This window comes from Chlorocebus sabaeus, chromosome 10 (assembly GCF_047675955.1).
Source record: "Chlorocebus sabaeus isolate Y175 chromosome 10, mChlSab1.0.hap1, whole genome shotgun sequence".
Classification (NCBI taxonomy): Eukaryota; Metazoa; Chordata; class Mammalia; order Primates; family Cercopithecidae; genus Chlorocebus; species Chlorocebus sabaeus.
The window spans coordinates 61,104,228-61,248,406 of record NC_132913.1 but is presented as its reverse complement, the minus strand read 5'-3'; the positions used below and the strand labels follow the sequence as shown (position 1 = coordinate 61,248,406).

At 40.4% G+C, this 144,179-nt stretch overlaps 1 protein-coding gene and 1 pseudogene across 1 annotated transcript; both read left to right on the top strand.

The window, feature by feature from the left end:
- The first annotated feature begins 44,465 nt into the window (after positions 1-44,465).
- On the top strand, positions 44,466-99,990 carry SP3 (Sp3 transcription factor). The gene is made up of 7 exons (XM_007965390.3): positions 44,466-44,591; positions 45,203-45,351; positions 45,867-45,989; positions 54,081-55,440; positions 89,781-89,973; positions 95,275-95,471; positions 98,261-99,990. The coding sequence occupies exons 1-7, from the start codon at positions 44,585-44,587 to the stop codon at positions 98,575-98,577; spliced, it is 2,346 nt and encodes a 781-aa protein (XP_007963581.2). The 5' UTR covers positions 44,466-44,584; the 3' UTR covers positions 98,578-99,990.
- Positions 99,991-134,984: 34,994 nt separating this feature from the next.
- On the top strand, positions 134,985-135,811 carry LOC103217339 (large ribosomal subunit protein uL18-like; annotated as a pseudogene).
- Positions 135,812-144,179: the final 8,368 nt, after the last annotated feature.

Below are 144,179 nucleotides of genomic sequence, written 5' to 3'. Positions count from 1 at the left end.
GCTTTTTATAATTTGTGTATATTTTATGGTAGTGATAAAATAGACTATTATCTACATATATTTTATACATACACTTGTCACACATTTCCAAAAAATTTTCCAATGTATTTGCTGGAAAAAAAAAATCTGGCCAGGCCCAGTGGCTCACTGGCTGTAATCCCAGCACTTTGGGAGGCTGAGGCGGGTGGATCATGAGGGCAGGAGATTGAGACTAACCTGGCCAACATAGTGAAACCCTGTCTCAACTAAAAATACAGAAATTAGCTGGGTGTGGTGGCACGCACCTATAGTCCCAGCTACTTGGAAAGTTGAGGAAGGAGAATCGCTTGAACCTGGGAGGCAGAGGTTGCAGTGAGCCAAGACTGTGCCGTTGCACTCCAGCCTGGGTGACAGAGTGAGACTCCGTCTCAAAAACAAACAAATGAACAAACAAACAAAACAAAAGAAATCTGTGTATAAGTGGAGGCCATGTAGTTCAAATCTGTGTTGTTCAAGGGTCAACTGTAGTTAAAATGAGGCCATAGTGGAGTAGGGTGGGCCCCTAATCCAGTATGACTGGTATCTTTGTAAAAAGGGAAAATCTGGACACAGACACATGCAGAGAGAGAACACCATGGGAAGATGAAGACAAAGAGCGGGATGATGTGTCCATAAGCCAAGGAATGTCAAAGACAGCAGCAAAGCACTGGAATCTAGGGGAGAGGTATTATGGGGCAGATTCTTCCTTATAGGCCTCAGCAGGAACCAGTCCTGCTGCCACCTTCAGCTCACACTTCTGGCTTCCGGAACTGTGAGACAATAAATTGTTTAAGCCACCCAGCTTATGGTGTTTTGTTACATCAGCCTTAGCAAACTAATACAGATGGTTTTGAGGACTAGTTCACATTATGGAGCTTGACAAATTACCTTATAACCCTGACTTGTGACCCAATTATTTGTAATCTCTAGATCTAAGTCTTTTTTTTTTTTTTCCCTCAGACAGGAGTGGAAAAATACTCCACAGCCGGGCGCGGTGGCTCACGCCTGGAATCCCAGCACTTTGGGATCTCAAGATTGCTTGAGATCAGGAGTTCAAGACCAGCTGGCCAACATAATGAAACCCTGTCTCTACTAAAAATACAAAAAATTAGTCAGGAGTGGTGGCAGGCACCTTTAATCCCAGCCACTTGGGAGGCTGAGACAGGAGAATCACTTGAACCCGGGAGGCAGAGGTTGCAGTGAGCCAAGATTGTGCCACTGTACTCCAGCTTGGGCAATAAGAGTGAAACTTCGTCTCAAAAAAAAAAAAAAAAAAAAAAAAAACCACTCCTCAAATTTTGGTCTTTGGATTTCCTTTTCCTAAATCCAAGATCTTCCTTTTTCTGTATCTACATCCTTTTTTTCTGATGTGCAAACGTTTTTTTTTTTTCTTTTTGTGGAGAATGGGGCCTTGCTATGTTGCCCAGGCTGGTCTCAAACTCCTGGGCTCAAGAAATCCTCTCTCCTCTGTCTTCCTAAGTGCTGGGATTACGAGCATGAGCCACAGCTCCTGGCCTCTTCTGATGTGCTAGTACCATTTATTTTATCTCAGTTCTCTTAGTCATGCTCGAGTTATGTCTCACAGCACATCTGTGTCACTCCTGCCAAGGCTTTGCATACAGTCCGGGACTGTTTTCAGTTTTAATGACTAGAAGAATCACCTGGGGGCTGCTGGTTATAAAAAAGGAAGAAAAGCAGACTTATGACTCCTATCTCTAGAGATTTTGATTTGTAGGCCTGTGGTATCCAAGATATCTAAGATATCTTGGTATCTTGGATACCTGTGGTATCTTGTGTGATCCAAGACTGATCACATTAACTAAGCACCACAGGTACTGTTAACCTCCTGGATTATCTGTTGATTCTTACCAGTTTTTTTTCTTGAGCAGAATCCAAATTCCAAGCTCTGGACACATCAAGCTTGGTCTTACTTTGGAAATACTCCCAGCATTTAGGATTTAGGCATTTCCTCCCTAAGCATACAGAAATAGAGTGGGTGTCCTGAGCCAGTCGCATTCATTCATTCGACAAAACTTTTTGAGTATCTGCTATGAACAAAATACTGTTGTAGAGTCTAGGGAAATGTCAATAAAACAGACAAAAATCCCTGAATTCTAGCTGGGAAAAATAGTGAGTTAAATCCTTAAACATACTAGGTAAGCAGTACTGTGGGGAAAAAATAAGCAAGATAGAAGATGTGAGTGTGGGGGACTGCAGGTGTCACAGTTGTTTTATTTTTTAATTTCTTTTTGTAAAGATGAGGTCTTCCTTTGTTGCCAAGGCTGGTCTGGAACTCCTGGCCTCCAGTGATCCTTCTCAGCCTCCCAAAGTACTGGGATTTCAGATGTGAGCCACCACCCTGGGCCGGGTTGCAATTTTAAATGGAGTGTTCTAAGTAGGCCTCACTGAAAAAGTGACTGAAAAGTGAGCAGTGCGGCTCTCTAGAAAAGTGCCTCATGCAAAGCAGACAACCAGTATAAAGTCCCCAGTCGGAAGGTGAACACACCTGGTGTGTTTCCCAGGAACAATTTGGAGTGAGAGAGGGAGAGGGTGGCCGACCTAAATTCAGAAAGGTTACAAGGGAGCCAGATCATGCCCTTGGTGGCCATTGCAAGGTCACTGGCTTTTCCTCTGAGTGAGATGGGGAGCCACTGGAGGGTTTGAGCAGTAACATGCTCTCTGACCGACTGTTTTTTTTTTTTTTTTAAGATTCAGAGCGTACCTGTACAGGTTTGTTACATGGATATATTGTATAATATTGTGGTCTGGCTTCTAGTGAAACTGTCACCTAGTGAACATTGTACCCAATAGAAAATTTTTCAACCTCACCACCCCCCACCCTCCTCACTAATGGGGTCCCCAGTGTCTATGGCTTCCAATCTTTGTCTGGCTTACATTTTTGAAGTATTACTCAGGCTGCTGTAAGGGGAACAGGAGGGGAAGCAGGGAGACTGTTCAGGAGGTGACCCACTAAGCTGGGTGGGAGACGTTGGTAGCTGGCAATAGGCTAGTAGCGGCCGAAGACGGTGAGAGGTGGTGATGCTGGATGTATTGTGAAGGTGGAGCCAACAGCTTTCTCACAGACTGGATGTTGAATGTGAGAGAAGAGAGATGTCAAGGAGGATTCTCTTCAGGATAAATCTTGGAATTCTGGCTTGGAATGCTGAGCAGAAGCATCCCCAAATGATAGAGCCTATGGCCTGCAGGTTTCTGGCCACCATCCTGCACCCAGAAGCAGAGCCAGCCTGACGGTGGAGCCAGTGCTGCGTGTGGCAGGGCAGAGTGGCAGAAACTGTTCCTGAGGACAGCGCTGAGCTGCTGGATCAACACCTGAAGCCTGATCTACCTCTGCACTTTCAATTACATCCCTAAGGAGCTCCCTTGGTTATTTTCTATTACTTGCATCCAAAAGCATGCTTACTGCTATTCTGATCCGGAGTCACAGAAGTCTCTCAGATGCAGTTTGCCAGAGAAACTTTTGGAAAGACTTTACTCCTACATACACAGTCTTGATGGACTTGGGCAGATAATTAGGAGAATTCCCTAGGTTACCAGGCAGTGTGTCTTGCTCTCTGCCTTCCCTTTCCTTCAGTCAGGAGTCTTTCTCTGTACTGGCCTGCCCAGTGTTGGAGGTGGGTGACACAGGTACTCCTGTAGCCACCACAGTTGGAACTGTGCTGAGTTGCATCTGAAGCCCTGAAGACCAGCACAATATTGGGGCTCATCCAAGGGCCATGGCCAATCTGCATGACTGCCACTTGTGGTTATTCAAGGCCAAAGGCCTTGTCACCCAGGCGGGAGTGCAGTGGCATGATCTTGGCTCACTGCAACCTCTGCCTCCCAGGTTCAAGCGATTCTCTTGCCTCAGCCTCCTGAGTAGCTGGGATTACAGGTGTGCATCACCATATACAGCTAATTTTTGTATTTTTAGTAGAGGGGGTTTCACCATGTTGGCCAGGTTGGTCTTGAACTCCTCACCTCAAGCAATCAACCCGCCTCGGCCTCCCAAAGTGTTGGGATTACAGGCGTGAGCCACCGTGCCCGGCTAAGACTTTTTAAAGAGCAGTTTAGGTTCATAGCAAAATTAAGAGGACAGTACAGATTTTCCATATATCCCCTGCCTCCACACATGCACAGCCTCCCTTACTATCAACATCCCCCACCAGAGTGGTATCTGTTACAACTGATAAACCTACATTGACACATCACTACCATCCAAAGTGCATAGTTTACATTAGGGCTCACTTACAGTGTTGTACATTCTAGTGGTTTGGACAAGTGTATAATTACATATACTTTGTATATTATGATACAATAGTATCATACAGAGTATTTTTACTGTCCTAAAGATCCTCTGTGTTCCCACCTATTATTCCTTCTTCCCTCCAAACCCTAGCAACCACTGATCTTTCTACTGTCTTCAAGTTTTGCCTGTTGCAGAATATCATATAGTTGGAATCGTACAGCATATAGCCTTTTCAAATTGGCTTCTTTCACTTGTTAATATGCATTTAAGGTTCCTCTATGTCTTTTCATGGCTCAATAGTTAATTTCTTTTTAGTGCTGAATAACATTCCATTGTCTGGATATACCACAACTTATTTATTCATTCACCTACTGAAGGACATGTTGGTGGCTTCTAAGTTTTGGCAGTTATGAATAAAGCTGCTATAAACATCTGTGCATAGGTTTTTGTGTGGACATAAGTTTTCATCTCCTTTGGGTAGATATCATGGAGTGTGATTGCTGGATCATATGTTAAGAGTATGTTTAGTTTTGTAAGAAACTGCCAAAGTGTCTTCCAAAGTGATTGTACCATTTTGCATTCTCACCAGCAATGAACAAGAGTTCCTGTTGTTCCACATCCTTGCTAGCATTTTATATTTTCAGTGTTCAAGAGTTTGACCATTCAAATAGATGTGTAGTGGTATCTCTGTTGTTTTATTTTGCATTTCCCTGATGACATATGTGGAGCATCTTTTTGTATCCTTGTTTGCCATCTGTGTATTTTCCTTGGTGGGTGTCAAAGTCTTTGGTCCATTTTTTAATTTGGTCATTTGTTTCCTTATTGTTGCATTTTGTGAATTCTTTTTATATTTTGGATAACAATCCTTTATCAGATGTGTCTTTTGCAAATATTTTCTCTTTGTGACTTGTTTTGTCATTCTTATTTTTTTTTTTTAATTATTGTAATAGAGATGGGGTCTCATTATGTTGCACAGGCTGGTCCTGAACTCCTGGCCTCAAATAATCCTCTCACTGTGGCCTCCCAAAGTACTAGGATTACAGACATGAGCCACTATGCCTGGCTTATTCTGTTGATAGTGTCTTCCACTGAGCAGAAGTTTTAAATTTTGAAGAAGTCCAATTTAGCAATTATTTGTTTCATGGATCATGACTTTGGTGTTGTTTCTAAAGAGTGATTGTCATACCCGAGGTCATATAGGTTTTCTCCTATATTATCTTCTGGGAGTTTTACTGTTTTGCATTTTACATTGAGGTCTATGATCCCTATTGAGTTAATTTTTGATAGGAGTGTAAAGTCTGTATCTAGATTAATTTTTTTGTCTGTGGATGTTCAGTTGTTCTAGCACCACCTGAAGAAGATTTTCACAGTTCCACCCCCACTACACCTCAGACCTCAGGGACGACTTTTCCAAAACATTCTTTCTTGTGCCTCTCCCACCTCACTGAATTGGTCTCTTGGCAAATTGCAAACTCTTTAGAGCACTGTATCAGGAGCAGGGCCAGACCAGCTCAGCATGGCAGAAAGCCTGAAATTATTAGCACAACATCCCCATGTGATAGGTAGTAGTTTGTTGCCTGTATTCCGCAAAGTTGAGAACAGAGATTAAGGGACTTACTCAGGATCAGAAAAGTCTTCTATTTCAAACCTAAGATTAGTCTGTCTGATTAACTAATTGCAATCCATCTGTCATGTAGAAGAGAGTAGAGCTTTTCAGGAGGAGACCATGTGGCTGGCTGCTTCGCTGATTGGCAGTTTGTTGATACAGACACCACAGATCTGATCCTCAGCTTTACAGATCCAATAACTACTGGGCCCTGTGCTCAAGGAGATTAAACTAGAAAGGATCAATTCATCATAGCCAAACTTATAAGAGACTGATGTATAAGTCAGTTTGTCAGATGATTTATAATAGGAAGTATTTTTCACATGTGAGAACCCATAAACTCTTGAATATGTCCCAATTTGAGAAACACTGCATTCAAACTTCCATTAGGAGACTTTAGTTTAGGTCACTTGATGAAAACAGTCATGAATGAAAATGCAGCATGGGCATTGATATTATGTGGCAGTACTCTGTAAAAAGGTGGCAACACTTGTGTTAAAAATTTTATATTATCTTTATTTTTTTAATTATACTTTAAGGTCTAGGGTACATGTGCACAACGTGCAGGTGTGTTACATATGTATACATGTGCCATGTTGGTGTGCTACACCCATTAACTCGTCATTTACATTAGGTATATCTCCTAATGCTATCCCTCCCCCTTCCCCCCACCCCACGACAGGCCCTGGTGTGTCATGTTCCCCTTCCTGTGTCCAAGTGTTCTCATTGTTCAATTCCCACCTATGAGTGAGAACATGCAGTGTTTGGTTTTCTGTCCTTGTGATAGTTTGCTGAGAATGATAGTTTCCAGCTTCATCCATGTCCCTACAAAGGACATGAACTCATCATTTTTCATAGCTGCATAGTATTCCATGATGTATATGTGCCACATTTTCTTAGTCCAGTCTATCATTGATGGACATTTGGGTTGGTTCCAAGTCTTTGCTATTGTGAATAGTGCTGCAATAAACATACATGTGTGTATCTTTATAGAAGCATGATTTATAATCCTTTGGGTATATACCCAGTAATGGGATAGCTGGGTCAAATGGTATTTCTAGTTCTAGATCCTTGAGGAATCACTACACTGTCTTCCACAATGGTTGAACTAGTTTACAGTCCCATCAACAGTATAAAAGTGTTCCTATTTCTCCACATCCTCTCCAGCACCTATTGTTTCCTGACTTTGTAATGGTTGCCATTCTAACTGGTGTGAGATGGTATCTCATTGTGGTTTTGATTTGCATTTCTCTGATGGCCAGTGATGATAAGCATTTTTTCATGTGTCTGTTGGTTGCATAAATGTCTTCTTTTGAGAATTGTCTGTTCATATCCTTTGCCCACTTTTTGATGGGGTTGTTTGTTTTTTTTTTCTTGTAAATTTGTTTGAGTTCTTTATAGATTCTGGATATTAGCCCTTTGTCAGATGAGTAGATTGCAAAAATTTTCTCCCATTCTGTAGGTTGCCTGTTCACTCTGATGGTAGTTTCTTTTGCTGTGCAGAAGCTCTTTAGTTTAATTAGATCCCATTTGTCAATTTTGGCTTTTGTTGCCATTGCTTTTGCTGTTTTAGACATGAAGTCCTTGCCCATGCCTATGTCCTGAATGGTATTGCCTAGGTCTTCTTCTAGGGTTTTTATGGTTTTAGGTCTAACATTTAAGTCTTTAATCTATCTTGAATTAATTTTTGTATAAGGTGTAAGGGAGGGATCCAGTTTCAGCTTTCTACATATGGCTAACCAGTTTTCCCAGCACCATTTATTAAATAGGGAATCCTTTCCCCATTTCTTGTTTTTGTCAGGTTTGTCAAAGATCAGATGGTTGTAGATGTGTGGTATTATTTCTGAGGGCTCTGTTCTGTTACATTGGTCTATATTTCTGCTTTGGTACCAGTACCATGCTGTTTTTGTTACTGTAGCCTTGTAGTATAGTTTGAAGTCAGGTAGCATGATGCCTCCAGCTTTGTTCTTTTGGTTTAGGATTGTCTTGGCAATGCGGGCTCTTTTTTGGTTCCATATGAACTTTAGTTTTTTCCAGTTCTGTGAAGAAAGTCATTGGTATCTTGATGGGGATGGCATTGAATCTATAAATTACCTTGGGCAGTATGGCCATTTTCACGATATTGATTCTTCCTATCCATGAGCATGGAATGTTCTTCCATTTGTTTGTGTCCTTTTTTATTTCATTGAGTAGTGGTTTGTAGTTCTCCCTGAAGAGGTCCTTCACATCCCTTGTAAGTTGGATTCCTAGGTATTTTATTCTCTTTGAAGCAATTGTGAATGGGAGTTCACTCATGATTTGGCTCTCTGTCTGTTATTGGTGTATAAGAATGCTTGTGATTTTTACACATTGATTTTGTATCCTGAGACTTTGCTGAAGTTGCTTATCAGCTTAAGGAGATTTTGGGCTGAGACGATGGGGTTATATTATCTTTAAAATGAAAATGCCACGTTTAAAAATTCTTCTAAAGAATTTGTGGACCTCTGAAAATATTATTTAAGAATCCAATTTTAAAAACAATGCAATAAGACCAAGGCTTTCTTGAAAACTGTGGCTGTTTATAGATAAGGATGCTCTAAAGCAAGTCCACTCAGGAAACTGACTTGCAGATTAGAAGGTGGGTTGGTGGGAGTAGAAAAAGAACAAAGGGAGTTTGCTGTTCCCAGTGAATATGGTGCTCAGACAAGGGCAGTTACTTATCCTGTCTGCACTTGTGGACAAGTATTTCTATTTAAGATTCTACCAGTTGGGCCAGGCATGGTGGTGCACACCTGTAATCCCAGCACTTTGGGAGGCCTAGGTGGGTGGATCACTTGAGCTCAAGAATTTGAGACCAGCCTGGGCAACATGGCAAAACCCCGTCTCTACAAAAAATACAAAAATTAGTTGGGTGTGGTGGCGCATGCCTGTCATCCCAGTTACTTGGGAGGCAGAGGTAGGAGGATTGCTTGAGCCTAGAAGGTTGAGGCTGCAGTGAGCTGAGATCATGCTACTGCACTCCAGCCTGGGTGACAGAGTGAGACCCTGTCACAAAACAAAAAACAAAACCAACCAACCAACCAAAGATTCTACCCATCATGAAGAACAGAGCACCATCTTTCTTGCATCATGGTAGAGAAGCACCAACAAATTATTACTCACTAACTTCCTTTTTCCTAGACTTCATTTTGAAGCTGTGAACTCTCCCTGCCATTGCATCATTTCTTGGTAAATAGGATGCCCTTTCCACTTGACAAGGAAGAGACTTGGACCAGATCAGTGAACTCCAGAGCCCCTGGTTTTTCCAGTTAGCATGTTGCTAGTTTCTCTTATTGAACTAAATCATGAGGGATCTTTAAATACTATAGAAGATGGGAAAAGCAACCTTTTATCTCTTTCTCCATTTTATCTACAACAGTCTGAGAATCACTCATTATTCTCAAACGACTTCTTCCAGTGTTCTTGACTTACCCCTTTTTTGGCATCTACCTTTGACCAACCCTCCCTTTCCCCACCTACAGGCTCAATGGAGTCAGTGCTAGGAACTAGGGAGCACCCACCGCCCACTGCCACATACTCCATCCTGGCTCAGGAGCCAGATTGGACTACAGCCAGTCCAGCACTGGGCTGCCTCCAAGCAGCCTGAGAGAATGCCTACTGTTCCCAGGCAGTGATTCTGGGCACAGCCTTCAATTGCCAATTCTTCCCAGGCCCCTCAGAGCCCAGAAAGGGCATGTAATCCCTTACACTGCTTGGCAAGTGCGTGTTTGTTCTCTAGCATGGTCAGAACCAGGGAGAAGGGTGCCTGGAGAGTTGTAGAAATGAGAGGGCTGCCTGGGAGTGCTGCTGGGGAGCTTGTGGTCAGTGGACCACTCTCTTACCTGTCTGCTATACCTACTCAGTGCTGACGCCTGTGCAGGTGCACCAGCGTGCTCTTCGGTCTAGCCGGGCTGGACGGCTGCTGTCACCTTTATCTGCCCTATCACTTCCTACCTGTGAATGCGGCTTATCTTCTTCCGCAGCCTGGACTGCTTGTCTATTTTAGCTCCTCCTCACCAAATCCTCCCCACCCTTGAAGAGCCACAGCTGAAACGAGCCCTCCAGGAAGCCTTCTATGATCCATAACCAGAAAGAATCCTTTATTTTTTTTTTCCAACTGCCATACCCATTTTCCTGGACCTATCTTCAAAAACAAACAACATTCTATTATAGCTCTTTCAATTATGGCTATATTTCAATTACAGCTATAATCTATTTCAATTATAGCTATTGATGTACATTTCTTATCTATTATACCAGGAAGTAAAGTAGGCATAAGGGCATGTCTTATTGACTTTGTTTTTCCCATAAGGTTCTAAACATTGTAGGTACTTAATCAATACTTGCTGAGTGAATAATAAACAAGAAGCGTTGTGCATATGGTGCAAAAATGACAGAAGCCTGGGCCCTTCACAAGTTTCCCTTCTGAAACTGCCTCTAAGCAGGGCTTCCGGGGATTCCTCTGACTTCCTCACACACTTGCAGCTAAGGGGATCCATTGCAGTGGGGGAAGGGAGCCTCCAGCTCCTCGATCCAGCAGGAAACCAGTGTTCCTTCTGATTGGTCAGTGCCTAGGCCACCCAAGTTGTGAAATATTTTGTATATCAGCCCTGCATGCAAGGGAAGGCAGCACTCAACCAGATGACTTTAAAGAGACACTGGATACAAATGTGTGTTATGGCAGTAAAACATTCTCGTTGAAGGAGGTGAGAGAAGATGGAGAAGCCAGGTTTTGGAACCTGGAAAGCAGGGAAAATCATTTCACCTTTTGTTAATTACTTGCGTAACTTTGGACAAAAGAGTACTAGCTTGGAGCCAGAGACCTGAGTTCTAGTCTGGTACTGACACCTGTACTTGGGTCTTGGGCAAAGTCACTTCATCTTGTCACAGTTAATTTGCCTACACAGTAAAAGAGGATGGTTAAGGTTATAGTGAGATACAGGGCTGCTTGGTGAATGTAGAAAGTCATGAAGCCTGGAGAATGGACAGGTCAAAGGGAAAGTGTTTATATGTTGAACTTTCCTATGAAAGAAAGTGTCCATTTTGTGTGTGTGTGCTGTACTTGAACAGGATACATTGGCTCTCAACCAAGCCTTGGAATTCAGCATCTGCCAAAAGAGGGAGAAAATAAACAGGAGTATTCAGTGTTAACCTGACATTTCAATACCTAATGTGCCTAGTGGTCCAAAGTATTTTCGCTTGAAGCAAGAAGTACTTCTTGTCAGTTCAAATCACAGTGAAACTATGCTCTTTTTGTTTGTAAAGACAGTTTTAAAAAAATTAAGTTCTTCATCATTTCTCTTCTGAAAGGGCTCACAACACATTGCCAAGTGTGTACTCTGAGCACAGAGTAGGTTCTGTAAAAGTTTGTCATCATTTAGTTTATTATCATTGCTTTTATGTGTTTGCTTAAGAAAATCACTTCTTGATTATATTTTTCTGTGCAAACAGAATTGCTTAACAGGAGAAAAGGAAATAAAGCAACTGTCAGCAAATTACCCAAAAGCAGAAGTTGAGTTTCTTTCACATGAGTGTTCGAGTGTTTCAGCCACGCACTCTAGTCTTGGCAGCTCATGATTGGCAAAGGCCAGAGCTGTGTTGAGCAAAGTCAGAAGTGCAGACAGCTGAGCAGCCAGAGGCATGCAGGCAGGAGGTAGACACGTAGGGTGGTGTTGGGGATGAATCTTCATTTGTTTGTTAAGACAGGATCTGGCTCTGTTGCCCAGGCTGGTATGCAGTGGTACGATCTCAGCTTACTGCAATCTCCACCTCACAGACTCAAGCCATCCTCCCACCTCACTACAGGTACACACCACCATGCCTGGCTAATTTTTTTGTATTTTTTATAGAGATAGGGTTTCACCATGTTTCCCAGGCTGGTTTTTGAACTCCTGAGCTCAAACAATCTGCTCACCTTGGCCTCCCAAAATGTCGGGATTACAGGCATGAGCCACCACATGAGGCCTGGGGAAGAATCTTTGAGCAAGGCCACTTAGTAGCAGTCAACACCAACCACTCACAAACTCAGTTGTAATCCATGTAACAGAAACTTGCTGTGGACTTTCTACTTTCTCAGACATGTGTTGTATTTCAGGAATCTTGAAAGCTCCCCATGGGAACTTTCTCTAAACTGGTTCTGTTCAAGATCAAACCCTGACCTGCTGACTTGTAAGATAATTTTCTACATTTGAGAAACACTGGAATCTGAAAGTCTTAAAAATAAGTACATGATAATAGCTTAGAATCTGGAATAGAGATTTATAGTTTCAACAATATGCACTTAAGCTTGAATTGTTCCCAGCTTCTTTTTTTTCTAGATAGGAGCCATAAATATAGTACCTAGTAGGAAATAAATGCTGATAGGTGAGCAGTGAGACAGCTGATTGTTTTTCTGGCAAAGAGAATTTTCGTAACTTATTCATACACTACTGGATTAATGCTTAGACTCGCTGTTGGCTATTTATCACCTACAAAAATTTGGTTTCTGTTCTTAATCTTGATAAGAGAGCAGTTGTTATTGTTGTCTTCAGAGAAAGAATGGTACCTGAGAGAGAGTGGCACCAACAAGTAGGGCCAGAGTTTTAATAAGGGGAACTTTGTTACACCAAAAGGATTTGGGGGATGGTATTTTAACACATTCTGCCTCAGAAAATTAGGTTTTCTAATTGCTTTTGTTATTAAATGCAAATGGATAAAACGTGTCTGATTAGTTTCATGATAAGAGGGCAAGTCCCCAGTTCTGCTTATACCAGATATAAGCTGATGCATTGGTTTTGCCTTAAGTCTGATGTTTAGGAAGGACTTTAAATGTAAGTATAAGTAGCAACATAGACAATGGTCTCCTTCAGGTCTTTCATCAATGTCACATCTTAATCAGTGCCTGCTTTGACCATCTTATTTAAAATTGTGGTATCACACCCAGCCTCTACACTCTGTTGCTTTTCTTCATTGCACATATCACTTTCTAACCTATGAATTTACTTGTTATGTTTATTAGCTATTATCTGTCTCCTTCTACTAGAAGGTAACCTCCACAAAGGCAGGATTGCCTGTGTTATTCACTGACATATTTTTAGTGCCATAAACAGTGCCTGGTTTGTAGTAGGCACACAGTAAACATTCGTTGAATGATTGGATGGACAGCTAAATATATGCAGTTTCAAATCCTCTTCAGATCATAGAACACTACCAACATCCAACAACCGTAAGGTGCATTTCTTTTTATTATTATTATTGTTTTAGGTGTATTAAAGACAAAATCCCTGTGGGTGTATGTGATCAAAGTATAGTCTGAGTACTGATGTTGGAACACAAATGTTTGGAGTTCCAGTCATTCTTTGAGCATTTATGGAAGCAGCTAAGTGTCAACTTGGTTTAGGACATAAGGAGGAAGCTCTCTCAGTTACTAGTAAGTCAAGGCAGCATATATTTGTGAACCACTCATTTCTTTTTTTTTTTTTTTTTTTGAGACGGAGTCTCGCTCTGCCGCCCAGGCTGGAGTGCAGTGGCCGGATCTCAGCTCACTGCAAGCTCCGCCTCCCGGGTTCACGCCATTCTCCTGCCTCCGCCTCCTGAGTAGCTGGGACTACAGGCGCCCGCCACCTCGCCCTGCTAGTTTTTTGTATTATTTAGTAGAGACGGAGTTTCACCATGTTAACCAGGATGGTCTTGATCTCCTGACCTCGTGATCCGCCCGTCTCGGCCTCCCAAAGTGCTGGGATTACAGGCTTGAGCCACCGCGCCCGGCCCCTGAACCACTCATTTCTGTGTACCTGGTGTGAACTCATTGTGGTACTTCCTGAAAAGGAGTGTGCTCTGCCATTGTTCTCACCAAAGTTTGCCATGTGGCTGGGGAAGTTTCCATGTAAGGGCTGCCTTACGGATCTTGACTCTTACTAGCAAGAGGATGCACCTAAGTTTGAGGAAGGAACTGCTCTAATTTGAGGGGTTTTTTTCTCTAGGCCAATGAAGATCATTAAAAGCATTTGTAATCACTTTATTAGACCAGTGACTGATTCCTTTGGCCTGATGACCAAGAACTTTTAAAGTAATTATTATTTGTGTAGTGAGACTGAGCTGAATATTTTCAAATCTCTAGCTCTCTGTATCTAGGTGCTCTTGTGAGGAAGATAGCTTGTATGTTTCCCTGCTGTCCTCTACTTGCTGTAAATGATTCAGTCATAATTGGATGCCCAACTCTCTTGTCTCTTTAATAAAGACACAAGTCTGTGTTTGACTCTTACCCTAGCTTCCCAATCAGAGCCCCCCAGGTCCTCCCAGGCATGTTCCGCTGTGCTCTCACCTGATCAATACGCTCATTGTTTGGTCCCATGGTCTCTGGTCCCTCCACTTCTAGCCCCCACTGCATGTCAGAACCAGATTAATCCTTCTAAATCATGGCTTTCACCTTATTGGGCATCTCTTTAGAAATTAACTTGACAACAATCCATAGAATGAAATCCAGACTTCTCACCCTTCCATCAAGTGATCCATCAGGTTTAGGTGACCTGAGCTCCTACTCCCAACCAGAATGAACACTGTGCTTCAAACTGGTCTCTTGACTTCTCTTTCCATTCCAGGTTCTCATTTTCCCTTTTCCAGCCCTTGCTTTCCATTCTGGTCCCATTTCCATGACTCTGACCCCATCTCCATGACTCTATTGATGCTTCTTCTCATCCATCCACCCATTCATTCGTTCAATAGATATTGAGCTTCTACCATATACTAGGCAGTGTTCCAAGCTCTGGGGATATAATCTAGACAGTTTGAATGACACTGCCTCTCCTTCTACCTCAATCCAAGGTGATCCAAACCATAGACTGCCTTCAAGAGCCAATTAAAACCTCAACTTCTCAATGGTTCCCTGACTCTGCAAGGCAGCCAAGTGTACTGGTTAAGAGTAAAGACTTAGGAGATAAATTAGTGTGAGAATTTTGCTCTGCCACTGAATACTTGTGGAATATTGGGCAATGTACCCAATCTTTCTAAACCTCCCATTACCTCATCTATAAAATCGGGATCATAGGTACCTCATGGATTTGTTGTGAGGATAAAGAGAGATAATAATTAATAGTGATGTTGCTATTATTAACTTTTCTTTCTCTAAAAACTTATAGCAGAATAAATGATGCCTGGTCAGTTAAGAATGAGTGAATTTTGCTTGTGATGTATTTGTATGTCTCTTGAAACTCCTTCCTTGCTCCGTAGTTCTTAACAAATGCATGGTGAATGCATGCCCAGTAAGAGGACACTTCGCTGTCTCATCTCTACTATTGGATCCCCAATTCCTCAGGGACACTAGCTTCTGACTGTTCTTTCCATACCCTCTCCCAGGCCAGACGAACTCATTCTGTGGACTGAAAGCCATTAAGATAGAAAAGGAGATGCCTCTGTCTGATCTGAGGCTAATGGGAGAGGAAAACTTTTACAAACTGGAGGGGGCCTGAATTTCCAGCTAGCGTTAAGTGGCCATATCAAAGTATAACACACGGCTTCAATTTGGTCTGTCAAAGATGGAATTAAAAGTAAATTTGAAGTTTCACAACATAGTTCTCTCTATTATGGGTGCTTCTGTGCATTAAAATCATCTGTATGAGGCTCACTGGGATGGGCAGAGATTCAATCACTGCTAATGGCTTAAGGAAATGGGGTGGTGAGAATTAGGGTCATCTATCCCAATTGGGGCAAGAAGGAGAGCTAGAAAATGTGTTTTTCAATCTTGACATCTCGCCAGCTGGAGCTGAAGGGAAATGTTTTTCTGAACTCATTGAGCAGCCTACTCACAAATCACAGAGATAGCTGCATTCCATGAGAATAGATATAATTTTTATGTGTTCTAGTTAAAGACTTGTACCACCCACTCAGAGTTGTGCAGAGCACTCCTTAGGGACCCTTGAAACTACACCACATCACGAGGTAGAAGCCCACTTTAGCAAATGCCATGATCATGGGTTTTATGCAGTGAGGCTATTTGCATATCCCCAGTAACAGTTTGGAATATTACAAGAAAAATACAGCATGACAGATGCACCCATCAGATTCTGCATATTTAGTCATCAGTAGATAACTAAGATATTGTCCACAGGTATAATATTTAGGTGTGGTACCTGTTTTGAAATACCTATTTGGTGTTAAGTAGTCTTAATAAGAATAAATATTGTAAATAGGTTACAAATAAACTTTTATCTTTTCAAAAAAACTTCGATCATACAATCTCATCCAGTTCTTTTTTAAAAAAATTTTGTATTACACTTTAAGTTCTAGGGTACATGTGCACAACATGCAGGTTTGTTACATATGTATACATGTGCCATGTTGGTGTGCTGCACCCATTAACTCGTCATTTACATTAGGTATATCTCCTAATGCTATCCCTCTCCCCTACCCACTCCCCACAATAGGACCCGGTGTGTGATGCTCCCCTTCCTGTGTCCAAGTGATCTCATTGTTCAATTCCCACCTATCAGTGAGAGCATGTGGTATTTGGTTTTCTGTTCTTGCGATAGTTTGCTGAGAATGATGGTTTCTAGTTGCACCCATGTCCCTACAAAGCACACAGACTCATCCTTTTTTATGGCTGCATAGCATTCCATGGTGTATATGTGCCACATTTTCTTAATCTAGTCTGTCACTGATGGACATTTGGGTTGTTTTTTTTTTTGAGATGGAGTTTCGCTCTTGTTTTTCAGGCTAGAGTGCAGTGGCGCGATCTCGGCTCACTGCAACCTCCGCCTCCCAGTTTCAAACGATTCTCCTGCCTCAGCCTCCCATGTAACTGGGATTACAGGCATCCGCCACCACGCCTGGCTAATTTTTTGTATTTTTAGTAGAGACGGGGTTTCACCATGTTGGCCAGGCTGGCCTCGAACTCCTCAGGTGATCCACCCGAAGTGGCCTCCCAAAGTTCTGGGATTACAGGCGTGAGACACTGTGCCTGGCTTCATTCTGCTCTTAAGACCAGCCTGGGACAAGGGCAGAATAGATAATTATGACAGTGTTACAATGTTACAGGTGAACAAAGAGAAAACGTAAATGACTTGCCCAAGGTCACAAAGCCTATAAAGAGCAGAAGTAGGACAAGAATCCTAGTGGCCATTACTATTATTGTAACGATTATTCTATTGACTCCATGACATACTTCTCTGATTTCTCTGGTCTGCTGTCCCGTATAAAGAGATTTCAGTAATGCATGTGCTCCAGAGCTGCTTTAGTCTACCCTGGGCTGAGGAGTGGGGTGGCACTGATTGGGTCCTTGCCTTTGGTGCAGACAGGGGCTGAAAACCTGGCCTTACCTTCCTGGCCCATTTCTTAGTTTTGCCTGTGGCCAGGTATGAGTAAGATGGTTAGAACTGGGGCCCTTTTTACATGTCATGTTTTTCTGGTTTCTAAAAATGAAAATGGCAAGAAATCCCTGCAGCAAGAGTATTTGTTCTAGGCAGGGTATTTCCTGCCAGTTTCCTCCAGGAGGAAGATTTACCTTTAGGGCAGTCGCGCTCCCCATCCTACGTATGTGATTGCTCTGACACCTTTTGAAGCTACATCAGATTCAGCCTTTCAGGCGTGTCCTGGTCTGACTATTGGATTAGAGTGCAAATGCAGTAGATTGCATGAATTAATTTTATTTAAAAAAGAAAAAAAACCCTCTTTTTAAAGCTGGGAGGTGCACACATTTGCCAATATTATCCTGAAGCTTTAAGGGCCCTCCCAGCCCCAGGGGAGTTGGGCTGGCTGGCTTGACCACAGGAAGAAGCAGTGGTGACCAGCACGGATTGACGCATGCTGGTTTGATGGTGGGACAGCATCTGTCACGAGCCTTGGCAGTTCATTATCTGAGATCACTCACTCGCATTTGGTCTTTGCTTGAATTTATTTTGGAAAAAAAGAAGAGAAACACACCCCAAATTCCAGGTAATGGAACATCATTAAATCGGAGGCACCAAGGTTGCAGGAATGGGGAGGATTTTCACTGGACAAGAAAATGTAAAACACTCTTGCTCCTCCATAGCTGGAACTCAGCCATATTGCACATTTGCATTATTCCGGCTGCTGATGGTTGTTTTGAGGGCAAGGACCTGAGTTTTGGATGCTCACAAATCAGAGAACAGTGCCAGGGGAAACCCAGAGTTGCATTTAGCAACTCTACCCGGAGAATGCAAAATACACCTTCCTGTTCAGTCCCCTTTACACACTGCTTAGACATGGTGGACTCCCAAAGCTGCAGGGGAAGGCATGACTTCGAAAGTCTCTAACAGGCTGTACGAACATGCTTTCCCACATAAACACTGAGACATCTGGGGAGAGAGAGGGGGAAAAAAGAGGGGTGGAGGCAGGGAGACCTCTAGACAGAAAAAGCCAAGAGCGCAACAGCAGCTGTGAACGTGCCAGAGGCAGGCAGGCAGATAGCCAGGATTCTCCGAGCAAAAGCTGAGCAGCAGGGCAAGCCACTCTCCCAGCAGTCACTGGCCTGAAAGTGTTGGATGGTGCCCACCAGTTGCCTAAGCAACCCGGGGGTGTCTAGAATTTCTGGGGGTTTGTTTAAGCTCTGGACCCCAAGAAGGGACTTCTTTATTATTTCCTGACTGCACAGGGAACAGTTGGAGGGTCTGAAGGGACCATGTGGGTTGGGCTCTGAGAGCTGCTTCCTCCCTGGCTAGCAGAGTCTCTGGCCATTGTGGATGCGTCACTGCAGAAGCTGTGTGGCTCTCAAGCTGGGTTCTGCATGGAAAATCATATCGTTACTGGATCCTAATTCTTTGGCATGGGTGGGACTTAATTTTCTAGTTGTTGAGACAAGGTCTCTGTTGCACAGGCTGGAGTGCAGTGGTTCAATCACACCTCCCTGCAGCCACCAACTCCTGGGCTCAAGCAATCCTCCCACCTCGGTCTCCCAAGTAGCTGTGACTACAGGTGTGCACTACCTTGCCTGGCTGATTTTTGTATTGTTTGTAGAGATGAGGTCTTGCTATGTTAGTTGCAAACTCCTGGCCTCAAGCAATCCTCCTGCCTTGGCCTCCCAAAGTGCTGGGATTACAGGTTTGAGCCACCACACCCGGCTTAATTTCTAAATTGTTCTTGCTGGCTGGGGATCATGTTCTTCTCCCCAGAGTCTCTGCATCACAGTTCTCAAGTCTCCAGCATCCTCCAGCACTTATGATTTCCCTTCTCCCACCCCAGCAGGAAAGTAACTGAACATGCTGACACTTATAGTATCTCATCCTCAAATCCTCGGGGGCCCAGTCCTCGAGAGAGGTGGTAGCTTTATCTACACCAGCTGTGTGCAGCCCATGTCCACAGAGGGGTAGGGAGAGAGTCACAAGCACAGCCTCCTCCACTCTGTGGCACCCCCTCTCTTTTCAACCCTCTTCCTTTCTAAAACTAACTGCATTCCCTAGGCCGCCTTACTTTTATTTCCTGGCTCCCAGAAATCTTTAGTGTGAGAACAGGCAGAGGAATCTCCTGGGGTGTATTTGGAAGGAAAGGAGTAAGCTTGGGGTTGGATAACTTCCACGAGCGGAATCTCAATCAGTGGTTCTTAACCCTGCTGCACAATAGAATCATCTGGGAACTGTTAAAAAAATTGCAACGCTCAGGCCGAGGCCCAGAGATTTTGTTCAATGGGTCTAAATAAAGGTTTTGTTAAAAAAAAATTTTTTTTTTACAAAGATATTTTTAAAAACAACTACCAGAGATGAGAAGCACCGACCTAAAGGTGAGTAACTTGGGCATAAGCACAGGAAAGGTTCCTGTGTGCTGTGTGATGGGTCTGAACCTATTCATCTGCAGGAAGCCTCTCAGTTTGGGCTGGTCAAGCAGCCGCGCTTGTTGGCAGAGACAGCTTGCTTCCTCCCTTTATCTACCAGATACACCCTCTTCCTTGGCCTAAACTTGAGGGAGGTGGTGTTGGGTACAAAAACCCCAATTCTGTGGCATCATTATAACAAGAAAGTTTTTGAGCAGTTGGCAGAGGAGAAATACGACTTCAGAGCACTGGGAGGGAGGAGGGTGGCTGACTTTTTTTGTAGGTCTAAAATAAAACCCAGAGGATGGGCGGGATGAAGACAAAAGGAGGGATGAAACAGAAGTGAAACAGCAGATAGAATCATGAACGAAAATGAGAGCATCCAGAATGACTAAAAATTCTCATACACCTGTTCTTTGAATATCTCAGAAAGTTGGTCTTTTGACTCAAACAATTAAAATTACAAGTGGCCTTCCTTGGAAATCTGTCTCAAATCTCTGAATAGCTATAGCTCTGGCAGCTGCATTGGGACAGTTATTTCAGTGTCCCAGAGGAAAGATATTTTGGGGTTTAGTCCTTGCCAGAAATAAGAAGCCAAGGGAAAAGGAGAAACATTACAGAATTTCCAAAAATATTTTGATAGCAATGCAAAACTTTGTGGAGGCTTGAAGAAAAACTAGAGTACACTCTTATTTTAAGGACGCCTAGTGGACTGGTTCTGTATTTTGGCCAGTAGATTATTATGTTTGTCAGATCTTCGGAAGGGCCTGTAAGTTCATGGATATACACATGTGAGTGTGTGTATATACTGTGTGTGTGCGTATTTGTATGTATGCATGCATTTGTTTATAATACATATTCTCGGTCACTGTGATTTGTATATATGGACTAGATTAGTTTTATTCACGTTTTACAATAATATAGGCCTTTTCCTATTTAGGAAAATGAGGGTCATAACATCAGGTAAGTCTGATGGGAAAGTTAAACAGGGAGGTCTTCAGTTAGAGATTTAAAGTTGGACTATACCACTCAAGTATCAAATATGAACTGATGCATCTGCAGTCATCAAGGCAGTTCTGGCTCATTACCATACTAGAGAACTTTTTGTAGGCCTGGCTGGGAAATCATTTGCTCCTAAGAAAGCTTGCTGTTTTCCTCCTCCAGCCTTTCCTCCCTGTACCAGCTCCTATGTCCCTTGCATTGCTTAAGAAAAGTCTCTTTCCTTTCCTTTTTTTTTTTTTTTTTTTAAGAGATGGGGTCTAGTTCTGTCACCCAGGCTGAAGTGCAGTGGCACAATCATAGCTCACTGCAGCCTCCAACTCCTGGCTCCTGGGCTCAAACTATCCTCCCACCTCGGCCTCCCGCATAGCTGAGACTGCAGGCATGCACCATCCTACCTTGCTTGGAAGAGTTTGTTTCTACTCTGTCCCAGTCTTAGTGGTTAAAGGACTTTGCTTCTCCCCAGCAGTTTGGCAATAAGACTGTTTTGTGGGTTCTCATTTTTGTTAGTGAACACTATTATTGTTCTGTAATATTTTATTTGTTACAATGTGTTCATTTTCTCCACTAACACCCAAGGGCGGTATTGCACAGGGTACAGTTTTGAAAATAAAAAATAAAATAAAATAATGTTAATTATGCCCTAAAGGTTGGCAGATGTGGATTTAAGAATTGTTGCATCATATGCAGGTATCCCTCAGTCCTGTGCATGTTAATAAATATCTTTCCATCAGTCAACTTGTCTGGGCAGCCAAATCTGTAGAATCAGTTTTTGATTAAAGCTACCAAAAGTGGCAAAGCTTTGCTTATCTCAGCAAAGAAGGTTTTCTGCAATTTGGGACAGAGGAATAAACATTTCTGTGGTAAAAAATAAAAGTACAGGGTTTGAAGGAAGAAGACAGTTTCTCAGTCATCCAAGTGTGAGGCCTTCTGAAGGATAGGCAGTTAATACTGAGTAGAATTCAGATTGGAGTTCTCCTCTAGAACTCAGCAATTGAGTAAACAATACCTTATCTGTTCCATAAAGTGTGTAAAATGAACTCACCCTAGTGGCTCTCTTTTTAACTTTCCCTGTGATAAGGAAAATAAATTGTATATTTATTTAAAAAGAATGAATGAATGAATGAATGAATGAATGAAAGACTATTTTCATTCACATGATTATACCTGAAGGAATTTGTTTTGTTTCTTTGAATTTTAAAATATTGACATTGGGGCTGGGCATGGCGGTTCATGCCTCTAATCCCAGCACTTTGGGAGGCCGAGGTCAGGAATTTGAGATCAGCCTGGCCAACACAGTGAAACCCCATCTCTACTAAAAATACAAAAACTAAGGCCGGGCGCGGTGGCTCAAGCCTGTAATCCCAGCACTTTGGGAGGCCGAGATGGGCGGATCACGAGGTCAGGAGATCGAGACCATCCTGGCTAACACGGTGAAACCCCATCTCTACTAAAAATACAAAAAACTAGCCGGGCGAGGTGGCGGGCGCCTGTAGTCCCAGCTACTCCGGAGGCTGAGGCAGGAGAATGGCGTGAACCCGGGAGGCGGAGCTTGCAGTCAGCTGAGATCCGGCCACTGCACTCCAGCCTGGGCGACAGAGCAAGACTCCGTCTCAAAAAAAAAAAAAAAAAAAATTAAAAAAAAAATTAAAAATACAAAAACTAGCTGGGCATGGTGGTGGGCGCCTGTAATCCCAGCTACTTGGGAGGCTGAGGCAGAAGAATTGCTTGGATCCAGGAGGTGGAGGTTGCAGCAAGCCAAGATCGTGCCATTGCACTCCAGCCTGGGCAACAGAGCAAGACTCCATCTCAAAAAAAAAAAAAAAAAATTGACGTTGGTAACATGTAAGCCCCCCAAAGCAAAGTTTCAAGTTCATATTGTTACTAAATTTAAAATTTTAAATTGAGCTTAAGAACGTTTTATAGTTAAATGCTAATTGATAATGATAATTAAATTTTTACAGTGCTGTACAGTTTATAAAAAGTGTTCATATGCTTGCTCATTTAATTTTCACAACCTAGAGAGGAAGATCAGAGAGGATTTGTTATCTCCACTTCATGGGTAGAAAAGCCTCAGGAAAGTTAAAGAACTTGCCCCAAGCCATAAAATTGGTACCCTGAAGAAATTAAATCTAACACGAAACCCATGGTGTTGTGTAATTGCTAATGGATTCGTTGGTAAGGACGGTTAAAAGCTAATGAGTGTTGGTATCTTGGATCATACAGTTTCTTATTAAAGTTTTAAATTTTGTTAGGGTTTTCTCAGATGGTAAGCAAGCTCAAGCTTCTCATGGTTTCAGTTCTCCCTGTCCCATATTCATCAGAACTGTTGGCTCAGGCAGCTGTTGTTCCTGGTCCCAGTATTGAATGAGATCTAGAAAAATTCTTTCCTCTTAGCATAGTCCAGCCCAGCTGTGACAACATTGGACCCTTTCAAAATTGGCTCATCCTAGTAAACTGGGTAAACAATTACGGAAACATATAAATGGATGAGTTGATGGAACAAAGATTTTTAAATTATAACTTAACTATTGACTGGCCTATATCTGCAGTAGCTTTCAGGACACCCAATACCAGCTTCTTTGCCTTGATTTCATCCTGTTTGGGGTGATGAAGAAGATATGATACCAAAGTACTCAAGATTTTCCATCTAACAAGAAATCAGTCCTCTCTATAGTTATTCTTAAGCATAAGCTCTATCTGATCACGCATCCTGCTATAGTCACCTCTGTTCTCCAGCCACCTTTGCCGCTTTTGTTAGACGTCACAGGGCATGTCATTTAATGTGACAGAAAAGCACTAGGCTGAGAGGAAGGAAGCAGGGGACACATCTAGGTCCCTCCATGTGACACTTGCAAGTCACTTTGCTTTTCTGGTCTCAGTTTCTTCACCTAGGAAGTAAGTGGGTTAAGCTGGACCCACTCATATTTTCCTACCCTCTGTCCTAGAAGTCTCTGGGAGTACTCAGGGATCCCTGAGGGCCAGAGCCTAACAAGCCTCCAATGACCAGGGCCTAAGAGCTTAAGAAGCCCCTAAGGTAGTAAGGAAAGGGGCCTCTTTAACACATAAGAGAAGATTGGGTTGGACCTGGGGCCCAGAAATGCAGAGACCCTACTTCTGCAGATACCCAAGGTGCTGAAAACAAACTCATCTGGGGCCCAGAGATACAAATACTAGGGGAAAGCAAGGTAATAACCTCCAAGAATTGAGACTTAGAGAAAATGCAAAACTACCACAGGATTGACAGATGATGCCCAGATGGGACTCTTCTCTGTTGGAATGTAAACTTCATTCTAATAGGTAGGACTTTTGTTCCATTTAATGATGGTTTCCACACATAAGCACTTCATACATGCTTGTTGAATGACAAATAAACTTGTGATAAGCTACATGAGCAATGTGAGATTATCTGACTTACCTAACTGCATTCACTCCAAAATCACCCTGAGTCCTAGGGCTGATCTCTGTGTAGTTGTGGTGTATTTAAAATCACTAGCTAAGCTACTATCCATGTAGCCACTAAATGGTGTAGCCTTGTACCACTTGCATTGACCCTTGCCTGTGGAATGGTTGGCCTGACATTTATGACTGCCATTTGATTTATAACTGCCATGATTATCAGTTAATCAACATCTTGCGTATAATCATGCTGTAACACAATTCAGTCAGTAAGCCGAAATGGTCGCCAAGATCACACTGACCTTTGGAGACACTGACTGTACAGAATTAAGGGTGTGTTGACATGTGAGTGGATATGTAAGTAACAAATAATAAACTGTGAAGAAAAGGAGACAAAGAAAAGAAAGCCACCCTATCTTTGTGCCTCTGCTGCTTTGATAATCAGGAATGTGCTCGGATCAGTTTAAAAATACTCTGTGTTCTACTTTGAAAACAGAGTACATAAAATGATTTTCTTAGCATTTTACATGTAATAGCTGCAGTCAGGTCTTTCTGAACACAGGAAAAGCCTGACACAAATATGGAACAAACCAAATACGGTAATAGGGTTAGAAAAAACCTGGCAGCTCCTGCAAAACCTGCATGCGGCTAGTTCCAAAAGCTCTGAACTGTTGCTGAGCTCTACCCCCTGAGGCTGGGTTGCCTTGTCGGCCCTATTCTTCAGACAGGTTCAGGCTTCTCTTCATTTGGTTTATCTGCAATCCAATTCCATAACCTGATGATTTGCTTCTTTTGCTTAATTCCTACATTAGCAGTTGTTTTTTGTTGTTGTTGTTGTTCCTACCAGCCTCTCTTCTGTCTGTGTTTTATGAAACATTTCCTCATGGTGTATCTGTACTGTGAGGCACATACACCAGAATACCAGACATGTTGGTTAGCCCTGTGCATTCTTCCCAAGAGGCATGTAGGTTTCCGTAGTGTGGGTTATATGGGATCCTGTTCCTCCAAGCAGTGTGCAACCAAGTAAACAGATAAGGCAGGTAAACATTGGATGATGTGTAAATAAGTAAATAAATGGGCTACGACAATGGAGATTATAAGGAATATATTTAAAATACATAATTTACAAGGAAATAAGATTTGTTGTTTTTAGGCCAGGCACAGTAGCTCATGCCTATAATCCTAGCACTTTGGGAGACTGAGGTGGGTAGATTGTCTGAGCTCAGAGGTTTGCGACGAGCCTGGACAACATGGCAAAACCCTGACTCTACTAAAAATACAAAAAAATATAAAAAATAAAAAATTAGCTAGGCATGGTGGTGCACACCTATCGTCCCAGCTACTCAGGAGGCTGAGAAAGGAGAATTGCTTGAACCGGAAGGCGGAAGTTGCAGTAAGCTGAGATCTGGGTGACAGAGTGAGACCCTATCTCAAAAAATAAAAAAATAAAAATAAATAAATAATAAATAAAAAAGATTAGTTGTTTTTAGTAGAGAGAGTAAAAAGGTCTGGCAGATGGATGGATTTATGACTTGTTCATTCCTCATCCAATGATAACTAAGTAAATGTGCTACACTGGACACTGTAAGATAGAAGGAAGATGGATAAAACATAATTCCTACTCTCAAGGGTTATACTTTGGCCAGGCATGGTGGCTCCTATCTGTAATCCCAGTACTTTGGGAGGCTGAGGTGGGAAAATTGCTTGAGCTCAGAAATTTGACACCAGCCTGGGCAACATAGTGAAACCCTGTTTCTTAAAATAAAATAAAATTAGCTAGGCACGGTGGCACATGCCTGTAGTCCCAGCTACTCAGGACACTGAGGCAGGAGGATTGCTTGAGCCCAGGAGTTTGAGGCTGCAGTGAGTCATGGTCATGCCATTGTACTGAGTGACAGAGTAAAACCCTGTCTCAAAAAAAAAAAAAGTTATAGTTTGTAAAAGAGATATGATATATGTACTCATGCTAGGTAAAAAGTGTTATTACAAAGGAGATATACAAGGTTTAGGTGAGGATGCAATGATTTTGGCTAGGGAGGAGGTAGAAGCATTTAAAGTGGGCTTAAAGCGTGGGTGAGATGGGTGTGATTTCACATAACGAATGTTTTGCCAGGTCAAGGTAAAAATAAGTCACATTAGATGAAAAAGCAACATTTTTCTGGTTTTGGCCAAGATTTACCATCATAGCATTCTCAGAATCTTACAAAATCTGCTCTCCCCAGTATGTTTTTGACAGTTGCCAGGGCAGTAGTTCTTAACCTTTTGAGGATTACATTATCTTTTGAGAATCTGACAAAACCTATAGAATCTCTTCCCAGAAACACAAATGTATACGCAGTAAGTTGATGCAATTTTCAGGAGTTCATGGACCCCTGCAGCCTATTCTTGAACTCCCAGTAGTCCATGGTTTCTAGTTTAAGCATCCTGATGCAGACTATACCTGAAGTACTGAAGCTATTGGTGTTCACAGCACTGTAGCAAGGTCACGCTGCCGGTGGCTTGGGAACACTTGCTATGCACAGAAGCCACATAGTTTTCTCTGAGCTCTCAGGCCTCTAGTGCAGACTGATCTGTATAACTCTTAGGGCCAATTTTGGTGCTAAAGCAGGGTTCCTCACTAGAGTGTTCCCACATGTACACACACAATCAGAATCAGGAGTGTAGTTTGCAGGGTACACACATTTTTAATGTTTTCCTGGCGATTCTGATACCTGTGATGCATCCCTCCACACCTACTGACTTAGGATGTTATTTTCTATGGGCCTCCTCCATCCCTCATGCTGAGATACTCCTGGCAAGCCCATCAGACATGCCCAGACGAATCTGTATCCTGGCTTGGAGCCCGGCTTTGGCTCAGGCTAGGACATCCCTCCCACTCCCCTTCCGTGCTGCATTTACATTGAAACTGGATGGCAAAATAAGGTCACCAACAAGGAAACTCTAGAAAAAAGGCAGTTTACAAGTGTTAAAGAAAATATTTCTATAACACAGCTGTATTGAACAGGGCTAGGCTGTAGCCTTTTGCAATGAAGAATGTGACCTGGGGTTGCTGGCTGAATGTTGAGTTGTTCTGATTTGTAGTTTTAGAATTAGACCAGCTTTTGGGAATAGTGAGGAGGTGGGGGTGAAAACCACGTCCCTGTTACTAGTTTTTATACCATTGAATATCAGAGTAGTAGTTCCCTCAGGACCAAAGCTCTATTACCCAGTAGAGAGAGTAAGCATGTGTTTAAGGCACCAGCAGCACCTCCTCCCATCATCATCTGCTCCCACCTTAATCAAGGCCATATGAGCTCTCTTCTCTGTCAAGACCCCCTTTCTCAACCGAAAAGCACAATCCAGGCAAAACTGTGGGTACTCTTTGTTTCCAGAGGATAATCTGTATCTCTGAAGACTTGAGGACAGACATCTAGTTCATACATCTCAGTACTTTCCAAGAATTATTGCAGTTACTCACACATACCCACTTCTACTGGATATTGTGTCAGACACTTGAGAAACAAAACATCTATAGTGAGTTTGTAGAAGGGAGATATTCTGGGGAAAATGTGAGAAGGCGACCTTCCTAAGATCCCTTGACTCATAATACAAAAGCAAGCTATGTTCACACCTGTCAGAATGAATATTATTCAAAAAGGTGAAAGATAACAAGTGTTGGCAAGGATGTGGAGAAAAGGGAACCCTTGTATACTATTGATGAGAATATAAATTAGTACAGTCATTGTGGAAAACAGTATGGAGGTTCCACAAAAAACCATGTGATCCAGGAATTCCACTTCTGGGTATCTATCCAGTGGAAATGAAAACAGTGTGTCAAAGAGATACCTGCACTTCCATGTTCATTGCAACATTAGTAACAATAGCTAAGACTGGAATCAACCTAAGTTCAACCTAAGTGTCCATCAGTGGATGAATGGATAAAGAAAATGTGTGTGTGAGAGATATATATGTCACATTTTGTTTTGTGTGTATATAAATACACACACATACTGGAAAACTATTCTGCTTTAAAAAAGAAGAAAAGTCATTTGTGAAAACATGGATAAACCTGGAGGATATTACGTTAAATAAAATAAGCTGAGCTCAGAAGAACAAATACTGCATGATTTCACTTATATGTGCAATCTTAAAAAGTCTAACTTAAAAAAGTCTAGAAACAGAATAGAATGGTGGTTACCAGAAGCCTGGTAGTGGGGTGGGGTGGGGGTTGATTGGGAAGATGTTGGTTAAAGAATACAAAATTTCAGTTCAACAGGAGGAATAAGTTCAAGAGATCTATTGTGCAACATGGTGACTAGTTAATAACAACATATTCTACACTTAAAATTGCCAAGAGAGTAGATTTTAAGTGTTCTCATCAGACATACACATATATCAAAATAAGTGTGTGTGGTAATGCCTATGTTAATTAGCTGGATTTAGCCGTTCCACAATGTATACAGATTTCAAAACATCATGTTTTGTACACCATAAATGCATACAATTTTTGTCAATTATAAAAAAAACTATACCATCTGTGAACTAGGCCTGCTTTTTGCCTCAAGTTTTTCTTATTTATTTATTTTTCCTTACTTAAATTTAATGTAAAGCTTTTGCTGTCTTAAATGTTTTCATTAAGAGGAGTGGGGAGAAAGAGAAGGCATAAGGCTTTTTAATCTTTTAATGTTTCTGGTTCTTTCTCTCTCTTTTTTTTTTTTTTTTTTTGAGATGGAGTCTTGCTCTGTCGCCCAGGCTAGAGCGCAGTGGCGTAATCTCGGCTCACTGCAACCTCCGCCTCCCAGGTTCAAGCGATTCTCCTGCCTCAGCCTCCCAAGTAGTTGGGATTTTAGGTGCCCACCACCACACCTGGTTAATTTTTGTATTTTTAGCAGAGATGGGTTTCACCATCTTGGCCTGGCTGGTCTCGAACTCCTGACCTCGTGATCCACCTGCCTTGGCTTCCCAAAGTGTTGGGATTACAAGCATGAGATGCTGGTTCTTTCTCTTTTTTTTTTTTTTGCAGAAAATTATGAAACTTTATTGCAAGACATTATGAAAATCTAAATAAGACATATCCCATTTTCATGGCTAGAAATACTCAATATAATAAAGATGTCCATTCTTCCAAAATTGATCTATAGATCCAATAACAATGCTAATGAAAATTCTACATTTTTCATGGAGCCTGACAACTGGCTCTAAAATGTACATCTAAGAGCAAATTTCCAGAAAAAACAAAAAACAAAAAAAGAAAAACCCAAAACAACAACAACAACAACAAAACACCCAAGACATTCCTGAATAAAAAGAGTAAGAGCTGGGTACAGTGGCTTATGCCTGTAATCCTAGCACTTTGGGAGGCAGAAGTGGGAGTATCACTTGAGCCTAGGAAGTCAGGGCTGCAGTGAGCTGTGATCATGTCACTGCACTCCAGCTTAAACAACAGAAAATGACTCTGTCTGGAAAAAAAAAAATAAGGAGGGAGGACCTTCTTCACAAGGTATCAAGTCTCACTGTAATAAAATACTTAGGAGTAATTTTTTTTTTTTTTATTTCTAACTTTTAAGTTCAGGGGTACATGTGCAGGTTTGTTACATAGGTAAATGTTACACTGTATGCCACAGTGGTTTGCTGCACAGATCATCCCATCACCCAGGTATTAAGCCCAGCATCCATTAGCTATTCTTCCTGATGCTCTCCCTCCTCCCACCCCTTTCTGGTTCTTTCTAATAACTTTCAGTCCTGACATCTGTTCTGAGATTTTCAGGACCTTAAAAGTTCTAAAATGGAGGCAAAGAAAATGGGAAACAGGAAAGAGAAATCCTGGCCTCCCTGAGCAGGACTTAAAGAGTCCAGGCTTCTGATCCCTGTTCAGAGAGAGCCGAAGCCTTAGGGAAAGACTCGATGGCAGGGATGCTCACAGAGGATGCTGGGAACCCCTATTCTCTACTGTACTAAAGCCATTAAAACAGACTGTTTCAGACTGTTTTGGGGTTTGGAGCTGAACTGTGTTAAAAGATGTGGTTTTTTTTTTTTTTTTTTTTTTTTTTTTTCCTTTTTTCTGTGGTTTTTACTATCTTTGGAATTTATTTCCTTCGAGGTCAATGGCAGCCTGAATTTGGCAGCTTTCAGAGGATTGTGCTTTTGAATTTGTTTTTGTTTCTTTTTTATCTCCTAAAGCTTGGGACTGTGAGGACTTAGGGATATTGCCTCACTAAGAAGGGGAGCACTGTCAATCTGTGATGAGATTGCTGTGCTGCAGGACTTGAAGACTCACGTGAGCTGTCCCGGAACAAGCAGGATTCAGAACTGAGCTCCATATTAAAATCAAACCAACAACAAATTGAAACACAAAAACAACATCCAAAGGCAGAAAACAAATGAGAGTGGTTCACACCTCTGAATATCAAGACATTAAAACGCAAATGAAAATCTGGAAAACAATTGGAAACATATTGAAAGAAAATGTTTAACATCATTAATATGCACTTTCTTTTTTTTTTTGAAACGGAGTCTTGCTCTGTGCCCTAGACTGGAGCGCAGTGGCTCGATCTCGGCTCACTGAAAGCTCCGCCCCCCGGGTTCACGCCATTCTCCTGCCTCAGCCTCCTGAGTAGCTAGGACTACAGGCGCTCGCCACCACGCCCGGCTAGTTTTTTGTACTTTTTAGTAGAGACGGGGTTTCACGATGTTAGCCAGGATGGTCTCAATCTCCTGACCTCGTGATCCGCCCGCCTCGGCCTCCCAGAGTGCTGGGATTACAGGCTTGAGCCACCGCGCCCGGCCTAATATGCACTTTCTAATCAAAAGAAAATGATGTATGTCTCCATAGAAAATTGGATAAAGGGTATAAACAAGAAACTCATAGAATAGTACCAATGGCACTAACTGTGTAAAAATGCTCACTCTCACCAGTCATCAAAGAAATGAAACTTTAAAAAAGCACCATATTTTTGATGATCCAATTGGCAAAGATTAAAAATAAAAATGAAAACTGAGTGTATGGAGAAATAAGTACTTTTATAAATTGCTTGTGAGTGTATAAACTGGTAAGTTTATGCACTTTGAAGGGCAATTTGGCAATGCATATCATAAGCCTTAAAATTGTGTTTACACTTCAGTACAGCAAAGTCCACTTAGAGGAATTCAACCTTAAAAATCATCATGGATCTGTGCAAATGTTTAGTTACAAGAATGTCATATAATATATTCCAAGTTACATACTATGAAATATTATGCAAGTATTAAAAATAAGGTCAGACAGCCTGGGCAACATGGCAAAACCTCATCTCTACAATAAATACAAAAATTATCCGGGTGTGGTGGCATGTACTTGCAGTGCCAGCTATTTGTTGTGGGGGTGACGTGGGGAGATCAATTGAGCCTGGGAGGTTGAGGCTATAGTGAGCCATGATTATACCACTGCACTCCAGCCTGGGCAACAGAGCAAAACCCCATCTCAAAAAGAAAAATAAACAAAAAATAAATAAATAAATAAATAAATAAATAAATAAGAGCTGGATGAGGTGGTACGCACCTGTAGTCCCAGCTATGCAGGAGCCTGAAATAGGAGGATGGCTTGAATTCAGAAGTTTTGAGGCTGCTATGTTTGCACCTGTGAATAGCCACTGCACTCCAGCCTGAGCAACATAGGAAGACTTCGGTTCTAAAAGTGAATGAATGAATGAGTAAATACATAAATAAATAAAATTAGGATCTCGAGCCCCATAAGACCAGTCTAAATGTCAGAAAAACACCAGACAAACACAAATTGAGGGACATTCTACACAATACTTTACCAGTACAATAGCACCTCCTTATCAACAGTTTTACTTTCTGTGGTTTTAGTTATCTTCAGCAAATTGTGGCAAAAAATATTAAATGGAAAATTCTGGATATAAAAAAATTATACATTTTAAATTGTGTGCTGTTCTGAGTAGCTTGATGAAATCTCAGGCCATCCCACACCATCTCACCCAGATGTGAATCATCCTTTTGTCCAGCAGATCCACATGGTCAATGCTACCCACCTGTTAGTCACTCAGTTGCCCTCTCATGGATTCTGTCACAGTACCGCAGTGCTTGTGTTCAAGTCACTCTTCTTTTAAAAAATTTTTTTAATTTTTTTAGACGGAGTCTTGCTCTGTTGCCAGGCTGGAGTGCAGTGGCAAGATCTCTGCTCACTGTAACCTCTGACTCCCTGGTTCAAGCGATTCTCCTGCCTCAGCCTCCTGAGTAGCTGGAATTACAGGCACATGCCACTAAGCCCAGCTAATTTTTTTTGCATTTTTAGTACAGATGGGGTTTCACCATGTTGGCCAGGATGGTCTCGATCTCCTGACCTCGTGATCCACCCGCCTTGGCCTCCCAAAGTGCTGGGATTACAGGCATGAGCCCAGCCTTCAAGTCACTCTTATTTGACCTCACAATGGTCCCAAAGCACCAAGAGTAGTGATTCTGGTAATTCAGATATGCCAAGGAGAAGCCATAAAGTACCTCCTTTAAATGAAAAGGCGAACCTTCTCAATAGAAAAAGAAAAAAAATCATATGCTGGGGTTGCTGAGATCTAAGACAAGAACAAATCTTCTATCTGTGAACTTGTGATGAAGGAAAAAGTAATTCCTGTTAGTTTTGCCATCACACCTCAGATTGCAAAAGTTATGGCCACTGTGCGTGATAAATGCTAGTTAAGATGCAAAAGGCATTAAGTTTGTGGGTGGAACACATGAACAAAAACGTGTTCCAATTGATGGCAATTGGGTTCAGTACTAGCTGAGGTTTCAGGCACCTACTGGGGGTCTTGGAATGGCCCTCACAGATAAGGGTGGGCTATTGTACTCCTTAAAAGTGTTAAAGTCATGAGAAACAAGGAAAGACTCAGAAAGTGTCACAGGCTAGAGGACACTAAGACATGATGACTAAACACATGAATGTGGTATCCTGATTTAGATCCTATAATACAAAAACAATGTTACTGGAAAAACTAATGAAATCCAAATACGTCTGGAGTTTAGTAATAACGCACCCTGTTGGTTTCTTAGTTTTGACAAATGTACCATGGTAAGGTAAGATACTAACATTGTAGGGTGACTAACCATTCCAGTTTGTGTGGAAGAGGGGTTTCTTGGGATGTGGGACTTTCAGTGCTAAAACCAGGACAGTCTGTGCAAACTGGAATGATTGGCTGTAATCTAACAATTGGATTAGAGGTGTATGGGAATTCTATATTATCTTTGTAACTTTTTTTGTAAATCTAAAAGCATTCCAAAATAAAAAGTTTATTAAAAATAATAAAACAAACAAATTAAAAACAAGTTAGGAATAGCTGACTAATAATGAGATAACAGGCCTAAAGAAGTTAAATATCACTTTAGTCAAATAATTTATTAAAGTCCTACTAGGTGCAATGTTTTCTGATGGTTCCTGCTTTCAAGTGTACAAAACAGATATATATATACACACACACACACACACACATATATTTCTTTCTATAATCTTGCTGTTATATTTGCAGAAATATATGTGTTGGTGAGGAACTCTGTGGGTTTATTCATTTGGCCTTTTTATGCATTTGCTTTTAGCATACATTAAACACACTTTTAAAGTGTGCATTTCTTTTGTTTCTTTTTTTTTTATTTTGAGACAGAATGCCACTCTGTCGTCCAGGCTGGAGTGCAGTGGTGCCATCTTGGCTCACTGCAACCTCCGCCTCCTGGGTTTAAGCAATTCTCCTGCTTCAGCCTCCCAAGTAGCTGAGATTACAGGCATGCACCACCACACCTGACTAATTTTTGTATTTTTAGTAGAGACAGGGTTTCATCATGTTGGCCAGGCTGTTCTGGAACTCCTGACCTCAGGTGATCCGCCCACCTTGGCCTCCCAATGCTGGGATTACAGGTGTGAGCCACCGTGCCCAGCCTAACATGTGCATTTCTTGCCATTCCACTGTTATCCATGGATTTCTTTCAAAATATTCATTTCTAAGCCTTTGTTCATATGCTTCCATCTCCTCTTCAAAAAAGTTTCCACAATTAAATTAGTTTATGTTAAACCTCCCAGGTACAGGAGCCTGGACCATCCCCTATGCTATTCTCACAGAGTCTCATTTTCAGTATTCTACTAGGTTTTTTTAAAAATGAAGCTTCTGGCTAGGTGTGGTGGCTCACGCCTGTAATCCCAGCACTTTGGGAAGCCAAGCTGGGTGGATTACCTGAGGTCAGGAGTTCGAGATCAGCCTGGTCAACATGGCGAAAACTCATCTCTACTAAAAATACAAAAATTAGCGGGGCATGGTGGTGGGTTCCTATAATCCCAGCTACTCAGGAGGCTGAGGCAGGAGAAACATTTGAACCCTGGAGGCAGAGGTTGCAGTGAGTCAAGATGGTGCTACTTCACTCCAGCCTGGGCAACAAAGTGAGACACCGTCTCAAAAAAACAAAACAAACATAAAATGAAGATTCTATTTACTTTTTTCTCCTATTTATAAAATAGGGTATAATTTACATATAGTAAAATTTACCTTATTTAGTTATATAGTTCTATGAATTTTGACTACTCTGATACATTTTCACTATTGTAATGCGAATATTTTCTTCTTGATTTTTTGTTTGTTTTTTGAGACAAGGTCTTGCTCTGTTGACCAGGCTGGAATGCAGTGGTTCAATCACAGCTCGCTACGGCCTCAACCTCCTGGACTCAAGCAATCCTCCTACCTCAGCCTCGAGAGTAGCTAGGATCACAGGTGCATGCCACCACGGGTGCAACCACGCCCAGCTAATTTTTTATTTTTTGTAGAGACAGCATCTCCCTATGTTGTCCAGGCTGGTCTCGAATTCCTAGACTCAAATGATCCACCCATTTCAGCCTCTCAAAGTGCTGAGATCACAAACGTGAGCCACCACGCTTAGCCTGCTTCTTTATTCTTAACAGATGTTTGAATTCATCAATAAGGAGAAAAGTGATTTGAAATACTTTATCTTTGACTAGGTCTATGTCAGTTGTAATAAGTAAAACCCTCATTAAATTATTATTCATTCCTTAAATATCCCTTTTTCTCTTGAGCATGAGATTCAGAAGTATTAACTTCTGTAGAGAAGGTGACATGGGTAAATTTTGTAGGAAATCAGCAAATGGAAATATCAGAAAGTTATGATTTAATTTTAAAAAGAGTCAGCATGGCTTCACATCTCATCTGCCTCAGTGATATGAAATAACTTCTGGGTCTAATAACAAGTATCAGCTGAGGGAAGCCATGAACCAATTACTTATACTTTAGGATAAAGTACCATGAAAACAATACCAGACAAACAACTAATCTAGAAGTTAGACAAGTATGGTATAGCGATGAAATACTTAAGTAGATTAAACATTGACTTTGATATCAAAGTGTGGAATAGTTTGGAATGGATGGGTTACAAAGCTCCAGGGATCAATATTAGGACCAATTTTGTTCATTTTTATATGTCAGTGATTTGGAAGAAGTAACATGCAGTAAGCTTGTTATACAAAACTAGAGGGAGGGTCAGTCAATACAAAGAAGGAATGAAATGACTTAAGACGACTAGGGACATAAGCAGATAAGTGGCTTATTCAATTCAGTGTGGAGGAAATATGAGGTAGAAAGATTATTTCATGGTAGGCTGGGCTTGGTGGCTAATGCCTGTAATCCTAACACTTTGGGAGGCTGAGGCAGGTGGATCGCTTGAACTCAGGAGTTCGAGACCAGCCTGAGCTGGTAAAACCCCATTTCTATAAAAAATACAAAAATTAGCCAGATGTGGTGGCTTATGCTTGTAGTCCCAGCTACATGGAGGGGCTGAAGCAGGAGGATCACTTGAGCTTAGGAGGTGGAGGTTGCAGTGAGCCAAGATGGCACCACTGCACTCTAGCCTGGGTGACAGAGTGAGACCTTGTCTCAAAAAAAAAAAAAAAAAAAAAAAAAAAAAGATTATCTCAGTAATGTGAAATCAGAATGTTCAAAATAGAGTAAAAAAGTACAAACTCATGAGTTAGCAAGCATGCTAGAAACAAAATAATTCCAATGCAATGAGTAAGACAGGCATATTGACTACAGAATTTAAAGAAATGCCTTGTTTTATTTTTTTTTGAGATGGAGTTTCACTCTTGTTGCCCAGGCTGGAGTGCAATGGGGTGATCTTGGCTCACTGCAACCTCCGCCTCCTGGGTTCAAGTGATTTCCCTGCCTCAGCCTCCTGAGTAGCTGAGATTACAGGCGCACGCCACCATGCCTAGCTCATTTTGGTATTTTCAGTAGAGACAGGGTTTCACCACGTTGGTAAGGCTGGTCTTGAACCCCTGACATCAGGTGATTCACCCACCTCAGCCTTCCAAACTGCTGACATTACAGGCATGAGCCACCACGCCTGGCCAAGAAATGCCATATTTTTAATATACTAGATTTAAAAAAAACTCAGTGAAATATATGTAATTAGAGCAAAAATAAAGTCATTTGCTGTTAAAGATAACAGAAGCTTTAAATTATGGGTGTTGGCCAGGCATGGTGGCTCACACCTGTAACCCCAGCACTTTGGGAGGCCGAGGTGGTCGGATCACCCGAGGTTGGGAGTTCGAAACCAGCCTTACCAACACGGAGAAACCACATCTCTACTAAAAATACAAAATTAGTCGGGCATGGTGGCGCATGCCTGTAATCCCAGCTACTACAGAGGCTGAGGCAGGAGAATCGCTTGAACCCAGGAGGCAGAGGTTGTGGTGAGCCAAGATCGCACCACTGTACTCCAGCCTGGGCAACAAGAGCAAAACTCCATCTCAAAATAAATAAATAAATAAATAAATAACAGGTGTTTATTAGTTCCAGAAATCTCTTAAATTAGGTGACTTCATCTATTATTGTTTTATAGTTTATGTATACATTGTGCATCTATTATATATCAAATGGTTCATAACAAAAACATTCAAACATATCCTTATATTTTTGATGGTTGGTTCAACTGGTGAGTACCAGTTTTGTGGCCCCTTTACAATCAGCAGGTCATATTACTAACAGTTTCTCCATTAAAATAAGAAGTCTGAACGTTTAATCCTAAAAGAATCCAAATTCATGGCTTGTTGAAATCAATGTATTGTTCTACAGATATCTATTAATTATCTTCTATTTGCTCAACACTGAAAAATTGTCTCCTTACTCTTTCACTGCGCAACATGCCTGCTTTGATAAAGCATAAAAGTCTCACATTTTCCTTTAATATTTGAAATTCCAGTAAGTTAAGTGTCATAGCTTTTAAAAACGTCCCTATGGGACAAAGAGCTGTTTTGTTTTCAAATGATACCTCTCCTTCCTTGGAAATCACTGCTTAAGAACCGTAGAAAAAGAGTAAGATATTGCTTGTGCACAAAGCACTTATGATTTAAATCGTGGTGACAATACTAAATCATGAATTAAGAGTGATATTAAGGGGTATACTATAAGGTTAATGGAAAGTTAGAGATGAGGGAATGATCAATAGCTGGAAGCAGTGGCTTTTTAAATTTTTATTTTTGAGACACGGTCTCTGTCACCAAGACTGGGGTGCAGTGGCACAATCACAGCTCACTGCAACCTTGACCTCCCCAGGCTCAGGTGATCCTCCTGCCTTAACCTCCAGAGTAGCTGGGACTACAGGTGCACATCACCATGCCCAGCTAATTTTTGTATTTTTTGTAGAGATGAGGTTTTGCCATGATGCTAAGGCTGGTCTCGAATTCCAAAGTGTTGAGATTGGCCACCATGCCTGGCCAGCAGGGGCTTTACGGAAAGAGGTTAAGACTTGAATTGAAGCATGGGGAGGGGGGAAGGAAAATCCTGGCGGCAGAGGGCCAGTAAATTTTCTGTGGTTAGATTGTCTACAGGACAGTGAGGAGTTGGGAGAGATGCCCTGATATGCATTAGATCATTTGAATCACTCAAATTTTTTGAGCCAGGTTAAGGAAGATTAATTTGGTGGTAGATATAGAACAGAAAGGAGCAGGAAAGTCTGGAGGCCTGTCTAGGGCAACAAAAGTGGGCCAGGGCAAAGCATGCTTTGATACCTTCCAGAAGGAGCTGACTGACCCCCCAGTGATTTCTGAATTCAGAAGACAGTCCTTTGGCAAAGCATCTGATGTATTGTAGGCTTTGTTATTTCTCTTCTCTATTATTTGAATTTGTGTATGTTTATATTTTGCTTCTTGCTCTGTGGCCCAGGATGGAGTGTGGTGGTGCAATCACGGCTCACTGCAGCCTTGACTTCCTGAGCTCAGGGAATCCTCCCATCTCAGCTTCCCAAGTAGCTACGACTGCAGGCATGCACCCCCATGCCTGGCTAATTAAAAAAATTTTTTTGTAGAGTTGAGGTCTCAGTATGTTGCCTAGGCTAGTCTTGAACTCCTGGGCTCCAGTGTTCCTCCTGCCTTGGCCTCCCGAAGTGCTGGGACGCATGCGTCACTGTGCCTGGCCTGTATTTTGTTTCTTTTCTTTTTTTTTGAGACGGAGTCTTGCTCTGTCGCCCAGCCTGGAATGCAGTGACGTGATCTTGGCTCATTGCAAGCTCCACCTCCCAGGTTCATACCATTCTCCTGCCTCAGCCTCCTGAGTAGCTGGGACTACAGGCGCCCACCACCATGCCTGGCTAATTTTTTTGTATTTTTGTTAGAGACGGGGTTTCACTGTGTTAGCCAATATGGTCTCAATCTCCTGCCCTCATGATCCACCTGCCTCGGCCTCCCAAAGTGCTGGGATTACAGGCGTTAGCCACTGTGCCCGGCCCTATATTTTGTTTCTTAACTGGATATCCACTCCTTGAGGATAGGGACCATGCAGCATCTTGTAGAGCAGGGTTCAATAAATGTGATTTCAATGAACAGGTAGCTGAGAGTGTCTGCAGGAAAACTTGGCAGTCAGCACCTGGTAAGTGGCTGCCTATGGGAGAGGGAAGGGAGATGTGTCAAAGGTAATTTCCCGTATGGGCTTCTGAGAGAATGATGGCCTCACTGTCGCAGACAGAAGCTTCGGAAGGGAGGAGGAGCTGGTTGTGTAGAGAAAGCTACGAGTTTAGCTTTAAACATTCTGAGTTTGAGGTGAAAGTGAGACATTCAAGAGGAATTCACAGTGCTTAAAGATATAGAACAAGGCCCGGTGTGGCGGCTCACACCTATAATCCCAGCACTTTGGGAGGCCGGGGCAGGTGGATCATTTGCAGTCAGGAGTTTGAGACCAGCCTGGCCAACATGATGAAACCCCGTCTCTACTAAAAATGCAAAAAAATTTAGCTGGGCCCGATGGTGTGCACCTTTAGTCCCAGCTACTCGGGAGGCTGAGGCAGGAGAATCGCTTGAACCCAGGAGGTGGAAACTGCAGTTAGCTGAGATCATGCCAGTGCACTCCAGCCTGGGCAAGAGTGAAACTTTGTCTAAAAAAAAAAAAAAAAAAAAAAAGGATATAGAACAAGCACTCAGGTGACAGGAGATAACTAGAGGTTTGGGAGTGAGTTTGGAGATGAGGGCTGACATTACAGAACGCTGCATTCCCAGCTTCTGAAGAAAAGCTCGGGGAACCAAAAACTGAAAAGAAACCCTAAAGTGGCACTGTCTGATATTATAGCCACTAGCCACGTGTGGCCATTCACATTTAACTTTAATTAAAATAAAAAAAACTTCAGTTCCTCAGTCACACTAGCCACATTTCCAAGTTCCTAATGGTCACATGTGGTTAGTGGCTATGGTAATAGGCAGTGCACACATAGAATATTTCCATCACCACAGGTAGCTTTTTATGGGACTGCACTGTAAAGATACAGAGAAATATATATTTGAGAGAAAACCAGAAAGCTGATAATGTTCACGGGAGGAGAGAGTGTTAAGGAGGAAATGTTTACAGTGTCAGATCTGAAATTGGGTGTAGAATTATATTAGGAAGGCAGTAAGAAGACAGCAAGTTACTGAGACTTTGGACAAGGAAAGGGAGGAAAGAAAAAAGATAGTAGCTAGGGACAACCAGTCACATGGAGGATTTTTAAAGATAGGAAGGAATGTTTATCCTTCAAACATAGCTATGTTTGAAGACAAATGGACAAAGGCCTGTGAAGATGGTAAGAGTCCCCAGATCCAAGCCTGCCCTTGCTTCTCTTTGTGGCTCTAGACTCAATTTGACAACAGTCTGTTGGCTATCCATCTCATGGAAGTCCTGCTAGCGCCTCCAGCTCAGCACATCTAAGACCAAATTCATAACGGCCCATCACTTACTCATGCCCTTTTAAAATCCTTTATTTCAGTTCATCTTTCCATTTACTAAAAGCTGGCAAACTTAGTTATATTTGAATCATTCTCTCTTGCCTCCAGCCCTTTGATCAGTTACCTGAGCATACTTACTTATTGTAGTACTTCTTCTATCAGGTACTTTTTTTTTTTTTTTTTAGTTTAAAATAATGCTTAGTTTAAAATAGTATTTCAGGCAAAGAGAACAATATAGAGAATACAATAATAATACACTCAGCCTAGCTTAAGTAAAACTTGCAAATGTAAACAAAGCCCATGGGAAACTCATTCAAATCCCATTCTCTTCATACCAAGGGTAATCACCATTTTAAATTTAGCACATCATTCCTTTGCAATTACAATGTTACTACATATGTATATATCCATATATAGTATAGAATATAATTTGGTACATTTAAAAACTTTATATAAATACAGTAGTAGCGTAATGTTTATCCTTCTATAACTAGCTTTTTTCACACAATATTGAGATTTATCCATGATGGTCATCTCTTTTATTATGGATTGTTCTGTTTATATATTAATGCATATATTATACATACTTATGTGTGTATAGATTATACATATATATATGTGTGTATAATTGCATTTTTTATTCCAGCTGTTTGGTTGGAATGGAGTGGTATTATGGTGCAGCACTCAGCCATTTTAGGGGGAACTGGAAAAATTATGTTCCTTAAAGGCGGGTAAAAACTGGCAGCAGAGAATTTCCTAAAATTGTTTTGGAAGAAAAAGTATAAATAATATCCAGCACTGTGATTCTCTCCCTGTTAAGCAATTGCAATTTTGGGTTACTATGTAAATGTAGCAGTAGGTGCCACTGAGAGGCAGTTTCTATTAAGAAAGTAAGTATTTTAATTAAATTGTATTTCAGCCGGGCTCATGCCTGTAATCCCAGTACTTTAGGAGGCAGAGGCAGGCAGATCACAAGGTCAGCAGTTTGAGACAGCCTGGCCAACATGGTGAAACCCTGTCTCTACTAAAAATACAAAAATTAGCCAGGCGTGGTGGCGGGTGCCTGTAATCCCAGCTACTGGGGAGGCTGAAGCAGGAGAATTGCTTGAAGCTGGGAGGCAGAGGTTGTAGTGAGCCAAGACCATGCCATTGCACTCCAGCCTGGATGACAGAGTGAGACTCTGTCTCAAATAAAAAAAAATTTTATTTCATGACTTGACTACAATACTGAAATAGGTAGGAAAAGGTGTTCTTTCAAAAGACTATCTTCATTTCCAGCCATTTTTAAAAGATACTCCATGACAGTAACTCAAGTGTGGTCTAAGAGGGTTCTCTGAATCTGACTAAAGTAGCGAGTGATGCTTTTGGTATATGCATCTTTTGTTGTTAAAAAATTGATACATATTTGTACACATTTACAGGGTACATGTGGTATTTCGATACACGCATACAGTGTTGTAATGATCAAATCAGAGTGTTTAGGGTATCACTTTGGACATTTTTTTTCTGCCCTCTCTCCTCTGTCACCTTGAACAGTTGTCATTTCTTGTGTTGGGAACATTTCAAATCTTCCCTTCTGGTTATTTTGAAATATATAATATATTGCTATTTACTATAGTCACCCTACTGTGCTACTGAACACTAGAACTTATTCCTTCTATCTAACTGTATGTTTGTACCAATTAACCAACCTCTCTTTGTCACCCCACCTCTATATATATCTCTTAAAAGCATCCCATCAAAAGCAGTATAGTTAGTTCAGGTAGGTCATTTTAAAATTTTTTTTAGACAGTCTCTGTCTTGCTGGAGTACAGTGGTGCCATCTCAGCTCACTGCAAACTCCACTTCCCAGGTTCAAGCGATTCTCCTGTGTCAGCCTCCTGAGTAGCTGGGATTACATGTGTGCGCCACCGTGCCTGGTTAATTTTTGTATTTCAAGTTGAGACAGCGTTTCACCATGGCAGTCAGGCTGGTCTCGAACTTCTGACCTCAAGTGATCTGCCTGCCTCAGTCTCCCAAAGTGCTGGGATCACAGGTATGAGCCACCGTGCCCAGCTAGGCTATTTTTTTTTTTTCTGTGTTTTTTTGTTTGTTAAAATGGTCTATGGACATGCCATCCCCACCCCGCAAAAAAGAAAGAAAAAAGACTTCATGTCTTATATCATTTGCCAACTGGTATGAATGAAGAAATGAATTTAATTCCTGTGGCCAAATACTTTGCTCTCTAGGTGGCTGGACTAACACTTTGCAAAAATGGTATGGCAATAGTGTAGAACATACCCCACTCCTGAAAAAACAAACAAACAAAAAATCTGAAAATGCCTGAAATATCCTTTCTAGGGAAAGAGCTACCTTCCACCCAACAGATCCAGGTAGGAACAGAGTGATAATAGTGACTTCCCTTCCTCTCTCCCAGTCTACTTATTTTCACTTTTCACCTGTCCTGCTCTTCAGGGCACCCATCTCTTTTTCCCTTCCTCCCACCCCAAATCAGGTTATTTTGTGACTTTTATTTCCTTAAAAGTTTTTGTTGTAAAATAGTACACAGGTTATACCATTCAACTTTGAAGTTATTTTTCCACTTAAATGAGACTACAAGGTCTTACTATTAGGAGAGATGAACCTTATTCTTGGACTCAGAATTTTGAGTCTCGTTTCCGCATGTTTGTGGTTTTTAGGTCAATTCCCTAGAAATTCGATCTTTGTACAATTAAGAGCAAAGTAACCATACAATGTTTCTGATCCTGTGAGCATAGGCGGTTAACTGCTTTGGAACTGGGATGCAAACTCACTATCTCACAAATGGATTACCTATTAAGTTAGTACACACAAAATCTAAAGTGCTTCACAACCTCATCCACCAGCACATCATCACATATCACACAAAATACAATCACCACAGTAATGGGAAAACTGATTCTTGAGCCAGATTTCTAAAAAAGAGGTATTGTGGACAGTGTTTCCACCTCTTGAATTTAACTTCTTTGTTGGCAACTATACTTGAAGGTAACAGGGAGAGATATCTCTTAGTTGGCAAAACACAGACATAAAACCTCAGCATTTTCCCCCAGGATGGCAGCAAGATATCAAAGGTTGCCAAAGAAGGAAGGAGTGTTAACCTAATCCAGTGAGTGAAACAAGATTTTAAAATACAACAAAAATGTTCCAATGGGTGAAAAAAGGTACTTCACCAGTTCACGACTTTAAAAACGTTGGCAATGGTTGATGGGCTTGTTTCAGGAGATATCTGACTTGGTACCAAGAGGATTAAGAGGCTGGGAATAATACGTTTGTGCAGCAAAATGATTATGTGACTGACTTTTTAAAAAAACAGTATTCTGCCCCATTGGATACATACACATACCACAGGTAAAATGAAATATACTTTTAAGTGCCCGTTTTGGTGCCACTGGCCAAAATTAAAACTCTCCTTCCGTATGTGAGGTGACTTGAGATTTTTTTGCTTTAAATGCCTGCGTTCACGGTACGTGAAAGTGGGAGACCGGTGGGAAAGCTGGGGCTAAGGGGGCTGGGAGCGAGATGGCCGTCTGTGAATCAGAAAGCTGGATGTGTGTGAGAAAAATCCTCCTCCAGCCTCGGAGGGGGTGTCTCCCCTAATACCAGCTCCCTCCCCCCGGGCTCGTGGGGCGGGTCTGGTTTGCTCAGTAGCGGCAGCGGCCGCAGCAGCAGCCCCGGGGCTGAGCGGCGGTGGCCTCCTGGCAGCGCAGGCAAGCGGCGGCTCTAACAGCGCGAGGCCCTGGGGAAATCCGGCCGAGGCTGCTGCCGGGATGGAGGTAGCCTCCAGTGGAGCCGGAGTCACCGGGGACGAATTTCCTCCCCAGCTCAGCTCCCCTACAGCTTGGCTAGGCCTGCTCCGAGCGCCTGCGAGGTGGAGGAGGCCTGCGCCTCGGGCCTGGCAGCGGCAGCCGGCGAGAGAGGCGGACACAGCGGGGTAACCGGCGAGCCGTAGCCGCTCTCGGAAACCTACGCTGCCACGGCCGCTCATTGTCTCGCCCCTTCCACCCGGGGGGCAAACAGGAAGCGCGCCGCCTGGCACAGCGACGGACGGGCGCCTGGACCAATGAGCACATCCGACGGAGAACACGGCGGCGAATGAGAGCCAAGAAGAGGGGCGGGAGTTCCGGGCAGGCTGTCACCCTCTTCCCCCCTTTTGGGTTGGAGGCTCCACCTTTTGTGTTTCCCGCACAGTCAATCAAAATAGGAAAAAAAATCCCCGGACCGCTCCGGCCGTGTCCGCCGCCGCTTCCCGCATCCTCTCCCGCCGCCGCCGCCTTCGCTCCTCACCATGTGTAAGGCGGCGGGGAGCCCCGCCTGAGGTGCCCTAAACACACTATGACCGGTACGTAAAGCCGAGAGAGCAACCCTTGCTGCTGCCGCCGCCGCCGCTGCCGCCGACCACAGCCAGCCCGGGGCCGCTGCCGCCGGTCCTGGCCCCGTGTGTGCGACCGAGTGTCTGTGAGAGGCAGAAAGCTGCACTCCCCTGCGCCTCCCTCCCCTCCCCGCCAGCCACCGTCCACCCCCGAAGCCCCAGCAACGCCGTCTCCCCGCCAGGCCCCAGGGCGGGCGGCCCGGTCCGCCGGGAGCGCATCCCCCTGTGTGCGGGCGCGGGCGGGCGTGTGTGAGTGACTGACGGTGCGAGAGGAGCGAGCGCGAGTGAGAGCGAGCGGCGCGAAGGGAAAGGGGAGGAGAGGAGAGGGGGCAGGGGCAGCGCGGGGAGGAGGAGGAGGAGGGAAAGAGGAGGAGGAGGAGGGTTACAGGCAGCGGCGGGCGGGGGCAGCAGCAGGAGGGGAGGAGGGAGCCGCCGCCGCCGCCGCCGCCGGGGGGCGGGTGGGGGAGGGGAAGGGGCCTGGGTCCGGGCTTTGGGAGTAATTTCGCCTCGGCCCGCGGGCCCCCTCCCTCTCCGCCACCCGCCTTCCTCCCCACCCCCACCCCCCCGCGCTGTGCCTGCAGCTCCCGAAAAGCCCGTGAAACAAGAGGAAATGGCTGCCTTGGACGTGGACGGCGGCGGCGGCGGCGGTGGCGGCGGCGGCCACGGCGAGTATCTGCAGCAGCAGCAACAGCACGGAAACGGCGCGGTGGCGGCGGCGGCGGCGGCCCAGGTGAGGAGCGGCTGAGCCCCGGCCCGGCTCCCCCCTCGCGCCGCTTTCTCCTCCCCTCGCCTCTCCCCTCCCTCCTCGCCTCACCCCTCCCTCCTCGCCTCTCCCCTCCTCTCCCCACCCCTCCCCTCCCCCCGCCTCGGGAGCTGCCCGCCCGAGGCGCCAACGCTCCGACCCCGCCCGCGCCGCCCCGCCCCGCCCGCCTGCCGCCTTTTTGTGCGCGTGTGAGTGTGGGCCCCAGCGTGCCCTCTCGGGGGTGGGTTCCGGGCGGAAGGTGGAGGCCTGGCGCGCTAGCCCGCCGCCCGCCTGTCCGCAGACCGGGGAGCCGGGGTTCGTGGAGCGGGGGACGCCAGGTGGGGGCCGGCGGCGGGACCAGGAGGAGGAGGAGAGTGCGGGCTGGCGCTCGCCCGGGCGCAGTCGGCGGGGACCGAGTCGCACTTCCTGTGCGAGCGGCGGCCCGGCCCTAACCGCCACCCCCTCCCCCTGTCTCCCTCTCTGAACCCGCCCATTGGGGGTAGGACACTCAGCCGTCACCGCTCGCTCTGCTGGCCGCTACCTGCAGCAAGATAGGGCCGCCATCGCCGGGCGACGACGAGGAGGAGGCGGCCGCCGCAGCCGGGGCCCCCGCCGCCGCCGGAGCGGTAAGTCCCGCGCGCGGCCCGCCCCCGCTGAGGCCCGCCGCCCGCCATCCGGGGCCCGTAGCGCGCCCGCCCAAAAGGCCTCCCCGGCGCCCGCGCTTCTCCCGAGCCGCACGGGCCGCTGGGCTCCAGGGCGCCCTTTCCTGCTCTTTCGCATCCCTGTTTGGGTCTGAAGCCAGCCCAGGCTTTCTCGAAATTGTCACTGCGGCACCTCGCGCAAAATTCTTCACAAAATGAAGTCTGAGAGGGCGGGGGTAGAGGACTCCAAAATGGATGTTTGAGCAATTCATATCAGTGCTGAAAACTCCTTCGCTGAACACTACAAAATTTTGAAGCACAGCCTATCGGCCATAGATAGTATCAACTAGAAGCAGTGTCTTTAGTTTTTAGTATTTTTGAACCTGGAGCATTTTCTGTTGGAAGTTACAGGATCTTACTGTTTTAAAAAATGAGGGTTTATTATTTGAATTATCCTTTTGTATGCAGGAGTGAACACTTTTTGCTTTTTTAGTGACCACAGAATCGTTGAATTTTAGTTTTTGCAGACTGCTTAAATTTGCAGTGACTTTTTTTTGTAAGGGGCGTAAGTGAAACATTTAGCAGCCTTTGAAATTAGCAGGTTGCTTAGATAGTACTTTATCTTTTGAAATTGAGTATGACTATCAGTGTTAGAAATATATGTAAGAAATTGTATTTACATGCATGCTAATACTGCAGTACTTATAGTTGAATATGATTGGCAAAAGTATATTTTCGTTTTATTACGACTGCTAGTCAGGTAAGATGTGGTGGGATTCTTTCTGTAGTGTTTTCACAGTGTCCGGGGCAAGGGGAGGAGCTCGCCTGTGTTCTGTGAGGGGTTAATACAAATAGGGTAGGAATAGTTTTTAGACTGTTAATTGTGAATTTTACATTTGGATCATCACTGTTGTATTGTGTAGATTTGTTCACCTGTTAAAATAATGAAAACCCTCTCGTGTGTGTGTGTGTGTGGGGGGGGGGGGGTAGATCATAGGAATTAATTTGTGGAGTGATATTTTGAATAGTCACTGAAGAAAGAGAAGTTTGGTATTTGGTATAGTCTACAGCAAATGCTTAGTACGTCCAGATTTTTTTTTTTAAGTTAAACCAATGTTAAGCTATTATTGGTAAATAGATTTGTAATTTTAGTGTTTCATTATAAGGGATGTGAATAGTTTTAATGTCTTTTTTCATAAGCAGATTAAGATGTAAAAATGTAAAATTGTATTAGGCATTGTTATTTTTAAATACATTTATGGATTGGTAGGCCTTTATTTCACCTCATTTCAGCTTCGCTGAGGGTTGGTAGACCTTTTTTATGAACTGTATCCCTCTAGTTCCAAAGTGCCAAAAGAAATTGACTATCTTAAACTGCATAAGTAAAATTGAAAAGCAGATTGCTTCTACTGATCTTTTTTATATTTCAAATGGAACAAAACTTTTCTTGTAGCTGTAATTTGTAAAGTTTAGGTATCAGTTTACAGATGGGGGAGGGGAGAAGTAAGGAACTATGGATGAAAAATGTGTATGTACATATATATGTGAGTCTGAGGCCCAAGGATAGAATACTGTCTCCAGCCTTAGCCAGCTGTGGCCATATGCTTGTAGGGAAGTTTCTGTGCTGCTTTAGCTGCTTCTCTGAATTACCAAATCATTCCTGACAACACGTATTTTGCCAGATGAACATGAACTAGAATCAATCTGATAAATCTCAAATCATAATTTGCCAATCATAGTAAAGTGAAAATAGTTTGCCTAAAAAAAAAAAATCGTAAATCATGTATTTCTTTATGATGTTTGGTACCTGCGCCCAAGATTTTTCGCTTTGAGTAAATTGGTAAGACTGGCTTGTGTATATTTGCCTTAGCAAATAGAAAAATCATTTTTCCAGTGCAAATATGAACTTGACATTTTTTCAGCACATCTTAGAAAAGGAAGGAAATTTACGTGAGTTCATGGGCTTAGATAATCTTTTATTACTCAAATGATTCAGAATTATGAGAGGTTATAGCTGTGTTTTTAAATAATTGTATTTTGGAATAATTTTAAATTTATATAAAAGTTGGAAATACAGAACTGAGAATCGTCTCATACCCTTCATCCAGTTTCCCCTAATGTTAGCATCATGATGACACATTTGTCCAAACTAAATGAACATTGGTATGATATTACTGACTAGACTTTGTTTGCATTTCACCAGCTTTTCCACTAATGTCCATTTTCTCTTCTGGGATCCAGTCTAGGATTCCACATTGCTTATATATTGTGTTTAAACAAGTGGAAGTACACACGTACAGATCAACTTTATGCCAGTTTAGCTTGGTATTTTGAGATTAAAAGGGCCTTGAAAAGCCAATCAGCTGTGCTGAAGTTGGCTTTTAATATTTGGCTTTTGAATTTGGAATTTGTCATAAAAGAGGATCCTAGCCAAGGGTGTTTGGTTACCCACAGTACATTGCTGAAGAAGTCTAGTCACAAAGCAGTCTCACATGTAATGTTCTACAATGTGGACTCTGAAAGATGGTTTTATAGCAGCGCTCCTTTGTGCTTAAGTTGTGTGGCTAATTTTAGTAGTAAACCAGGAAATAGAAAAAAGTAGACCTTTGTGCAAGTATTAACTTTGACCAGTTTGCATTTATGTGAACTTGTGGATTTTTAATTTACCTCATTTGCACTTTAGTGTAATAAAATAAGTGACTATTATTTATTTATTTATTTTGAGACGGAGTGTCGCGCTGTCCCCCAGGCTGGAGTGCAGTGGCGCGATCTTGGCTCACTGCAAGCTCTGCCTCCCGGGGTTCACGCCATTCTGCCTCAGCCTCCTGAGTAGCTGGGACTACAGGCGTGTGCCACCATGCCCGGCTAATTTTTTTTTTTTTTTTTTGTATTTTTTAATAGAGACGGGGTTTCACCGTGTTAGCTAGGATGGTCTCAATCTCTTGACCTCGTAATCCACCCGCCTCAGCAATCCACCCGCCTCAGCCTCCCAGAGTGCTGGGATTACAGGCGTGAGCCACCGCGTGTGGCCTAAAATAAGTGACTTATGAAAGTGATTGCCTGATCTTTGGTTTAGGTTGTAAATTTAGTGTTCCTTAATATGGCACATAAATGTTGTTGAGCTAAAAAATAAGTAATAGCTTACTTCAAAAAATGTTATTTTGCCATTATTTAAATAAGACCTATGCTGTCGTTGTAACTAATTCATTGGGTAGGGTAATTCTATTTGAAGTCTGTTTCAGTTCTTTTAGTGCTCTTTGAAGATTTTAAGAAACTTAAATATTTGCTCTTAGTTCTTAGTTTGTTTCCACCTCAGCTTCACACTTGTTCTTGTTTCCAATTATGCTCCTTCCTTTCCTGTTTCTGGCTTTCATAAAGGCATTCATAGGACCTAAGTTAATGATCATTTCCAAATACTATGCAATAGTTGGTGTGAATTTTTTCTTTTTTCGTTTCCACAGGTATATTTGTATGTAGAGAGACTTAGAGTGTCTTAGTTACAATTTCTTACCATACTAATGCTAACATTCATGTTAGTTGTTTTGTTTGTTTTTTGAGAAAGTCTCGCTTTGTCTCCCAGTCTGGAGTACAGGTGCACTTTTACAGCTCACTGCAACCTCAACCACTGGGCTCAATTGATCCTCCCACCTCAGCCTCCCTAGTAGCTGAGACTACAGGCACATGCCACCACACGTGGCTAATTTTTGTATTTTTTGTAGAGATGGGGTTTCGCCATGTTGCCTAGGCTGGTCTTGAACTCCTAGACTCAAAGAATCCACCTGCCCATGTTTTGTTTGTTAGTTGTCCAGTAAGAATATTAGGTACTGAGAGAAACGCTGGTGGATTTTTAATTTAGTTTGCAAACTTATGTAGACGTAAGTTATGTAGAGAATTATCTTGCTTCTAAATCAAATACTAATTCTCGTCTAGGTTGCCTGTTTTAATTTTTTTTACTTTTATTTTTTTGAGACTGAGTCTCGCCCTGTTACCCAGGCTGGAGTGTGGTGGCGGAATCTCGGCTCACTGTGACCTCCGCCTTCCAGGCCCAAGCCGTTCTTCTGCCTCAGCCCCCGAGTAGCTGGGACTGCAGATGTACACCATGCCCGGCTATTTTTTGTCTTTTTAGTAGAGGCGGGGTTTTACCATGTCAGCCAGGCTGGTCTCGAACTCCTGACCTCAAGTGATCTGCCCACCTCAGCCTCCCACAGTGCTGGGATTACAGGCATGAGCCACCGGCCCGGCCATGGTTGTATGTTTTTAAATCTCCTTTTCTTCTTTTGTTTTTGTAGTGTTTCCAGTAGTCTAATATCAAACATTTTTCATACTTTTTTTTTTTTTGTCTCAGATGATTTTCTAATTTATTCTTCTCCCATTTGGTATTTAGTGTACTTCATCTCTTTTAGTGGTATATTGGTGATGAAATTTACACATGATTGTGCTTTACAAGGCTTTGTAGTTTTGAAATATTTGGAGCTGATTCATTGTGGAATTGTGGAAATAGTATTGGTTTAGACTTTTTCATAGAAGGCTCTTAATACCTCAAAATTTGTTTTGATCTGTTCTGTCATTGTGTTTGCAATGATTTTAAAGTAAAATAACTATTCAGTAAATATATATAGGTCTTACTGAGTGCCGGGAATTGTGCTGGGCATTTTAGTGGATGTTTTTCAAATCTATTCTCATAATCTTAGCAATCACAGTGATCTTGGGATTGCACAGTGCTCAATAGTTTATAAAACTTAATATTTTTCTTCTGGTTCTTATGACCCCGCAAAGTAATGTTTTTCTGGTTGTTCACATGAGGAAATTGAGTTGCTCTCACACAATTCCACAGTGTAGTCAGAACTAGAACTCAGTTCTGAGCTCTTTTTTTTCCTAGTGTAATATATTATTTGCCGAGTGTAGTTTTGGCATAATTAATCTAGTAGTTTTCTGATTGAGTGTGTTTTTTCCATTACATTTAGAAAATAGGGTAGTTAGCAAATTTTTTATAACTGCAAATTTATTATATTGAAAAAGTCCCTTTTCTTGCTTATTTTCCTTAAATTACCTGTTGCTTTTTTTTTTTCCCCCCCATCGTTGTGCTTCACAGGTATTTTAATATATGCTTTTCATTTCAGGCTTATTCAGAGAAATTCAGAATACATCACTTTGCTCTAGGTTTAGAGATTTTCCTTCAATTAATGGCCTGACTTGCTGGGAAAAATGGCACTACAGTTTATTTTTATCTAGCTTCTGGAGAGGGGATGACTTGGGCAGTATTTACTCAGATTTGTCATTTGAGTAGCTGTATTTATTTTCAAGGAATTTCTTGACTAGAAAGCTGTTCAATGATGGTTGAATATCTGTTTTTATTACTATTTTGTTAAAAAAAAAAACTTTACATGCTATAAATTTGACTTTTTTTTAAAAAGAAAGTAAAGGGGACATAATGCCAGTATTGTAAAACTAATTTATGTCTGAGTTACTATATTCTTTGATAAAAGCTCAATACTTGTAAATTTTATGCTGATCAGAAAAAATTTCAGTGGATCCTCCAGGTGAGCAGTAACCTTAAGAAGATAAAGATTGGATTTTAGACACCCTTTAGATTTTAGTATATAGGTTTAAATATTTGTAGTTGACTCAAAATGCCAAGAGACTGAAATGAAACATTCGTCACTGTAATGTTAGGAAAGGTGACTTAACATTGTAATTTCTATACCAGATTGAAGTTGCAGAGTGACATGTGACTTTAATGTCTGATGCTTCGTTTTAAAATTGTTTAGTAAGTACAATTTGAGTGTATTTAAGACAGATCACTATTTTAGTTCAGGCCAAATTGTGTATTGGGTTCCACAATTTCTCAGCCTTTAGTCTCTCCTCCCTTTCTTTTCAGTCTCCTTCACTGAGTCTTAGTTTATCTTTATAAAACACAGATGTGATTGCACCACTCACTTGCTTATAAACCTTTTATAGCTTTCACTCGCTATCTACAGGATAAAGTCCAAACAATTTAGTGGGATCTGTGAAGCCATTTGCAAGCCTTGATAAAAATGTCTAGTCCTGTTCCCCATTGTTTTCCTGTATGAATATGAGCCTTTTTGGGATCTTTTCTTCAATTTCAAACTTCATATTATTTTTTAGGGTTTCTTTTTGTCTGTGATTCTATTGTTTCTGTGCCTTTATTAGTGCCTCTTTGTTTAACTCACTACAGGGAAACCTTATATTCTAATACTACTTTAAAATATATCTATATGAAATCTTTTTTCAATCTTGTGTCTTCCACAGAGTGTTTTGATCATATGACTAGTCTGTGCTACTTTTCACATTGTATTAGCATGGATGTGTGTATGTCTGCTTGGATTGACTGTGAACCATTTGAAGATTGGGATTGTATGTCATGGGTTTACTCACGTGTATTTCATCTTGGTAAATTACTTTCAAATATTTGAATTTAGTCATTTAACTGTGGTTCATCCACTGAAATAACTAACTGTATATACTTCTCAACTATGTCTTCATGAAAATTAGGTAGCGAGTTTAAGAAACTTAAACAATTTTTTTTAATCTTATTTGCATTAAGTTTTATGGAATGGTTTATGTTGAGATAACTGTGTATGTCTTAACTGATTTTTTGGTCATAGATTCTCACTGAGAATATAATGAAACCCTAGATTATCTTTCTCTCCCTCAAATTGTATTAGTACTTTGTCAGAAAGTTGGCATGCTGTTTTAAAGGGCTTCCTTGAAGCCCAATCATGGATCTTAGGTTGACAGTGCTGGGCTAGATATGCTTATGTTCCCATTGTCTAATGATATGTGGAGTTACTGAACTCACAGGTAGATCTAGAAGGAAGTAAGAGAAGGATGACTTTATTTTGATGATAAATTACATAGGTCTTATTCCCTATCTTTGCCATTGGTCTTGGCGGTAGGAATGACACAAACATGATCCGGTGTTTAAGGGCCTGGGTTTTGGAGTTAAACTTAGCCTAGTTTTAAATCCTGTCTTGCCTATTTGATAGCCATGTGATTTTTGTCCCTCAATTTTCTCAGCTGTGAAATAGGGATAATACCTATCTCATAGGATTATTTTAAGGAGTAAATTACATAATTCTGTAAACCCTTCTCATAGTACTTGGCATATAAAAGAAAACCTTAAATGTTAGACATTATTGCTATTATTCCCTTAAGAAAATCTACTCTTGGACATTGACATGTATTATTTCTTTCTGTTTTTCTACATTGGATTTTTTCCAATCTTGCCTAATCCATAAACTATGGGGATGGTAACTGAGCTGCTAGTAGGTCCAGAAGCATACAGACTGTGGCTTTACCTACTATTCTAAGTTTGCAGAAGAATGCCAGGCATATACCAGAATACAAAAGATACATGCCAGGCATTCTACTGAAAACTTACAGTAGTAGGTAAAGTCACAGTGTGTATGCTCCAGCTTCTGATTCTAGAAAAACCTTTGAAATGGGGCTATGTTGTCATGTAGTCACAGGGCAATGACTTTTTCTCATTAAGTTTTTTTAACATCTTTATTTTTCAATAGTTCATGGAAAAAGTAAAGAGTTTGATAGCTTAATGGAATAGCTCTAGCAATGAGTTTACTTCAGAGTGTGTTAATAGATGCCACAAAAGAGTAGATTTCATTGTTTGGTTTTAGGTTTATAGCAATAATAAATCTTTTCTAACTCGTATGACTTAACACACTTTGCTAATGTTTCCTTTTTATACACAAATATAATGCACCTAATTTAGTCATAGCTATCTCCACTGTTGTGTTTTGTGTTTTAACTATGTAGTGTTAGAGATCATAGATGCAGGATTAGAAGATTGGTCTGTGGTTGTGATGAACATTCTGAGAATTTTTTCTTTCCCACTCAAATAGGATGAATTGTCTTTGCAATAACAAAACTAGAAGTGATAATTGTAGTTCATATAGTACTGCTACTGTATTTGAACCCTATTGTGTTTTAAGATAAGTTGAATTTTCAGGTAGTAGGATTTATACCAGTTTTTAGAATTTTTTGAGGGTTGGTTTAAATATACCACAAATACATCACGTTTTTGTTTTCTTCATCCAGACAGGTGATTTGGCTTCTGCACAGTTAGGAGGAGCACCAAACCGATGGGAGGTTTTGTCAGCCACACCTACAACTATAAAAGATGAAGCTGGTAATCTAGTACAGATTCCAAGTGCTGCTACTTCAAGTGGGCAGTATGTTCTTCCCCTTCAGAATTTGCAGAATCAACAAATATTTTCCGTTGCACCAGGATCAGATTCATCAAATGGTACAGTGTCCAATGTTCAATATCAAGTGATACCACAGATCCAGTCAACGGATGGTCAGCAGGTTCAAATTGGTTTCACAGGCTCTTCAGATAATGGGGGTATAAATCAAGAAAGCAGTCAAATTCAGATCATTCCTGGCTCTAATCAAACCTTACTTGCCTCTGGAACACCTCCTGCTAACATCCAGAATCTCATACCACAGACTGGTCAAGTCCAGGTTCAGGGAGTTGCAATTGGTGGTTCATCTTTTCCTGGTCAAACCCAAGTAGTTGCTAATGTGCCTCTTGGTCTGCCAGGAAATATTACATTTGTACCAATCAATAGTGTCGATCTAGATTCTTTGGGACTCTCGGGCAGTTCTCAGACAATGACTGCAGGCATTAATGCCGATGGACATTTGATAAACACAGGACAAGCTATGGATAGTTCAGACAATTCAGAAAGGACTGGTGAGCGGGTTTCTCCTGATATTAATGAAACTAATACTGATACAGATTTATTTGTGCCAACATCCTCTTCATCACAGTTGCCTGTTACGATAGATAGTACAGGTATATTACAACAAAACACAAATAGCTTGACTACATCTAGTGGGCAAGTTCATTCTTCAGATCTTCAGGGAAATTATATCCAGTCGCCTGTTTCTGAAGAGACACAGGCACAGAATATTCAGGTTTCTACAGCACAGCCTGTTGTACAGCATCTACAACTTCAAGAGTCTCAGCAGCCAACCAGTCAAGCTCAAATTGTGCAAGGTATTACACCACAGACAATCCATGGTGTGCAAGCCAGTGGTCAAAATATATCACAACAGGCTTTGCAAAATCTTCAGTTGCAGCTGAATCCTGGAACCTTTTTAATTCAGGCACAGACAGTGACCCCTTCTGGACAGGTAACTTGGCAAACGTTTCAAGTACAAGGGGTCCAGAACTTGCAGAATTTGCAAATACAGAATACTGCTGCCCAACAAATAACTTTGACGCCTGTTCAAACACTCACACTTGGTCAAGTTGCGGCAGGTGGAGCCTTCACTTCAACTCCAGTTAGTCTAAGCACTGGTCAGTTGCCAAATCTACAAACAGTTACAGTAAACTCTATAGATTCTACTGGTATACAGCTACATCCAGGAGAGAATGCTGACAGTCCTGCAGGTGAGTCTTAAATTATGTCATGCCATAAATAAGGTCAGTGAAAATACACAGAGGGAAATTTTTTGCTTCAGGTATTTATCAGCGTCAGGCTTACATTAGAAGTAATGATCAATGTTTGTGTGAAAATATATTTGTATGAAAGTAGACATCAAAGTAGCTTCCAAATTATTGTTCTTTGAAAGTTTGTAGTTTTTGAAGTTAGGGATTCATTTTTCTAGTATGCCAATTACATTTATAGTTTTTTCTTAATTTTTTATTTGTTTTGACATTTGATTGATTGATTCAGGCATTATAAAATTTTTATTTGGCAGGTAGGCTGTCTTGGTTGACCTTAGTGTAATGTGAATTAAAAATTTGATGCATTATATTTGGTTGAGGAGTCAGGTTGGTACAGTGAAGACATGGTACAGGGAGTAAATATGCCTCAGCCACTTGCTAGGTGTGTGATTTTGGCCAGGTTATTTTTCTTTTGCAAACTCGGTTTCCTCGTTGTCTAAAATGGAGGTGTTGGATTAGGTAACTGTCTAGGTGACCTTCCAGACCAAAAATTCTTTGATTCTGTGATAGTGGGCATTACATTAATCTTAACTGTGCTAGAAATAGTTGTCAATAGTATTAGTAGACATTTCAGAAGTCTACTCTTTGAATGTTGTATAAGAAATAATAAAGTTTAAAAAGAGATAGTGTAATTTTTACCCTATGAATGTTGTCTGTCTAGATAACATTTGATTGAATGTTTTGTTGTGCAGTAAGTCCTGAACTTTATTACTTTAATTCTCTTTTGTATTTGGATTTCTGTGGAGATTGTACTATTAACATTCTTTCACCAGGTCAGTGATTCTAAACTCTTGAAAGTGGGACACTTTAACTGAACTGATTCACATAACTCCCATCACCATTTAAAGATTATCTTTTTTCTTTTGATAAATTTGTGATACATGCTTAGAAAATTGGAATGGCCTTAGAACCTCAGATCTGTATTTGGAAATCCTTTAATTGCATTTGAGCCTTCTGAAGCTGTGATGATTTTTTTTAGGGGTTGGGATTAGGATTTCTGAAGCTGGTTTAGAGCAGTGGTTTTTTTGTTTTTTCTCTTTTTGAGATGGAGTCTTGCTCTGTCACACAGACTGGAGTGCAGTGGCGCGATCTCAGCTCACTGCAACCTCTGCCTTCTGGGTTCAAGCAATTCTTGTGCCTCAACCTCCCGAGTAGCTGGGATTAGCTCCTGAGTAGCTGGGATTGCAGGTGCATGCCACCACGTCCAGCTAATTTTTGTATTTCTAATAGAGATGGGATTTCACCTTGTTGGCCAGGCTGGTCGCAAATTCCTGACCTCAAGTGATCCCCCGCCTCGGCCTCGGCCTCCCAAAGTGCTGGGATTACAGGTGTGAGCCACCACTCTGCTCTTGGCCTAGAGCAGTAGTTCTTAAAATGTGATCTGTGGACCATTGGATATCCCTGAGACCGTCTGAGAGGTCCTTCTTATCAAGCTACACTAAGAAATTACTTGCCTTTTTCTGTGTGTTGACACTTTCAGTGGTGGTGAATAAGACTGCTTGTGTCTTAGCGTAAATCAAGGCAGTGACAGCAGACTGTAATAGTTGTTGCTGTATTCTTCATGACCATGCACTTGCAGTTAAAGAAAAATCCCAGCTTCACTCAAGAATGACCTTGATGAACAGTAAGAAAAGATATTTACTAAATCTTGACCCTTGAGGGCTGCATGTCTTTTAAAAAATAATAGCTTTATTGGGATATAATTCACATACCATAAAACTCACTCTTTATACAATTCGCTGGTTTTAACTATGGTCATAGAGTTGTACAACCATCATCACTATCTAGTTTTAGAGCATTTTTATTACCCCAAAAGGAAACCCATACTCTTTAGCAGTCACTCTTCATTCTCTTACCCTCAGACCCTGACAACCGCTACTCTACTTTCTGTCCCTTCGGATTCGCCAGTTATTTCATATCAGTGTAATTGTACAATATGTGACCTTTGGTGTTGTGGTTTCTTTCATTTAGCATGATGTTTTCAAGGTTCATCTGTGTCATAGTATGTGTCAGAACCTCATTTCTTTATATGGCTGAATACTATTCCATTGTATACATATACCACATTTTATTTATCTACCGATAGACACTTAGGTTGTTTCCACTTTTTGGCTTTTATGAATAGTGCTGCTGTGAACATTTGTGTAGGTAGCATTTTGTGTGGAAATTTTTTTTTGGGTATGTACTTGGGACTGGATTGCTGGGTTGTGTGGCAGTTGGGTTTAACTGGTTTTCCAAAGAGACCATACCGTTTTACATTCTCATTGGCAGTATGTTGAGGGTCCCAGTTTCTCTCTAGCACCACCAACCTTTTATTGCACATCTTTCTGATTACAGCCATCCTAATGGGTATGAAGTGGTATCTCTTTATGGTTTTGGTTTGTAGTTACTACTACATGTCTTTGTAGTATTCTTTGTGATGAAATGGGAAATACACTTTAAGAAAGCATTTTTGCTGCATATCAAAATAAGAATTGTTTAAAAAACCACTTTTTTCCCTCAGTTATGTAGTTCTGTGAGTTGCAAGCTGAACTAGATGCTGTTTTCATCAAATATTGTTTTTACTTGGAAGAACGACTGATAAACTGGTTTTGAGATTAATGTAGTTAAGTGACAGATATTTCCTCAAAAAAAAAAAAAATGAAATGAGCCTGTCATGTGAAGGAAAAAAATTGGAAACCGCTTGCTGCTGATGACAAAATTTGCATTTTCCAGTGAAAACTAGAATTTTGAGAAACTCAAATCTATTATGAGCTTGATACCTTAATACTAAATATTTTTCTGATGAGATGGGTAGTGATACTAACAGCTTTTTTGATATTGTATTTTAATGAAATGTGCTAACACTTGGAAGATCTGTGTGATACTTCAGTGAACCAGCAGATTTCAAATGACCAACTCATTGTATTACAAAATTGTGCATGGGTAAAAGATCCATTCAAAGTGCAAGATAGACCAATAACAGTATAGAAAGTTTACAGTAGTGTCAGGTTCCACGTTTGTACTGAACTTTAAGAAACTGCCACCTTTAAATTTGGTGTAGTGTTCAAACAAAACTCACAATTGGCTGAAAGGGTACTAAGTTATTCTTGCCCTTTCCAGGTACGTATCTGTGAGAGTAGATACTCTTCATAAGCTTCAGCCCGAACCATGTATTGCAAGAGATTGAATGCAGGAGCAGATCTGAGACTTTAAATGTCTTCTTTTATTCACTCTAGACATTATAGAGATTTGTGAAAATGTAAAACATGGTTTTCTCATTAAACTTTTTTTGTTGTTTTGAAAAATGTTTTTCATAAAGTGTTAATTTATGTTAATGTAATGGATTTATTTTTAAATGAATTAAATTTCTGTTTATGATTCAGTAAATATCAATTTACACATATACTACATGAACAAAAGTTTTGTGAACGTCAGTAATATGTAAGTTTGGAAAGGAGTTCTGAGACTAAAAGGTTTGAGAGTTAGGTGACAGATTACTAAAGACATGAAAGATAGTTTTTAGAAACCAGTTTTTAATGTGTTTACAAAATTAATGTTACAGAGTTCTATAGGTGTTAGAAAAAAAATCTCTAGAAAGTTTGATTTTTGTGGATTTATATTGGTCATGAAATGATGTTGTTATGAAGCACTAAGTTCTTCAGTCAAGTAATTTCTTTTCAAATGTTACCAGGATAGAAACACTGTATGTATTTAATACAAAATGGAATTTTAGTTTATTGAATGGTGCTCAAGAAGGGTAAAATAAATACTCCAGAAAGCCATTAAATTTGAATTTTGTCCTGATTTTAAAGGAATGGTGATATTATTTGAGAAAGTAAAAGTTAAAGCAAGTGAGAATAAAAATGCTGGATAAGACATAGCATATTTAGTAATAAAAACCAGGAAGTTTTCATTTTGAGGATATAAACTTTCTCTTGGTATACTTTCTAATTGGCAAGAAGGGAGATACATTAAGATGCTTTTTCTCACCAGAAAATCAGAGCAAAACGTTTGTTTCAGTGTTACGTGTAGTATGCCCAGATGAAAATGCTGAAAACTTTGACATCCTTGGTCCCCCCCCCCCTTTTTTTTTAAAAAGAGACGGGGTCTCTGTCTTCTAGGCTGAAATGCAGTGCTGTGATTATAACACATTGTGATCTCAAACTTCTGGCCTGAGCCTTCTGAATGTGTAGAACTGCAGGCTGGCACCACCATGCCCAGCTAAGTTTTAAATTTTTTGTAGAGATGGCATCTTGCTATGTTGCCCAGGTTGGTCTTGAACTGCTTGGCACAAGGAGTCCTCTTGCCTTGGCTTCCCAAAGCGTTGGAATTATAGGCATGAGCTACTGTGCCTAGCCTGTACTGTACTTTTGATAAGCATGACATTTATGTAACACTTTCCCAAAATAAAGGAGAAAGTACTTATTTATTTATTTATTTTTTTAAACCAGGGCTCTGGAATTTGCCTTTTTGTTTGTTTTTGTTAAGTTTAAAGGACCCCTTTAATAAAAATGACCTCTACTCCAGCCTGTTTTAAGCAGTAAGTCTGACTTTGGTCCCTTCTTTTTTGGGGTACTTTTACTACTCTTTATCCTTTCGAAACCAAATCTCCATCTTCCTGGAAACATCAGGCGCCTGGCTGAAACCCTGCTCATCTTACATATATCTGTCCATTTGTGGCTCACTGAGAAAAGCATGCTGCTTTAGGAAACTTTGTTGTTGTCTCATTTTACTTTATCATTGCTGTATATTTGAAACTGGGTAAGAGGAGGCAAATTATGAATTTATGTATCTTTCCAATGTCAAAATTTTCCCCCAATTTAAGCTAAGACTTAATTCAGTCTCAAATTTTAGCCCTCTACCAGATTTTGTTTTATCTAAAATACAGTTTATCTTTCAAGACTGGGCACATTTAAAATGGAGTCAGGTGTTTGAAGTTGGAAGAAGAGTTTATAGAAGTCATTTCTTCTTAAAAGCAAACAACTTAATGTTTAGAATTCCCCATTATTCATGAAAAACTGGACAGTTGCAGGTTAACTGGTAGCTGTCTTTTTGTATTAGAGAAAATAGAAACCTTACAAAAGGTAGGAATTTTTAACTTAATATTTAAGTTTTTGTTTTTTTTGTTATACTTTAAGTTCTAGGGTACATGTGCACAACGTGCAGGTTTGTTACATATGTATACATGTGCCAGGGTGTGCTGCACCCTGTAACTCGTCATTTACATTAGGTATATCTCCTAATGCTATCCCTCCCCCGTCCCCACATGCAGAAAAGCCCAGAGTTAGATTCATTGCTGAAAACAAGAGCCTGGAGTAGGACTCTTTTTTGTTAAAGGGGAGCTACAGAAAGTTGTTGCTGTTTGTTATCCTGAGGTATGACTTAAATGAAGATTTACAGAGATGAGACGATGATGCAGGGAAATAGGAGGACATCAGCACAGTCTTACGACCACCACATATGAACCAGTTTGAATCATTGAACTGTTAGCTGAGTGTTTGGATTTGTGATATAGCCAGTATTACTACTTGGAAGACTTACATATATGAGTTCTGGGGCTTGCAAAAATGGCAGACCCATAATTGTAATACTGAGAAAGATAGAAAAAAATTATATTCAAGATGATCCTGAAAACCTAAGTTCTAAAATACATGAAGGCAAAATCTATGAAAGATAGCTGATAAAATCAACAATTAGGAGATGAATTCATGTCAGATTAAAGAAAATAAACCATTCTGTTAAAGACTTTAAAAATCAGTATGCTTGTAATTGTCAGTGAGATAAAAGAAGCAATAGCATCTATAGAAAAGAAGTGAAACAAAAACAGTAGATATGAAAAAACAATCAAATCCTGGATATGAGAAACACATTTCATTGATTCTAAGACACATTTCTGAAATTGGGGTGCATCTTGCAATTCAAGACATGTCAGTGTTTCTCTTTCTGTCTCTTTTTTTTTTTTAAACTGGTAGTGCTTTCTCTTAGATGAAATATAAAAGTTTTTCGGGGAGAAAAAAGACAACCTTTAGAATGGATTGAGCAAATAGTAATATACTGAGGAATTTACCCAGAATACCACACGGATAATGAATGAGCAATTAAGACATGGAGGATAGATTGAGAGCCACCAGTGTAGAAATTTCAGAGAAAAAGAATAAAGTTAATGGCAAGAGAAGCAACGTTTGATGAAATAATGGCTAAGAATTTTCTTGTGTTGAAGAAATACAGTCTACAGATCAAGTTTTATTTCAAGTATGTAGATAAGTAGAAATAAGTTCATCTCTGACTTAAACTGAAATCACAGACATTACAGAGATGTTACATTAACATCTTAAATGTTAACAGAGAGAAGACAGATTACTTTCAAGGAATGATTGATAGCCCAGCCAAGCATGGTGGCTCATGCCTGTAATCCCCAAAAAAATAAAGCCAGGTGTGGTGGTATGCACCTGTAGTTGTAGTTACTGGGGAGGCTAAGTTGGGAGGATTGCTTGAGCCTGGCAGATCAAGGCTGCAGTGAGCTGTGATTGTGCCACTGCACTCCACACTGGTGACAGAGTGAGGCCCCGTCTCAAAAAAAAAAAAAAAAAAAAAAAAAAAAGGTGTATCTTTCTTTTTCGACACACAGATGTCAGAAGATCATAGAGTAGTATTCAGAGTGCTGAGAGAAAATAACCAGCAGCCCAGAATGCAGTGAGCAATTAAACTATTCAAGATTTAGAGTTTAGTGAAGATATTTAAAATACTATTATTCAAAGACCTTTATTGAACTGACTACTATAGGATTAAGTAGGAAAAATGGATCCTGAGGAAATGAGTTGAAAATGAGGAAATAACAGTAATTACAGAAATGGATTTTAAAAATTGGTAATTTGAATCCTGGTGTGGTGGTATATGCCTTTAGTTTCAGCTACTCAGGAGGCTGAAGTGGGAGAATTGCTTGAGGCCAGGAGTTTAAGACCAGCTTGGGCAAGATAGACCCCCATCTCTTTAAAAAAAAAAAAATTGATAATATTGGTAACTTAAAAATGTAGAAAATTTCAAAAGTACACAAAAACAATACGTAATGAACCTTCCACGGTACCCCTTTCCCAGCTTTAGCAATGATGATCACTCTGCTATTCTTTCGTTTATTTCTACCATTTAAAGTTTTATTTTTGCTGAGTTATTTAATCAATGTATTATTATTTTTGAGACCATATCTTACTGTATCACCCAGGCTGGAGTGCAGTGGTGCAATTTTGGCGCATTGTAGCCTCCACCTCCTGGGTTCAAGTGATTCTTCTGCGTCATCTTCTTGAGTAGCTGGGATTACAGGAGCCTGCCACCATGCCTGGCTAATTTTTGTGTTTTTTAGTAGAGATGGGATTTCACCACGTTGGCCAGGCTAGTTTGGAACTCCCAACCTCAAATGATCCGTCCACCTCAGCCTCCCAAAGTGCTGGGATTAAGGCATGAGCCAACAGGCCTGACCTTTGCTGGGTTATTTTAAAGCAAATCTGACATCATATAATATTATCCCAAAATACTAATGGAGTGGTTCTCAATGTGTGGTCTGAGACCCCTGGGGGAGGTGTCCCTGTGATCCTTTAATGGGAGAATGAAGTCAAAGCTATTTTCATAATATTAAGATGTTATTTACCTCTTTCACCTCACAAGTAGTGTACAGTGGAGTTTTTATTAGGGAAGCTGAACATTTTTGCATGTTTATTGGCTATTTGTGTTTTTTTGTTAAATTGCCTTTTATGTTTTTTGCTTATTTTCCCCCACTAGTATAGCATACTTCTTGTATACTGTATACATAAAGATGTTGTAAAACGTCTTTATATGTCCGGAATATTTATCTTTTGTCCCACACTACAAATAATGTCATCATTTTTTTGCCTTCAAGTTTAGTCATGTTGGGTTGAGGTATACATAAATTCTTACTAGACTCTTTTTTAGTATAATAATTTAGAAACTTTGAGGTGTAGTTTTTGAATTTAGTTTGTATTGATTTACACATCTTCTGATGTAGTGGGAACAGTATGTGGAAGAAATTGGGAATTTTAAATTATACTTTCTTAGACTAGAAAATCTAAAATGCATTGTGTGACCTTTAAAGTAATTTTAAATATATGGTTTCGGTCACACTTTGGTTTCTTAGTATTCTATGGAAAAATAGTGTTCATAGTTCCATGAGACCCATCCTTGAGGATACTTTCCATCAACCTGAAGTGTATGTAATTTAATATTCGTAAATACTATAACCATTTACTTGTTCTGATATAGCTGTGTGATTTAAACCATATAATTTTAGAGAGCTCAAATAATTCAACTTATTTAAATGCATCTTTTTTTTTTTTTTTGAGACGGAGTCTTGCTCTGTAGCCCGGGCTGGAGTGCAGTGGCCGGATCTCAGCTCACTGCAAGCTCTGCCTCCCGGGTTTACACCATTCTCCTGCCTCAGCCTCTGGAGTAGCTGGGACTACAGGCGCCCACCACCATGCCTGGCTAATTTTTTTGTATTTTTATTAGAGACGGGGTTTCACTGTGTTAGCCAGGATGGTCTCGATCTCCTGACCTCGTGATCCGCCCGTCTCGGCCTCCCAAAGTGCTGGGATTACAGGCTTGAGCCACCGCGCCCGGCTAAATGCATCTTGAACGAATGGCTGCTCGGTGTTTGTTTTTTGTGGAGATAGGGTTTCACCATGTTGGCCAGGCTGGTCTCAAACTCCTAGTTTCAAGTGATCCAGCTGCCTTGGCCTCCCAAAATGCTGGGATTACAGGCGTGAACTACTGCCCCACCATTGGTGATTTTTTTTTTTTTAAATACTTTTCTCTTTAATTTGTTTTCTGGAATAGTGTATTTAGTTTATAATTAACCAAATTTACCCCATAGTTTAGTCAGCAACAATAATGCAAATAAGGATTCTGGATGAACATAAAAGAATGGAAATCACCTGATGTGTGCTCTTCATTAGAGTGTTGATATATTTTTCAGTAATGCCGTATTTTAATCCAAGAGGAGAACTTTTTTACAGCTTGTTCTCTAAACTACCTCATCATTTTAGTGGTTCTTGGGTACAATTTTTGTATTCAACTTCATGTTTTTTGAGACAAGGTCTAGCTCTGTCACCCAGGTTGGAGTGCAGTGGTGCAGTTTTGGCTCACTGCAATCTCCAGCTCCCAAGTTCGAGCATTCCTCCTGAGTTAGCTGGGACTACAGGTGTGTGCCACCACACCCGGCTAATCTTTTGTATTTTTTCTAGAGATGGGGTTTTGCCATGCTGCCCAGGGTGGCCTTGAATTTCTGAGCTCAAGCGGTCTGCCTGCCTTGGCCTTCCGAAGTGTTGGGATTATAGGTGTGAGCCACCATGCCAGGCCTTCGGCTTTATTTTATGAGGGTACTTAACGTGTGACATTGTTTTCATAAATCTCATTAATTCTCTGATTCAATGTGTGGTCTGAGACCCCTGGGGGAGGTGTCCCTGTGATCCTTTAATGGGAGAGTGAAGTCAAAGCTATTTTCATAGTATTAAGATGTTATTTACCTCTTTCACCTCACAAGTAGTGTACAGTGGAGCCATGTGTACATAGGACCATCATTCTCTCAGCAACCTAGGTTAGTCAGTCATTGATTCAGTCAACAAATGTTTGAGGGTACAGTCACATGCTGCATAATGATGTTTCAGTCAACAACAAACCACATACACGATGGTGGTCCCATAAGATGTAAGACTTTTATTTTTACGGTTCCTTTTCTGTTATGTTTGGATACACAGATAACGTACCATCATGTTTATAGTTGCCTGTAGTACTCAGTATAGTAACTTGTTATACAGGTTCTTAGCCTGTGAACAACAGATTATACCTATAGCCTAGATGTGTAGTAGACTATACCATCTAGGTTTGTGTAAGAAAGACTGCTATTGTTTGCACAGTAATGAAATCGCCTAATGATGTATTTCTCAGAATGTATCCCAGTCATTAAGTGACAAATGGTTTTATACTACAATATTCTAGGTAGTATTCTTTGCAGCAGTGAAAAAGACTAAGTCCCTACTCTCATGAATCTTGTGTTCTAGTGGATGAAGACAAGTAAGCAAGTACAATAATTTTACATAATTAGTGTTGTGAAGAAAATAAAGCGGCGCTGGGAGCGGTGGTTCACGCCTTTAATTCCAGCACATTGGGAGACCATAGTGGGAGGTTCACTTAAGCTCAGGAGTTCGAGACCAGCCTGGGCAACATAGTGAGACCCCCATCTCATAACAAAAATTAAATTAAAAAAGAAAATAAAGCAGAGTTATGGAATAACCGTGGAGTTTGGTGGTTATTTTAAATATGATGGTTAGGAAATCCCGCCTTATGAGAAAATGAAATTGAGCTACAGATCTGAACATTGATAAAGGAGCCTGTCACTGACATTTGGAGGAAAGAGTATTCCAGGAAGAGGGAATGAGCAAGGTGGCTGGAATTTCGTGAATGAGGAGTGTTAGAAAATAAGATTGGAATCAGTCAGGGGCCAGATAATATATGCCATGGTAGGGAAATTGGATTTATTTCATGTCTCATAGGAAAACATTGGTAGGTTTTAAGCAGGGAACTGATATAATTTATGTATTTAAAAGATCACTCTAGCAGGTCCCTGCCTCAGAGTAAGCATAAGGCTGATGGAGCAACAGAGTCATCCCTCAGTATCCAATGGGGATTGGTTCTAGGATACTTCCTACACCCCCTAGAATATCAAAATCCCCAGATGCTCTAGTCTCTTGTAGTATTTGCATATAACCTACACACATCCTCCCACAAGCTTTAAATCATCTCTAGGTTACTTACAATACCTAATATAATGTAAATGCTATAAAAATAGTTGTACTGTATTTTAAATTTTGTATTTTTATTATTTTTGTGTTTTTAAAAAAACTTTTGATTTGCAGTTAGTTGGATCCACAGATACAGAACCTGTGGAGGGTTGACTGTACAATCAAAAGATGATAGTTTGGCTAGGCTAGTAATGGGGAAAATCTGGGGAAGGGTGGAGTAAAGTGGGAATTAAGTCTGTTATGGCTTTGTTAAATTTGAAATGACTATTAGATCTACAAGTGGATGGTTCCAGTAAACAGCAGAATATCAGAATCTAGTGGTCAGGTTGGCCTGGAGGTAGAATTTAGGGTGTCATTAGTATATACAGATATGACTCGATGAAATCATTCAGGTCATAGTTTCTTTTCCAGTCGCCCAGGCTGGAGTGCAGTGGCATGATCCTAGCTGACTGTAACTTCCGCCTCCTGAGTTCAAGCGTTTCTCCTGCCTCAGCCTCCCAAGTAGCTGGGATTACAGATGTGCGCCACCACGCCTAGCTAATTTTTGTATTTTTCATAGAGATGGGATTTCACCATGCTGGCCAGGCTGGTCTTGAACTTCTGACCTCAAGTGATTCGCCTGCCTCGGCCTCCCAGAGTGCTGGGATTACAGGCTTACAGGCATGAGCCATCGCGCCCGGCCCCAACTTTCGACTGCATTGTAGAATCTCTCAGAGAACTTTCTAGAAATGCCAACAACTTGTGTTCATCCTCCTCCCAATTCTAGTTTAATTGCTCTACGTGAAGCCAGGAAAGTTGTGTCATAAAAGTCCCCAAGTGATTTTGAAGTGCAACTGGTTTAAGAATTTCTAACTTTAAATAGAGAAAGAATATACATAGAGAAGAGCTTGGGAAATCATATTCTGAGCCTCAGGTTATTTCTCTAGACTTTTTAAATGTAGGGTCTGGCAAAGTATCAAATGTAACCCACTAGGCATATGAGAAGGTGAGACAATAGGAATGAGAACCAGCAGAAACAATAGAAATAGACTAAAAACTACCTAACTGTGGTCTAGGGAATACAAACCACGCTTGAAAAAATTTTAACAGTTGGAGACTGTAACAGAAATGACACTGCAGATTTGTAAAAGAACCAAATAGAAATTCAGGAACTGAAACTTAAGTATCCAAAATTGAAGGAAAGCCTTAAGAATGAGTCTTAGGGCATTCTCAACATTTAGAGGGTGAGAAGTAGAGGAAGAACTCGCAAAGGAAACAGAAGGAGCTTCCATGAAAGCCAAGTATATTTTGGAAGCCAAGTGAGTAAATTACTTAAGAACGGAGGAGGGAATGCTTATCCCTTTCTTTTCTTTTTTTTAGACAGGGTCTCACTATCACCCAGGCTGGAGTGCAGTGGCATGATCACTGCCTCGACCTTCCAGGTTCAGATGACCTTACCACCACAGCTTCCCAAGTAACTGGGACTGCATGTGTGTGCTGCCATGTCTGGCTTATGTTTTATAATTTTTAGTAGAGATGGGGTTTTGCCACGTTGACCGGGCTGGTCTCGAACTCCTGGGCTCAAGGTATCCACCTGCCTTAGTCTCCCAAAGTGCTGGGATTACAGATGTGAGCCACTGTGCCTAGCATCATCTATTCATATATCGTGGAGGGTACATAAGATGAGAGAGAATGGGATATTGGATTTAGCAAGATAATTGTTGTTGGTAACTTTTAACAAGTGGTTTCATTGGAGTGCTGAGGAGGAAAGCATGAGTAGAATGATTTAAAAGGAGAAGAGGATTTGGTGAGAGAAATTACAATTTTTTTCTCGTGTTATGAGCAACATTTGGCCGGGCGCGGTGGCTCAAGCCTGTAATCCCAGCACTTTGGGAGGCCGAGACGGGCGGATCACGAGGTCAGGAGATGGAGACCATCCTGGCTAACGCGGTGAAACCCCGTCTCTACTAAAAAATACAAAAAACTAGCCGGGCGAGGTGGCGGGCGCCTGTAGTCCCAGCTACTCGGGAGTCGGAGGCAGGAGAATGGCGTGAACCCGGGAGGCGGAGCTTGCAGTGAGCTGAGATCCGGCCACTGCACTCCAGCCCGGGCGACAGAGCAAGACTCGGTCTCAAAAAAAAAAAAAAAGAAATAGATGGTAGCTGGTGGTGGACCTGGTTGAGGCGGTTGGTTTTCTAAGAATGTCGCCACAAATTAATGATTGCTAGCTGCTTATGAAGATCTAATGCCTGATGATCTGAGTGGAACAGTTTCATCCTGAAACCATCTCCCCTTCAGCGGTGAAATTGTCTTCCATGAAACTGGTCCCTGGTGCCAAAAAGGTTGGGGACCACTGTCCTAGACTGCTGTTAAGACATCTAGTCTAGGCTGAGTGTGGTGTCATAATCCCAGCACTTTGGGAGGCTGAGGCTGGGAGAATTGCTTGAAGCCAGGAAGTTGAAACCAGTCTGGGCAACCAAGCAAGACCTTGCCTTTACCAAAAAAACAAAAAATTAGTTGATCACGGTAACGTGTGACCATGGTCCTATCTGCTCAGAGAGGCTGAGATGGGAGGGTTGCCTGAACCTAGGAGATCAAGGCTACAGTGAGTTATGATTGAGTCATTGCACTGCAGCCTGGGTGACTCTCTCTTAAAAAACAACTTTTATTTTCCATGCCTCCAATCTTTCCTCCTTTCTGGTGCATCAACACAAATTTATTTTTTTAAAAACAATTTTACATTTTTTATCTTTTTAATTCCTCTCCCAAAATCAGATGTAACTTTTTTTTTTTCCGAGATGGAGTCTCACTCTGTTGCTCAGGCTGGAGTGCAGTGGCGCAATCTTGGCTCACTGCAACTTCCGCCTCTCTGGCTCAAGTGATCCTCCTGCCTCAGCCTCCTGAGTAACTGGGACTACAGGCCCACGCCACCACACCTAGCTAATTTTTTGTATTTTTCATAGAGACAGTGTTTCACCATGTTGGCCAGATGGTCTCAAACTCCTGACCTCAGGTGATCCACCTGCCTTGGCCTCTCAGAGTGCTGGGAATACAGGCATGAGCCACTGTGCCTGGCCAGATGTCACAAAAATTTTTAATCTTACTTCAAAAATGCTGTAGTGGATATCCTTATGCAGATGTATCATTTCTTTTAAGTATGCATATCCGAAGCATATACATCCGAAAGCAAAATCCCAAGGTTGGAGAATATGTGCATTTTTAATTTTGTAAGACACTAGAAATGCTCCAATACATCATTTTTGTATCATTCATTTTTCCTAAACACATATCATGTTGTTGCTTTCTGTAAAGTCTCGACTAGCTCTTCTGTTACCTTTAAATTGAGGTCTCTTGAGTCTACAAATACTTATAGCGCCCTTGCTGTGCATGCCAGATACTGGAGTTACAAAGATGAGTATAATTCTTGCACTAAAGGTGCTCATAATCTAACAGGTTAGACTGTGATTTCTCAACCTCTGCACTGTTGATATTTTGGGCCTGGTGATTCTTCATTGTGGGGTTGTCCTCTGCATTGTAGGATATTGAGGAGCATTCCTGACTTACCCACTAGACGCTGGTAGCACTCTGTACCCCCTGCAGTTGTGACAGTAAAAAAAATGGCTTCACACATTTGCCACATGTCCCCTGGAGGACAGTTCTTCATCTCCCCCTTAAGAATTATTGGGTTAGACAGACATGCACACGATTCTAGTATAATGTGATAAATAGTATGTTAACATTGAACCCCACAGCACTTTAGAAACAGGAATAGTGGAGTAACCTTCAGGTTGACATCTTTCAAGACTTAGCTCAGATACTACCTTATCCCGCAGCCTTCCTTTTTTCTTGCCAGCTTTGAATTACTGCTTGTTTAATAGCCCTTGTCTTTTGTCTTATATTATAGCTAACATGTATTTCTTGTTTTGGAATTGGGCAGTCATTTCTTACTCATCTTTTTTTTCCTACTTTTTTTTTAAATGGATAAAATGAAGAGATGCCAGTAATAGATACAGAATAAACGTAGATTTGTGTGGAAATGTGTAATGTAAATTTTACCTGTTTGCTTGCTTTTTTTTTTTTTTTTCTTCTTGGAGACAAAGTTTAGCTCTTGTTGCCCAGGTGGGAGCACAATGGTGGCACTATCTCGGCTCACTGCAACCTCTACCTCTTGGGTTCAAGCAATTCTCCTGCCTCAGCCTCCCGAGTAGCTGGGATTACAGGCGCCCGCCACCACGCCCGCCTAATTTTTGTATATTTAGTAGACACAGGGTTTTACCATGTTGACCAGGCTGGTCTTGAACTTTTGACCTCAGGTGATCCAGCCTCCTTGGCCTCCCAAAGTGCTGGGATTGTAACTTTGTTCAGATGTGAAAGTTGCATTCTGTTTGTTTCATACTTCTACCAATTCTGTAATTGTGCTAAATTTGTAGCTTTTTAAAAACTCTTGACATTCAGAATTATGTTTCAGAAGCCAACATATAAACCTGTGACGGAAGAAACTTAAGAGAAGCAAAAGGAACGTTAGGTTTAGTCTTACCTGCATATGAGAGAATTTAGGAGAATTAAATGACTTGCCCCAAAGTCATTTTTTAACATTGTAGATTTTGTGTATTTTTATTCTAATAACATGATGAGAGATTTTTAAAACGTAAATTCTTTGTCTTTGAGCAGTACATAATGAAATATTTGCAGATGAAATGTTATATCTGGGATTTGTTTCAAAATGGCAGTTTGGGTTATACATGAAATACAGTTGTCCCAGAGTTTGTGGAATTTGGGTGATGGGTACATGGGAGTTTGTTATACTTTTCTGCTTTGGTATATATTGGAGATTTTCTAGAATAAAAAGGTTTTGAGAATGTGAGTTTTAGCCTCATGTTTTTAATGAGTAGAAAATTTGGATTAAAAATATGAAATTTCTTTTTAAACGTTTTTCTTCTCAGACTTTAGTGAGCATCAGAAGGATTATTTAAAAACTTTTTTCAAGAAATTTAACGTTAACTAAGATTGGACTTTAATTTTGGTTCCAGTATCTCCTGTGATGTTTGGGTTAGTAAACTTTGTTCATAGTAACAGCTTGGGCAGGGTTTGAATACTTCCTTGATTCACAAGTGGAAGGAGATTTTATGGTTCTGTTGTGAAAGCCTTGAAGATGAAGTTTGTACTGTTTAGGCTATTTTCCTGCATTATCTCTTGTGTTAATGACAAAGGTAGTTGATAAATTTCAGGGAATAGCCAGTCACATAAAGCTGCAGTAGAAGTGTTCTTGGTTTTTCTTGCATATGAAGGGGAAAGTCAGATACATTTTTAATAAATGTCTTTGCTGCTTTCATTTGGCAGCCTTGTTTGGGCACGGGGATAATAAAGCCTCGAGAACTTGAGAGATCGGGTGAACAAGTTTCTTACATTGAAACTGTATTTAGTCAAATATGTACTTTTTTTGTATTGTCTGTAAAAGTATGTACCTATTCATTTTCTCAGGAAGCTTACAGATTTATTGGAGTAAGATAGATACATAGAGCAGTAATCAGTATAAATCGGTGTATGATCTGCAATATAAATCAATGTAATAAGTCACTAAATTGTGTGATACAGATAACTGTGTAGAATTTCAGAGGAATAGAAAATCAAAGAAGGCTCCAGGAGACCTAATAGAGAAGAGAGAAGAGAAGGTTAATGGGGAATCTAGATTTGTATAGGTAGAGAGATGAGAGGAAGATGTTTACTAACAAGGTTTAAAAAAAAAAAAAAAATAGAGGCAAGGCAAAGCATTTCTCCAAAAATGGTTTGTAAGATATTAATAGGTGTTATTAAATGTTATAAAAATGCTCATTAGCATGTTAAAGTTTCTGAGAAATTCTGTGGGAAATGAACCTATTTAAGGAAAGGAAGCAGCATTTTTTTTCTTTTTTAGATTATACCTCTGTAGTGATTAGTATTTCATTGGGTTAATTGTGAGGAACTACTTTGGGAAATGCTGTTATAGCATGAATAGAAATCTAGGCGGTTTGGTGACTAGTGGCTGATAGGACACATTTGAATAAGTATGGTGAGAGAATGAAAAGCACTGAATACTATTGGTGAGGGTTTCACTATTTTTAACCTTACTTAAGTAGCCCATGAAAGTTTTTGAACAGAGGAATAATGTGAGTAAATCAATGCTTGGAAGACATATCTCCAGAACCGAGTGGAATGGGAAGAAACTAGCACCAAAGAAGGTAGGAGCGGGGCCAGGCGTGGTGGTTCACTCCTGTAATCCCAGCACTTTGGGAGGCCAAGGCAGGTGGATCACCTGAGGTCAAGAGCAGCCTGACCAATATGGTGAAACCCTGTCTTTACTAAAAATACAAAAAAATTAGCCGGGTGTGGTGGCGTGCGCCTGTAGTCCCAGCAACTCGGGAGACTGAGACAGAATTGCTTGAACCCAGGAGGCAGAGGTTGCAGTAAGCCGAGATTGCGCCACTGCACTCCAGCCTGGGTAACAGAGCAGGACTCCGTCTCAAAAAAAGAAGGTGGTAACGGGCCACTTTAGTTAAACGAAGGAAGGAAGGAAGGAAGAATGCCAGGCATTTCAAAATACGGATTTCTAGGATTGGTGATTATCAGGAATACAAGAGATGAATCCATTGTTTTAAAGTTGTATCATTGGCGCATTTGTGAGGGGAAAACTGATCTGGTGACCCCAAAATGATAGTAGTTTGAATGGTTTGAATTTGTGGTTGAAATAATTGTTGCTAGTAGAGATGGAGGGCTGAGCCTAGGACAAAGGAATGGAATTCTGTAGGAGAGGGGTGATAGACACAATTGAGGTCAGGAGAATTGATAAAACTGAACAAGGGAATTATAAAAAGGAAGATGCTTTGGGAAATTTTGGGGGTGGTGGAGTGGGGACCATAAAACTGTTATGTTATTAGCATCAGTAAAACATGCAGGAAATGTGTGTTTTCTATCATTTCTAAGATACTCTTTTGGGATAGTAAAGTTTTAGTGGGTAGTATATTTCTTTGGGTAACAGGAAAACAGGATTTCTCTTTCCTCTGACATTTGGCGTTGGAAAGTTTAGTTTGGACTCAGCTGATTAGTTTGGTGTTGGTGGTTTTGTTGGTTGGGTTTTGGTTTTGTCTTACTATTTTCTGTCAGGAAAGCATCTACATGGATTGTCCGTCAATTCTAGATATCACCTCTGCTTTATTTAAAAGAGCTTCTTTCAGCCTGAACTGATCATTAATAAGTTAGAATACCCAGCTTTGTATTTTTTGGAAACAGCATCTCACTCTGTCGCCGAGTGCAGTGGCATGATCATAGCTTACTGCAGCCCCGAACTCCTGGGCTCAATCAGTTCTCCCACCTCGGCCTCCAATTTACAGGCGTGAGTCATTGCACCTGGCCTAGAACATTGACTTTAAAACAGGTTTTGTAAGAAAGAATTAATTGCTGGTATCTGATACCAGTTAACATATCAGTACACTTATTCCCTAAGGAAAATTTGCCGCTATATTGACATAAGCCCTTCTTTTTGGTGCTTTTTTATTTTCTGCCACTTAAAGTATTTAATTCCTGTTACTTCATGTAATTCAGCCATTCATTACCTTGGATCCTCTTATATGCCAAAATTCCTTCTTGAATGTTTAAGTGAAGATGGAATAGAATGTATTTATTTTTAGCAGAAAGTTTCAGCCTTAGAACTGTAAAAGCAAAGCTTTTGACCTTGAAGGTAATACCTTATATTTGTTGATAAATAAGTAGAGAGCTGATTAAAAAAAATTTTTTTAATTCACTTTTTATGTTTTACAGTGATGGGGTCTTGCTGTGTTGCTCAGGCTGGCCTTGAACCCCTGGCCTTGGGTAATCCTCCTGTGTGCCTCCTGAAGTGCTGGGATTACAGGCCCGGCAGTTGACTTTCTATGTTACAGTGTTGATAAATGGCAGAAGTTAACTTTAAAGGGTGTAAGGAAATCTTTTTGAAAATTGGTGAAAATATCTTTAGCATTATGTCATTTATTATTTCTGGCTTTCTCCCTACTTTTTATAAATAAATTGTTTTTTTCACTCCTATTTAATTTTCTTTCAGCCTACGCTTGTTTCAACAGCAGTAACCACTCAAAAAGACTTGGTAAGAAAGTTTTAAAGAGGATTTGAAGTACCTGATGGCCAAAATGAATTTTTAAAAATGGTATTTGATGTCTATTCCCATTTTTGCTTTTTTTCCATTCTAATCAGTTAAGTTTTTGCTCTTATATTATTAGAGGCAAGTTCTCTCTCACCCAGAGTGGAGTACAGGGGTACGATTATAGCTCACTGCATCCTCAAACTCCTGGGGTCAAGGGATCCTTCTGCATTAGCCACCTGAGTAGGTGGGACTGCAGGTGCCCAGCACTGTGCCTTGCTAATTTTTTTATGATTTGATTTTTTGTAATGGTGGAGTCTCACTATGTTGCCCAGGCTGGTCTTGAGCACCTGGGCTCAAGCTATCCTCCCGCCTCTGCTTCTCAAGTACTTGGGACTACATAATCCAACTCTTATTTCCTCTTTTCATTTGCTTTTATTAAATCTTCAGGAATTTTGTTGAAGGGCAAATGATGTTCCATGGTAAAGAAATTTTATTTGTCTTAGATTTACTGTTTTATCTAGTTAGTAGTAGTAGTTTATTCAAGTAGAGCTCTACCACTTTATCATTTCATTTGCTTTTTGAAGCAGGCTTATATCAGAACAAAAGGGAAATAAAGGTAGAATTTATTGAAGACATAGTTTGAAAGTTTTAAATTGTGATTTTATAAAGGTTATTTTACAAATGTTTTTCATATATATATATATAATTTTATAAATGTTAGTTATTTGTACTGTCTTCCTAATATATCTGGTTCTCTTCTTCACCCAAGTTGGGTGTAGCCATGGAGCTTGCTTTGGCCAATGAAATATGTCATGGTGATTGATCCATTAGTCAAGAAAGCATGCAGTACACCCTCAGCTGATTTATGATGGATGTGAATAAAAAATAGACCTTTGTTTTAAGCCACTGTGATTTGAGAGGTTGTTAGTACAACTTAATTTTGCCCTGCTCTGTTATATAGGGGAGCCACTAGCCCTGTGATGCTATTAAGCACTCGAAATGTGGCTAGACTGAATTGAGATGTGCTGTTAGGTGTAATAAAATACAAACTGAATTTTGAAGTTTTAGTATAAAAAATAGAATGTAAAACATTTCATGAATAATTTTTATTATTGATAAAAGATTGGGATTTAATTCTTTGGATATATAGGCATGCTTTATCTTATTGTGCTTCACAGATACTAAAAAAAAAAAATGAAGGATGTGGCAACCTCATGTTTGAGCAAGTCTGTTGACCCTATTTTTCCATCAGCACGTGATCACTTTGTGTCTCTGTGTCACATTTTGGCAATTCTTGGAATATTTCAAATGTTTCCATTATTATTTTTTTTTTTATTTTTGAGGCAGAGTCTCCCACTGTCACCCAGGCTGGAGTGCAATGGTGCAGTCTCGGCTCACTGCAAGCTCCGCCTCCTGGGTTCACACCATTCTCCTGCCTCAGCCTCCTGAGTAACTGGGACTACAGGAGCTCACCACCACGCCTGGCTAATTTTTTGTATTTTTAGTAGAGATGGGGTTTCACCGTGTTAGCCAGGATGGTCTCGGATCTCCTGACCTCATGATCCGCCCGCCTTGGCCTCCCAAAGTGCTGGGATTACAGGCGTGAGCCACCGCGCCTGGCCTTCATTATTATTATACTTCTTAACAGTGATCTGTAATCAGTGGTCTTTGATGTTACTGTTGTGATTGTCTTGGGGCACAACAGACTATGCACCCCCATAGAAGGTGAACTTAATTGATATAAAGGTTGTATGTTCTGACTGTTCCAACAACCAGCCATTTCCCCATCTCTCTGTTTGGGCCTCCCTCCTCCCTGAGACACAACAATATTTAAACTAGGCCAATTCTGGGCACAGTGGCTCATGCCTGTAATCCCAGCACATTGGGAGGCCAAGATTGGCAGATCACTTGAGGTCAGGAGTTCAAGTCTGGTCTGGCCAACATGGTGAAAACCGTCTCTACTGAAAATACAAAAATTAGCTGGGTATGGTGGCAGGCGCCTGTCGTCCCAGCCACTTGGGAGACTGAGGCGGAAAAATTGCTTGAACCCGGGAAGCAGATGTTGCAGTGAGCTTAGATCACACCACTGCACCCCGGCCTGGGCAAAAGAGCAAAACTCTGTCTCAAAAAAAAAAAAAAAGAAACTAAGCCAATTAATAATAACCCTACAGTAGCCTCTAAGTGTTCAAGTGAAAGGAAGAATTGCACATATCTCACTTTAAGTTAAAAGCTAGAAATAATTAAGCTTAGTGAGGAAAGCATATTGAAAGCCCAGATAGACCAGAAGCTGGGCCTTTTGTGCCATACAGCCAAGTTGTGAATACAAAGGAAGGGTTCTTGAAGGAAATTAAAAGTCCTATTCCAGTGAACACATGTGATAAGAAAGCAAAACAGTCTCATTGCTGATACGGAGAAAATTTTAGTGGTCTGGCCAGATCATACCAGCCACAACATTCCTTTAAACCAAAGCCTAATCCAGAGCAAGGCTCCTAACTCTCTTCAATTCTGTGACTGCTGATAGAGGTGAGGAAGCTGCAGAAAGAGTTGGAAGCTAGCAGATGAGTCCATGAGTATTAAGAAAAGAAACTGTTTCCATAACATAAAGGCAAGGCTTCAAGTGCTGATGTAGAAGCTGCAAGAAGGTACCTGGGAATTAACATCATTGATGAAAAGGGTCACGCTAAACAACAGATTTTCTGGCTGGGTGCGGTGGCTCAAGCCTGTAACCCCAGCACTTTGGGAGGCTGAGGTGGGAGGATCACGAGGTCAGGAGTTCGAGACCAGCCTGGCCAATATGATGAAACCCCATTTCTACTAAAAATACAAAAATTAGCCAGACGTGGTGGCGCCCATCTGTAGTCCCAGCTACTTGGGAGGCCGAGGCAGAAGAATCGCTTGAACCCAGGAGGCGGTTCAGTGGTTGAGTGGTTCAGAGATTGCAGTGAGCTGAGATTGCACCGTTGTACTCCAGCCTGGGAAACAGCGAGACTGTCTCAACAACAAAACAAAACAAACCGCTAGGCTGGTCTTGAACTCCTGACCTCAAGTGATCCACTTGCCTTGGCCTCCCAAAGTGCTGGGATTACAGATGTGAACCACCATGCCCAGCCAGCAACCACCATCTTGATCATTCAGCAGCAATCGACATTGAGACAAGACCCTCCAACCAGCAAAAAGATTACAATTTACTGAAGACTCGGATGATTGTTGGCATTTTTTAGCAGTAAAGTTTTTTTAAATTAATGTACTTTTTGTTTTTTTAGACATAATGGTGTTGCACACTTAATAGACTGCAGTATAGTATAAACATTATATGTACTGGGAAACCAAAAAAATGGGTGGCTTTGTTAGTTACGATATTAGCTTTATTGTACTTGTCTGGAATAACATCTGCAGTGTTTCTGAGGTATGTCTGTATTAGGTTAAATGAAATATATTTTACCTTTGAGTTTTACTTTTTTAATGTAGCTGTTAGAAAATTTGAAGTTACTTATGTGAGTTGCATTGTATTTCTGTTGGACAGCATCTATATTATTACAGCCTGTCATCACTTAAGTCAAAATTTATACAAAGAATAGTATGCTCTAACAAAAAAACTTCAACTGTGGCATTGGCTTGAGAATCAGGCAGCAAGGAAACTGATGTTAGATGCTAGGAACATTATGATGCAGAGAACAATATTATATAAAACTTACCTGCAATAACTTGGAAGGCAAGTAGTATACCTAATGCATTTGTAGCTTTTGGGACAAGGTTGGAAAACAAATTGTATTTTAACTGGTACTGGTTTCATTTGACAAGGTGTTATATAACGGAAAGAGATGAGCTAGAAAATAATTGTTTAGTTTCCAAGTATGAATGAAAAGCAATACAGATGGTCCAGAAATTTGGAAATTTGTAGGATTAGAAGAAGCAGTTGCTGCTGCTCCTTTTTTTTTTTTTCCTTTTTAAATAAATTAGAGACACAGTCTCCCTGTGTTGCCCAGGCTAGTCTCAAATTCCTGGGCTCAAGCAGTCCTCCCACCTTGACCTCCCAAAGTGCTGGGATGAGCCACTTTGCGTGACCAGTAATTGCTTTTTACCTCCAATCAGTAGGAGACACAACTGAAAAGGCTTTTGAGTAAATAATTAAAATTTTTTTTGGCAGGATCTAGTCAGGGTTATGAACATCACTTCCATTGTTAAAATGTCTGAAAGAATTAAGGTAATTCAGAGTAAAGGCCAACTTGAGAGGGAATTGCTTTTCAGTTGGGTTAGGGGAAAGAGACTAAAAGGTATGGATTCCCTGCTAAAGCCAGGTAAACTCAAGGTACCCATCGTTAGGTAGAGAGAAATAGACACATTGTCTCATGGGGCAAGAAAGCGAAGAAAAGTAGTAAATCTAAGAGGCATATCTTAGAAAAAAGCTTTGGTTCTGGACATTGGCGCTTGAAACTGGATAGTATCAAATAGATAAGCCTTCTAATTTTTTCAGGGAGAGGCATAGCCAGAAGTCTGAATAAAGTATAACTGCTTGATACATAATGATCTTGCTCTCTGCCCCGTGCCTGCCTAACCTATTTGCTTTCTGAGAATTCTGCTCTGCTAAGGAGTCACTTTCTGACGTCCACTTCACTTTTAGCGGTAGAAGATAACAGACCAGGAAAAGCCTTCCAGAAGGCAGAACCTAGAGGCACAGAGAACAGCAGACTTAGAAACTCCTCCCAAGGGTCAATCAGAGCATTCCCCACCTTCCAGGACAGAGAGCCCTTGCACAGTCTGTTCAGCCTGGCTTATGAATTGCTATGAACGACTGTTCTCTTATTTTCTTCTTTTGAACTGGAGCATTTTTTATATTCTGTCAGTGTGTATTGTGTGTTTGAAGGGAGGTAGATTACTTGTTTTAATAGGTCTCTGTGAAGAGGGGCTGCATCTGGACTTGATACAGAGGTGATTTCCCCATCAACACAGATCCTGTCCTTTGATCTTGCTGCTGAGATTGGGTGGGATATTTGGGTTACCTTCTGAATGGAGGGACAGGTGTGTTTTTTCATGTGGGAAGAATAAATATTTGACAGCAGGGGGACTAGGGAGTCATGATTCTTCATAAAATAATCATGGAATTGCCCTTTCCTTTAATTCTTAATGTGAAGCATGGCCATACGCCTTTTTGTGACAAAACGTCAGTGGAAGTTTAAGAGCAGAATGTGATTTTCCACATTTTCTTTCACCTTTGGCAAGGCAACCTTGGAAGCATGTATCAAGTGGAGCCTGGACTCCTGAGGTGCTATCATGATCAGATCTCCCTTACCAACCTGAATTGGACATTTGAAATTAGTGAAAAATAAACTTTTGTTTTATCAAAGCCATTGAGCTTTCGTGATTGATGTTACTGTAGCACAACTTCACTGATTCTCATTAATGTGTTATATTGTAATTTTGGTCAACAAATGTTCACCCAATATAGTTGTTCAATAAATGTTTGAATCAAATATGTAAAAATGAGGGCAAAAGAAAAATGTAAAAATTCTAAAACTGCCAAGATCCAGGTCTTTGGCTTTTATTCTTTGTGTGATAGCCAACTCACATGTTGACTACGGGTCCTCTAATTATATAGGTAATATGGCAGGGATTATTCAGGTAGCCGACACAGGGGAAAATAGAAAACAAGCTTGTAAATAGGAGTTCAAAGCAGTACATAGGTGTGGTTTTGTGCATCCTTTAAAGCATTGTTTCTTCTATTTCTGTTGATACTAACTCAAATTAGGATTGTTTACAGTCTGCAGAAAGTGTTGGAACGGAATTGTTTTGTTTAAAGGCAGTTTTTTTTAATGAAGGAAGAAATGCCCAAACCATGTTTTTTTGTTGTTGGTTGGTTGGTTTTCCCCTAGCCATTGCAGCAGTGGCAGAAACATCAGTTTTAGTCCAGTGCTAGAGCAGAGCCTTTTCTTCAAATGACATCTTAGGCAGAACTCCAGTGTATAAAACTAATATTAATGGGGCTGCTCTGACTTTCATGAGGGCCTGGGGCCCTCTTCTCTGCTGACACTTACAGTATCCTTTATGGAAACAGTTTGAAATTCCCTATATGAAGCAGATATACCTGCCGTGGCCATCTTCATTTTCAAGGGTTTGGGTTTCTTAAGAGTAGCCTTAGATCCTTTCTTTAGTCCTGATTTATTTAATGTTTATATACAGTTTTAACAGTTCCGACTGATTTCCAAGTTTAAAACTGGCTTGGAAAATGTACAGTAGAAAGGATGATGGGTACGGTAACCTGGTAAGTGGAGGATGGAGAGTGGATTATCACCAGAGTTGGGAAGAAGGCAGGAAAAAAAAGTAGAAGAAATGAAAAACTATAATTATGAATGTTTTTAGTTCAGTGTTCTAGGGCCTATTTGATACCATAAATTACCTTTAATAATGAATTGGAATCATTAGACAAAGATTAAATAACGTTCTGAGCTTCCTGCCAAGGGAAGTAGGTAAATGTGTAATTGATTCTGTAGGAATTTTTGTTCAAGATTTGATAACTATTTTAAATAACTCATGTCCTGAAGGTTTTGAAGTTTAGAAGTTTTTGATGTATTTTTAAAGCGATACACAATTAAAAGTAGTTTAATTAAAATATTTTATAATTAAAGCTTAAAAGGACCTCAAGTTAAATTTGAGAAAATGAATTTATATTGTGATATATGCCATTACTATTACATTTCAACAAGTTATAAGAATGATACAGGCCGGGCGCGGTGGCTCACGTCTGTAATCCCAGCACTTCGGGAGACCGAGGCGGGTGGATCACCTGAGGTCAGGAGTTCGAGACCAGCCTGGCTAATGTGACGAAACCCAGTCTCTACTAAAAAATATAAAAATTAGCCGGGCGTAGTGGCAGACACCTGTAGTCCCAGCTACTCAGGAGGCTGAGATAGGAGGATTACTTGAACCCCGGGAAGTGGAAGTTGCAGTCAGCAGAGATCACACCACTGCACTCCAGCCTAGGTGACAGAGTGACACCCTGTCTTAAAAAAAAGATATGTAGTTGATATGGTTTGGATCTGTGTCCCCACCCAAATCTCATGTTCAGTTGTAATCCCCGGTGTGGGAGGAAGGGCCTGGTGGTGATTTGATCATGGGGGTGGTTTCCCATGGTTTAACACCATCCTCCTTGGTGTTGTCTTGGTGATAGTGAGTTCTTGTTAAGAGTATGTGGCACCTCTTGACACCCTCTTGCTGCCCTGGTCATGTGACTTGCCATCTATCCCTTTGCCTTCTGCCACGATTGTAAGTTTCCTGAGGCCTCCCCAGAAGCAGAGCAGATGCCAGAATCATGCTTCCTATACAGCCTGCAGGACCATGAGCCAATTAAATGTTTTTAAAAAATAAATTACCCAGTCTCAGGTATCTCTTCATAGCAGTGGGAGAACAGACTAATACAATAGTATCTAAAAAGCATAACCAGCTCTGTTCTGTCATGGCTATTTTTTTAGAATATTTTAAATGACTTCAGGCCATTCATTTGAAAAGTTTTAACTGCAGAATGCAATTAGAATGACTTAGTTAATAGAATTAATGTGGAAGCCAGATAATTTTAAAATTATCTGGGCATTGTGGCCCAATTTATTTTTGATAGAGACAGGTCTTACTGTGTTGCCCAGGCTGGTCTCAAACACCTAGACTCAAGTGACTCTCCCTCCTTGGCCTCCTAGTGCTGGGTATTACAGGCATGAGCCACCATGCCCCTCCTCTGGCACATTCTGTAGGATGCTTAGCACTTGTCCTGTTGGAAGACAGGGCTTTTCTGGGAACCACGTGCCTCATTTTTGCGTTCTTGGTGAGTAGCATAAATACATGTATAGAACCTGGAAGAAAACATATATTTGCTAGAAGGCATAAAAACCGAGAATAAGATTATAATAGGTACATCTATTAAACACTAAGAGATGAGGTTAAAAAATAATATATATTATTGCTATTTTGTATGTTTCCTTCATTGGTCTTACTAAAGGAGGCTTGAAAAGCAGTGTATTTTGTCCTCAAGTAGTTAGACTAAGTTAGACTAGACATTGTGATACAATGCTTAGATTAGGTGATTGGTTAACTACAAATTTGTTTTGAATCAAGAGCAGTTTGAATACTTAACCTTATTCATAATAGGCAGCTTCAGATCTTTAATTGTCCCTAAAAATTCAGTCTACTCTTAAGATGAACGTTTAGTACATTTTAGTACATTTGATTTGAGAGTTGTGAGTTACTGCTGCTTATAGCAGATCACTTTCCTGCTGTTTCTTGGATAGCAGTTAGGAATTACTGAGAACTATCTTTTTGTGTGTGTGTGTACTATTTTAACCTGGTAGAATGGCTTTAAAAAAAAAACCCTTTATAGTAAATTTAAAGTAGTCTCTTTTTTTTTATCTGAAGGGGAGAGGAAAACTAGTCCCCAGAGCTTATGGGGACAAAGTGGAGCCTTAGGAAAGCGTATTGTGTGTCATAATAACTTGTAATATTGCTGTGTATCCTTCATAGTTTCTCTGACCTTCTTACCTGTGACATTGAGGATTTTATCCATTAGGTTTCTAAAATAAGTCCTCTGTGGGAGTGGGAAACAATAGGGGAGATTTGCCAGATTAAAAAAAAAAAATTGTAAAAAACACATAACATTAAATTTACCATCTTAACAATTTTTAAGTGTATAGTTCAGTAATGTTATGTATATTCACATTGTTGTGTAACACATATCTAGAATTTTTCATCTTGCAAAATTGAAACTCTACCTTTTAAATACCAACTTCCCTTTCCCTCTCTCCCCCATTTGGCAACTGCCTTTTTTCTTGCTGTTTCTGTGATTTTGACTACTTTAGGTACTTCATATTCATGGAATCATAGCTGTCCTTTTGTGACTAGTTTATTTCACTTAACATAATGTTCTTGAGGTTCATCAGTGTTGTAGTGTGTGACAGGATTTCACATGCTACATACACATACTATATACATACAATAGAATATTTTACATATAATAGCGTGTGTGGCTGGGCGCGGTGGCTCACGCCTCTAATCCCAGCAGTTTGGGAGGCCGAGGTGGGCGGATCGCCTGAGGTGAGGAGTTCGAGACCAGCCTAACCAACATGGCGAAACTTGGTCTCTACTAAAATTACAGAAATTAGCCCGGTGTGGTGTTGCATGCCTGTAATTCCAGCTACTCGGGTGGCTGAGGCAGGAGAATAGTTTGAACCTGGGAGGTGGAGGTTGCAGTGAGCTGAGATCACACCCCTGCACTCCAGCCTGGGCAACAGCGAGACTATGTCTCAAACAGACAAAAATAGTCTATGTATAAAGTTTCTTTATCCTTCCTAGATTTTTAAATTCACTTTGATTTAATTAAACTAAAACTAATTAAAATTGCATATATTTATATACAGGGAAGCTAACTTAAAGCTTCTCTTTCCTGTGAACTGGCCCTGGTAGGGAGTTGATCTTTAGCAATATATGCAATACGGTTTTGCACAGTTTTCCATCTTACATCCTGGCTGCATCCATTTTCAACTGTGTGACTTCAGGCAAACTACATAACCTCTTTGTTTTCTCATCTAGAAAAGGAAGGGCAAAAATAATAACCTCAGTGTAGTTGGGAGCATGACATGAGTTAATATATGTAAGTACTTAGAATAGTGCTCAACAAGTAGTAAATCCTTATCTTATGTGTTTAGCCATCATATTTGTCATTGGGGAGAGTAGGACACTGTTTAACAAGGACTTAACTAGTACTCCAGATTTAATAAGGTGAAGTGAATATCTCACTAGTCAGTGTACTAATTACAGGTCACATAGTCTTTTTCTCACATATTTGTGGTAAAACTATAAAATGAGATCTTCTGTAATACATATTAGGAAATCAGTCATTTCTGGTTATGTTCATATGTATGTGTATGTAAGATAATTTGGAAAACTACAAAAATGAAAGATTAATAAAAGATTAATTTCAAATGGGAGGAAAGGAGCAGTTTATAGAAGAATAATGATCCAAATCTAAGGAGATGGCATTTGGGGGAAGAGATTGCTTGATGTTAAAGCAGAGATGGTGATTATCTATCCATTCACCTATATTTTTAAAATTATTATTATATTTGGTAAGGGGATAACATTTAGTTTTAAAAACCTACCCCTAAAGTGTTAACTTCTTTTAGCATTAGTGAAGGAATATTTTTAGGAATTCATATCTATAATTTAGAACTATCCCCTTAGAAGAAAAGTTGGAAAAAAGCTTGGCACCTCTGAAATATCCATAGGAATCTGAGGAATAATGAAACTTTATAATACATGAGATATTGTAGGATTATCCAGTGGTTCTGTTAGATGATTTTTATGGCAGGTGAAGCTGATTAAAGGGAAAATGTAAATTTTTAGAATCAAATGAAGTAATTTCATCAGTGCTTAAAAAAGTTGAAGGCAGAAAATATGAAAGACTTTGATAAGAACAACAAAATCTTAATGGCACACTATTGATAAAAGATAATGTCTCATTTTATCAACCATACTGTAATTCATATTTATCTAATGTTAGCTATTTAAATTAAATACGCGTGTTCCAGACTTGACAAATTGGTTAAGAATTTATCTTAAATGTTCTATTAGCTGTATTGATAAATAATTAGCAGTTAATTTTAGGAAGAGGTATTTAGGATTTTCTTGTAATATTTTTAATAGAAATCTAGGCATGCCCTGAGTTATTGATACTTAACTAATATTGAAAATTAGCCTTATCTTTGTAACCATGTTGTGTTTGTGTGTGTATGTGTATATTTCATTATTTAAATTTTCTGTTTTCTTCTCTTCAATTCTTGCCCAGGTGTGCAGAAATTGTTTTTCTTTTGTATATATCCCTTTTGCAAGCTTGTTTTATTGGTAGGCCTTGAAAACAACCATAATCACAGGACAGAGATACTGTCAGTGTAATACCTCGCCAAATGAAAAGGAAACATTTTGAGGTGGAAAATAGACATAATAAAAAAAAAAGTGCTGTTTATAAAATTCTTAAATGTGTCATGCACATTTCCTTGTATTTCTCTTTTCATTGCTTAAATTTTTTGCATACTTTTCATCAAATATTAATCAAATAAATAAGCACATTCATTTCTTTATACTGCTAGCATGCACTATTACTACAGAATATAAAGGCTGATATACAAATATTTCAGGTACCCTTATGTGTCAAATCTACCTTTGTGGGCTAACCTAGGAGCTGTACTGCCAATTTTATAATGCTTGCTTTTACAGCAAAACTCTTGGAAACAGTTACCTGTACTTGTTTACAGTTCATCTCCTTCCACTTTCTGGAGTCTGTACTAGGCGGAGTTTTGTGCTCACAGTTCTTGTCAAGATCACCAGTGATTACCACAATGTTATATCCAAGGATCATTTCTTAGTCCTTGTTTTACTTGACTTTTTAAGTATTTGACACAGTTATGTTCTTCTCGAAATGATTTCTTCAGTTTGGCTTCCGGACACCAGTTGCCTCATATCTCACTGGCCACTCTCAGTCCCCTTTGCTGGTTCTTTTTAATCTCTGCTTGTTAATTTCGGAGTGCCGCGGGGTTTCCTCCTGTCTACATTATATTCCAGATGACTCTCAATACCTAACATATATGCTGATACTGTCAGGCCATATTTCTACCTGAACTCCAAACCCATTGACTGCCTTATCAACACCTTCATTTGGATATTCAATAGGCATTCAGAACTTTCATATTTCAAAATAGGCCCCTGACTGGCACCCCTCCCCTGCAGTCTTTTCTACCTTCAGTTTACCCTATCTCAGTCAATGGCAAGTCCATCTTTCTAGTTGCTCAGGATTAAAACAAAACGAAAACCTTGGGAGTGTTTTTAACTTCTTTCTGTTCTTGCTCCTCACATGATAACCTGTTATCAATCTGTTAGCAGATGTCTTTGACTCTACTTTAAACATATTTTCTGACTGACCAATTCTACCCCTCCTCATCAATACCCTAGCTTCAGGCCACCATCATCTCTTTTTAAGACTGTGTCAGACCATTCCTGTATTACTATAAAGAAATATCTGGGACTGGGTAATTTATAAGAGGTTTAATTGACTAAATTCTGCAGGTTGTACAAGAAGCATAGTGCTGGCATCTGGTTCTGGGAAGGCCTCAAGGTTTTACTCATAGCAGAAGGCAAAGGGGGAATGGGCACGTCACATGGTAGAAGTAGGGGGAGGTGAGAGACAGAGAAAGAGAGAGTAGGAGGGAAGGTGCCACATGCTTAACCAAATCTCTTAACTATTGCAAGAACAGTGCCAGGACAGTGGTGCTAAACCATTTATGAGAAATCCACCCCCTTGATCCAGTCACCTCCCACCAGGCTCCACTTCCACCATTGGGGATTACATTTCAACATAAGATTTGGGTGGGGACAAATATCTAAACTATTTCAGGGTCTTGCTTTGTTGCCCAGGCTGGAGGGCAGTGATGTGATCATGGCTCACTGCAACCTGACCTCCTGGGCTCAAGTGATTCTACTACTTCAGTCTCCTGAGTAGCTGGAACCACAAGGCATGTGCCACCATGTCTGCCTTGCCTTTTGTTTTGTTGTTTTGTTTTTTGTTTTGTTTTGATTTTGGATAGTGACGGGACCTCTCTCTGTTGGCTCAGGCTGGTCTTGAACTCCTAGGCTCAATCGTTTCTCCCGCCTCAGTCTCCCCAAGTGCTGGTTGGTATTGCAGGCATGAGCCAACACACCCAGTCAGCTTGAACTTGTAACTTGCTAACTGCTTTATCCTTAGAACCTAGAACAGTGACTGGCACATTGTAGCCGTACACATAGTTGTTGAATGAATAAAATTCTAAATTTCATATTATGAATTTAATTTGTGGGACACTCTCATTTTAATTTTTTTTTTTTAATTTGTGTAAAAATGGGGGAAGGTTTAGTAAACTATGTGGGAACTAGAGGTAAAGCAAAAAAACTGTCTTTAACAGTTCCTAATCACCTATAAATTACGTTAAAGTATTTAATTTAGAATAATCTTTATATTGAAGCATAATGTGCATTCAAAAAATATACAGATCATATGTATATAACTTGATGAAATTTTACAAAATGAACACATAGGAGAACTACCACCCAAATCAAGAAACATGATATTACCAGCAACCCAGAAATCTCCCTGTACTCAGTCACATATTTCCCTCAAATGTAGGCAGTCACCACTCTTCTATCACCATGGAGCACTCACTCCCTTAACATTTAAATAATGTTTTTTTAGACTGGGCTGGGTGGCTCATGCCTGTAATCCCGGCACTTTGGGAGGCTGAGATGGGTGGATCACTTGAGGTCAGGAGTTCGAGACCAGCCTGGCCAACATGGTGAAACCCTGTCTCTACTAAAAATACAAAAATTAGCCGGGCATGGTGGCGGGCACCTGTAATCCCAGTTACTCGGGAGGCTGAGGCAGGAGAATCACTTGAACCCAGGAGGCAGAGGTTGCAGTGAGCTGAGGTCATGCCACCACACTCCAGCCTGGGTGACAGAGCAAGACTCTGCCTCAAATAAAATAAAATAAAATAAAATAAAATAAAATAAAATAAAATAAATAATTTTTTAAAGAACAGTTTAGATGCTTAGTAAAATTGAAAGGAAAGTATAGAGATACACCTTACCCCCCTGCCCCTGCACATGCATACCCTTCCCTATGTCAACATCCCCCATCATTCAGAGTGGTTCATTTGTTACAGTTGATGAATTTGCTTGATGTATTATCACCCAAAGTCCATACTTTACATTAGGGTTCCCTCTTCGTGTTTATACATTCTGTAAGTTTGAACAAATGTATGCCATGCGTCCACCTATATTACATCATACATAGTATTTTCACTACTCTAGAATAAAAATACCTCTGTGCTGTGCCTATTCATCTCTCCGTGACCTTTAATTCCTGGCAACCGCTGATCTTTTTTACTGTCTCCATAGTTTTGCCGTTTCCAACGTGTCATATGGTTGGAATCATTGCCAGTTGTTATGAATCTTATATAAATGAAAATTTCTTTATGTAAGTATCACACACGGTCCCATTCCCTGTGTATAAAGGGAATACATACCGGGTGCAGGGGGCTTCTTTTGTTCGAAATACTTTGAGAGTCATTTCTGTTGCATGTAGGTTGTTGTTAATGTTCATTGTTTTAATATGTTCCATTGTATGAACAAATATGATTTATTTTTCCATTCCAATACTCGTGGATATATGAGTTTTTCTAGTTTAGGGTGATTACAAATGATGTTGTGTAAGTTTTATACTTGTATTTTGGTGTTAAGTGTATGCATTTCTGTAGGGTGTGTACCTAGGGGAAATTGTTTGAGCTGTAGGGAATACATAGTTTCACTTCTAGAAGATATAGACGAAAGATTTTCCAAAGTGGTTGTACTGATCTACATACTTACCATCACTGTGGGAGTTTCAGTTGTTACACTTCTTTCCCAACAGTCTGTACGGTCTGTTTTAAAATTTCTAGTCATTTTGTGGGTGGGTAATGATACCTCATTGTGAATTAAATTTTTATTTCCCTGATATTTAACAATGTTGAGTACCTTTTCTTACTTTTATGGGTCATTTTGATGGATTATTACTTTTGTTTCTCCTGAGCCTGATAAATAGTGGATTTCTAAGAATGACTAGCTACCATGTAAGACATTAATACAGCACAGTAAAAAAAAGTGTTTTCCTGTCATCTATACTGAGATACGAAGGAATATGTAAACTTATGTGCCTGGTACTGATGACTTATATTTAAGGTATCTGTATTAAGTTGGTATGCAAAGGAGAATTATTTAGGGCTTACTACATTAATTGATTTTATGGTGAGAATTTGAAAGTATACCCAGATGTGTATGAATGAATGCAGTGATTAGAAATTGGGTATAACACTTTTTGGGCAATTAATTTATTGTCTTTAGTGAGCACTTTGTGGTCTCATCTGTATCAGCTTAATCTTGTAACATCTCTTTATGTATTATTTGCACATAGAAGGCATAGAAAAGTAGAGGACAAAGTTTTTCCAGATCGATTATTACCTATTTTGGAAGTTCCTTCTTAAGGAAGATTTGTTCATCTAGGGAGATTGTATTTTCTGAGAACTTTGAGTGAAGCAATTATTATCTAAAGGGACATATGAACTAATTAATGTAATTAATTCTACTATAAGCATTTATACAGGAGATTACTCTCCAACTAGTCTTGAAGGATAGATAGAGGTTAGTTAGATGAAGAATAAAGTAACTAGAAAATAGTCTAGGCAGGAGAAGTAGTGCATGCAAGGGTGTGACATTGGGAGAGGACATGTAATTTCATGCTATTTTTTTGGGCCATTTGGTTCTCATCTGTATTTGTTTTTTGTTTTTATTTTTGTTTTCTCCTGTAGATATTAGGATCAAGGAAGAAGAACCTGATCCTGAAGAGTGGCAGCTCAGTGGTGATTCTACCTTGAATACCAATGACCTAACACACTTAAGAGTACAGGTGGTAGATGAAGAAGGGGACCAACAACATCAAGAAGGAAAAAGACTTCGGAGGGTAGCTTGCACCTGTCCCAACTGTAAAGAAGGTGGTGGAAGGTATGCATACATGAAACATACATATTTTTAAGAGTGCGAATATCATTCTGATTTTTGAAATACTGCATGCTATGTCATTTAATTATGAGAAATTATTCATTACATGATCATTTTGGGTGTGTGTGTATGTGTGTGGCAGAAGTTAGAGAACAAAATATATGGCATTGGATTTTCAGTTCTAAATGTTTTTTAAACTGAAATTATTAGTTTGCTGTTTCAAAAACAGTATAGCAGATGCCATTTAACAGGCCCACACCAATCAGAAATTAGCCTGTTTGCACACCAGCAATGGAATTTGCCTTAAATATAGATAAAAAATTGATTTTTAGGTTGAGAATAGCAGTTACATAAAGATTAAGTTCATCTGTGGCTGATAAGCATAAGTATTTCCATTTTCAGTAGAAGTGAAAAATAAGCCTTAATAGATTGAATTTTTTGAAAAATGAGATTGTATTTCAATTCAGTCTTTTTAAAGGTAAACGTTAAGACAGAATAACATGACTGGAGTAAACTCAAAATGATCAGAGATTATGTTAAATGTGGATGTACTAAGCTTAATAATTAAGAGATTGAGACTCAGATCATATGTAAAAAAAAAAAAAAAGATCCAGACTGATGTTGATTATAAGGAACACCTCAAATAATTGGCACAGAAATATTGAAGATGAGGGATAGGAAAAGATTTATCAGGCAAGTATTAACAAAAAGAAAACTTGGGTAGCAACGTTAATATATCATACGAGGTGGGATTGAGGTGAAAGCCCCAAATGAGACAGAGATGTATTTCTTGTTAATAATACTAAATTTCCACCAAGAAGATTTAACAGTCACGGTCCCTTTTTTGTGCAGCTTTGAAATATATAGAGCAAAAGTGGATAGAACTCTAAAGCCGTACTTAACCAAATACCTTGTCATGGTGAAAGTTAACATACCTTTCTTAGAAATGCACTGTTTAAGTAGATAAAATGTACTTTTAATACAGTTAACAAACTTGATCTAATAGAGCTTTTCTATCTGCCTTTGAGTTGCACATTGGCCAGCCCTTTGCAGTAATAATAATTGCTAACAACTGGTAACATTGAGAGCTTACCGTATTCCCAATGGTGTTAGAAGTGAGACATAGAGAGGTTGAATGACTCTGAAGAGCACACACAACAGGGATTCGGACCTAGTTTTACCCAGAGCCTTAACCGTTAAACTATGCTGCCTCCCAAGTGACTCTCCTTCTACATCGGATCCTTAGGTATTGATGTTTGTTGTAATTAGTTTCAAAGTTTGTTTTTTGACATATTTTGGTCAGTTAAAATTGTGAATTCTAGCTAGGCAGTAACTTTTCTGAAACTCATTTTAGAGGGACTTTTAAGATAAATTATTCACAAAAAATCTAATGGAGGCCTGGCCTTTGTTTCATTTATTCTTTATTTTAAAATGAAAATGTTTTAATTTATGTTTATTAAACTAAGACATGCTCATAAAAGTGCAGAAATATAGGACATTTAAAAACACCAGAATCCCACCCCACTTCAAGATAAGCTAGTAACATGTTTGTATATGTCCTTCAAGATGTTACATGTATTTTAAAATAGAATCATCTTCTTCTCACTGTTTTATATGTCTGTTCTTGTTTTGATAATTTTTGTGACCATATTTTCACGTCTGTATAGTCTGCATCGTTTTTATGACTGTATAGTATTCTGTTGTATTCTATTGTATGGATGTAGAGTGATTTAACGTCTTTTGTTGGGAATTTGTTGTTATAATCTTACATGTATGTCTTTGCACATTTGTCTGAATATTTTATTTGTATAAGTTGGCAGAAGTGAAATTGCTGGGTTAAAGGTAATTGTCTGCTAGAAAGGCTAGTTTGTACTCTAACCAGCAGTGTGTGAGAGTATCTAGTTTCCCACACCCTTGCCAACAATGAATTTTACATTATTTTTAACCTTTGAAAGTCTGACAGATGAAAAATACCTTAATATTGTCTTATTTAGTATATTTTTAAATTACTTGGTGAGGGTTGAGCATTTTTGGGGATGTTATTTTGCCATTTTAAAATTTATTTTTTGAATTTTTGTTTTTTTTTTTTTTTGTAAATCTGTTAATTTATGTAACTGTCATGTGGAAATATTTTTCCCAGTTTTACATTGCCTTTAACTTTTTCAGTGGTTTACAGAAGGCATTGTTACTACACAAGTAAAGAAACAGTTGCATCACTTACAGCTTGCAAAGCACAAAAATTTTAAGTTGATCAGCCTTTCCTTTATTAGATGCCTTGTTACCATGCTATTACAAGTTTTCTGTATTGAGAGTTATAAAAATGTTCATTTATATTTTTTCTAGAACTTTTGTGACTTCATTCTTCAATAGCTTACTTATTCTAAGCAATAAAAATTGAGATTCCTAAGAAACTATATTGTTTCTTAGAGCTTATTTGAACAAAATTCAAGTAGTATATGTGTGATAGATACACTTGTATAAATGACAGTTGTACCTAATTAATAGAAGCATAACATATGTAGTAAATTCAGACTATTCTGAAGTATTCTGCAAGGTGATACAGATAGTAGGTAAAAAAATTTTTTTATAATATTTGTCTTTTTTTGCAACCTTTTTTTTTTTTCAAAGAATATGGGCAATTTTGGAGAACTAATTTTATTCATCCTTAGAGAAGTAAATTTTATTTATTTGTTTACCTTTTAAAGTAAGGTGTAAAACATAAAATATTTAAAAATTGTAATTATTTAGCAAGTATTTATTGAGCGGAACCAGCTTTCAGAGACTGTTGAAACTAGTGAGAGATAACCTAGTGAGAGACAAATAATTGTAAGTAAAATACGTTCTAGAGGCATGATTGTTAAATAGGTTTTGTATGGATTAAACATCAGTCCATATTTTTAAAATTGTGCACAATCTGTTTTCTTTGTCAGCATTTCAGTTTATGTCCTGTTTTTCCCACCCTGAGCAGAAGAGAGTGTATTTACTTAACTTTTCTTAACCCCTCTACCCACAGTTTAACTTCCACTCTATCTTAGCATTATTAAATTATTGGGAACAAGTTTAGACACTCAAGAATAGAAATGTAAAATTATTAGTTTTTCCTATATTATAGGCATTAGTGGTGTGGATATTAATCAAGAAGAAAACTTTAAGTCTTTTCTTACCTGAAGTTTGTTGAGAAATTCACTTCAGTTCTCTCCCTTCAAGCCTTCATATAACATGCTGTAAATCCACATCTACCATATCTATATCTTATCTTGAATCAAATTTTCTTTTTAAATAGAATTTTGGGCCTGGATGTTGAGCTTTTTCCTTAAATTATATATGTGTGCAACCCCGCCCCTATGTTTTTTCTTTCTTAGATGCCTATCCCATTTTCAAATAATATTTCTTATCTCCTAATAATTCAGTTAAAAATACCTTCCCTAGCTTCTTGCTTCTTTGAGAACCCAGATTTGTTGCTGTTAATTTGTTAGTCTTGTGCTTTGTTAGTGTTCCCATGCTAAATTTTGCTAGGTTTGTGAAATACACTTTTGAGTTTGTAAAAGCGCGTTGATTGACCTGAGTGGTAGGCTTAGAGGAGAGGCATGAAATCATGAGTACACGAGTGAACTGAATTGGGTTCTCTGTGAAATTGCTATGGTGAACACGATATGTAAAATTGGTTTGTACACCAGTAGCCACAAACATTGCTGTTTTTCTTAGGGCTTTTTAAATAATAAATTTAAAAATCTAAATTAAATGGAATCAATATTGGCTTTGGTTAATGAGACTTTGGCATTGCAAGGGAGCCAGAAAAACCTGTTTCACTCAACTCAGCTCTTTGAAGAGAGTTGTAGAAATTGGGGGTGGACTGGAGCAGAAACTAGAATTGTGTTAGATTATGACATCCTTGCCCTTGAGACAACAGCATGACTCCTCCTTGTCTTTACTTATGCTATTCCTCTGCCTGGAATGCCTTCCCTCCTTTCTATCTAAATCCTACCCACCTCCTCCACGAAGCCTTCTCTAACTACTGGAGCCCACATTGATGTCTCCCTGTTCAGAACACCTATGGCATCTAACAGCCAGCACTGCACCGTTTAGCACTGTTTGTCCTATGGCAATTTCACATGCTACTGAGTGTGAGTACATTAAAATATAAATGTGGGGAAATATGCATTTTTCCAGTAAATTTGAAAAACGATAGGTGTATTGTATACAGGAGGATTTACAGGCTATAGAAAGTTTTACAGGATATGACTAAACTGTGAGACTGGGGGAGGAGGGGAGTTGGGGAGGGGGCTAAATGTACTTTTTTTTAAAAAACTCAGAAACATTGTAAAGTTTATAAAAGTTGTTTTGTCCAAAGTGTCATGTTTTAAAAAAATAATTTATTCAGTAACTAGCCTAATTTTTTAAAATTTATTTTAAAAGGTTGAGAAATAACATTTTCTGTAGTGTTTAATACTATTCAGATTATCAAATTCTGGGATCAAAAGTTTTCTTCTTGCTTAGGCTAAGATACCTCTGTTCACCCATCTAATCTCATATCTTCTAAACCCTGCTCTTGGTATCAAATACTGAAATGTAATAAATGTCAAATTTGGTGATGTGGAGAAAACTGTATTTTATCTCTCGTGTCTAATTTTGGCTTTTACATGGTTAATATGGGAATTTTAAATGTAAAGTTAATTTTGATTTATATTTATTTCATCTAATGCTAAGGGAGTTCAGACCATTGCTTTAGCTAGATTTTAAAAAAAGCTTTCTCCAAGTCAGTGTATATTCAGGGTGTGGCCACACAAATATGAATAAATACTCTTAAATCATGTTAAAGTCTGCTAAAGCTTCCTGTATCTTTTAATTGTACCTGTGATCAGTTATGCATTCATTCTTTGGTTTAAATATATTTTTGATTATCTGACACCATGACTTTTGAATACAGACCACATTTAGTTTCCTATATAATTAATTGGATAAGACTTATGCGTAGAATTTGTGAATGGTTCTGATAGAAGAATAAATAGCTTTATTGTACATTCTTTACATATGAGATGTCCTTTTAATTACATAATTCTTGAGCATATTTACATTTGGACAGCAATCACATTAATTCTGGAGTCAGGTTAATATATAAAATGTATGTGCCTGAAATACATAAATTTTCATTTAAACTGATTTTAAATGGTTTTGGTTTCTGATTGACTTCGTAATGATAATGTCTTCTATTTAAAATTCAACATGGGGATATATGATATAAATGGTAATGTCCATTTGAATATTTTCATATAAGGTATATATTATTCTGTGTGTGTTTTTTAGAGGTACCAATCTTGGGAAAAAGAAGCAACACATTTGTCACATACCAGGATGTGGTAAAGTCTATGGGAAGACCTCACATCTGAGAGCTCATCTGCGTTGGCATTCTGGAGAACGCCCTTTTGTTTGTAACTGGATGTACTGTGGTAAAAGATTTACTCGAAGTGATGAATTACAGAGGCACAGAAGAACACATACAGGTTACTAATATTTACTTTTAACAGACAAAAATGAATTATAGGGCTACATAACTGCCTTGACATTTTTTTTTTTATTAGCATTTCTTACTGAATTGAATCTTTAAAATACAATGAATTACATCCAGTTTTTACCTTTAGGAACACCATCTTAATAACACAAATTCCAAAGAACAAGTCAGTATGGCTTATCTTCTAAAATAAAGTTTTATTTAAGTAGACTTTGGGTAGCTTTTGTTGACATTATTGAATGCTTTAAGCCACATTTATGCTATTTTTATTCTGTTAACATTTTTAATTATCAGCTTTTACTCTTGATCTATCCTATTCTTTTCTTTCCCCTTAACACTGTAACAAAAAATATTTCTGTTTCTTCTGATATATTTGGGCATTTCACCTTTTCTTTTGTTTTTAGTATCTCGGAGGTAAGGGAAAGGTATTTCACCGAGGAGCAACCAAGGCAATGTTGATGTGAAGACTTTCTCTCATCATACTATTTTTACATAGTGTTGTGTGGTTGTTAAATGAAATGGACCTATGACTGATCTACACTGAAACCTAACAGTATTAACTTAGAGATAGTTTTCTCCTACTACCATGTAAATGATTAAAGTGTTCGTCAGTCTATGCTCAACACTGGAGAATTGAAAAATATGTATTTACAATCCCTAGAGAGCTTGGAAGAAGCATGGTGAAATGGAGAACAACATGGATTTTGAAGTCATCTGGATTCCAATCCAAGTTCCCTATTAGGTTAAGCGAATAAACTATCTCTGACATTGCTTCACATCTCCTACTTTGGCCCTTCAGTATTGTATAAAATTACCTATGAGGTCTGTAGTAGTACACAGATGCTCTAATTGTTTTAGTTCCTGTCTCTCATTGGGTAGGTAGAGAGATGAGATTAACCTATATGAAACTGCAACAGACAAAGTAGATAAGGCTGCTGGGCATGCTGGCCCATGCCTGTAATCCCTGCACTTTGGGAGGCCGAGGAAGGCAGATTCCTTGGGCCTCAGGAGTTTGAGACCAGCCTGGGCAACATGGTGAAACTGTGCCTCTCCTAAAAAGACAAAAAATAGCCAGGCGTGATGGTGTGTGCCTGTAGTCCCAGCTACTCAGGAGGCTGAGGTGGGAGGATTGCTTGAGCCCAGGGGGCTGAGGTTGCAGTGAGCCATGGTCATGCCACTGTACTGCAGCCTGGGTGACAAAGTGAGATCCTGTCTCCAAAAAAAAAAAAAGGTAGATAAAAGATTTTGCGTTGCAGTCTGCTGTTGAAAAGGCTCAGAAACAGGTAATTATTGCTTGGGATAGTAAAGTATGGGATAATAGACCTTACGATGGCCCTGTAACAGAATTTTCCTCAGTAGGATTTTATCAGCAGGTTGTAAAAAGGAATAATGTAAAAGGGAGAAAAAGGTCAGTGATCAAACAAGTGTAGGAAATAGTGGGCTAAAGTACCTTCAAGGCAGTACCTCTTAAGACCTTTAAATGCTAGATGGACAGCTTGCATCTATAAATTAGTGATGTAATGTGTGTAGCATTTCCTAACCTTGTTTGATCATTGTGCCGTTTGCCATGGAGTACCTCTCAGGACTAATGTTACAAGAGAAACTGGGAAATACTTTCCTAGAAAAATGGTGGTATGTTAATAGAAGAAGTGAGAGACCCCCCCTTTTTTTTTGTAGTGGTGAATGAGGATGAGATTTCACGTAACATTTCAATTAAGTAGGATTGAGGCACATTTTAAAGTTCCTTGTAAATTAGGCAGTGGAGCATCTAAACTGTTACATCATCTGCAAGTTACCTTTGCATTTCCATATCACTTAATATAATCTTGAATTTTCTGATGTAATAAAATTTGGTCTTTAAGGTAAATAATGTCTGGAGAGAGACTAGGATGTGACTGCAATATAGTTCAAGCATGAGGTCTGATAAAGACCTATGTAGAGTAGAGGTGCTAGAACAAAAGATACAGGGTAAGACATTTTTGAAGAAAAGAATTAAGAAAATATTTCCTAGATTTATTGATTTTTATTGATTTCTTTCTGAATTCCTTTTAGGTTGGCCTTTTGTCTTTTTTGGTAATCCTCTTGCAGAGTCGGTCTTCAACATAATAGAAGTTCAGTCTGTCTTTTGTATTTAAACTTATTCATGCTGGGAAATAAATTTAGGCATCAGGGTTTTATCAACTTTAACATCTTGACGTTAATTATCCTTGTTCTTGATTGTTGTAGCTGAAATCAAATCAGCTAGCCAGATTCATTTTTTCTACGGATTACTTACTCTTTTTGGATCTCAAGCTTATCGTGTCATTTCTTTAATCTAGAAATACCCTGTTGCTTTAATTATATTTAAGAGTTGAAGGTTTAGTATCATGAACATGGCACGTTAGTATTTTAGTTATAGTGTGAAAGAATATACTTTTATTTAGACTTTAAAATGTGTTATAGATGATTTTTTTTTAGCTGGCATCTTAACACAGGTATTTAAAACAGCATAGTTGAGATATTAAAGTTTTATTTGAATATCCATCTATTATATAATACCTATTTGAATTTTGCTATTCATCAAAAAGTAAAGATGATTTATTTTAAGGAGAAATACTCTGTAAGAGAAATCTGGCAGGGGTAGCTTGTAAAATGAATACAGTTTTAATAGACCCCTGCTCCCATCCTTACTTTATGACTTACCATAAAGTCAGCATTGACTGACTTTATGTTTTGGGGGAAATGATTGAGCTGTTAAAGTTGAATTTTTAAAACCAAGTAACTTAATTTTTTTCCTAACAGGTGAGAAGAAATTTGTTTGTCCAGAATGTTCAAAACGCTTTATGAGAAGTGACCATCTTGCCAAACATATTAAAACACACCAGAATAAAAAAGGTATTCACTCTAGCAGTACAGTGCTGGCATCTGTGGAAGCTGCGCGAGATGATACTTTGATTACTGCAGGAGGAACAACGCTTATCCTTGCAAATATTCAACAAGGTTCTGTTTCAGGGATAGGAACTGTTAATACTTCCGCCACCAGCAATCAAGATATCCTTACCAACACTGAAATACCTTTACAGCTTGTCACAGTTTCTGGAAATGAGACAATGGAGTAAATATTACACAAATACTTATTCATTGTGGTTATTTTTATACAGTAGTGAGAAGAATATTGTTCCTAAGTTCTTAGATATCTTTTTATTGATGTGCAAAAATTTTTGGATTGACAGTAACTTGGTTATACATGACACTGAAATGCCTTACTTTGTATGATATTCCATAGTATATTAAAAATGGTAAAATTGCATGGGTTTTGTAGGTACTTTTGGAATCTAGAAGAAATGAAATTTTACCAAGTTATATAAAGAGAAAATTGAATTTAACAATGCGAATGGTAGTCTAACCAAATGCATCAATCCTGTGTGGTTTAGTGTAAAAATGAGAACATGTTGGTATTTATCTATTGTAAGATAAAAAAGCTGGTGGGTGAAAGAAATCATGTTATGATAAAAAATTTTGTAATTTTCTTGATGACTGGAATTTTTATTATGCATAACTGACAAATCAAGTTTCCAAGCAAATGTTACATAGTGTAGGCTTTACTTAGCTTATCAATTTGTCATTTTGAAGCTAATTATTTTAATTAGGTTAACTATGTACAATATTTTAAGCATTACTCTTGTAAGATTTTGAAAACTACATTTTAACATGGAACTCTAGGGATAGTCACCTTTTAAATCCTGTTGAAAAGCCATGTTTAAGATTTAATTTGCCAAAATAATGTCTTGTTAATATTCTTTCAATAACGAAGTTGGGCAATATAACCAATGTTTGAAAAAGTTTAAAATGTATAAGTTGAGGCATTTGGGTGGTAAGAGAATGTTATAGTGAATTATCCCTTTTCTTGACTATTGGAGGACCAAAAAAATAAGGTGTATTGCGTCTTAGCAGTGATTTTTATCCAATCTTGTTTCCAAAAACCATATGTCTCCCAGGGCCTTAAAAGCCATCATGTAAATTACCAGTAAAGTATAACATATGCAAACATAACAAAATCACTTCCATAGTGACGATACTCCAACCATATGGATATTAGTCATAGAAAAACTAGAGGTTTTATGATATTTTTTTAAGTCTTTTTTTTTTTTGTCTAGGTAGTCAGTCTGCACTTAAATATCAATCATTTTCCTTTTTTGCTTCTTCCCTTAAAATTTATATGTATCCAGTACATTTAATTGAGAAACGTATGTTTTTTATTATGCTGTATTTTCTTTTTATTTTTTAATTATTGTTTATATTTTCAATTTAAAAATGTACAAAATAAAGTTACATTGCTGGTCTTGTAAGAGCTATACAATTTTCTTAAATGTATACCTGTAACTGCAGCAGTTCACCTATTTCAGAAATTTGGAATTGTGTTCATTTGTTATTCTTAAGACCACCTCAAATTTAAAGGCTACCTTATTGTACGTTTAAAGTGTATTATAACAGTGTGGTAGTTAATAAAACACTATTTTTTTTTCTTTTGAGTTTGTTGTATTCCTATGCATTAAAAATATTGCAGTGGTATGGGGTAAGAGTTGGTGGTTTTTCTTCAACTTGGCTTTTTATTTTTAGATGATTGATTTTAGACACCGAATTGTAAACAGGCATGTTTATTTGAAGAAGAGATACATGGAGACACTGGTCATTTACTAATTTTTTACCTAGAGTAAATAAGATTGAGCTTATTAAATACAATTTTTGAAAAAAAGTCTTAGTGTTAGTCCACATTGATTCATATCAGTTTTATCAGTACCAGTTTGCAAGTTTTTGTTTCCCGTTTTAAAGCAATGCAGAATATTTTGATTTATCGAAAACCCAAATTTATGTTTAAGCTCCTGAAAATGATAAGACAAGCGTTGGTAACCATGGCAGGAGTTACTTGAAAAAGTTGTGTTTTGAATTCGCATGTGTTTGATCATGATAAAGGCAGAGTAGGAAGAAAGTATTAATGTGATTGTGTATTCTAGATATTTTAAAATAAAAATCAAATTTATTAACACATGTATACAGTGGGGGTAAATATGTCCATTTTCTGTTTTCCAGGCCCAGTCTGACTCTGTAATAGCTGATTGCATTGGAGAACTCTAGATACGCATAAACATGGACAGTTTTTCTAAATGTGAGACTTAAGCTTGTGATGTAAAATAGGAAGTTCTACTTGGAATAATATAAATGAATCACTAGAATTTACAATTATTTTGAAGTTACAGGGATTAGATTTTGAATCTTTAAACTCCTTTAGGTAATTTTTAGAATTTTTAAATTAAGATTAATGTGAAGAGAATGAAGTGAGCAGCAGGTGGTTCATTTGAGCAAACTGCCCATTAAGTCAAACCATTTGAGTGATAGTAGAGATGTTTTAAGTAATACTGAATTTTTACAGTAAGTTTATGGTGTACTTTGAATCCATAGGTGTCCATGCATATGTTATGAATTCATAGAGAATGAATGCAATGAAGAAAATAAGTAGGCTTGAAAATTATTTAAATTTTTAGATTTTTTTAGTGCCCACTAGGAATATATTAGTGAACTTTGGAACTTTTACCAAAGTTATGTAACCTCGGTGTAGATAATTTTAAATATTTCTATTTTTATATTTTAAAATGTTGAATATACTCTGGAAACAACATTTGAAGATTTGCTCTGATGTCAACTTTTTCTGGTTATAAAATCAATATTGTATATGAGTATAATATTTCTCAGGGTAGGTATACTCTAATAGGTGTTAATTGCTTTATTTTTGTAAAGGCTAGAGTTAGTGCATATTGAATATATTTATGTACAAATCCTATTGTAACATTTAGTGGACTCGATTATCTGTATACCTCAAATTTTAATTTAAGAAAATAATCACTTGAAGAGCATCTAATTTTCTATAGATTGAGGATTGATTATTGAAAAGTGACTCAACCAAAAAGCACATAACCTTTTAAAGGAGCTACACCTACCACAGAAAGTTGGATGCCCTGTAAATAACTTTGGTCTTTCAAAATAGTGGCAATGCTTAAGATACTTAAAAATACACATAACATACAAGCTGAAAGCATGTCAAACCTATTTCATAGAAAATAGTTCTGAAACAGTATTGTTCATCAGAAATTGCTGGGGAGCATTTTAAAGATTCCATAGGCCTGGTAGCCGCCTCAGCTTACTAAATCAACATCTCTGGGGATGGAGTGTATATGTGTTTTGAAACAGCTGCTCAAGTGGTTCTGTCAAACACTACTGTGTTACAATCACTAAAAATAGAGCAAGCATCCCCTTAGGCTCTTGGTTGTAGTTTAAATTCCAGTACTGCCTACTCGAGATCCAAAAGTTTTGTTTTTTGAAAAATTTGTATTGTGTTCAATATTTGAAATTTGGGGTTGTTGCATAAATGATTATGGAATAACATTTGGTTTTAAAATATATAAACTGACATGTTATGCTACCTGTTAAAGAATTTGGTTTTCAGTTTTAATTATATGAAGCTGGTAACAATCGTTTTCATTGTAAAATAATTATTTTTCACTAAACAGTATGTTTAAAACTTACTGCCATGAATGAGTACTAAGTCTTTTGTTGTCTGACAATAAGCATGAAACAAATTAATTGATATCTTGGGTACAAAATTTGATATTTTAGTGAAATCACCTCAATTTTATTTAGTGTTGAAACAAAAATACATTGACCCTTTGCCTTGTTCAGACAGATTTGCATATGATGTAAATATATATTAGTGGCAGATGCAAAGTACTGTAGAAACCTAAAAGAGGGAGAATTCTGCATGAAGTCTAGGAAACTCAGCAGCAGAAATGGCGTTTGCAAAGGTACAGTGTGGTATGTTGGGTGATGGGGGTACTTTGCGAGGGACAGAGTGGATAAAATTTTAAGAGGGGCTGCCAAATTGCAAAAGAGAAGAATTTATTTTTTTTATGAGTGATTCCTAGTTTTTTTGGGATCCTACACCGCCGCAGAAAAATTCATTCAAGTCCAGGGTTTGTTGTTTGTTTTTTCCTTATATTTGACAGGGTCTGTCTCTGTCACCCAGGTAGGAGTGCAGTGGTGCAATCATGGCTTACTGCAGACTCCACTTGCTGGTCTCAAGCAATCCTCCCCACTTACGGCCTCTTAAGTAGCTTGGACCACAGGTGCGCACCACTATGCTCGACTAATTTTAATTTTTTTTTTTTAGAGATGGGGTCTCACTATATTGCCTAGGCTGGTCTTGAATTCCTGGGATCAAGTGATCCTTCCACCTCTGCCTCCCAAAGTGTTGGGATTACAGGCGTGAGCCACCACGCCTGGCCAAATGTGCGGAGTTTAATACACACAACAAAATTGGAGTCTAAAGGGTATACAAAGTTTTTTTCCCCCCCCTGTTGCTTTTATTTGATGTTATGAAGTCTTGATGATACGAATATATTTTTAAAACTGTAAAAGCTGTCATGTATATTGTTATGTAACGAGTCATGCCACTTCATTGTATTAAATATGTTTAGGATACAGTTTTTGATGTTAAGAATGATATCCTGAGAAGGCCTATCTCCTTCAGCCCTTCTCCATTTTTCACCTTTTAACTCTTCTAAATCTATGCTAAGCTATACTAGATGTGTGATATTGATAGTTTTCTCACCTTCTTAAAACCTGATTTTCATCATTCATGAAGAGGCTAACAATAGTACTCCCTCTTCATAGAATTGTTGTATTAAAATATAAGCAATTTAGCATAGTGCCTGACTTATGGTAGAGATTCAAATGGTAACCTTCTAATGCCCTCCTCCCCCCTTAACTCTGGAGATTCCATTTTTCTGTAGTGAAGTGTTTTAGAATTTTCATTGTTTGACTATGGTTCATGCATTAATTTTTCCAAAACGAGGGGGAGTCTTGTTTATAATGCAAAAATGTGAAAACAACAGTTGAGACCTAAATTGATAGTGGATAAAGTGTCTGAAGTGACTGCCCTATCAGAAAAGGATGGAATAAGAAGAAAAGAGTGAGGCACATAGATGTGTGTTTTCTTGAGGATATTATACCCCTATGTAAGATTCTATCGTATTTGAACATTTCTAAAAACCAGCCAGAGAATCTTCAGGTTCATTTTGACTGAAAGATAAAATTTAGTATTGAAGTGGTTTTTAAGGTTGGGAAAGGCCATCAGAGAAATGCAGTTATTTCTCCCCACCACCCTTCTCCCACAAAAAAAGCCTAAGCCTCTGATTAATAGACAACAGAGAATATAGGAAGTATTGGCTTAGTGACCTTTTAGGATACCTGCCCAACTTACATCCCTTTTCTGAGCATTACTTTCTGCCACCTTCCATGAGGAGCTGTTCAGAAATCAGACAAGGAGTGGACATGTGGTAAAAGTTGAGCCAATTAGATGATTTCTCCTGAGAATTTGGAATTGGAAAACTGATGTCTTGGAAGGTCACATCTGGAACATATATGGGAGGCAGAGAAAGCAAAGATGACATTCAACCCGAGAAGAAAAAGAAAATGGCTTTCTTGATTCCTGATAATTTGACAGTGTTTGTTGCAGTGTCTTGCATTTCACTGTCTGCATTTCATCCTTCTGGGGATCCACAAGATAGCCTTAAAACCTTACAGAGAGACCCCCCAACTTAGTTTTTTCTTAAGCAAGTCAGTAGGGTGTTACTTGCTACCAAATAATGCCAACTAAGACAACTGAGATACAGTATATTCTCATAAAACACCATAGTTAGGGTTGGTGACTTGATCCTATAGAAAAGGGTCTCCAACCCCTGGGCCACAGACAGGTACTGGTCCCTGATCTGTGAGGAACCAGGCCATACAGCAGGCGGTAAGGGAGCGTTCCTGCCTGAGCTTTGCCCCCTGTCAGATCAGCCGCAATATTAGATTCTCATAGGAGTGCGAACCCCATTGTGAACCCCACATGCGAGGGATCTAGATAGTGCGCTCCTTAAGAGAATCTAATGCCTGATGATCTGAGATAGAGCAGTTTCATTCTACAACCATCCCCGCCCCCTGTCCCCCATCCATGAAAAAATTGTCTTCCACAAAACTAGTCCCTGGTGCCGAAAAGGTTGGAGACCGCCATTCTGAGAAATACCAACAAAACGTCACGTTTATTGCCTGCCAAGTGAGTCAGATTTAGATGAGGCAGAACTTAGTATAGAGCTGGGATGAATCAGAAAGGGTGGGCCTTGAAACACTGGTAGAATGTGTCCAAGAAAACTGATTAAAAGGCTTAGAAGTCCCTCTACAGTTTCAGGACACCCTCTTAACAGATGGCTGTATCTTTATCTGTGGTTGGTCTTGTGGAATACTGACCTTCTGCCAGCATTAGCCTATGTTTCTATCTCACACCACATCGTGTATATTTTCATTGTGTATTTGGACTCAGAATAAGTTTGGGCCTTTTAATTATGGTATACCCAATTACTTAGTCCTACTCACAGCCTGATCCTTTAAAAATTCTTGATTATGTTAATTGCATTTTTCTCAAGTTTACTCCTTGTAACTCTGTGTGGTTTTTTAAATCTTTATTCATTTAGTAAAGTTGAAACCTTTCATAGCACAATATAGTGATTAAGTGCATAGGCTTGGGACTTAAACACACGTGGGCTTGCTTGTCTCCCAGTTCTGCTTACTACCTATGTGACCTTTCACTCTTTACCTTTCCACTCAGCCTGTTCTCTCACTATAAAATGAGACTGATGCCAGCATCATCTTCACAGAGTGATTATGGAGATAAATAAGTTAATGCATGTAAACCACTTTCCATAATGCCTGGCACATATTATATTATGTATTAGTAAATGTAAGCACTAAAAAAATCAGTATTCTTCCTACACTTGAAAATAGTTGTCTTCATAGTGTATTAATGAGTTAATTCACCTTGATCCACGTAGTTGTCAGCCAGTATTAACTGCTAGTATTCGTATTGTGCCTTTTTTATTATGAAACATTTCAATACAGAAAAATGCAGAAAACAATGTAATAAATACCTAAGTATCTGTCGTCCAGCTTTTATAATCTTATTTTTACCTATATATGTTTTTTCTTTTAAAAAGAAATGATTGTAGTTGAGGTCTGTATAGCCCTGTCTCATTTCATTTATCTCCGTTTACCCACTTAATTAACTGCAGCTCTGAATTTGATGTTTATCAGAATGGTTTTATATCCTTATTATATGTATATATGCATACCTAGGATTGTTTTTCTGATTTTGAAACTTTATATAAATGCTATTTTTCTGTACAAAACCTTCTGGGACTTGTTTTACCACTCATGTTTTTGAGATGTATCCACACTAACATGTTTCTCTAACTCATTCATTTAAATGCTGTAGTTCATTATCACAATGTATTCATTTTCTTCTTGAGCATCTCAGTTATTTCCCATTTTTGACTTATAAACAATGCTGCAATGAAATACTTGACATATTTCCTTGTGCACATGTGAGCATTTCTTGAGATATGTATCTCGAACTTGAATCACTGACCAACAGGATATTCTTAATCTTCAGTTTCACCAGATACTTCCAAATTGATCTCCATAACATACATACCAAATTATACTCCTACCAGCAGTTTATAGTTCACATTTTTTCCATACCCTCCAATCCTGCCTTGGCAGATTTTTTTTCCAGTGAATGACAATGAAATTGTTTTGGGATTTGACAAAATGATTCTAGATTCATCTGGAAGAAAAGCAAGTATAAGTAAGAAAGTTAAAAGGGACCTGAAAAACTAAGCCGTGCGTATATTTAAAAATTGGTACCAGTAGGCATAATCAAATATTTGTTAGCTGTAGCAGAAACAATGCATGTTTTTCTCAGTGGTTCCACCTTCTAGCTCTCAGCCAAGCCCTGCCCAGGTGTGGTACTCCTCATAGTCTCTTACTGTAGGTGGTCTTCTCACATAGTAGACAGCTCTCTTGAGTTGAATATTGAAAAGAAGGCTTGGTGTGGGGCAGTGGCTCACGCCTGTGGTCCCAGCACTTTGGGAAGCTGAGTCGGGCGGATTGCTTGAGGTCAGGAGTTTGAGACCAGCTGGCCAACATGGTGAAAACCCGTCTGTATAAAAAGTACAAAATTAGCTGGGGGTGGTGGCGCATGTCTGTAATTCCAGCTACTCGGGAGGCTGAGGCACGAGAATCGCTTGAACCCAGGAGGCATAGGTTGCAGTGAGCTGAGATCGCACCACTGCACTCTAGCGTGGGCGACAGAGAGATTTCGTCTCAAAAAAAAATAAGGCTTAAATCCAACTGTTTCCCTGCTGTTCATTTTATCCGAGAACTGGGGATATAGGCTACTGCACATGATGGGTTGCTGGATGTGAAATGATAACTCAGGATTTTAATTCTAATTTTTCTATATTCTCGTGAGGTTGAGCATATTTTTACAAGTTCATAATCCATTTTCCTCTGATAGGAGTCACCTGTTTGAATCCTTTGCCCTCTTGCTTTTTGGGGTTATTTGCAATTTTTGCATTGATCTTTAAACATTGTTAATAAATCCCAGGTACATATTATTTTATATGTATATTATATATATATTTTAGAGACATATATGCTGATAGTATCTTTTCTCAGTCTAAGGCTTATCTTTTAATTTTGCTTATGGTGTTTTGTGTGTGTTGTTTTGCAGAAGTTTTATTGTATCTGAATTGTGGCTTTTCTCTCTTTCTGAAGAAATTCTTTACCTACTGTCATACAAATTTTTCTCTAAAAATTTTATGATTTTGCCTTTCCATTTGTCTTGTTAATTCGCTTTGAAATTACTTTTGTTTATGGCATGAAGTCCATTATTTTCCGTATGGATAATCAGTTGTCTTAGCAGTTTATTGAATAGTCCAGTGTTTCCCTGCTGATTGTAATGCCTTCTCTGTCATTTATCCTAAATTCTTGATATCCGGTAAGGAAGTCTCCTCTGCCCACCCTTCTCTGTATTTCAAAATGGTTTTGACTGTTCTTCACCCCTGGCTCTTTCTGTGAACTTTAGGATTAAATGATTACGTAGAATTAAACAATCAGGTTAAGATTTTTGATTAGAATTACACTGAATCTATAGATTAATTTGGGAAAAGAATGTTATCTTTCTATCCATGATCATTCTGTATCTCTCCATTAATTCAAGTATTTAATGGCTTTAAAAAATAAATTATTGTCTCTTTGAAAATCCTTACACATCCTTTATCGCACTGATTCCTATGTAGCTTATGTTTTTGTTGTTGCTTTGGAGAATAGGCTTCTTAAAATTAAATGTTAAATTGATCAATGCTGGAGTATATAAATGCTATTGATTTTTATAAAATGATTTTGTCTAATAATCTTACATAATTCTTTTGATATTCTAATGGTTTGCCTGTAGATCCTATTGACTTTCTATGGAGACCGTCATGTTGTCCTCAAATAAGAAAATGTTTGTCTCTTCATTTCCAAGTCTTATGCCTCTACTTTTAATCAACAGCTTAATGTTAAACAGAAGTGGTGGTGCCAGACATCTCTGTCCTGATTCTGATTACTATTTACTTTTCTTTCTCACATGCAACTATAACATTATTCAATTCTTATAACATGGTGAGATAGGTGGAATAGGCATTATCTCCATTTCTAGTTAAGGCTTAGCGGGCCAGAGTATCACTCAAAAACACACAGCTAGTAGATGTCAGAATATGGACTCCAGATTTTCTGGCTTCAAATCCTGTGTGATTATCTCAAGTATCACAGCTGTCTTCATACAACCTAAAACAGGATTGATGGCATTTATTTATTCAACAAACATTTGAGTGCATGTTGTATACCTGATACTCAAGACGAAATGATCATTTCATAATTTCTAACCTGAAGGTTATATTAAGAGAAGCTGATGACATTCTGACTATAATCACCTTTCTGACTTAAAAAAAAAAAATCTATCTGGTTTCTCTAGTTTCTTATACTTTTTTCATTATAACAACATATTCCTTTTATTTCAATGTTAGGGAAGGGCTACTTTTTTTGTTTTTTGTTTTTCCTTAAACATGATCCTCTAAGAGCTACAGTATAACTCTGCTAAATATCCACAGATGTGACATCTGGAGCACCATGCCCCAAGCCTGGGAGAGCCTGCATGTAGGCCTTGTCTACTTGGCACGGTTAGATTCATGAGGAGACCTAATAAACCTTTTATGACTTTTAAAGAAAGAACATAGGGCCTTACTTGCTCAGGCTCTAGTGTTAAGCTTGAGGCTCACTTGATAAGCCAAATTCAGGGCAGGAAAAAACTAAGAAAAGTCCATGATAGGAATGTATCTTTCTAACCAAAGTGTTCCTGAAATCTACTCCAATATTGGAGACAGTGAGTCAACCCTGAAATGGAGACTAGAAACTATGAGGCAGCAACATATGCACAAAACCAACTGTTTTGTTGTTGTTTTTGGGACAGAGTCTCTCTCTCACCCAGGCTGAGTGCAGTGGCGTGATCTTGGCTCACTGCAATCTCCACCTCCCAGATTCAAGCAGTTCTTCTGCCTTAGCCTCTGCAGTAGCTGGGACTACAGGCACATGCCACCATGCCCAGCTAATTTTTTGTATTTTTAGTAGAGATGGGATTTCACCATGTTTCGATCTCCTGACCTTGTGATCCGCCCACCTCGGCCTCCCAAAGTGCTGGGATTACAGGCGTGAGCCACTGCGCCTGGCCAAAACCAACTTTTTAAAGCAATATTCTGCCCTATAAATCATTATTTGACTGATGATGCACAGCAAAAGCGATAGTAGGTGTGAACACCACCCAGAACCAAGGTCTTGTGTTACTTAATCTCATCGCTGCTGGGCTGGTTTCTTTTTCAATTGGCAAAGGATAAAGGGACAGTTTTTTGAGATATTTCTCTGTCCTGGAATTTAAACTTAGGACACAGAGGGCAAAGCCTCGGAGGAAAGAAGTGAGCCATTAACAGCTATGGCTGTGGAGAAAAGGTGTCCTAGAATGTGCGGAAGCATCATGGGGCTGGACTCAGCCTGCAGCGCCAGTGCTGAGCGACCTCTTTTAACACTCTGTACTTAACTACCAAAGGTGGTATACAGTCTTAACATTATTTGAAGCTGGCTTTTTGGACTCTGACCCAGTGTGATTGCACCTTCTTTGTTCTTGAGGACTTTTCCCCACAACAGTGAGATCTGGTGGGGAGCAAACTGCAAACTTAAATTTCTCCCTGGTTTTGCTCTACAAGGGCAGAGAAAACTGTCCCTTTGCAAACAGTCATAAAATTAACAGGATCACGGCATGGGTTCTATCAACTTGCTAGACTGTCAGGCAACCAGCTGCAGAAGGACCGAGGCCTTGCTTGTCATTGAGCTCTAAGAATTAGCAGCATCAGGTTGCTAACTCCTTTGCTTTTGGCAGTTACTTCTGCCTTAGTTTCCCTATTGCCCCATGGGCAGGCAGCTAGGTGAGTGAAGTCAGGGTTTGGCTGTCTCATTGTCACCTCCTCACTCACAGTCAGGTTCTTGAAAGAGTTGCTCACACGCTTTTCACTTCCTTTTCCCCCACTCTTCTCGAATAACTCCCATTTGAGTTATTCTGCTCCTTCACTGAAGATGGTCTTGAAAAGGTCAACAGTGACCTCCTTGTCACTAACCCATGTAACATTTAAAGATTCACATACTGCCTGAGCTCAGTGTTCACATCAGTTGGTTGGTCTCCATTTCTTGAAGTGGACTCTTTCCTAATATCTACCTATGGCGCAGCTGTTTCCTTCTTCCTCTTTCCACTTCTCTCTCTCCTTTGCTAGCTTTTCTTCCTGTACATGGCACTTAAATATCGAATTTTCCCCAGGCTTGATCCTGAGCTGATTTCTCTTCTCACTCTGCACTCTTTTACTGGATGATCTCATTTGTTCTGGGGATTTCCTTTTACTCCAGACATGGGCAACTCCCAAGTTTTCCATTTTCACTCCACTCCTCAATTGAGTTGCAGGTAAAATATTGAATTACCTATTTGGCCCCTGCTTTGGAACTTCCACAGGTACCTCAAACTTCATGTGTTCAGAATTCAATTTCTGAATGTCTACCCCTAACCCTGGACCTTCAGTATTTGTCTCAATGAATAACATCATATGCTTCTCGATGCTCATGCCAGAAAGGGGAATGTTAATGTTGACGCCCTCTCCTTCCCATTCCCCATAGTGATCTTGTTGATTGTCCAAGTGTCTCAAAGCCATGCATCTCTCTACATCTCCTCTACCAGCATCCGAGCAAGAGCCATCATTTTTTGCTTGGATTACAGCAGTATCCTGGAATTTGGGCTCCTCGTAACCATTCTTCCTGACTCTGACTAGTCCACACTCCAATCAGCAGCCCATAGTGATCTTTGAAAATATCAGTCTCCTTAAAACTCTTTATTGGCAGTTCACCTAGCATCCCGAGGCTTTGCCATGCCTGGCTGGGCCTCTGCCGGCTTCCCCAGCCTCCACACATGTGAGCCTGTCCCTTACTTGCTGTGCTCTGACCAACTACCCTTTCTCACTCAGATGGCTCAGGTTCATTCTGCTTGTCTCTGCATCCTGTGCACTCGGTTAGGGCTGCATTACGACTTTCATAGGTCCTAGGCACTTTTGCCTTATAGACCTCTTCATAAATATATTTTTTTTAATTATGACTATATTGGTACAAAGATGAATATAATCTAGGTTGGTTTCTTTTTTATTGAGAAATTTACATAAATAAATGAACCATTAGCATTAAAAATTTTTAATTGACAAGAATTTTGCATACTTATGATGTACAGCGTATTTTGAAATATATACTTACACATTGTGTAATGGCTAAATCAAGCCAATGAACATATGCATTACTTCACATGCTTATTCTGTGTCAGAACACTTAAAATCTAGTATGTTAGAAATTTTCAAGTATACAATACGTTATTAACCATAATCACCATGCTGTACCACTAACCATCTTAAAGCGTACAATTGAGTGGCATTTCATACACTGACAATATTGTGCAATCACTACCTCTACCTACTTCCAAAACATTAACTCAAAGAAAATCCTGTGCCCATTAAGCAGACATGTCCCCATAAGCCCCTCTCCCAACCCCTGAGAACCGTTAATCTGTCTTCTGTCTCTATGGATTTGCTTGTTCTAGATGTTTCGTATAAATGGAATCATACAATATGTAGCCTTTTGTGTCTGGAATCTTAGTGTAATGTTTTCAAGGTTCATTCACATTGTAACATGTACTAGTAATTAATTCCTTCTTATGGTTGAATAATGTTCCATTGTATGTATTTACCACATTTTGTTTACCCACTCATCAGTGATGGACACTTGTGTTTTTTCCCCCACCTTTTTGCTATTATGAGTAGTGCTCGATATGGTTTGGCTATGTCCCCACTCAAATCTCATCTTGAATTGTAACTCCCATAATTCCCACATGTTGTGGGTGGGACTCCGCGGGAGGTCATTGAATCGTGGGGGCAGGTCTTTCCTGTGCTGTTCTCGTGGTAGTGAATACGTCTCACAAGATCTGATGGTTTTATAAACAAGAGCTCCCCTGAACAACCTCCATTTTCTTTTTTTTGTTTTTGGCCAACCACCATGTAAGATGTCCCTTTGTTTTTCCTTTGTCTTCCACTTTAATTGTGAGGCCTCCCCAGACATGTGGAACTGTGAGTCAATTAAACCTCTGTCCTTTATAAATTACCCAGTCTCGGTTATGTCTTTATCAGCAGCATGAGAACAGACTAATACAGTGCTGCTGTGAACATTCACGTACAAATACTTGTTTGAATGTCTGTTTTCAATTCTTTCGGGTATATACCTAGGAATGGGATTGCTGGATTCATTACTCTCCTGATCTTAAAAGAAATTAAAAACATGTTCATGGACCCCTAAATGTGTTGTGAGCCTAGGCACTGCACCTACTATGCCTGATGGCTATGTTGACACTTCATCCTATTCCTTCTGCCTGAACTGCTTCTAGTGCACCTTTGGTGCACCAGGAGAGGGGTAGTCCTACCTAGCAAAATGTCCATTGGGAAGACAAACTGTGCCTCGTAGAGCAGAAAGGGCCCCCAGTAGGATAGACAGTGGATCTATTCTCAATTCCCATCCTAGAAGAAACATGGGAGGAACATGAATTGGTTGCAATAGGCAACCTGAGCTCAAAGCAAAGAACCATTCTGCACATCTGCACAATCTGCTCAGTATCCCATTTGCTCCTGACTTGCATGTAGGCAACCAGGGCCTTTTTGAGATGGGCCTTCACTCTGTTGGCCAGGCTGGAGTGCAGTGGTGTGACTGAAGCTCACTGCAGCCTTGAAATCCTGAGCTCAAGCTAGGACTGTAGGTGCACACCACTGCACCTGGGTAGCCAGGGCCCCTTTGGTTCTTATATACTTTCCACCTCACTTACCTCCTCTTGGGGAGCCTGACCTTAAAAAAAGAATGATAACTGATTCCCCTAGTTTTGAGTACAGCACTGGTGGTGGTAGACAGTAAAATACAAACAAGTATTACTTGTTATCCTGACATTATTATTTTTTTCAAGACCTTGGGATTATATTCTTGTGTTAACTGGTAAGTGTCAGGTAAATTTTGAACTTTAGGAAGAAATGCCAAGTAGAATAAATGATGGTACAGGGACTGGGTGCAGTGGCTCATGCCCATAATACTAACATTTTGGGAGGCCGAGGCGGGAGGATTTCTTGAGCCCGGAAGTTCAAGACCAGCTTGGGCAATACAGTGAAACCCCATCTCTACTAAAAAAAAAAAAAAAAAAAAAAGAAAACCAAGAAATTAGCTGGGCATTGTGGCGAGTACCTGTAGTCCCACCCTCTTGGGAGGCTGAGGTGGGAGGATCACCTGAGCAATGGAGGTGGAGGCTGCAGTGAGCCATGATCATACCACTGCACTCCAGCCAGGGCAACAGGAGTGAGACCTTGTCTCAAAAAAAGAAAAAAAAAATTAAACTAGAGGGTATGAGGCTTTCTCTAGCACTCTGTCATGTATCTCCTCTAGTATTTTTCCAGCAACCCAATGGTAGCAGAAAAGGAAGAGGAGTATTGTGTTTTGTTTGACACTATTCTTTCTTTTTTAATGTTAACCTCAAAAGTCTTTTTCTTTTCTTCTTTTTCTTGCGTGTTAAATCACAGAACCTAGTATGAGGTTTTATTAAAAAGGGACCTAAATGTACCAGCCTTATGTTCTAGACTTACCTCTGTCTTTCTTTTTTGTCTGCATACCAGGTGGTTAAAAGGAAGGGTTTGGATGGATCATGTTATTTGCATCAGTGCTTCCCTATGCTTACATTTGTAACAAGAGAAGATTATAGTCAGAAAAAGTTCCTAGTTCCTAACCAATTTTTTAAAGTCAAACCCACAATATTTTCCATTCCTCCTTTTAATTACATTTGTTCTGTGGTTTGGGTAAGCAGACCACATTGCTTGCTGCCTAAATTATTTTCCAACTACCAAATTGCTATGTCCCTGAAGATGTCCCAAATCATCTCCTACATGTTTTTAGGCAAGCTGTCTTCTAGGACATGGAATTATATCCTTTATTATGATGTATAATTATAGCATCAATGTCTACACACCTTTTGTTACAAGCATATGCTAGTTATTTTTCCTGTTTCAAGATTATTAAAGCAGTTCTTAGGCATTAAAAGATACTGTCAACAGAGTAAGTATTGAAAAGAAGATCGGCGGAAAATCCAGAGAAAGCAAAGTTTCCATAGATTCACCTCTAACTTTACACTGGCTACAATGCCTCTTAATATGTTTTAGTTAGTTTGTGTCTTTAATCTTTTTTTTTTTTTCAATTCTCTCCATGAGTTGAGTATAATATGTTTTTGTTAGTAATTGGTGAATTTATCTACCTTCCTTTGAAATATTTTGTGAAATCACGTGTGGTTATGAAGCCTACATACTCAGTTATTTTATCTTGTCAAAATTAGCTCCATTTGGAGATGTGCAAATGGTATTTGTCATTACTTAGCAAGTGTTTTACCATGTTGAATATTTGCCTCTCTGCTTTTGTCATGAGCTCAAGATGATCACAAATGCCAAGGTAATACAGAATGGCTAATGGGTCTGGGAAACCTGGGAACATGGGCCAAGACCATCAGGGTTTTTTTCTTTTCTTTTCTTTTTTCAATGCAAAGAACAGAAACAGTACAAAAGGCTTTTTGGGCCGGGCACGGTGGCTTATGCCTGTAATCCCAGCACTTTGGGAGGCCAAGATGGGAGGATCACTTGAGCTCAGGAGTTCGAAACCAGTGTGGGCAACATGGAGAAACTCTGTCTCTACAAAAAATTTTTAAAAAATTAGCCAGGCATGACCAGGCAAGGTGGCTCATTCCTGTAATCCCAGCATTTTGGGAGGCTGAGGTGGGCAGATTACCTGAGGTCAGGAGTTCGAGACCAGCCTGGCCAACATGGTGCAACCCCATCTCTACTAAAAATACAAAAATTAGCCGGGTGTGGTGACATATGCCTGTAATCCCAGCTACTCGGGAGGCTGAGGCAGGAGAATTGCTTGAGTCTGGGAGTTGGAGGTTGCAGTGAGCCAAGATGGTGCCACTGCACTCCAGCCTGGCCAACAGAGCAAAACTCTGTCTCGAAAAAACAAAACAAAACAAAAAACAAAAAATTAGCCAGGCATGGTGGTGCATGTCTGTAGTCCCACCCAGTTACTTGGCAGGCTAAGGTAGGAGGATGGCTTGAGCCCAGAAGGTGGAGGTTGCAGTGAGCCAAGATCGCACGACTGCATTCCAGCCTTGGCAGTCCCTGACTCAAAAAAAAAAAAAAAAAAACACCGCTTTCTGAACGCAAGATACTGTGATTTTCCCTAAAACTCTATATTTTATGAGAGAAACTAAACATGAAAAGGTTTTCTGAGTCTGTTTGATAATTTTTCCCCCCTCTACTTTAGTTTCACTTTGGTTTTACATCTTTTGCTATGATTTTTAGGTCTGGTTTTAAAATTTTGAACATGGGACTTGGCCCCTGCACAATCTTAATTCTCAGTGATAGGACCTGCTTGCCAAAATCATTCCATCTGGTGACCCAAGAACAGGCAGGAAGTTGTAAGAAGGTACATTGTAAAACTCAAAGACAAAATCTGGGCTATTAAAGTCTGGTGGCAAGAAGAGCTCTAGGTCTTTGCCCGTCAGGAGTGGAAAGCTGGGTGAAGAAGACAATTGTGTCTGTGCTGTGAGGACAGTGTTCATGATATTCCTAATTAAGATAATAAAGCAGAACCTATCAAGGCTTTACCAGAGTTAATTAGCTGCTGTTTCATTACCTTCTAAGGTTTCCTATGGAAAGTCTCGCAAGAGTTGTTTTATGAGCAAGTTATCACTGTTTATGGATTTCAGTGATTTAGATCAGATTCATGACCCACAACTGCGTTTACCATTATGAGCAGTATAGACTTTATTTTTCCAGATTTTGTGCACTGCATATCAATTTTTCTTTCCTTTGAGTAGTGCTTAAGAATGATGTTTTGAGAGTTATTTTATGTGATCTTTTACAACTGAAATGAAAATGACAGGAGATTTTGAGATGGGTAAACTAATCTTTGTCCTCCTTTGAAATCCTGGGAACTCGGAGTTCCTTTTGAGTGCTAAGTGCCATGACTTATGTACTGAATGTTATAGGAGAATAGAAGAGAAGTTCCTCAAGCCAGAGGTAGGGCTCATGGAAGACTTCCCAGAGGGGTGATAAAAGCCAAAGATGAAGAGTTGGTTAGGCAAGAATGGCAAACTAGACAGGAAACTCAATGTCTCTATTTTGCCTAGCACTAATTCCTCAGGCTTGGCAGAGAGAACCTGTTTCGGTAGAGTGGATAGTCCATAAGTATTTGTTGCATGATTGAGGGAAGGGCTAACGGTGTGCTATTCCTCTAAAGTAATATGCTTGCATCAGACCCTCTGGAGACATGATACCTTCATCCAAATCAAACATTTTGGGCAGCAGCAGACTTTGGGAGGCAGAGCTAAGAGCAGATGGTGCCTCAAGTTAATGTCCCCTATGTGGCTGCCTTATCTATATTTAACACCTGTGTTATGTCTTTGGGAAAATTGGAAGAAAAAACCAAGGAGGTAAGTGCTTGTCAAGGTTGCTAAGCTTCCTCTGAAGCTTAGCTGAGAGGAAATTGGGCTCTCATCCAGGCTCACTACAAGTGCGTCGTGCTCTCTGGGGGTGGCAGTAATCTTGGGAGGACACCAGATAACCACTGCCACCTTCAAAACAGGCCTGAGTACCAAGAGGGTGATGGGGTGACAGTAGCCTGGATATACAGTTAAGGCATGTATTAGTCCATCTTCATACTGCTATGAAGAAATACCTGAGACTGGGTAATTTATTAAGAAAAGACATTTAATGGACTCACAGTTCCACGTGGCTGGGGAGGCCTCACAATCTTGGCAGAAGGTGATGGAGGAGCAAAGGCACATCTTACATGGTGGCAGGCAAGCGAGCATGTGCAGGAGAACTACCCTTTATAAAACCATCAGATCTCATGAGACTTCTTCACTATCATGAGAACAGAAGGAGAAAAACCCAACACCATGATTCAATTACCTCCCACTGAGTCCCTCCCATGACATGTGGGGATTATGGCAGCTGCAATTCAAGCTGAGATTTGGGTGGGGACACAGCCAAACCATATCATTCCACCCCTGGCACCTCCCAAATCTCATGTTCTCACATTTCAAAACCAATTAAGCCTTCCCCAAAGTCTCCCAAAGTCCTAACTCATTTCAGCATTAACTCAAAGGTTCATAGTACAAAGTCTCATCTGAGACAAGGCAAATCCTTTCCACTATAAGCCTGTAAAATCAAAAGCAAATTAGTTATTTCCTATATACAATGAGGGTACAGGCATTGGATAAATATTTCCATTCCAAATGGGAGAAATTGGCCAAAATGAAGGGGCTACAGACCCCATGCCAGTCCAAAACCCAGCAGGGCAGTCAAATCTTAAAGCTCTGAAATGATCTCCTTTGACTCCATGTCTCATATCCAGGTCACACAGATGAAAGAGGTGGATTCCTGTGGTCTTGGACAGCTCTGCTGCTGTGGCTTTGCAGGGTACAGCCCCCCACCTAGCTGCTTTCATGGGCTGGCCATTGAGTATCTCTGGCTTTTCCAGGCACACAGAGCAAGCTGTTGATGGATCTACCATTCTGGGGTCTGGAGGATGGTGGCCCTCTTCTCAGCTCCACTAGGCAGTGCCCCATGGGGACTCTGTGTGGGGGCTTGCATCCCACATTTCCCTTCAGCACTGCCCTAGCAGAGGTTCTCCAAGAGGGCTTTGCCCCTACAGCACACCTCTGCCTAGACATCCAGGCATTTCCATACACCCTCTAAAATCTAGGTGGAGGTTCTCAAACCTCAGTTCTTGGCTTCTGTGCACCTGCAACACCATGTGGAAATGGCAAGGCTTGGGGCTTGCACCCTTTGAAGCAATGTCCCAAGCTGTATGTTGGCCCCTTTTAGCCACAGCTAGGATATAAGACCAAATCCTGAGACTGCACAAAGAAGCAAGCCCTTGGCCTCGCCCACAAAATCATTTTTTTCTCCTAGACCTCTGGGCTTGTGATGGGAGGGGCTGCTGACATGCCCTAGAGACATTTTCCCCATTGTCTTGGCGATTAACAGTTGGCTCCTCATTACTTATCAAAATTTCTGCATCAGGCTTAAATTTCTCCTCAGAAAATGGTCTTTTCTTTGCTATTGCATCATCAGGCTGCACATTTTCCAAACTTTTATGCTCTGTTTCCCTTTTAAACGTAAGTTCCAATTCCAAACCAAACTGATTGCTTTTAAGAGCACCCAAGTCACCTCTTGAATGCTTTGCTGCTTAGAAATTTCTTCGGCCAGATACCCTAAATCATCTCTCTCAAGTTCAAAGTTTAATGGATCTCTAGGGCAGGGGCAATATGCTGCCAGTCTCTTTGCTAAATTAGGATAGCAAGAATTACCTTTGCTCCAGTTCCCAATAAGTTCCTCAACTCCATCTGAGACCACTTCAGCCTGGACTTCATTGTCCATATCACTATCAGCATTTTGGTCAAAACCATTCAACAAGTCTCTAGGAAGCTTCAGACTTTCCCACACATTCCTGTCTTCTGAGCTCTCCAAGTCTCCAGGAAGTTCTAAACTTTCCTACATTTTCCTGTCTTCTTCTGAGCCCTCCAATCTGTTCCAACCTCTGGCTGTTACTCAGTTCCAAAGTTGCTTCCACATTTTGGGGTATCTTTATAGCAGTGCCCCACTACCTGGTACCAATTTACTGTACTAGTCTGTTCTCATGCTATAAGACTGGGTAATTTATAGAGAAAAAGACGTTTAATGGACTCAGTCCCACGTGGCTGGGGAGGCCTCACAATCACCAAAAAAGGCAAAGAGGAGCCAAGGCATGTCTTACATGGTGGCAGGCAAGAGAGCATGTGCAGGGGAACTGCTCTTTATAAAACCAACAGATCTCATAAGACTTATTCACTTTCACAAGAACAGCATGGGAAAAACCCCCCAACATGATTCAATTACCTTCCATGGGGTCACTCCCATGACACATGGGGATTATAGCTACAATTCAAGCTGAGATTTGGGTGGGGACACAGCCAAACCATATCAAGGAGGAAGGCAATGAGGTTTCTTGTCACAGTCTCAAAGTGGAAGAGGATTGTATAACCAGAAAATGTCAACATGCCCTTTTCCTCCTTGGGCAAAAAAGCCTTAAAAATAATTTTGGTGAAGGGCTGCCCTTGCAAAACTTTCGCATGAATTAGAGAAAGGCATTGCTCTGGGCAGCTGCAGGCCCCTGTAGGACTTGCAGCTTGGCAAAGGGATCTTGGGCTGGATTTAGTCATTACTTGTAACAGGTTGTCCAGGAACAACCTGAATAACTGAGTGATGGCCCTGATCTGTGTGTCCCTTAAAGAATGCTTGTATTATTCCTGAAAATGGTAGTTATGAACAGGTATTGTTGGCAGGGTTGCTGTTGACACTGTGCTGTTTTTTCTCTTGCTCCTTTTCTCTCTGTTACTCTTTCTTTTCTCCCCTAGTACCTTTGAATGGGATCCCCAGAGTCAGCACATGTCTCTTAGACTTCAGACCCTTCCTTTCTTCTAGTCATTCATTAAAAATTACTCACTCTATGTTCCATCCCTCCAAGACCCTACCATGGGACATAAATTAATTTGATTAATAAATTGGGGCTAAGTTGCTAATGATTAATAATATGTTAATAGTATATTACTCCTTCAGAGAGCACTGAGATGAATATTTATAGATTAGACCATAGCATTTACATTTTAAGAGAGCGAGGTCTTAACCCAAAATGAGATGAATGCAGTGAATTTCATGTTCTGTGGCATGGCCAACAGAATCATGTTTTAGGGCTGAGTTTTCTTACATTTCTCAGAAACACTATTTAGGTAGGTGGTCTACTTATGGAAAAAGTGAATTCAGTTGATAACCCAAAGTGGTATTCAAAAGTATTGGGCAAATTGAAGAGGCATATTTACAAACATTTCAAACTTTCATTTAAAAAAATACTAATGGCACTATTCTAACATTTTGTAAATTGCAGTTCTTATTTGCTTTCCTGGCTGAACACTTTTCCCCTTCTTTCTTTTCAATGGCCTATGGATTTACTATACTTATCTAAATTTAGTATTGTGTTAAGTGTAGTGAATTTATTTGCACCCTTGTCCAGGAACTACCAGAAAGTCCTGGAGTAAATTAGCTGCCATCATAGCGTGGTTCAGAAGCTCATATAATGTCTTCAGGTCCTTGGGTCCCTTTCCTTCTTTTCCTTGCCCTTTAATCTTCAGTGACCCTCTACTTTCACCCTCTACATTAAAAAAACAAACAAACAAAAAAACAAAAAAACTCTTTTGGAATAATTTAAAACTTATAGAGAAGCTACAAAATAGTAAAGAAAGTTTCTGGATACCCTGCACCCAGCCTCCTCTCACATTAAAGTCATGCATGACAATAAAACAGTGACCAAAACTAAGAACTTAACACTGGTACAATACAATAAAACCAGATATTAAATTTCACCAGTTTTTCCATTAAAGTCTGTTCCAGCATCTAGTCAAGGGTCTCATGTCACTGTTAGTTGTCATGCTTCCTTAGTGGCCTCCATTTTATGACATTTCCTCAATCTTTGCCACCTTTCATGACCTTGACACTTCTAAAGAGCAGTGGCCAGTTATTTTGTAGAATGTCCTGTTTACTCTTTTCTTATGATTAGCCTGAGGTTATGCATTTGTGTTAAGAATATCTTAGGAATTATTATAGGCTTCTGAGGCCATCAAATTAGTTGTACACGATGTCAACATATCATATTATGGAGAATGTTAACCTTAAGTGATGTCTGCTGGGTTTCTCCAATGGAAAGCTATCATAACCTTGAATTAGATACTTTGAGACTATGCAACTATCTTATTTCTCCTCAAAATTTTCCCCACTAATTTTAGAGATCATTGGTGTACCTTGCCTGCAAAATTTCTTACTATACTTTTCTAATAGTAATTTTCTATTTCCCTCATTTCTTCTGCATTTATTAGTTGGATTTTTTCTGTAAGAAGAGCTGTGTCTTTTCTGTTGATTTGTTCAGTTATTTGTTGAAAAAATAAAATTTATTGATATCATAAATGTTTGTTTTATTCAAGTATTATAATCCAATACTTATTTTGTTGCTCAAATGGTTCCAGGTTTTGCTTTGGGAAACTCTTTTATGCTGTCTGATATGCCTTCATCATTTTTTTGAGCTCTTGCCTACTTTCCAGCACCAAGAGATATTACAGGTTCATTTTATATTTTCTCTACCCCAGCCATGGATTCATTCACTTCTCCAAGGAGTCCCAGTTCTTTTTATTGGAGAATGGTATTTAGAACCCAAGATCTGACTGGTAGGTGTGCTCATCATTACTGGAATGTCATTGCATCTATGCCTGCTTAGCAGATATGGCTAGCAAATATATGTATTTTCCCATGCATACATGCACACATACATATATCTGTATTTATTTCTGTATTATCTATCTGGGTATATATTGGGGAGAAAAACCATGAGTTCATACTGGTACCACCAATTCTAATCCCCAAATCTCAAGGTTCATTCTAGACTTCCCCCCTTTCCTGATTTTAATTTCTTTCTTTGATAGTGAGAAACCTGGCTTTCTTAATCTACAATATATTTACCTATTTACTCAACCCTAGTACAAATATATAAAGCAGTTTTCCAACTGTTAACCTATGCACCTGTGAGGAACTCCTCTATCTTGATTCTGCTTTGTCCTGTGAAAGCTTGTCTCTCATCAGGTTCTATCCATGTGCTGGCCTAGCATCTCCAAGCTTACATTCTCCCCACCTTAAAGAAAGAATGCTTCCTTTCTCTTTCCCAGAAGTTTCAGAAAAAGCCCTAAGGTGGGTTCTTATTGGACTGACTGGGTTCTATGCTTATCTCTAATATATTGACTGTGACCAGAGGAATGGAATAACCTGACTGGTTGGACCTGAGACACACGCCCAGCTCTGAGCCTCAGAGGTGGTGATTGGCCCACCTAACCCATGGAGAAGAGTGTAGGTGAGGAGTGGTTATCTAAAGAAAGTAAGAATCCTTTTATCAGAAGAAAGGAAAAAATTCTGTGCAGTGTAAACCCACACAGATCCACTGCATCCTCAAATGAGACAGTAGCACGGCAATGCCAATTAAGGGGGTAGCAATATTGTGGGGACATCAGGAGTGGAGAGTTGGAGAAATGTAGGTAATACTGCATAGATGCAACTCCCACAAAACAGCAGTTTAAAAAGATGTATGGGCCAGGAAAGTTGGCTCATGCCTGTAATCCCAGCACTTTGGGATGCTGAGGCGGGTGGATCATGAGGTCAGGAGTTTGAGACCAACCTGGACAATATGGCGAAACCCTGTCTCTACTAAAAAAAAATTACAAAAATTAGCTGGGCGTGGTGGCATGCACCTGTAGTCCCAGCTACTCAGGAGGCTGAGGCAGGAGAATCACTTGAACCTGGGAGGCAGAGGTTACAGTAAGCAGAGATCACGCCACTGCACTCCAGCCTGGGCGACAGAGTGAGACTCCGTCTCAAAAAAAAAAAAAACCAAAAAAACCCAAAAAACCCCAAAAAGTATGTTCAGTTGATATGAAAAGGAATCTTGCTCCAATTTAACAAGAATGACTGCCAGGTTTGTTAAAAGGAAATAGGTGGTTGAATAACTTGATAACTTGAATGCTTTTCATCCAAATTTATGTTAAAACTCTATGACATGTCTTCTAGACTGTTTAGTTCCAACAGGTCACTTTGCCTAAGATTTGGGCAACTGCCACCTTGTGGCCAAGACTCCCCCATGGATTAGGAGGGGGCAGCTTGGGCTTCTGGCGTTGTTGCCAGCAGATGTCCAAGATCACTTTTCTATTGCTAATAAAATTACTACAGCTTAAAGCTTCTATGCAGTGGAACAACTTAGAAATCCAATCTGTTTTTTTCAAGATTTGAAAGCCATAGAAAACTTTTAAGTAAGATATAGTAGAGGGTTTTGTTTTGTTTTTATATGTAGAGTTAATAAATGCTATTTAGTCTTGGACTATCAACTTATTCTAAACCTTTCCTTCAGGCTAAACTTGTGGGATTTTACTTGCTCTGGTCTCCAGTCCTAAAAAGTTGTATCCTAAAAGGATACAACTCCAGCTGTATCCTGCAGTTGGCCACCTGTCCTGAATTTGAGAGCGTTAGTTCCGAGGACAAGCCTAGGGTCTCTCCAGCCTCATTCTAGGCAGGAGGAATGTTTCCTTGGTGTGCCTGGTAACCTTGCTGCTGACGTTTGCTCCCTCTTTTACTGCCATTTGTGTAATTAATACTTCATTTACATAGAAAGGAATTTCTCTAATTAAATGTTACATTTCATTAATCTAGAATTCTGCTAAAAATCGTGTTTTAACAAGACTTTGTGACTACCAGCCTCTTAAAAATGGTCTGTATCTTTAAAGGGGCTAGGCCCTTTTTTTCTTCTGAGATGTTAGAATGTATTTATAATAGATGACAACAGTTTTTATGCAGCTACCCAGTGGTTTAATCACAATGCAAAAACAACACTGCTAATCTGAACAATCTACATGGATGACAACTCATTGAAATAACTATCAATTAACAACATAATTGTCAGTTATAAGTTGCCAACATTAAAATAAGCAATTGTTACTTCTATGAGGCTTTTGTGCTTTTTTTCTCCTCCTCCGCAGGGTGTGGATATAGGGTAGGGGCCTGGGTTGAAAAGTTTAAACTGATGACCAAGTTACTTGTTGTTTTAATCATTAGATCCTCTTCCTTATAGGTTACTCTGAAGTGAAAATAGTGGTACTAGTCATAAAATTCCACTCCAGGCTTGGCAGGTCAACCTGGCCTTGGTTTTGAAATCTCTGTAGCATCAAATGTGATGCCAGGTCCTATTCCCTTTAATCAGGGCCTGCTGTAGACAGAGCATGACATGTGAGTTCTCTCCTATTCTGTTCGATCAAGATTGTGTCAAAGAAAACCCAGCCTCTGTATGAAGGCAGAGTCCACTTTTGCTAGAGCAGCTGAAAAGAATTTAACCCAGTATCATCAGGATAATGGCCTCAATGTCTCCTCTCTACATGATTTCACCTGAGAGTCCCCTCACCCCAAGACTCTGTGGGTGAGTGAGCAAAATGTGCAGCAGAAAAAGACTCAGGACTTGGTGGAGGAGGGGCATTGTGAAAGTCAAAATTGCCACAGCCACATTTTGTGTTTCTATGGCTCTCACTTGGTAGAAGACAGGTGGCCAAGTGGACCCAGGTTCCTGGTCATGCAGGAACACCTTCAGGAGGAACTACCTCAAGGTAGGACTCCAGCTTGTGCTTGGGCACAAAACACTTCATGGTGCGAAATTATGCACCACGAGCCAACACCTGGAGCTAGCTGAAATAGGAATTATGACTGAACTACAACCGGCCCTTGTGCATTAGGCCAATCGATCTGCATCATCACATGGTACTTCTCCATCTGAAGACAGTTTGACTTGGAACTTGCAACAAATAGCCACTTCCCACTTCGGGGGGCATGGTGATGGAATGGAGAAAAAACAGGCTTTTGAACTAGATTCCTGGAATCAGAATAGTGGTGCTATGAGTTACTGTCAGTGCATGGCCAGGCTCCTTTCTTGGGTCTTTAATTTCTTACTTCTAAAATGACGACGATAAATCCATCTTGCAGTGATGTTTAGAGTATGAAGTCAGCTGACACAGGTTAAGTGCCTCGCGCGTTGTTCGTGCTTACAAGTGACTGGTCATGATTAATTCAGAGAGACAGCAACAAAGACTCTTTTTTTTTTTTTTTTTTGAGATGGAGTCTTGCTCTGTCACCCAGGCTGGAGTGCAATGGCACAATCTCGGCTCACTGCAACCTCTGCCTCCTGGGTTCAAGTGATTCTCGTGCCTCAGTCTCCCAAGTAGCTGGGATTACAGTCATGTGTTACCATGCCTAGCAAATTTTTGTATTTTTAGTAGAGATGGGGTTTCATCATGTTGCCCAGGCTAGTCTCAAACTCCTGGGCCCAAGCAATCCACCTCCCTCCACCTCCCAAAGTGCTGGAATTACAGGCGTGAGCACCAAGCCCAGCCCAAAGACACTTTTATTGGCCTAAAAATATTTAAGTTAATGAAGCAGCTTTGCTTCTTTGATCATAATGAAAGGAAATTTAAGTTAAAAATTGTTAAAATTGTCATCGATATTTTCATTTTAAAACTTAAGATTCAGTGGACTGTTATTGCTACTATGCATAATAACTTTATTAATCATTCACTCCTGAATCAAGCTTTTCTGTGTAACCGAGTAGGTGCTATTTATAAGTGAACAAGTTTTGCAAATAGTCTGTGACATGCACAGGTGACATTTAGTAATAGTGTAGCAAATATCCTTTGTGTTCTTCCCATGTTTATATCATTTGACCATACATAGCATAGTCAGCATTCCAAAGAAGTCAAGAACTCTCTGTTATCCTAATATCATGCTTGGAGAAGATATGACCAGCTTAGGGTGGGGGGCACTTTTTAGGTGCCAAAGAACAAGGTTTCCAGTTACTGAATGTTTTGCATGTTTTTCTTTTCTAAATGCTTCTCCTAAGGCAGCCTACTGTTGTGCTTGTCGTGTCACTTGGGTGCCTCTAGACATCTGTACACTTCTCCAGCTGCGTGGGAGACACGCTTCACCTTGTGGCTCTTCCTTTCAAAGGTTGCATGTGCTGCATGGAAGAACAGTTGACTTTGCTGATAGGGAACGTCTCATTGCACCCCTTTTCCACACCATCTGTCTGACCTGGACCCATTCCAAACACTACGGCTTTGCTGGCAGAATGGTCTTCCTGCTACAGAAGTTTTGTAATCTGCTAATTGACAGGGTAAGGAAAATTTATATTTGGGTTACAGCTGAAAAGTTGGATGTTTCTTTGATGGGGCTTTAAATGCTGACATATGCTGCCTTGGTTTTTGATTTTAGGCATCCCCGTCTGAGCACAATCACATGCTCTCCCCCGTGTTCTCTGCCTCATTGAGAATATGGCAGCCTTTGGAGAAGAACACCAATATGATCTACTAGGGAATTATCATCTACTTAGTTTACTCATTAAGCCATGATTTTATTATTATTATCTCTTTGTAGTATGAGACAGATGGCAAAGAAGGAGTTTGCTTTATTGAACAAGATGCAGTATTGGGCATGGCAGATCTCCCTGAATGGTTAACATCTTCTACAGTCACTCAGTCTAATAAGCATCTTTGCTTTTGTACAGGGTCTGATTCTACACTCAGCTGCTAATTTAAGTGCAAAGCTGTTAATTTTTTTTTTTTTTTTCAGGGACAGCATCTCACTATGTTGCCCCAGGCTGGAGCACAGTGGGGCTATTCACAGGTGTGATCACAGCATACTACAGCCTCTAACTCCTGGGCTCAAATGATTCTCTGCCTCAGCCTCCCGAGTAGTCAATTCTTTTTTTCTACAGATGGGCTGAGGACAGAAAAATCCTAAAGATGGAAGTATCGTTAAAATCGTGCTGATCCAGTTGACGTTTGTGGTTGCCCTCATCTTGTAATTGTGCTTTAAAACTCAATGTAAGCAACCCCCACAGAAGTGAGTACAGTCACGCTTACTGATCCATACCTGAGTCCTTCAAGCGGCGTCCTCTGTGCACGAAAGCTACATGCACAAACTGAAGGCAGTGCATGAGTGTGGTATGACATCTTACCTCTGGAATCCTGGGGCCCCTCTCTCAGTTGCAGCCCCTTCAACCTGCCCTTGAACAATGATCGGCAGAAAGATGAGAATGAAAGAGAAGAAAGAGAATTTCTTCCATACCTTTCAAAACTTCAAAGAAGTTGTCTCCAATCTGGTTCTGATGATTCATGTCTCAACGCAAAGGACATATAAATATCTGAAATCTGCACACTGATCAGAAATAGTTTTTGGGAAGTTGGATTTAATCCCATGAGCCAAATGATCACTACCAACAGTGATCAGGGAAAACCAAAGTCCACAGCAAATTTTAATTTGGCAAATGCATAAAATGTTCAAAAGAGCAGAGGTCTCATTTACATTCCTCCCTCTTATATGGGATTTTCTTCTACATTAGTAATTAAAGGGTGCAGGCTATCGAGCGCAACTATATCACATAATAGCCATCGGGGGCACACTAACAACTTCCTTGAAGTAACGCACACTAGGGTGTTTATGGTTCAGTGTCACATAGACTCTCTTTGATCTAAATTAGGATTCATTGGCAAACTCACAATAGGCTCCACGTGTACCCCTCTCAACCTCTTTCTTTTAATCATGGAAATTAAAGATGGAAAATACCCATTAAGTCACTTAGTCCATTTCTCTGTTAGGGCGAAATTGTTGCCTGTGATACATGGGTAGTGCTTGGTCCAGCTTAAATGTAAATGTCTTAGGCAGTGTGCAGCCTCCTGATTTTATCATTTTCTTCTTTCCCTTCAGAGGGGAAGAAATATAAAACAGAGGCGGAGATTTCCTCCCTTCCTTATGGGTTGGAGGTAATGGTCGTGGGATGGGCAAATTTACTCAGATGCTGTCAGCTTTCTGGAAACCACACCACTTGCTATGGCAATTCCACACTCATGAAGCACACAGATAATTCAATCCCCGTCTCCAACATGTTTTACTCTTCAGCTCAATGGAACGATTCCGATTCCTGAACTATTCCTATAAACTTGAGTGAGCAGGTATTCCAGATTTGGTGAGGGAGAACGTGGCCCAGGAAAGGAGAACCTGTCTCTTTTAGGCTCCCTCTTTGATTAGCTCGAAACAGCACAGCCCTCCCAATTGGAGTGTGAAGTCATGGGTGCAGTGTGAGCCCACGATTGGGCCACTGCCTATCTTATTCTGGGGAGTGGCCAGTGGAGGTACTTTTATCCTTTGAACATTTGGCACCTGAAAGATGCGAAACGTGTGTCATTGCACCGTGAATTCCCTCCCTGACTCATGTTCCGCAACGGAAGGAAAATTGTCACTCAGCATCTGCCCACATCTCTAGCTGTTGAAGTGAGGTCTATGGGAAAGTTGCAAAAACCCAGTGACCAACTCTCCAGTGAGGTCTCTAGGGGACACATAGCAGTGGCTGAGAGGAGACTTCAAAAGGGAAATCATGAGCCATTATTAGGTTTGCATTGGGTTTGTTTTAGAGATTTTCTTTTAATCTGTTAAAATCACTAGTGAAATTGTACTGCCTTAGGAAAATTGAATAAGTGAACATTTCCAATTCTGATGCAGATGGGCTAGAGTGTGTTTGTTCACATTATAAGACGGAAGTCTTAACCTCCAAAATTCACTGTGGGTTTCACTCAGTGGACTTCCCTCATGCATCTGAAGGAGGATCAGGTTTGCAAAACCCAACGTACTTATCAAGAAGGCTTCTGATTGTCTAAAGCAATGGCAGGGTTCTATCAGACAGAAAAAGTGCTTTCAGTCATGTCCAAACACCATGGATAATACTAACTGTACATTCACAGAGAGATAATGTTCAGGGCCTCTATCATGTGTAATATATTCCCAATATATTTCTTATTTTAAATATTCCATCAGTGGTAATATATAATGAATCTTTGAATGTATGCACACATACAAAATCAGAATCAGTTCTAACTTGATGGTCTAGCATCAGAATCTACTGAATGCAATTCTGATGTGGGATCCTATCTTTTGCTAATGAAAATGTCAAGTTTTAAGGCAGATGTGGCAGAGACTGCTTGTTGTTCTCCCGGTAACCATTCTCCCTGATTTTTAGTGCCTGCATTTCCCACTCACCAGTATGGCTGGATAACTGCATTCTGGCCAATGAGATGAAGGGCCAATGAGATGAAGCGTAGGGCATTCCTGGATGGTGTCCTTACAGAGCACCATTGTATCCCCTGCTCCCCTTCCCTGCCACCTGCAAAGCGGCCATGGTGGTTGGAGATCTAGCTGCCACCTTAAATCCCAGGGATGAGGATCACATCCTAGGAACACCTGGAAGGTGCCTGCACCCCACATAATTTCATGGAGTGTTCAGACTAACCCTAGAGACCTTTGCTCTGGACATTTTTGTACATGTATGAATAAAACCTAGTATGTTAAAGTCACTGTTTTCTAAGGGTTTTCATCACCCAAATCTAACCCTAATCCTAATTTTGTCACTGGTCTTAACCTTTATTTTGTTTTTTGTACTTTTTTTTTTTTTTTTTTTTTGAGATATGGTGTCACTCTGTTGCCCAGGCTGGAGAACAGTGGCACGATCTCAGCTCACTGCAATCTCCATCTCCTGGGCTCAAGCCATCTTCCTACCTCAGCCTCCTGAGTAGCTGGGACTACAGGTGCATGACACCATGCCTGGCTAATTTTTGTAATTTTTGTAGAGGCGGGAGTCTCCCTATATTGCCCAGGCTGGTCTCAAACTCCTGAGCTCAAGCTGTGTGCCTGCCTGGGCCTCTCAAAGTGCTGGGGTTACAAGTGGGAGCCACTGCACCTGGCCTTAATCTTTATTTTGACACATACTTAACATCTTCTTAAAGTCTAGGTATTTCAGTTTCAGTTGATAATCAATGCTGGTTGATAATCATGTTACATTTATTCCTCAGTTGATAATCATGTTGCAGTGGATAATCACGTTTCATTTATTCCTCTGAACATGACCTTGAAGGGTTTGCAGATAAAGGTGCATGGAAGAACCCCAAACTTACAGATTCCCAAATATGTGATTAGGCAAAATAACAAGATGGACATTGAGAGTGGGAGGCCTCATTCAGTTTCTTGCATCCATTCTGTTTGCAACATGTAGAGATATGTACTTCCATTCCATAAATGGTTTAATGAGAACCCAGGCAAAAATAATGGTTACTATAAATAAAACTCAAGAGTGAGGGCCCAAAGTCAGGACGAGTTAGGACCAGGAAAATGTAGAAATGGATGGAGGGACAGATAGTGAGTTCCAAAGTGGTGTGTATCCACAGACTCAACTGTGGTATGGGAAAACATATGCTAATACTAGAATATTCAGGTATGTTTAGCCAGAGTCACTCATCCCAAAAGGAGAGGCATGAAGATTTAGTCATATTTAACATGGTGACTGGCGTATGCTTCACTCTACCAGCCCACACCACCAAGGGAAGACACAGGGCCCTGAGGAATGCGGGCAGGAGCTCCACACCACAGGGAGGTTGGCAGGGTCACCTCCCTGCTGTGGCTGCTCTCGGCAGGCTGTGGCATCCTGCAGTACACTCATGCTTGTCATCTCACTCATGGCCAAAGCAAAAATCTTTACTACGGTCTATGAGGCCCAGCGGGATCTGGCCTTGCGTGAAGTCTCTGAGCTCCTCTCTGACTCCTCTCGTTCATTTCTCTCCAGCCACTTGGGGCTCCTTGTTCCTCCCACAAACCAGGCACACTCCTGCCCCAGGGCTTTGCCCCTGGCTGTTGACTCTGCCTGTAACGCTCTTCTCCTAGACAACTGTCTAGCTGGTTCCCTCACTTCCTTTGGGTCTTGATTTAATGTCACCTGTGTCCGGTTCCATGGGTTTGTGGCTTATACTCTTCATGTCTATGTGAACCCTCAGAGAAGGAGGATAGCAAGCTGAAACTTACTTCCGCACAGAAACTACTTCTTTCACTTCACATGCTAGCATTATATTCAAGCAAATAAGAAAATAGCAAAGCTGGTGCTTCTCCTACTACTCAGACAAGTTCTTTGTTAGCCTCATTAGATGTAAATGTTATGACAGTCCAATCTAACAGGGTGTGAAAGAAGAAAATAAAACAATTTGAAATTATTAGAAGACTTTTTTTTTTTTTTTGAGACTGTTTCACTCTTGTTGCCCAGGCTGGAGTGCAGTGGTATGATCTCGGCTCGCTGCAACCCCCGCCTCCTGGGTTCAAGGGATTCTCTTGCCTCAACCTCCCAAGTAGCTGGGACTACAGGCACCTGGCACCACGCCTGGCTAATTTTTGTAGTTTTGGTAGAGGTGGGGTTTTGCCATGTTGGCCAGGCTGGTCTCGAACTCCTGACCTCAGGTGATCCGCCCACCTCAGCCTCCCAGAGTACTGGGATTATAGGCGTGAGCCACCATGCCCGGCCCCTAGAAGACCCTTTGAAATATGGATTTATATCCTTAGTCATTGACAATGAGCCCTGGCCTCTGTGTATATTATGCATTAAAATATCAGGTAATAATAGACGTACATGTATTTTATCTGTGTATTTATTTAGAGACAAGTTCTCACTCTGCAGTGGCACAATCATAGCTCATTGCAGCCTCAACCTCTTGGCCTCAAGTGATCCTCCCTCCTCAGCCTCTCAAGTGCTGAGACTACAGGCATGTGCCACCATGCCTGGCTAATTGTTAATTTTTTTGTAGATATCGGGTCTTATTATGTTACCCAGGCTGGTGTCAAACTCCTGGATGCAAGTGATCCATCTGCTTCAGCCTCCCAAAATGCCATCATTACACGCATGAGCCACCATGCCTGGCCATGTATATGATTTATAAATAAATAAATAAATAAATAAATAAATACACATCTAGTAGGGAGTTGTCCTTAAATTTTTCCTTATGGGGATGGTGAGATTAAAAAGTGGTTTTGAGATCAATGGTATAGGCAATCAAGACCTATGCTATATTTGAATTTTGATTTGACGTGAGCTTCCTAAAAGCTTTAAAAAATGAGAGAGAGAGAGAGAGTGGCAGGGCGTGTTGGCTCATGCCTATAATCCCAGCACTTTAGGAGGCTGAGGTGGGCAGATCATGATGTCAGGAGTTCGAGACCAGCCTGGCCGATATGGTGAAACCCCATCTCTACTAAAAATACAAAAATTAGCTGGGCGTGGTGGTGCACGCCTGTAGTCCCAGCTACTTGGGAGGCTGAGGCAGAAGAATCGCTTGAACCTGGAAGGCGGAGGTCGCAGTGAGCCGAGATCACGCCACTTCTCTCCAGCCTGGGTGACAGAGCGAGACTCCGTTTCAAAAAAAAAAAAAGAGAGAAAGAGAAATGAACAGTTAGGACATAACTTTTGTGCTCAGGAGTGACAGACTGCTTCCTCAAGGGAAGTAAAGCTTGTCTCAGCTTTCAAAAAAAAAAAAGAAGAAGAAATTTTTTAATGGGGTCTTTCCTGTGGGGACCTGGGTGATATGGTGGACAATATCCTCAACATTTTTCCCACGGCAGATGCTTCGAGTTTCATTTGACTGCTTCTCAAAGGACTTTCGAGCATTCTGTAATTGTTGGCTGTTATTACTGTACATGCTGTGTCAGTGATTGGGGTCTATGTAGTGCTAGGTTCATTTCACAACCAAACAGTTTAGTTTTTACTTTACCCTGTAACTATCAACTGGTGGTGGAACGCTCGGCTGATCATTCTTCACCCTTTGCCTGGCATAGGCATTGGCTTGGGTGCTTCCCCTTTCTTGTGCTCTGATTTCCTTAAATCTGTGCAAAATGTTTGTCATGGTATTGCCTGACAATATATATATCAGTCCATATTTTTCTTTATGAATGTTTATTCCACAGTTTGATCTACATCATTGAAGCAGCAGCCTTGTGATTTGTTTTCACTGTATTCTCCTGAGACTCCCAGCCGGGCCCCAATCTTGTGGGCCTCTTCACTGAATGAGATTTTCTCTAAAGTTGCCTAAGCTGAGGCTTTCCTGCCTAACAGACTGAAAACTTGCAACACTGAAGCAAAGAGCTGCTCCTGTTGGTTATATTTTGGGGCATTTCTTCCAGCTCAGATGGGAAATTTGAGATACATTTGTGTAATGTTTTAGGAATGTATCCCCTGCTCTCCCTACCACAGTACCCATCAGGTTCTTCCTATTCAACAATTACATGCACTGGCTTTGGAAAGAGCCCCCAGGATGGGCCCTCTGGTGGAGGGGAGGGGAGCCCCATCTTCAGGGATGCAGTTAGACATGCTTGTGCTTGTGGCCCAGTTGCGACATCTGGGGCCTCATGAAGAATGAGGCTTAAGGAAGATACCAAAGGACTTTTAAAAGATATGAATCTCTGAAACCACAAAAAACCTTAAGCTCTATATCCGCACCCGGTGAAACCAGGGCTCACCTTTCGCTGACACTCACTGATGTAGCTGCATTGGTTGTCTGGATGTGGAAATCCATCCATGTGCGCCAGTACATGGCCACTGCCCCAGGCCCGCTTCCTGTGCACTTTCCCTCACCCCAGCTGCTCTGGATGCCACAGGAAGCCTCCATTCCTTCCCCACGATCCAGAACCTCACCCCAGGATTAAAGTAGATGGTAAGGCTGACTTTTGCACGGCCTCACTATACTGTGGGCCTGGCCCAGTGGCCTCATGTGTCTCCCCTCTGAGAGTCTCTTTCCTGCTTGCCCCCTACATCCTTGATTCCTCCGGGGCATGCACTGTCTCTACTGGAGAGTGCTTTTGCCACTCACAGAAATGACCTGGGGCAAGTCCTGTGGCCTCAGATCGTCCACTGCCAAATGGAGTTGCTGTGTGAAGTTAAAGAAGAAAATGACTGAGGCCCTGGGCTTAGCATATGGGAACCTCGCAGGAAGGTGAGCTCCCTCCTTTTCCTTCTCCTCTTCCTTCCCCTTCCCCCACTCTCTTTCTCACTATCACCTTCACCATCATCCTGCACCCTGGGACCCAGTCCTGCTCTCAGCCACTGTTTGCCAAGCCCTGTTAGGGCAGGAGATGTGAATTAAAGGGCTGGTAGTGCTCAGGTGTGTTCAGGAAGCGTCGAGAGGGGCAGGTGAAAACTTTTATCCTTCCTGTTTCAACCTATCCACTTCTTGAGTCTTGGGGCACGTTCAGGAGAATGAGGGCGTGTTCCAAATTCCCCAGTGACTTCCGGTAAACCTTTCTAGTCTTTTTATCCTGTAAAAGATAGCTTCCTACACGCCCTGCCTTGCTTCTAAACACTTCTTTTGAAGCACAGTAGTGAATAAATGAAGGAAGCTCCCTGCTGGGCCTCCTCTATGATCTCCTACCCCCTTGCTTGTCTGTGTCGTAATTGTTATCTTTTCTGGCAAGTCTGATTTCAGGGGCTTTGTTAGGTGCTCTGACAGTGGTTCCCAAACTGCTCCGCACATTGGAACCACCTGGCTAGCTTAAGCAGTTGCAGATGCCTGGTTCCCATGCTCAGAGGTTTTGATTTGGTGGGTGTGGGGTGCTGTCTGGGCAGCGGGAGCTTTAAAAGCTCCCCAGGTGACTCTAAATGTGTGGCTGAGTCTAGAACCATGATCACAGCAACCTAATGCCATGGGGGCACCAGGATACTGGAGAGATTCTTGCTGAGTCTTTTGGTACGGGCGGGCTATGGACTAATGAATGAATGGTTTAAGCTAATAAATTGTTATTTACTGCCTGTTTATCATTTCCTGAAGGCAGTGGTTCTCAAACTTTAAAGCATATGAGAATTCCCTGAAAGACTGTGTAAACCCAGGTTACTGAGTCCCACACCCAGATTTTCTGGTTTATCATGTTTGAGGTGGCTGATTTGTAACCAGTTCCCTGGAAATGTTGTTGCTGCGGGCCCAAGGACCACACTTTGAGAACCACCGCCTTAAAGCGGAGTTTCTCTACCCTCCCTGGGCACTTGTTAATAAGCCAAGATTCTTGGGTCCCACTCTAACCTGCTGAGTCGGCCTCTCCAGGGAAGGTGCCTGGACTGTCTGGTCACCAGGCATCTTTTGGTTCTTATTGGCAGGGGGCCTGGAACCAATACCTTAAAACAACACCAAGTGAGGAACCAGACACACAAGCCTAGGTTAGAATAACAAATGTTCACATTTAGAGTTGAAAGTGGTTTAGATGGTAATTAAAAGGACAAAAAGATCCCCCCAACACTCCCAGTGATATTGGGCCTGCAGGTCTGGGGCCTGCAGCTTCAGACATAGGTCTCTGTTCCTCAGGATGGCATTTGGTACAGTTGTCAGGAATAGGCCTACTTTAAATGATACCAAGTGACATTTAGAAGATGAGGGGGTAACACTGATTACTATGCTTGGAAACGCTTGGTGATACAGGATAAAATAAGTACAACGTGTCCAAATCCAGGATGATAGTTCATGTAACTCCTAACAGAGATATCATTTGTCAGATTGCTTATGCCTGTGTGCAAGGGCATGTGACTGTCTGTGCAGTTTATGCACATAAAGTACCAAAATATGGTGTGAAGGCTGGCCTGACAAATTATGCTTCAGCACATCATACTGGCCTGCAGGCTTCTCAACGTGTTTGGCATGGACGCCATCTAGGAAGGCCAAGAGGAGGTGACCAGAGATGAATAGATACGGAGAGCATTGATGGTCAGCCTGATGCCTTCACCTACTATTTGGATGCAGGCCTTGCCAGAACCACCACTGACAATAAAGTTTTTGGGGCCCTGGAAGCTGTGGATGGAGGCTTGTCTATCCCACAAAGTACCAAATGATTCCCTGGATATCATTCTGAAAGCAAGGAATTTAATGCACAAGTGCATTAGAAGCACATCACAGGTCAGAATGTTGCAGATTATATGCATCACCTAATAGAAGATGAAGATGCTTACAGGAAACGGTTCTCACAATACGTAAAGAACTGCGTAACTCCAGACTTGGTGGAGGAGAGATATAAGAAAGCTCATGCTGCTGAAGGAGAGAATTCAGTCTACAAGAAGCCCAAGAAAGAAGCTGAAAAGAAGAGGTGGGATCTGTCTCCCAAACTGTCCCCTGCCCAGAAGAATGATCAGGTAGCTCAAAAGCAAGCAGGCTTCCTTAGAGCTCAGGAGCTCTGAGGTCTGCTGAGTGCTAAACTTAACAATTTTCTATGAAGATTTTGCAGATAAGACAATAAATGTATTGACCAAGCAGGGAAAAACAAAAGGCTAAAGTGAATATATTAGTAGAGCGATGTTGAGAGTGTTCTTTCCTTATATTGTAGGACTTCCCCTTCTTTTCATCCCACACTCAAGCCCTAGACATTACTATTGGGTCTTCCAGTGGATGGCATGAAATGAGTTAGGCAAAGCAATACATCTCTTGCTGAATATTGATCAGTATTGTAGGCCTTTAACAAAATAGAATATAATTGATCTCAATTTATTTTTGAACCCTGTTCAGCAAATGGTTTGGAGGCTGGGGAAGAATTTATATTTGAAAGCTAAAGACATATACCTCAATATTTTCTGGTTTAAAGAAGTTAGATCAGGCACTTATTGGTCAATGTTCAATCTTTGGGAGTTTCTCCCTCTTGCACCTTCTTCTAGTCAAGCTGGTTTCTGGAACAGGGAATGCTTAGGTGTCCAATGTGCCAAGGGAAAGGGGATAGCTGGTCCCTAATTCTGAGGGTCAACTGCCAGTGGTCTTAATGGCCCAGGTCACATTGCTGTGATTATTCCAGCAGTCCTCAGGCCTGCAGGTGATTTTTCTCCTGGGTTGGAAAGTCTTTTGCTAGACTGACAATAGGTCTGTTTCTCAGACCTTCAAATAGATGCTTTCTAAGCCCTGCAGGAAATGTTCTTCTGATGGGGAGGTGGGAACCTGTATACACATTGGTAGATGTCCATGAATTTTCTTGGGCTTGTGAATTTAGATGACTTTCGCTGTATTACAGAACCTGCTTTTTAGTGATTGACCAGGGACAGAATGCAAGTCACTTGCTTCCTGGAGCAGGATTTGGTATGCTGGCTCATCTCCTTTCTCTGTCCCCACCCTATGCTTGGCCATAACTCCATGCCATCTCTACATGGCTCCCTGTTTCTTTCTATCTCCATATGCTGATCTTAGTTTCTCCAGATCCAAGAGACAATTTGTTATAGGAAGAACTGACAGAGTTGAGCCAAAATCTGCTGTCTTTAGACTCAGGTCTGACATACAACTCAATTCCTAAAGACTAGAAACGCCAACCCATGTAGAAAGCATTCTGTTCATGTCTACATTTGTGCATGTATTTGTGGAGCCTCTGCTGTGCGTTGGCGTTGTGCTAGGCTTTGTGTTGGGTGCTGCTGACCACAGAAAGGTCCCAGACATAGGAATGCAAAAATAAAATTGCAAAACCAGGCAGCCTTTAATTAAGATCAAAGTACCGATGATCTAAGTAAGTGTTAGATAAGAATGTGACTGTGCACTGGAATAGTAAGAGAAGACTTCTTTGAAACAGTAGGTCTGGGTCAAGCCAAAGCTCAAGGAGGGGAATGAAGCTGACAAAGTGGTGAGACAACTGGATAAGACTCTACCCCCCACACTGATGAAGCATTGGCCATTGCCCTCAGTAGCCCACGAGTGCCCAGGGAAATGAAAGGCTGGGGCAGGTGAATTCTAGTGAGTTGACAGATGTCATGGTCAGTTACAAACTGGAGGAGAAGATGATGTGGGGAATACCAAAGAAAGTGATGTGAAACAAGAGGGGAGTGGAGTTTGATTCTGTGCCACCATTGAGATACTACATTTCATGTTATTTTATCAAGAACAGATGTTGGTGTGTCAAATTGATTCAAATGCAGAAAGGCCAAAATGTAGATGCACTAAATTTGCAAAGCTTTGGGGAAACTGGAAATTTTATAATCTGCTGATTTTAATACTCCATCAGTGTAGTATTCTTACCTAAGAAATGCAGAATATGAAGTCTGTTTTTCCTTTCATAAAACTTAAGGATGAGATGTATGAGGGAAGACAACATAGGGAATATTTGTGTAGAACTAGTAGTAAATTCAAGTTATCTGACTGCGTAGCCAGGTATGCTCATTGGACTGGCTCCAAAAAGTTATCAAGGGAATATGAGCAAATGCAGCTTTTGCTCCTCAGAGTTCATCAAAATCCATATCTTTTACAATTCTTTTTATGTTGGCCCTAAAATGCTACTTGACTGAAATAATCTTCCCCTCGATAGCAAAGAATGTCTTATAAGCTACAGATTAATTGGTCAACTTGACATTCCATGTTCCCAATAGCTAATGCTAGTGCCCCTTTTCCTAGAACACAGATCTTGTGGATGATTTATGGCTGGGAATGACTTAAGGCTCAATTACCCTCCATTTAACAACTCCTGTAGTGCCTCTTACTCGGAATTGTATTGCATTTCCCATTCCATTCCCTGTGCTTCAAATAATTTTCCTCTCCATTTTAACGTGCTGACTTCTTCCTTGACTTTAAGATTCACCTTGGAAGAAAAATGAACATTTATTGATGCTTCATGTACCAACCCAGCCCAAGGCTTTGACATTGGTTATCTATGCAAAATGATCAACAGCTCTTTGAAGAAGGTATTATTTTTGTCACCACTCACTCACTTTTTCATTTTACAATGGAGAAACCAAGGCTCAGAGGAGTGAAGGAACTTGCCTATTGCCACCTATTGGGGTAGATGTAAACTGAAGTGACTGTAGGGCTCAATGATCTCCCCTCATCTGAGCAAGGCTCTCAATACCCAGGAGTGGACATAGGCACCTGAGTCTTGTCAGTCCAACCGAATCATTTCTCAGGGGATTTGCAACTGGAATTGCAGAAAAAGAGTTAATCCTACTCTGTTGGTTAAGCTGGGGAATGAAGACTGGCTCCCAGTTTCACTACATAGGCAAAGCCAGTCTGGTGGAAATAAAGCTAAATCACAGAGAAATGCAGAGAAGAGAGAGAGAGCGAGCGAGCACAGGAGCATGTGAGCATGATGTGCGCTGGGGTTTGCGAGTCTCTGATCCCGTCTCTGATGTCCAGTGGCACCTCCTCCTTCCAGGTGGGTGTGAACCTCCTAATACGTTTCCCGTTTTGCTCAAGCAACTAGCTTGGGTTGAGTTTCTGTCTTTTACAATCGAGTGTCCTAATTTTGCTGGTGAGCAGGACAGAGTTTCCAGATCACATGTTTTTTTCTGTCTGCCATATGACGTGCATTGAGTTTCTCATCATCAGGACTTTCCTGGATTAGTTCCATTGACAACTTGTAATCAGTTCATTTGGTCACTTCGACCCCATGACCTTCTTATATCTGGAGGAACAAGAAGGCAAGAGTTTGCCAGTATAAAACTGTCTTCCATGCTAGGGCCACAACAAATGCTGTGTTCCATTCAGAATGTGAATTACCTGAGAGCAGAGACAGGACTTTTGAATTATTATATGTAATTATGGAACACTCTAATTACAAGCACATTTAATAATGTGACTTTGAAGACTGAAACTAAATGAAGTCTTGTAAGAAAATCTGGAATTATACTGTCTTAGAGTTAACAAAAAGGCATGTAAATAAACTCTCCAAGCTCATAAAGTATGCACAGGGCTACATTTGGTTGAGAGAGGGAAAAGCAGAAAGTGTTTGGAAAGAAGGTTAACAACAGCAATATGGTACGGGAGGATAAGTGAAAGCCCAGTGGTCCTCTGACTGTTTGCACATGCAACACTGCTCTGGTTCCTTAGGACTTGGGAAATAGACTATACAAGGAAGAGATTCCTCTCTTGAAGGAACTTTTGCCTGTTTTAAATATTAGATCAGCTGAGAAGTGTGGATTCAAAAGACAGGCTCAGTATTTGGAAGGGGGCACTAGAGACTTCAATAGGCTGGACCATCTCAGTCACTCCCTTAACCTCCCTTGGTGCTGGACCCCTCCCTGCTAATATGAAGATAGTCATAGACGTTCCCTTCTGGCTTTACAAAACAACTGACCTATGAGGATGAATGGAAAGGGAAGGATTCCAATTCTGTTGGAATCCCTGTAGATATCTCAGATAACATGCATCTTCTGGAAAAGGCAGAGGACACTTGATTAACTTTGTTGCTGCTCTGCTCAGTTGTGGCTGATGGAGGAGATGCAGCATTGGGAGCTAGAGGCCATTCGACTCAACCATTTTCTACCACTGAGTTGTCTTTGTCAGCTGCTTGTAATTAAAAAGACAAAAACAATTCTTTTCTTCCATCCCCACAAAAACTCCCTACCCCTGGCCTTTTAAAAGGAGTAAAATCAAATCTAAAAATAACAGGAGGGGGCAGGCTTAAACTAACAAGGAAATTCTGGAAAATCAGAAGTGGAGCATGGAAGCAGTTTAGCTGAAAGCATCTGTGCAGAAATTGCCTGAGTTGGAACAGACGAGACAATCTGTGAGATCGTCCTTTGTAACCTCAGGACTGGATTTCGGATTTCAGCTTCTGGATCCCAGTGGAAAGTGGCTGATTCCTTCTACCAGAGGGGGAAGAGAAAAATGCAGAAACATGAGTCTTTACTTAGGAACAGAGGGAGAAGGTGGCATCTCTGATAGGTAGGGAGGCAAGTCTTTGTGTGCTTTTCAGAAAAGCTGGCGGTGAACTGAATTCAGTGAGGGGCTGGAAAGGAGCCAGGGGGTCGGCTGAGGGCAAGAGAACTTCCCGCGGGAGCTGGTGTCTGGGCCTGGGCTTCCTGGGAGGCGGGTCCTGGAAGTGAGTCCTGGCCGCACAGGGATTACCAGCAATTGTCTTCCAAGAATGCCCACAAATGTGTTTGGAAAGAGGAGAGGAATGCTGAGGCGGGGCTAGAGGAAGGTGGCATTTCTTGAGGTTGAAGACACCTCCTGGGGAATCCTGGGTCTGTGCAACTAAATTTGTGTGACCTATTCCAGGGCAGGAAAGTAGGCTTGCTGGAGAGTGGGCAGAACCTTTACAGGGGAAATACCTGGTCCAGGTGTCTCAGGAGCAACGCGAACTCATCGCATTCGTCAGAATACCGTAGAAACAAACAGCCCTACAGCTGCCTTCACTCCTAGCTCTGCTGCCTGTTTCACCGAAGCTGGCAGGGGGCTGTGCTCCACACAGTCCTGGACAAAGACCCCCACGATAACTGAGGCCCTACTACCTTGTAGCTGCACTATCTGGGGTGTGTTGCCTCCTCATCGCCCTGGAGGAGCCCACATGGACTTTTCTGAGCTTTATCCCATCAATGGCACTCCCTTTTCCTTGACGCTCATTGGGTAGGACTAACCCCATGCCCTGCCCAACTGCACGAGGGCTGAGATGGGGAGTTCGCCATGTGCCCCAGTCAAGCACTGGTGAGACTTCACAGGCCACATGGCACTGGTCACCAGGCAGTGCTGAAGGGGTGACTTATGAAAGAACAGTTTAGCACAACCTCTGACAATACAGAGGAGATGGAGGGATAGTGAAGCACCAGAAATATGTGTACTTATAAGTACAGCACAGTCTTCCTAGAAGGTCATTGTCTGGCATGAAACTAGCCCTTTGCCAGGTGGGACAAATCAGTTGTGTGTTAAAGGGGCTGGAATCCAGGCCGGTGTGATTCCTACAGTATCGTTTTGGTGAATACTCCTGGAAACTGACAGAGTTAATTTGGAGGGTGTCAGAGTATTTGTCTTTTGTGTGTGTGACTGCTTACTCACAGTATGAAGAGTGATGAAGGCCTATTTTTTATGAAGAATATATTGTTTAAGCTATTTGGGGTTAATGTTGATTGCATATCCATATGAAGTCAGACATAATACTTTGTGTAATCCCCCACCAACCACACACAAAAGAGGTAGAGGAGAGCTGAAATATAAGAGTGGAGATGCAACTTTCATTTACGCATCTCTTCCAAAGAAATTAAGCACTCTGCATATAATCAAAATCCCACATGAGGGCAAAGTGGCACAAAGTATGTAAACTCATTGAATTTATGGCTGCATATTTCCAGATAGAAGGCTTTTTCAGTGTTCCAAATGTTTTTGTCATTTCAATGTATTTACAACATCTTTGGATAAAGAAAGAAAGCAGGGGGCCAGGCATGGTGGCTCACACCTGTAATCCCAGCATTTTGGGAGGCTGAGGCTGGCGGATCACCTGAGGTCAGGAGTTCAAGACCAGCCTGGCCAACATGGTGAAACCCCATCTGTATTAAAAAATACAAAAAATCAGCTGGGTGCAGTGGCATGCACCTGTAATCCCAGCTACACGGGAGGGTGAGGCAGGATAATTGCTTGAACCCAGGAGATGGAGGTTGCAGTGAGCTGAGATGGCGCCACTGCACTCCAATGTGGGTGACAGAGCGAGACTTCAACTCAAAGCAAATAAATAAATAAATAAATAAATAAATAAATAAATAAATAAAGCAAGCAGTGATTAGAACATTTTACCATTTTATTTGTTTTGGGTTTTCCTGTGGATTATTAAGCAAATAATCTACCTATCACAGGATGCCATTCTGATGTTAATGCATTGATGGTACCTGCTGAATTTAGTCTCAATGAGTCTATTTTTTGAAAAAGATAACTGCTTAACAAACATGTCCTGGTTTGTTTTGCTGAATGAACCAATTACTATTTTTCTTACTACTTAAAAAATGCCTCCCTAGCATTCAGTGTCATATGGCTTTTAAAACTTTAACTACAGTAATTCACCCAATGCACACTTACTGAGTATGTCCTTCATGCACCAGAAATATGTGTACTTATAAGTACAGCACAGTTCATACACATCTAATTCCTAAGAGGATTTTTAAAAATTGGATCTAGAAGACTTAAAAAATGGAGCTAGACAAGCCTGTAATCCCAGCACTTTGGGAGGCCGAGACGGGCGGATCACGAGGCCAAGAGATCGAGACCATCCTGGTTAACACGGTGAAACCCCGTCTCTACTAAAAAAAAAATACAAAAAACTAGCCGGGCGAGGTGGTGGCGCCTGTAGTCCCAGCTACTCGGGAGGCTGAGGCAGGAGAATGGCGTAAACCCGGGAGGCGGAGCTTGCAGTGAGCTGAGATCCGGCCACTGCACTCCAGCCTGGGCGACAGAGCGAGACTCCGCCTCCAAAAAAAAAAAAAAAAAAAAAAGGAGCTAGAAGTGAGGAGGGAAAGATTTTTGAGAGACAATACAAGTATTTCAGAGCTTCAGAACAACTTTAAAACCTTGTTACAAGGAAACCAGCCACAGTCTAACAGGGTAAAGTTGCCACCTTCCTTCCTAAACCTGAATACTCCTGATGGGGTCCAGTCACCATGAGGTGGATGCTGAGTGAGAGGATGTTCTCCTTCTTCCAACAGAGAATGTCCTCTGGGCTCTTTGCCTGCCACATAGAGCACCTTTCCTTCGGCACCGAAGTGCACATTCTCTGTTCCAAGATGACTCTGCCAAGCTCTCCAAGAAACAAGAAAGATCGCCAGCGGGATGAAGTGCTGGAAAGTAGTGGTCACCAACATTGATATATTCTAAGGATATTACAAAAAGAAATAGCAAATATAACAATGGGAAGCTTCCTGACCCTTCCTGCATCATGGCACAAACATTTCAGCAGCACTTGGGGGAAGTGCTGTGACATGTGACTGCTCGAGATCATGTTCTGAGGAAATTGCTATCCCAAAGTCTCACAGATCAAAAGAATTAGGATCTTCAGATGTTTCCAGAGAGAGCCATACAAATCCTATTCACATACAATTTCAACTCTCCCTGTTTTTAAGAGGTTTCAGAGCTGTCTTTATAAGAACAGTTTGACGTGGCCACTTCTTGGCACACTTTTGCACCACAGAGGGCTGCACTTCATGTATTGGGGGCACCACTGAGCGGGGATCAGAGGCCAGGGTCTTTGTCTAGGCTCTGCCGCTAACCAGCTATGTACCTCCAGCTAATCTATAGACTCTTTTTCCTGACCTGTAAAATCATGAAACCGATGCTTCTTGAGGATCCCAGCACTGCAAGTACTGTATCCTTACAGCCAACTGCTCTTCAGACAACTGAGTACACATTCATGCATTTTTAAAAAGAGGATGACCAGCTTTTACATTTGGGTGGTCCTGTCATATTTTTGTCGATTTTCACAAAGGTTAGTTACAGGGGTCTCAGAAGTTGAGCCAGCAAAGTCTCCAACAACTCTTTGAGCCTGGCTGTGTTGTGCCCTGGGCAGGTCCCCTGGCCATGCTGGTGACCCTAGAAGCAGAGAAAGGCTCTTCTCTGCTAGGATGGAAGAAGCCAAGCACTAATGGTATTAAAAGTTCATTCTAAGAGGCCAGGCATGTTGGCTCACACCTGTAATCCCAGCATTTTGGGAAGCTGAGGTGAGTGGATCACCTGAGGTCAGGAGTTCAAGACCATCCTGGCCGTCATGGTGGCACTTGCGTGTAATCCCAGCTACTTGGGAGGCTTAGGTGGGAGGATCGTTTCAACCTGGGAGGCGGAGCTTGCAGTGAGCCAGGATTGTACTCAGTGGCAGGGTGAGGCTCTGTCTCA

What these genes read in the sequence shown, in the direction of transcription:
- SP3 (XM_007965390.3), top strand. An exon ending in CGGCGGCGGCGGCGGCCCAG is followed by an intron (nt 45,352 to 45,866) that starts GTGAGGAGCGGC and finishes CATTGGGGGTAG; the next exon opens with GACACTCAGCCGTCACCGCT. An exon ending in TGTAAAGAAGGTGGTGGAAG is followed by an intron (nt 89,974 to 95,274) that starts GTATGCATACAT and finishes TGTGTTTTTTAG; the next exon opens with AGGTACCAATCTTGGGAAAA.